This window comes from Triturus cristatus, chromosome 2_2 (genome assembly GCF_964204655.1).
Source record: "Triturus cristatus chromosome 2_2, aTriCri1.1, whole genome shotgun sequence".
Lineage (NCBI taxonomy): Eukaryota > Metazoa > Chordata > Amphibia > Caudata > Salamandridae > Triturus > Triturus cristatus.
Genome location: NC_140582.1, coordinates 925,132,385 through 925,276,563, shown reverse-complemented (window position 1 = coordinate 925,276,563; position 144,179 = coordinate 925,132,385). Strand labels below are relative to the sequence as shown.

Here is a 144,179-nt window from a genome sequence, read left to right as displayed (position 1 = left end):
ACTCAATCTGACACCACAGGCCTGCTACTGCAGCCTGGGTGAGGCAGTATTAGCACTCCTCACTGAGGTATAGGTTTCTATATCTCACCATACACCCACATATAAACCTATCAGCTACCCCTATGGCAGGCCCTATCAATCCTAAGGGCAAGGTGCTTGGTTTACAATGTGAGGGGGTGCCTCTGCAGCTACCAGAGTCTATTCTCTATGGCTGTCTGTGGATGCAGTTAAACCATATACTCTTAAGTGCATTATAATGCTAACTTTGGAATGACTGCATCAAAACATGTTGTGTTTGGTGTCAAACGTCTTGGAATCATACCCCCACATCAGTCCATGATGTGGGAGTGTGATCCCACCCTTCTAGAGGGGATGACATGTGCCTACTGTGGTAACACGGTAGAAGTATGAAAGAGCCCTGGCATCACAAAATGGATGCCACCAGCACAGACACTGGGCTGCCCTCCTGCTGCTGACTGAAACTCGCAGTGGAGGAGGCCCAACAATAGGCATCCTGTCACAGGGAGGTGTCACCACCTTCCAGACAGTATTTAGTGTATTGGGGCTGAGTGGGTGCACTTCTAGAGTGCTTTGAAGTCCTGCACTGGGGGAGCAGTAGGCTCCTCTGTGCATATGCCAACTCAAACCGGTTCCGGGGCTACCTGTCCCTGCTCTGGCGTGAAACTGGACAAAGGGAAGTGGGTGTAACCACCCCCTACCCTGACCCTCCCAGTGGAGTGGTCATAGAGCTAGTCCCTCCCCTATCTTCAGTATAAGATAGCAAACCTTGCCATTGCAAAACAGATAACCCTGGACGGCGCTCTACAAAGAAGAATCCTGGCCCTTCGATGTTCCACTACCTTTGGAAGACAGAAGAATCTCCCTTGGAGTCAAGGAGTGACTCCCCTGCTTGGCAGGCACCAGAAACTCTAATCAATGGTCGCAAACTTTCCCACTCCTGCCGGAGTTCGAAGTCTCTGCAGCCCCAGAAGTAGATTTCCTGACTTCTCGACGGCCATTGTGAGTCCCCAGCAAAGCTGAGGCAAGTGGACCCCACGAGTAATGAGGAACAGCAATTCCCGGGTACCGTGCACTATTGTCGAGTGCAACCCCTTCACGACGTTCTACAAACTTATGCATTGGACCATTTGTGGCCCAAGCATCCAGCAGGTTTTGCAGCGAAAATCAGAGACCTACCGCATCCCGAGTGACCGTGGGCTCCTGTGAAGCATTTCCTCAAGAGGCGTCTTCGCGATCCCTTGCCTGTTGGCTTGTGGGTCCCCCGAAGACTTTCTTATCAAACCAAAGGGCTCTCCTGGTTGCTCCAGGCCTGCCCATACTCACCTTCGCTGGGTGAGTCCCTCAGACCTTGCTGGTCTGCAACGCTGACCTTCTCCGATTTCCACAAGACTTGCTGTTGCCAAGGCTTGTTGGCTCTAATCCGGTTGCCAACACCTCAGTAAGCAGCAGACGTCATGGGACACTCCGAATCCAGCTGCTGGTCATCGTCAATCCTTCCTTGACCCCGCGAGCGAAGAGTCAAAACACCCTTGATCACCTGAAATCACCTGACTTCTGTGGGCAGCCAGCTTCCTGTCCCCCGGTCACTGGCAAGTGACTGTGAACACTGTCCCTTCAATTTTCAGGTAATCTGCATCTCGAATCCACCCTTGGATTCCACTGGGCACTTCTTCAGTCGTCGCAAGCAGCAAGTCTTCTTTGGTCTCCATAGAAAACAGCGACGCGACCCGACACCAAAAGACACCTATGCACCCAGCTTCCCTGGTTGAGGTAACTTGTGCACTCAGGTGCCCTAGTGTGTGTTGGCCCTCGAATTACTTACCTTGTAAGTGGCTTACTTGTAGACTTCCTCGAAGTACCCTAAAACTTTAAAAATCAAACCGCTACTTGCTCCACTATAACCAATAGGGAACCCGCGGCTATGTTCACACACTGGATGCGTCTCCCGTGGGTCTGTTACTTACCTGCTTTCACTGGAATAGTGAAGCCCCGGTGATTCAACAGGCCCTAGGCCTTGTCATTTTGCAAGTCGACTTTCCTAACCCTTTTTTTTAGTATATGGTCTGGTACGCCCCTAGGGCCCCAGCCATATTTGTGCTTAACTTATTGTGAAACGTTGATATTTTAATGTGTTCCTGGCTTCTAATCTCATAAAGAGATTAGTAGAGTGTGTCTAAAAATAAATACATATATATTTGATATATATACCTGTGTCGTGTCCTTTCATTTGGTAATTCAAGAGATTATAAGGTAAAACAAGCTGCTTTACATTCCTCTGAGACTTAGCCTGAAGGCTGCTCTCCACAGCTACCACTAGGATAGCTTTCTTTAAAAGGTTGTCTTAAACCTATCTACCATAAGAGCATAAGAGTTGAATTGGACTGGTGCAAGTTGGCCACTATAACTAGTGACCAGCATATGCCAGGCCACCTTCTCACACACATATATATACAAACACATATAAATCTATAAGCCACTCCTACGGCAGGCCTTGACAATCCTGAAGGCAGAGTGCTTGGTTTTATGTGAGAGGGTGCCCAAGCATGAGCTGAGCCCCTCTGCAGCTTTGGGAAATACTTCCTTATGGCTGTTCTGTGATACAGCCATACCATATACTCTTAAGTGCATTATAACCTCGCGGTAAATGCTAACTTTGGAATGGCTGCATCAAAACATGTCGTGTTTGGTGTCAAATGCTTTGGAATACTACCCCCCCACCAATTCTGGCGGTGGGGGTAGCATTCCACCCTTCTAGAGGGAGAGACATGTTCACACTGGCTAAACCTGGTAGGACTTTCCTATGCCCTGGCATCACAAAATGGATGCCTCTGCCACAGACACGCGTCTGCCCTCCTGCTGCTGACCGAAACTCCTGCAGGGGAGGCCTGGACAATTGGTTTCCTGTTGAGGGGAGGTGTCACCACCTCCCAAGACAGGCAGATGTGTATTGGGGCTGGACGGGAGCACTCTCTGGTGCTTTTAAGTCCTGCACTGGGGGCACGTTTGCTGTCCCTGTGCATAGCCCAGTTCAAACTGGTTGCAGGGGCTACCTGCCCCTGCTCTGGTGTGAAACTGGACAAAGGAAATGGGTGTAACCACCCCTTTTTCCAAGCCCACCCATAGGTGGGGCCTTAGAGTTAGTCCATCCCCTAAACTTACTATAAGTATAGGAATCCAGTCCCTAGGACTTTAGATTACCCTGGACGAAACTCTGCAACATATATCCTGGACCTTCGACGTTCTTTCCTGACTAGAAGACTGAAGAAATCTCCCTTGGGGTCAAGGAGTTACTCCCCTGCTTGGCAAGCACCAAAGAAGCAACTGACCGGTCTGCATCGCTGAAGCTCCCGCCAGACGCCGAAGTCTTTGCATCACCAGAGGTGGATTTCCAGACTTCCCCGAGGCTACCCTGAGTTCACAGCAAAGCTGAGGCCCGTGGCTATCGTGGGTGACGAGGAACCGTGACCCCTGGACACTGTGATCTTTTGCAGCAACACTATCTTCCTGGACCTCCTCGAATTTGTGCTTTGGGCTTCGAGTAGCCCCAGCCTTGAGCACCTCCTGCACCGAAGATAGTTGGCCTCCACTCCACGAGTGACCCGTGGGCCAGTTTCAAGCGTAACCGCTCGAGGCTCCTTTGCGATCACTAGCCCGTTGGCTAGCAGGTTCCCACGAAGGCAACTCTTTTTCTGCTTGGGCTTTTCTGGTTGCTCCAGATGTGCCCTGACTTAACCTCGCTGGGTGAGTCCCTCAGACCTTGCTGGTCTGCACCGCAGTCCTTTCTCTGAATTCCAGTGATGTGCCATTTCCAAGGCTTGTTGGGTCCATTCTGGTCGCTGACACCGCAGCACTCGACAGACTTCGTGGGACAGCTTGAATCTGGCTCATAGACTTCGTCGACGCCTCCTGGACCTCGTGGCTGAAGAGTCAAGAAACCCATCAACTCACCTGAAGCACCTGACATCTGTGGGCATTGGTCCATCCTGCTCTCGGTCTCTGGCAAGTGACCCAGACTCTGTCCCCTCTGCTTTCAGGTTCCTTCCATCCTAGATCCAGGTTTGGATCTCTTTGGACACTTCTCCTCTTCACCGCAGCAGCAGTTCTTTGCAGGCTTCCATTGAAACCGACGTCGCGACCCGACACCAAAAGACACCTATGCACCCGGCTTCCCTATGTGAGGTAACTCGAGTACTCCGGTGCTCCCGTGGGTGCTGGCCCTAGAACTTCTTAAGCCCAAAAGGGTTTGGTCCTAACTCGATTAGAAGTGTCCCTAATCTTTAAATTTCCAACCGCAACAGTGCCCATAGAAGATAACGGGAACCCGCGGTTGTGTTTACACACTGCATACAGTCCCCGTGGGTCCCCTGTGTCACTACCTTGGGTGGTTCCTTGGGGTCCCAGGGATTCTATAGGCTATAGGCCTAGTGTCTATTCCAGTCGTGGTTCTTATACCACTTTTTTGGTATATGGTTTGGTACGCCCCTAGGGCCCAAACGTGTATTTGTGCTATTACTGATGATTGCTATCTTGTAACTTAAGTACTTCGAACTCCAGTCTCATAAAGAGACTAGAGGGGTGTGTGTTAACCTAAATACATATATTTTAAATATAAACCTGGTGTGGTTATCCTTTCATTTGATCATTCAAGAGATTATAGACTGGTAAAACAAGCTGCTTTACATTCCTTCAAGACTTAGCCTGAAGGCTGCTCTCCATAGCTACCACTAGGATAGCTTTTAATAAAGGTTGTCTTTAACCTATCACCATTGTTTGGACTGATACAAGGTGCCCACTAGAACTAGTGGACAGCATATATCAGGCCACCTTCTCACATTGGTGTGCAGCGTGTGGGATTCCAGCTTGCTATTGTTTTCCCAGATAATCTCAATTGAATTGATCAACTGAAAACCACTAAAGGTACCTGAGGTACATATAATATCAAGTTTAGTATACAGTAAGTTCTACTGAACTTAGAGTTGTGTGTTAAGGGATAGCACACCCTTTCCACAACTCAAGAGAGTTTAGTAGGCCACACTAGTGTAGGTAGTGCAATACACCAAACCACATTAGTAATGTCTAACCAGCCAGGAACCAGTGGGTCCCTACCAGAAACCAGTGAACTCCTTCCCTATAAATATGAGGATCTCTCCTTTGCTCAGCTTAGGGCCTTATGTTCCATTAGGAAGCTGAAGACAGGCAAAAGTCCATCCACACAGCATCTCATAAAGATACTGAAACTGGATGATATCACAGGGCCTAGTTGGCCTGATGATGTAGACAGTGTGGGTGGGGCAGCACCTAAGGGTGGGCCTAGGGGTGGAAACTCCCCTGACCCTAACTCTAATGCTGACCAGACTGGTGACAATGACCAGACTCTGGTGAACACAGATCTCCTGGATGAGGAGGATGACAATAATGCCACTTCCTTTATTCCTCCAGGTAGGCCTGACAACAGGGCTAGAAGGGATAGATCTCTGTCAAGGGGATCTATCCAGTCTAACTCCTCTATAGGTACCTCTGTTTCTTCTCACAGAGGGAGGGAAACCTCCCAGGAGAGGAGAGAGAGATTGTATGAGCAAGACAAGTTCAACCTCAGAAAGCAGCAGATGGCCTTAGATAGGGAGGCCCTAGAGCTCTACAGAGCTAGTAAAAAGGAGTGACTAAAGTCCCTTGGTGGCAGCAATTTCCCTAGAGATAGGGAGAGGTCTTATGACTATAGAAACCTGAGTAAGATTGTCCCTCCCTACCAGAGTGGGGATGACATCCACAAATGGATAACTGCCTTGGAGAGGGCCTGTAAAGTACAGAAGGTCCCTCAAGGTCAGTGGGAAGCAATATTATGGCTCTCCTTTGCAGACAAAGGTAGAGATAAGCTTCTCACTGTAGGAGAAGAGAATGCTGATGATTACAAAGTCTTGAAAAGTGCTCTAATAGATGGGTTTGGCCTAACCACTGAACAATACAGGTTAAAGTTCACAGACACTTAAAAAGCACAAAATCAGGACTGGGTTGACTTTGTTGACTGTGCTGCTAAGGCTCTGGGTGGTTGGTTATTGGGCAGTAAAGTGTGTGACTTCGAAGGATTGTACAATCTGATAATGAGGGAGCAGATTCTTAATAACTGTCAAAATCTGCTGTTGCACCAGTACCTGGTAGACTCTGATCTGATCTCTCCCCAAGAATTGGGAAAGAAGGCAGACAAATGGGTCAGAACCAGGGTGAGGCAGAAGGTACAGAACCAAGGTGGTGACCCAAAGAAGCAAGATCTCAAAAACTCTGACAAGGGTGGGGACAATGGTAAAGACCAGAAGTCTTCTCAAGGGCCCCAAAAATCTTCTTCAGGTTGGGATTCACAGTCAGGAAAGGGCAAAGGCCAAAAGAAACCTTGGTGCAACATCTGTAAACAGAAAACTCACTTGACTAGTGACTGCACCAAGGTCAAAGAAAATACTCCAGCCCCAACCAATGCCCCTAAGGCACCTGCTCCCCCTAGTGCAGTTACAATTGGTGGTGGGAATACACAGACTAAGGGTGTAGTAGGGTTGACCCTGGGTTCTGAGATGGACTCTGGCCTAGTCAGAGTACCAACTTAGGCTGTGCTTGTCAGTGATGGGGGCATGGATATGTCCCCCTTTGTGAGTCCCAGTAACTTGGGCAAATACAGACAGCAGCCTTTAATTAATGGAGTAGAAGCTTGGGCATTCAGGGACACAGGAGCAAGTGTCACAATGGTGACAAAAGAGCTTGTGGATCCTGGGCAGATTATACTTGGTGAAATGTACCAAGTGACCAATGCTAGCAATGTCAGAACAGACCATTCTTTGGCAGTTGATAACTTCTCCTGGGGAGGGGTAACTGGCCTTAAGAAGGTTGTGATAAGTGCAGACCTACCAGTACAGTGCTTGCTTGGCAATGATCTAGAGACTTCAGCTTGGGCTGAAGTGGAGCTTAGGACACATGCAGAAATGTTAGGGATCCCTGCACATGTCTTTGCTGTGACCAGGTCACAGGCAAAAATGTCAAAAACTGGACAGGTCCTGGATTCTGGAATAATGGACCAGGTGCCTCACAAGAGGAGGAGCAGTAGGGTTCAGGCAGAGCCTTCCCACCTGTCTCAGGATACTGATCAGTCTCCTCAGGGAGATGATCTTGAGCCTGAAGAAGGAACTGTCCCAGAGGAGCTTGAACCTGATCAGGTTGAGTTCTTGGGGACAGGGGGCCCTTCCAGGTCTGATCTGAGCCAGGAGCAGAAAACCTGCCCCTCTCTTGAAACCCTCAGACAGCAAGCTGCTGATGAGGCTGCTGGGAATGCTAGTGGTACCTATAACGTTTATTGGGATGATGGACTCCTATACACAGAGAGTAGAGACCCCAAGCCTGGTGCATCCAGGAGGTTGGTTATACCTCTGAAGTTTAGGGGATTCCTATTGACACTAGCCCATGATATTCCCCTAGCAGGACACCTAGGCCAGAACAAGACTTGGGACAGAATTGATCCTCACTTTCACTGGCCTCACATGTCTGAAGACACAAAGGGGTTTTGTCGCTCCTGTGTAACCTGCCAAGCCAGTGGCAAAGCAGGTGGCACTACAAAGGCCCCCCTGATACCACTACCTGTGGTGGGGGTGCCCTTTGAAAGGGTAGGGATTGATATTTTTGGTCCCATGGATACCCAAACAGCATCTGGGCACAGATTTATACTGGTGGTAGTGGATCATGCCACCAGGTATTCATAAGCAATTCCCCTCAGGACCACTACAGCACCTGTAATGGCAAGAGCTCTCTTGGGTGTGTTCTCAAGAGTAGGCTTTCCTAAGGAGGTAGTATCTGACAGGGATGCAAACTTCATGCCTAGTTACTTGACTGCTATGTGGAAGGAGCGTGGAAGGAGCGTGTAGTGAACTACAAGTTCACCACAACCTATCACCCGCAATGCAATGGTTTAGCTGAGAGATTCAACAAAACCTTAAAGGGCATGATCAAAGTTCTCCCAGAGAAGCTAGGTCGAAAAAGGGACCTGCTCTTGCCCTGCCTTTTATTTGCATACAGGGAGGTGCCTCAAAAGGGGGTTGGCTACAGCCCATTTGAACTTTTGATTGGACACCCTGTCAGGGGTCATTTGTGTTTGGTGAAGGAAGGATGGGAGTTACCTCTCAAGCCCCAAAAGCAAGACATAGTGGACTATGTACTTGGTCTTCGCTCCAGGATGGCTGAGTACATGAAAAAGGCAAACAAAAACCTTGAGGCTTGCCAGGAACTGCAAAAAGCCTGGCATGACCAAAAGGCTGTACTGACTGTTTATCAGCCAGGACAGAAAGTGTGTGTGTTGGAGCCTGTGGCCCCAGCAGCTCTCCAGGACAAGTGGAGTGGACCCCACATTATTGTTGAACAGAAAGGGGAGGTTACCTACTTGGTAGACCTTGGAACCGCTAGGAGTCCCCGTAGGGTACTTTATGTCAACAGGCTAAAGCCATATGTGGACAGGGCTGACATGGGCTTGCTCATGGCTACTGATGAGGGACAGGAGGAAGAGAGTGACCCACTCCCTGACCTCCTCTCACAGAACCCTGATGATGAGTCGGTTGATGGTGTAGCCTTGGCAGGCAGCCTCACTGCCCAGCAACACACTGATTGCAGACAGGTGCTTAATCAGTTCAGACACATGTTCTCACTGACTCCACGTCAGACTACCTGGTGCCCTCATGAAGTGGACACTGGGGATAGTCTGCCTATTAAAAATAAGATTTATAGGCAACATGACCATGTCAGGGACTGTATCAGGACAGATGTCCAGAAAATGTTGGATTTGGGTGTTATTGAACCCTCAGATAGCCCTTGGGCTAGTCCAGTGGTCCTTGTGCCAAAACCTCACACCAGTGGTGGAAAAAGAGAGATGAGGTTTTGTGTGGACTACAGGGGTCTCAATGCAGTCACTAGGACTGATGCCCATCCAATACCAAGGGCAGATGAGCTTATAGATACTTTGGCCCCAGCCAAGTACCTTAGCACAATTGACTTGACAGCTGGCTACTGGCAGATCAGGCTAGCTGATGATGCAAAGCCAAATACAGCATTTTCAACCCCTAGTGCGCACTATCAATTTGTGGTATTGCCCTTTGGTCTGAAAAATGCGCCTGCCACTTTCCAAAGGTTGGTGAATACAGTCCTCACAGGTCTGGAAGCCTTTAGTGCAGTATATCTAGATGATATTGCTGTCTTTAGCTCCACCTGCGAGGATCACCTGGTCCACCAAAGGAATGTTTTGGAGGCCCTGCAAAAAGCAGGCCTAACTATGAAGGCTGCTAAGTGCCAGATAGGGCAGAGTCAGGTTGTGTACCTGGGCCACCTTGTAGGTGGAGGCCAGGTTCAACCATTGCAGAGCAAAATCCAGATCATAATGGACTGGGTTGCTCCCACTACCCAGACTCAGGTGAGAGCCTTCTTAGGCCTGACTGGGTACTATAGGAGATTTGTCAAAGGGTATGGATCAATAGTGACACCCTTGAATGACTTAACTTCTAAAAAAGATGCCCAAAAAGGTTCAGTGGACAGCTAGCTGTCAAAAGGCATTTGATGACCTAAATCAGGCCATGTGCACTGCTCCCAGTCCTGACTACTCCAAGAAGTTCATTGTTCAAACAGATGCATCTGAATTGGGGGTGGGGGCTGTACTGTCACAATTGAATGAAGAAGGTCAGGTTCAGCCAGTAGCTTTCATAAGCAGAAGGCTGACCCCTAGAGAGAAACGTTGGTCAGCCATTGAGAGCGAGGCCTTTGCTGTGGTTTGGGCTCTGAAGAAGTTGAGGCCATACTTGTTTGGTACTCACTTCCTTGTTCAGACAGACCATAAGCCCCTCTTAAACAAATGAAGGGTGAAAACCCCAAACTGCTTAGATGGTCCATTTCCCTACAGGGGATGGACTTTACAGTGGAACATAGACCTAGGAGTAACCATGCCAATGCAGATGGAATCTCTAGGTATTTCCACTTAGAACATGAAGACTCAACTGGTCAAGGTTAGTTTAATGTCCCTGCGTTGGGGGGGGAGGGGGGGGTTGTGTAGGAGAATAGGATCTGCTTCACATGGGTACCTCCACTTTTTGCTGGTGTTTCACTGTTTTTCGACCTTAGTCTGGCTGTCGCCCTGCTAATCAGGACCACAGCCTAGCTGCTTCCCCTCTAAAATGGTTTCCATGTACATTAGGTACATATCGAATTGGATTCTGGAGTGCCTTATAAGCCCCTAGTATATGGTATACTATGTACCTAGGGCATAGTTACTTCAGAGGCCTATCAGGGGCTGCAGCATGTATTAAGCCACCCCTGGGAAGCACTCCAAAATGGCACCACAGGCCTGCTACTGCAGCCTGGGTAAGGGTGTGCTTGCACCCCTTATCGTGGTATAGGCTACCTATATCCACATATATATATACAGACATATATAAACCTATAAGCCATTCCTATGGCAGGCCTTGACACTCCTGAAGGCAGGGTGCTTGGTTTTATGTGAGAGGGTGCCCAAGCATGAGCTGAGCCCCTCTGCAGCTTTCGGAAATACTTCCTTATGGCTGTTCTGTGATACCACACACGAAGGAACCACTTTTTGGAACCTATACCGGATGCACAGCCCAATCCTGGATTATTATGAATCCAATAAATCAAGTTTCAATTCCACCTCTTTTAATTTCTTCTTATTATGTTGCGTAATCTTTTATTCTTAACTTTCTTCTTCTTCGATTTATTCTACTCATTCGTCGATTAGTGATGATATTAGTACAAAACAGGAGGAATACGTGTTTCTGCATATCACGACTTTATTTGCGTCACCCAATGCATTTCGGGATTAATTTCCCTTCATCAGGGGTATCGTGATATGTATTGTTGATTAAAAACCCGGAGTTCAAATTACATCTGCCCACTATGAATTCCCCAGCATCGCGCCATTTTCCTGATACTGCCATACCATATACTCTTAAGTGCATTCTAATCTTGCGGTAAATGCTAACTTTGGAATGGCTGCATCAAAACATATGGTATTTGGTGTCAAACGCTTTGGAATACTACCCCCGCCAATTCTGGCGGTGGGGTTGGCATTCCACCCTTCTAGAGGGAGAGACATGTTCACACTGGCTAAACCCGGTAGGACTTTCCTGAGCCCTGGCATCACAAAATGGGTGTCTCTGCCACAGACACAGGTCTGGCCTCCTGCTGCTGACCGAAACTCCAGCAGGGGAGGGTTGGACAATAGGTTTCCTGTCGAGGGGAGGTGTCACCACCTCCCCAGACAGGCAGATGTGTATTGGGGCTGGGCGGGAGCACTCTCTGGTGCTTTGAAGTCCTGCACTGGGGGCACGTTTGCTGTCCCTGTACATAGCCCAGTTCAAACCGGTTGCAGGGGCTACCTGCCCTTGCTCTGGCGTGAAACTGGACAAAGGAAATGGGTGTAACCACCCCTCTTTCCAAGCCCACCCATAGGTGGGGCCTTAGAGTTAGTCCATCCCCGAAAACTTACTATAAGTATAGGAATCCAGTCCCTAGGACTTTAGATTACCCTGGACAAAACTCTGCAACATATATCCTGGACCTTCGACATTCTATCTTGACTAGAAGACTGAAGAAATCTCCCTTGGGGTCAAGGAGTGACTCCCCTATGTAGTGAAGATTGCTATCTATATACGTACAATGCTAAGTTAGCACAACCGCGTAAGATGTTAGAAAGCCATCTTGCCGCTTTTGCTGCTTTTGCACACAACACTGTAGTTACATGTTATTAATTGAGAAATGCTTGCTCGACTTTGCTTCACATGAGAAATGTCTGTTGTTCACATCGCTAACAGTGAGCAGCGACCTTGGTCTGCACATTGTGTAAAGAAACAGTCTGGGTTGCTAGACGGTGCATGTTGTTGGGTTCAGGTTGATCGGCCCACTATTTAGCCATAACACGCACGCAGCTGCAAATACCTGAAAGTCCAGTGATTTTAATATTGCAGGCTACATGCTTTAGACACATTCGGAAGAAGAGTTTTCCCAGGAGCAGAGTCTAAGCTGATCCTGTGATGTGATTCCACTAAGCTGATCTTTACGGTATGGGGTTCCCCATTCAAGCCTAGAGACCTTTTATTAGTAATAATAATAATAATATTAGTTTACTAGCGAAAGGAAGGTGGTTGTCATCCACTGTCATTTTATTATGATTACTCCTTTCATTTTCTACGGTATTGTAACTATGCTGATAGTTTTGATCTTAATCATTTGTCTGCTTATGTTAGCCAAAGTACTGCATCTTAGGACACGAGATTTATAAAATAAACTCTTTAAACTTTACCGTGTCTCTGTTTATTCTGTTGTGGACTGATATGAGAATAATTACGAACAGGTATTTCTGATTCCCACCATTCCTGAGAATACCCTAAGTCGCTTGTTCTGGGTTGTCTATACATTGGGACCGCCAAGATAAAACTCGGATAACGAATGGGACACTGATGCTGGTCGGATAAGGGGTTCTGGGTTCTGAGGTGAGTTTTTGGTACACCACAATTCACTGAGGTCCTTGTTTCCTGTGCATAGTTCTGTGCATAAGCAGAATCCCTGCAACATGGCGCACCTAACATTTGGTCTATTGATTTGAAACGCCTTAGTAGTGCTTATATTAGTCCACAACACCCTCACTCTGGTGTCCGGTTAACGGGAGTGACGGGTTTAACCTACCTGTGTTTCGACTAATAGGTTCCTTCAAGCTTGATCATTAAAAAGGTTATTTTTACTGAACCCCAGTGCTACTGTTGATATCGTTGGTACTCTTTAGTGTGTCCTTATGGCGGTCGAAATAGCCGCACATAGTCGTACACCTCTGCGCCGTCATTTGACGACGTATGGGGTGCCAGGTGATGGGATGGCTGTTATTTTTGTGATGCGCGCTGATGCGTCTTACCCACATGAGTTGTTTTACTCTTGGGTGACTTTTCCGGTGGTGGATGACGATGATAAGATTCATTCCTTTACTCCCATGCAGCTACCTGCGGTCTATACTCCGTATAGGACACAAGAAATTCCTATATCTGCCTGGCAGCATACCATTTGGTTTATTGGCGCCCTCCCCCATGCGGTTGCACTGGCTAGAATGGGCCCGTTGTCTATTGCAGGGGCCACATGGCCGGTGCTGGCTGGCTTTACGCCTCACCCCCGTTATCTCACGGTGGCTGAGTTGCGGGTACTACACACAGCCCTAATTACAGTTCATAGGGCTTTAGTGCAGTACGTGTCACGCAACGTGCAGGTGGGGGCACCTGCTGTTGCGGGACAACCAACAGACCACCATGCGGTGGTTATTAGTCCTGTTATGGTTAATTCGGTGATGGGCAAGTGCCCCCAGAATAAGGATGATTTTCCTTATTGGCTTGCTGAGAAATTTGACCAACTGGAGGTGGTTTTTCTGCATACCACTCCTGTGGAGAAACACAGGATTCTCACCATTAGTTTGCCGAAAGACTTGGTCCCAGATATGGCCGATTGCACAAACTGGGGCAAGGTCTTTGTCGCGACCTACTCGAAGTGCTTCGGCACTCCGTCTATGTCTGTACTACCCTCCGTCATTAAACGTGTTCAAGAGAATCACGGAGCGGAGGCTGCTGTTGAATTGGGAATGAGGCTTGTCGGAGTGTTCGATGTGGTGGCTTCCATGGTAATGGGCAACCTCAAAGGCGATGCCATGCAGTTCCAAGTAGCTAATAAGCTGGACCGCTCTCCTCGTTCTTCACAGGAAACATCGGCTTTCCAATCCGGTGGCGGAGACCGTGGGAAAGGAAGGGGTGCTCTAAGTCGTGAGCAGCCCCGTCAGACTGCCGGCAAAGGCAAGCAGGACGAGTCTGCACGTCAACGACCCCCGTTTCAGAAGAAGAAAGTTGCTGCACTAACAGTGAGGTATGCCACAGATAATGCGGACGCAGCTTCAGAACCTGACATGGGCGCTAACGCTGCTCGACAGCGCGGCGGAAGTTACAGTAGTGCGACAAGCACTGCGTCCATATCTGGTGGCGACAGCAACTGATACGTTCATAACTGTAGAAACTGCTGACACTAGAGTGGCTCCCCCTGACAGACTGTATAATATAGTACTTTTAATTGAAGGTGACATACAACGCACGATTCAAGGGATTTTTTGGGATAATCTGACCCCTTCGTATGATATTCTATTGGCAGAGGCACACTGGCCCCCGGCTTTCATTTTAGATGCTCCTAGAGGGGAGGAGATGATCCTCCCGTCCTTTGCGCACACAGTGCCGAAGGACCAAGCTAAGAAGTTCGCCGAGGAGTGGGCTCTGGTGCTTGCACCTGCGTTGTATCGTAATCAGGTAGGCTGGGATAGATTGTCCCCCAGCCATGAAATTCCGTTGCGGTCCACGCCTCAGCCACAACCCCAGTATCCCATGCATCGCGAAGCAAGGCCTCACGTCGTGGCGATCCTTGAACAATTGGAATATCAAGGTGTAATTGAAACATGTGTGTCACCTATGAATAATCCTTTATTCACTGTGACGAAGCCTGACGGGTCTTCCCGCCTGGTTTTGGATTACCGGCATTTAAGATCTCATTGCCGGACTTGCGCAGTACGGAATACCCACAGTTCGGCTCTCATCGATAGTCTCGTGAGAAAACGGTTTAAAACCACACTTGACATTTCCAACGGCTTTTACAGCCATAACCTGTCCTCTCTCAGTAGTGAGTGGACGGCATTTACCTCGGGTGGCAAACAAAAACATTTCAAAAGATTACCGATGGGCTATAAAAACAGCCCTGGTGTCTTTGCCGCTCGTATAGTCTCTCTGTTAGAGAGCATAGACCCTGATGCGTACTCGTATGTGGATGATATTAATCTCACAGATGACAAGTTAGGGCCGCATCTGCGTCGCGTTGATCGCATCATTGTTTTGTTTGCAGACTTCGGTTACAAATTCAACTTTGCGAAGTCTCACATTGCGGAATATACAGTGTTGTTTTTGAGATACGAACTCAACAATGAAGGTCGAGGATTGGCTCCGCACTTCCTAGAGTAATGCGCATGCCTACGTGCTCCTACGACACTGAAGAAATTACAATCTCTGCTGGGCTTTCTGAATTTCGGTCGAACGTACATTCCTGATTATGCCCAGCGTATCAAGCCGCTTTATGCCTTGGTACAACCTACTTTTTCCAAATCATGTTGGCTGCCTGAGCATTCAGCTATATTGCAATCATTGCAAGCTGACCTTCTTGCTTCATAATATTTACTGACGCGTGATAATCACACTAACCTGGTCATAAGAATTGTGCCAGGCGCAGTGGGTTTCACATACTTAACGTTCAATGAGGGCGACACCGTCCCCATTGCCTACAAATCACACCTATACACTTCGGCTAAACTGCGATTTTCCGCTGTCGAAAAAGTTCTGACGGCAGTGCAGATGGCGATTCTGACAGAGCGTGCACTATTGCAAGGTAAACGCATGTTGGTGGTAACACCATATCCTGCCCATGAGGCGGTGACGAAAGCAAGTGTACCTAATTCTAAGGCTTTGCATCCAAGGTGGATACAATGGGCCACTTCCTTGACATCGACCGACGTCACATATATCTTTGACGCGGCTCTACAGACTCAGGAGTTCTTGCAATATGAATTCGTTCATCCAGCTCCTCTGTCCTTGCGCCCACTTGAGGATTACCATTGTGTCATTTACACTGACGGTTCTGCGCAACCGGCTACTGGATCAAAGCATGCCTAGTCAGCGGCCAGTACTTTCGTGAATGGTGAATTCCAATCCGATGTCGTGCATACGCAGTCATTGGGTGATTGTACCGCACAGTTGGCAGAGCTCCGAGCTCTGGTGCTTGCACTGGAGTTTGCTGATCCTCGAGTCACTACTCTTATAGTGAGTGACTCGTTTTATTGTGTACAATCTTACAACGACAATCTACATTTTTGGTCTCAAAATGACTATCGTGATTCCAAAGGTAGCACAATTAAGCATAAAACGCTTTGGGTTCAAGTGGCAGAACTTAAAGAACATCTGCCTTTCGTGAATGTTATTCACACTCTTGGTCACCAACGAGTTGGTGTCCATGCTGTCGGCAACAGCCTAGCTGACGAGGCAGCAAAAACAGCAGTGGCGACATACTTAGTAGCAGCAGTTACAAGATCACAAAGTAAGATCGATGATGACATCTTGGCAGCTATTGCTGCTACAGAGAAGGGAACAACACATCCAAGAGGTTTCCCTTCTCGTTACCATTATCGCTTAAGTCCTGATAACGTCCCATTAGTGAGGATTAACGACGTTGGTGACAGATTGATTCCCAACTCGGACTGCAGACCATCTTTGATAGTAGCAGCTCACGAGGGCATGGCGTCTGCGCATGCCGGCGTTGCAGCTACTGTATCTCTGTTACAACAACGTTACTGGTGGTGCGGTTTATATAAACAAGGTCGCGCTTCTGTTCTTAATTGTGACATTTGCCAGCAGATAAAACCTTCAACTGCGGCGCGCCCACCACAAACTCAGTTGTACATATCTAAAAAACCACTGGGTTGTATTTATTTAGATCATTGCGGTCCATTTACCTCTGATACTGCGTACAAATAAATCTTGGTTGCAGTGGATTCGTGCACACGTTTTCTGTGGGTGTGGCCGCAAAGGAGTGCTGATGCCCGTACTGTCATCAAGGATTTGCGGGTCTTTGTTGGAAGTTTTGCATGTGGTACCTTTCATTCTGATCAGGGCCCTGCGTTCGCCTCTAAGGCGTACAAAGAAGCCATGAGAAATTTGGGGGTCCAAGTCAAATTTTCGTCTCCATACCGACCTGAGGGTAATAGTGTGGTGGATTGTATGAACCGTGACTTAAAGCAATCTTTGGCAGCCAGGGTTTTATGTACTGGCCGTAACTGGCTAGCCCACTTGTATGACGTACAACGTGCACTTAATAATCTCCCTAGAAGGTCTCTGGGTGGGCGGACCCCTTACATGATGCTCTTTGGCATACACATGTTTGTCCCGGACCTTGATGGTCTAGACATGGCGGCATCTGCCACACCTTTTGACGTAGATGATCACTGTGCTGTATTGCAGAATCTTCAAGAAGCCAGAGACAGTCTAGCGAAGGAACACGTACCCTCCACTTCTGATGCTGCGCTTCAGATTCCGGTAGTCGGCTGGCTACCTCGAGTTGGTGATCTGGTCCGTGAGAAGGTGGAGAACAAGAAGGAGTTCGGCCCCTCTTATCGTGCACCAGTTCCGGTACTTGGAGTACAGGGTACACGTACAGTCATTTTACCTTCACTTCCTGGTCGCAAGGATAACAGGTACATCTCTATTGACAATGTCAAGCTACAGCGAGTGGCCAATTCTTCTTAGTATGACACCAGCGGTTTCCTGCCCTTCGATGCTGAGAAATTCTGTTGCGGCCCCAGCTTCTACCACCTTGCCTGATGTTGCCGTCGAGATGCATGCAATTACTGGTCCTTTATTGCCACCGATAGCTGGTGGTCTACCTGAAGATATTGAGTATGCTTATCCTGCGGATGTCCCGTTTCCTGTTTTACAATCCACCACAGTTACCCAGTCACGCTAATTCAATGACTTCCATTGCCCCGTCAAAAGTTTCAATTTTTGTTGCCTGGTTCAAACGACATTTTTTGATTCCCCCTTGGACTTACTTTTGGCTGGTGCTCATATGTATTTTTTTGTTTATGTCTATTGGCTTTGTGGTAGTGTTTTTTAGACTTATCAACGGACACTCCCCGGAAGAAAGATCTACAATTAGACTAATTGATGGAACTTTGGCCCCCCCACTCCTCATCACATATCATGAAAAGGGACCAGACTTTTGTGAACATTACTGCCTGGCCAGTACGTGATGGGATCGCTTGGGATGCTGTAAAATTTCAAATTCATGGCCCCACTGAAGTAATCAATGTGCCAAATGTATTTCGTGTTTCTATGGGTGATGTAGTTAAGCAAAACATCCACTCGGATGACTGGGATGTTCAAGCAATAGAAGCACTGTTTTCTGATTTGAAATATTATGCTGCATTTGATGCTGAGGATTTGTATTTAGATACTGCTAATTATGATGAGCAATTCTGCTATCAACATTATAGCACACATTTCCTACACAAAGCAAATACGTTTCGAAATGTTGTAAATTATACACAATGGGAACACTGTCCAGCCCCTAGGGTGGGCAGCTCCACCACGTTGGTGGACAAATTCACATATTTTTCTGATTTCAGTGTGTCGAATCCAGCCTCCTTTTATTTTAAGATTGCGGCTGAGTCTGCTTCTAAAGTTAGACTGACACACACCAAACTGTTATATTCCAAGTCCTTTATGGACAAGTTGGCAATTGGAGGATATGATCTGTGGAAAGCTACTATCGATCTTAAATCGGTTTGGGGTTCTAAACCGTGGCAGGTACAGGGAACAGAAGCTTTGCATCGTGCCTGCCTCATCCTGAACCACATGTTATTTTTGAATTCTTCTATTTTTCAGACAACCTGTTTTGGATTGGCTACTTCTAAAAAATTAAATTCTCCCTCCACTCCGGGTCTGGGTGCGTATCCTAATTGGGATAATCATACAGATCTGTCCCTTGATACGTTGCAATCATACATTTCCAACACATCCTTTAATATTTCTGAATTGAATCCGGAAGGGTGGTTGGTGTGGCAAACGAGCTCAGATTCCTGTCAACATCGGTTTCTGGATTTAACACCGGGGTATACACAGGTTTGTGTAGACCCCCGTTTTGAATCTTCTCACACTGTAACTTCCTACTCAGTTGGAAGTTATGCCAGTCTTGGCTGCAACATTCCACCTTAGCATCTGTTAAACTTCATTTATCACAATTGGACGACAACATAGATTTGAATGATTTTGTTAAGGGTCCTGCGGTTGGCAGGTCCAAAAGATGGGTATATGCTGTTAAAAACGAAGTTTGGAAGCTATCACAGATTAAAGCTGCATCCAGGCTACGAGCTATTGATCAAGCCAATATGGAGAAGGTATTGGCTGTAATAGATAATAGCATTAACACCCTGTCTTCCAGAATTTATACCTTAGATAATATTGTTTCGTCTGTGGTAGACATTGTGCAGGATGATTTGTCTGTATTGTATCATGGTCAAAATCAATTGCGTTCCATTATGCAGTTTGCATGGACTTTGCAAACGTTAAAGGCTGGGAAAGTCCCTTGGGATTACATGAATACTTCATCTTTGTTCCTCCCTTTTAAGTTAACTGTGAAACAACAGTTCATGTCCATGAAAGATGCAACATACTCATTGCTGCACATTGAAAAGTTAGAACCTTTACCTTTCTCTGTTGCTGAATTAAACTCCGCTGTGTGGCTTATTCACGGGTTGATCACATTACCATTCCCCCTGTTTAAGTTCAGTTCGTACATGAAACATTATGCCCTTGGCAGATATGAAAAACTTGGTACTGCCTTCCTGCACGAAGTTTGGTCACTCCCATTCACGTATAGATGCGTGAGGGACGGAAAAGAGGTTTACTTAAAAGGTGAGGAGTGCACTTCCACTCCAGATCACTCTGTGGTGTGTAGGCACATTCAATTGCATGGTGCATGTAATGTGCACGTGCTGGAGCAGGGTTTTCTGTTTAAATCCGAACATCAGCTTATATTTTTGTATGTCCTAATTAAAATTACTAAAGAATAATTACTAGATATTAATTTTGTTGAGTGTTCTGACTAATCAACCTTACTAATGAAAAATTACACGTGGGAATGCAATTGCATGGCATAGTTAATACGTGAACTAAGTTGGTAAGCAAATTAATTAAAAACGTGTGGTTAAAGTGCTTTTTGTTACGTGTTTGCGCTTTAAAAATAACATGCTTTAATGCTTCTTTATGTCGCAAATGGCTAGATAAATACATACACATAAGGGTATTAGTGGAAATTAACACTGTATAATCAATACGATGTAGTAACGTTGTTTTGTGTTTCTTTTAATTAAGAATGTCCACTTTGGCCTATTGGAAAATGGCCGACATTTACAGCCTACATTTGAGTAGATGAAATATGAAGAGAGGCCTCGCTGAATATGGTTGAACATGACCTCGGCCTCTGTCTGAGCTAAAAGTTTCCGAAAGGACAGCACAGCAGCTCTGGGCTCATCGCCAGATATCTTTGGAAGAGAATATTTGTCACAATGAACATTTGATAAACTTGCGGTGGCTTCACTATAATTCCGGAGAAGAGCATCCATGAATGTTGCAGATTTAGTTTGTGCTTCCTTCTTCCGTGTTTTTATTTTTGAGATATTCGAGAGCGGAGGTTTTTCTAAATGTTGCGAGCCAACATCCTTTCCTGCTCGCTCTGCTCAACGGACGCTTGGAGCTTGTTTGTAACTTTTAATGTGTAAGTTTTAGTATAAATATTGTTAGACTAGAGAGGGTCTAAGGCCACTTCTTCTTGAACCTATGCTCGAGAGGATCGATGCTGATTACATGCACCATGCAATTGAATGTGCCTACACACCACAGAGTGATCTGGAGTGGAAGTGCACTCCTCACCTTTTAAGTAAACCTCTTTTCCGTCCCTCACGCATCTATACGTGAATGGGAGTGACCAAACTTCGTGCAGGAAGGCAGTACCAAGTTTTTCATATCTGCCAAGGGCATAATGTTTCATGTACGAACTGAACTTAAACAGGAGGAATGGTAATGTGATCAACCCGTGAATAAGCCACACAGCGGAGTTTAATTCAGCAACAGAACAAAATTAATATCTAGTAATTATTCTTTAGTAATTTTAATTAGGACATACAAAAATATAAGCTGATGTTCGGGTTTAAACAGAACACCCTGCTCCAGCAATTCCCCCTTTGGTGATATATTATCACCACAAAAATCCACCCCAAAAATGTTATCCCCTTTTCTTAGGAGAAGTTCAAATGCCTTTTTGCTTTACATTACACACCAGTTTCTCTTTCATCATCTTTTTTAGTTTCTAAGTACATGCTCTCTCTAAATTCTTCTAATTCTATTTCTTGTCGGTCTCTTTTTGACCTCTTTTGTCTCTTTTCAATATTTTCTTTTACTATTTTCTTTTTAATCCTCCTATTTCTACAACATAAGCATCCTAATCTAAGAATCAATAAAGCAACAATCACACATGTTAAAGGAAATAATATCTTACCAAAAATGGTACTACCTATCTTAGCAATAAAATTCTAAACAGCAATCATCTTATTAGCCATTTTAGTCCAGATACTCTCAGCTTCCAGTGGTACTAATTCTTCATGCAAATCAGTAACATTTTTGATATAGACCTTTAAATCTCTACTTTCGTCTGGAATGTAAGTGCAACAATGTTGAACTTTCAGCATTCCACAGACTCCACCCTCTTTAGCCAATAGAATATCAAGGGCAAGTCGATTTTGCATAGACATGGCGCGTAAGGCAACCATCTCTGTATTCACCAATAGAAACCCTCCAGCGGTGCTTGTCGATAAGCGATCCACCACTGTTGACAGCTTCCGAATTCCATATGCATTTAATGAAATTCCCACTGCTGGAATCAAAGCTCCAAAAATATCTCCTACAATTTCTGACCAAGTTTCTCTCTTAAAGCGTGTTAGTAGATTAATTTGTTCTGCATCTTCTATTCTATGCATATGGAAAATCTTTGGAAAGACCAGGCCAACATAACATGTGCCATACCAATGGTCAGGCAACCTGTAATAAGCCTTATTCCCACATATATAGTACACTCCCGGGAAAACTGGATCTTCTCCACCTTTAAATCCCCATCCCGTTGCAATAAAGTATGTATCATGGCACTCACTAGTCCCAACAAAATAGTTATCATACTGGGATTTCCTTCTAGTAATACATAATTTACCCATCTGTGGTGCATCTAAAGCCAAAGTTGGTCTGGCCCCATTCTTCAACTCCTTTCCCATCTCAATGTCCCATATTGTCTCACTCATTTTATATCCTCCTGCCTTCTCATGCATGCTCATTCTCCTTTTCTCTACCATGTCTAGGAAAGCTTTTTCTTCTTCTTTTAAACTACAAGATAAATTGTTTCTAAAAATGTAATCCAATGTTAAATCTTCTGTCTCAATAAAAATCTCACCAAAAATGTTAGCTTCTTTTGCAGGATTCAATTTCTTATTCATAGGCAATTGCCCAAAAATGTCATCTTTATTAGACATCTCATAATCTATTTTCCCTAGTAGATAAAAAATACTACTTAACACACTACATGAAATTCCATACGTAGCCGGAAGATGATGATAAGTAACTCCCTCTGAAACGGATGCAGGCAATTGCATACAGACGTAGCAATCCCTTACTTCCATTGTCTTTACGTATTCATACAACAATTTTGAAAAGACATTGCTAGAAAAATCATTAATTGACCTATCCTTATGTATGTATATATTACTAATTCTAGTTGGTACTACTTTCTGTGAACCCTTCCCTATGTTAGTCATATTCTCAGTATGTATTCCTAAAGTGTCTATTGTAACTCTAAAAGTAACTAATAAAGCAAGTACACCCCATAATAGCATTAATAGTCCCGTACAGCAGCAGCACATTCTGCACCATCTTTTCAGAAAGGTACATCTACTTTGATTATTTTCTGTGTTAGCCATTTTATTACTTTGACTGTGTCTTTTGACTTAGCCTCTACTACCCCACTACTGAATCTCTAGAACACTAGATTATCACAATCTGTTAATTTTTAGATTTCTTCTTCTTCACTCTTCTCCAAGTGACTCCTTTAATTCACTCAATTTGGATTTTCATCACTTTTCACTTCTTCTTCAGCAACATCAAATTGTATCAGATCTTCACTATCCTGAGCATCTGACTCTTCTCCAATGTCAGTCAAGATAACCTTCAGGATTCCAACAGCTTTCTCCTCCTCAACCACTCTCCGTAAGGTCCCCTCTGGATTTCCTTGACTCTCTGCCTCTTCTTCTTCTTCAGGCAATGCCACGTACGTCCATTCCGGTGACCTATACTTCTGATTGGGTTTTCTGATTCTCTTGATCTCTTCTGATTCCTTTGATTTCTTCTGTTCTTCCTCCTTTGCCTGAATTTGACTTGACACCTCGTTCACCTGTTCAGCTTTCGATGAATTCACTTGTGTCAATCGATACCTAAGCCTCTTTATCTTGTTAGGCCAAAGATCTCCTTTTACACTTCTTTTCTGTTTCACTTCTCTGTTGTTTCTTTCTCCAATCCAAGTTCTCTTTCTCAGAACTCGACCCTCTGGTTTCTCATTCTCACTTTCATCCGATTCTGTCTCATTTGCCTCTTGTTCATCAACGATTCTCTTTTGCTCCACAGTCTTCTTTTCCACCGATTGAGATTTCCCTACAACTGTCCCTCCTCGGGTCTCCGACACGCAATCTTCTTGCTGTCTACTTGTCCCTTCACCTAGCTTATCAGGAATGTTCCCTACACCTCCTCAGGGGTCTTCCGCAATCTGTCCCTCACTATCTCCTTCTGACCCTACTTCTTCAGAAGTAATCTCAGGTGGATCCTCAATCTCTTCATCTGACTCAGGTGTAGTCTCTGTGGAATTGCTCTTTTCTTTCCTCTTTCCCCCTTTATTTTCTCCACTGCTTGTTGGAACTTCAGGCACTTTTACAGAATCCGAACTCTTCTCTGAGGTTCTCAATGTTTCTCTTGAAGCCTCTCTCGGTAAGAAAAAAGAATCACCTGACTCTCTTTCCAACTCTCCTTCCCCCCTTTCAGGATTCTTTTTTCTTCTCACTGTTTCAGTGTCTGCATCATCACTGGAATCTGACTCCTCAAAGTACTCCTTCCCAGTCCCATCCTTTGGATTTGGAACTCTCAGAGTATGACTTGCATGAACCAGTTCTTCACACCAGCACACTTCACAGCAGTTGTCGTAGTCAGAATTACTTGTCTTGGCCTTCCCCACCTTGGAACCAAGCAATTCCTTCTTCTGTGCACTTTTATTCTCACCCAGTCCCCTGGACTCAGATCATGGGCTTGCTTCTTTTCAAGTGTGGTGGCGTCTCCTCCAACCTGGTGAAACACAGAATGAACTGCGTCAGCCAGGCCTTTACAGTAATCCAAAATCATGTCATCAGTTATTGTCAACAACTTGTTGACAGGCACGAATGCATGTCTCATTGCTCGTCCCATCAATATTTCATGTGGACTCAACCCTGTAGTTCTGTCTGGAGTAGATCTAATAGTCATTAGCTCTAAAGGCAAGACATCAGGCCATTTCATTCCAGTGGCTAAACACATCTTACCAATCCTGTTTTTGATTGTGCCGTTCATCTGTTCAACATCACCAGAAGCCTCTGGCCTGTATGCACAATGTAGCTTCTGCTGTATGCTCAATGCTTCACAAATCAGACCCATGAGCTCATTATAGAAGTGTCCCCCTCTGTTTGACTCAATTGTCACTGGGAACCCGTACCTAGGAATCAACTCTCTTAACAGCAACTTGGCCACTGTTATTCCATCATTCCTCCTAGTCGGATATGCTTCCACCCACCTTGAGAACAAACAGACTACCACTAGAACATACCTCAATCTATTGACCTGTGGCATTTCAATGAAATCTATTTGCATTCTGGTAAAAGGACCTCCTCCTTCTAAGCCTATTGTTCCTAGGCTCACCACTGTTTTCTTTCCAGTATTGAATTGCTGGCAAATCAAACATCTTTGACAGATGCTCTCTGCAATCAGCCTGAACTTAGCATTGTACCAGGTTTGTTTGAAGGACCTAATCATAGCATCCCTCCCCAGGTGTCCCTGGCCATGATACATTCTTGCCATTGTTGACAACATGGAATTTGGCATAACTGGTCTTCCATCCCTATAAATCTGAACATGATCTTTTTCTCTTGGAGCACAACCTGCTTTGATCCAATCCCTCATTTCCTCATCTCCTGCTTCATCCTGCAACTGTTTCACCTCATCCCATGTTTCTAGGACATTAGTAAACATCACAGAACAAAAAGACATTTCCTTCTCTCTTCCCTTATTAATCGAATGATTGTTCTTTGCACAATACTGTGCTATGTCATTTGCAAAGCGATTACCAAGAGTAACAAAATCATCTCCCTGTCCATGAGCAGCACATTTTACAACTGCTAGTTCTTTAGGCAGCTGTATCGCCTCAAGCAATTTCCCAATCACTTCAGCATTTTTTATAGGAGTTCCACTCGAAGTCAAGAAACCTCTCTGTAGCCAAAGCTGGCCAAAGTCATGAACCACTCCAAATCCGTACTGACTATCAGTCATCACAGTCACTCTCAAATTCTTCCCAATCTTGCAAGCCTTTGTCAATGCCACCAATTCAGCTACTTGAGCAGATCTAACTCCTTTCAAAGATGAAGCTTCCATAACTTCTGAAACTTTACACACCGCATATGCTGCACTCAGCACACCTTCCTCTGTTCTCAGACACGATCCATCCACAAACAGCACATGATCACTCTCAGGCAGTGGCAGATCTCTTATGTCTGGTCTCGGTTTTGTACAGTAATCAAGCACATCCAAACAATCATGATCAACATCATCTCTCACACTCACATTTTCAGCATCTGGCAAGAGTGTCGCTGGATTCACATTCACACATCTCTCAAGAGTCACATTTGATGCTCCCAGAATGATTTTCTCATATTTAGTCAGCCGACTATGTAACATATATTGAGTCCTGCTTCTTGTCAAAAGAATTGCCATATCATGAGGTACGAATACCCGTACAGGATATCCCATTATTATACCCTCACTCTGTTCCAAGCTTCTGCATGTAGCAGCTACTGCTTTCAGGCAACCTGGTAAACCCACAGCTACTGGGTCAAGTGTCGATGAGAAGTACGCAATTGGCCTCCTCAGACGTCCATGTTTCTGGATTAACACTGAAAGTGCACATCCATTCCTCTCACTACAGTACAGTTCAAACTCCTTTTCATAGTCTGGCATCCCCAGAGCAGGAGCTTCACACAATCTGCTCTTCAATTCCTCAAATGCTGCCATTTGTTCTGCATTCAGTTCCAATGGGTCTTTCACTTCACTTTTGGTCAATTTAATCAATGGCTTTGCTATCAGGGAAAAATTACTTATCCACTGACGACAATAACCCACCATTCCCAGAAACATTCTTACTTCTCTCTGGGTCATTGGGGCTCTCATTCCTCTGATAATTTTGATCCTGTCATTGGTCACTTTTCTCAGACCTTTTTCAATATTGTGTCCAAGATAATGTACCTCTTTCTTGCAAAATTGCAACTTAGCTGGAGATACCTTTAACCCTCCATCTGCCAGATGATTCAGTAAAGCCATGGTATCTACTTCACAAGCTTCAGGTGTCTTTGATGCCACAAGTAGGTCATCAATATACTGTACTAGTACTGAGCTTTCAGGCATGATCAGACTCTCCAAAGACTTCTTTAACAACTGATTGAATATCGATGGACTCTCGGTATACCCCTGTGGGATACGGCACCATGCCAAAATACGCTGTCCAAACCGAAATGCAAAAATCGGCTGGCTGTCATGATGCAATGGAATTGAAAAGAAAGCATGACACAAATCAATTACCGTGTACCATTCAGCATCATGAGGAATCTGATACAAAATCACTGATTGATTTGGCACAATGGGACAGCATGATACCACAATTTTGTTAATTTTTCTCAAATCTTGTACAATCCTGAATTTCCCATTAGGTTTCTTCAGCCCCATTATCGGTGAATTACATGGGCTACTCAGTAACTCTCTCAAAACACCCTGTTGAATCATCTTATCAATTATAGGGGTTATTCCCTCAATTATCTCTGGTGTCAGTCTGTATTGTGGGATATTAGGGTAAGTGATTCCCTCCTTTACTGTAATCTTTACTGGATCTACATTATTCATCAATCACACATCTTCTCCAGTAAAATCCCAAACTGCTGCTTTTACTGTATTTCTCAACTCTTGAGGCAAATCCTCCGGATTAAATACAGCATATGTCCCAACAATCGCACTTTCTCTATTATCTAGAGTCATCCTGTACAAGACATCCTCATCCGGTGTCTCAAAAGCTATTCCATCCGGAGTGCAAAAAATTGTGCAATTCATTTTACACAATAAGTCCCTACCTAACAAGTTCACTGGACTGGTGTCACAGACCACAAACCTGTGCATATCTGAAAATTTCCCTATCCTTACCCTTACTGGTTCAGTAAGACGAGTCTTATTCTGTGTATTAGCTACACCAACCACTTGGATTGCTTCGTCCGAGAGAGGAAGATTTCTTATATCTGCTGACCTGACAGTTGATCTCGTCGCTCCTGTGTCTACTAAAAAAGTAACACTTTCCCCATTTATTTTCCCATCTACAAATGGTCCTGCCTGGTCTATTTCTAGAGTTGCTCCAAGTATGCACTCTTCCTCCTCTCTTCGGCACCGTCAGTAGTCCCCTTCAGACTCACTCCCCTCATTCTTTAACCAGTACTGTTGTACCGGGTTTGAACGTCTCGGTTTGTTTACCTGCTCATCATTGTAGAATCCTGAGTCCTGGTTATATTTCTGGGACCCTCTATTCTGCGGCAAGGGCGGTTTTGGCTCTTGATTCTGCTGTTTGACAACCTTCTGCTGTTGCTGCTGATGATTACACCCCTCGTTCTGCACCTGTTGATTCAAGGATTTATTCTCATTACTCACTACACTCATTACACTCGGATCTCCAATGCCCCAATTGTCCACAGTTGTGACACGGGAACTTCTTTTTGGCCTCTTCTAAATTCTCATTACTCACTACACTCATTACACTCGGATCTCCAATGCCCCAATTGTCCACAGTTGTGACACGGGAACTTCTTTTTGGCCTCTTCTAAATTCCCCTTTCCTTTTCCTGTACCATATCTGGGCCTATTTCCTGGATTATTTGCTTGTTCAACCAGCTGTGCTTCTTGTCTTTCTGCAACCTTTACCTGTGCCCACATTGCCTTCTCCTTCAGCTTTCTTTGTTTCGCCTCAATTTCATCACTGAAGTATTTCGCATGTCTCAAGATTTCATCAATCTTTTTACTCTGCCAATCAACTGTGTGCTCTTGAATCCTTTCACTGATTTCAGGTCTCAAGCCATATACAAATCTGTATACAAAATGACTCAAATCCTTATCACCCAGGTGTTCATCTCCACTGAACTGTTTAAAAGCCAGTATCAGCCTTTTATAAAAAGCATGAACTGATTCTTTTGCTTCCTGATGTGTTCGATCTATCTTAACCCAATCTGTCTCTTTAGGGGGTACCTTATTCTTCAGGAACACAATAACCTCGTACTTCTTCATTACCTCCGGGTCTGGAGCTCCTGTTTTCTGATCTCTTGGGTACTCCTTGGCAGGCCAATCTACAACTATTTTACACTCTGCCCACAAGTCTGCTGGAACAATTATATCAAACAGACTATTCAGGTCAATCCACAGAACTTTTGACAATTTTACAAGCCTGTCTACCTGCCTATACCACTCGACAGGCTTTTCTCTCAGTCGAGGGAAATCATTCATAAATGACAAAATATCCTGTCTAGTCCATGGGACATGTATATATCCTCCTCCAGGAATCTCTCTCATAGGATAGGCATCCACTGTTTTTTCCTTTTCTCTCATGGGAAACGCTGAATAAGTCCTGTCCACTGAATCTTCCCTTTTCTTGTACCACCTATCCTTCCACTTTTCCACATCACCCCATTTTCGCAATAAGGAAATCATTTCCTTAATCTGCCCTGTTCTGCCAACATCATTTAGATTCTCGATATCTTTATCAGAAAAATCCACTCGGTAAGGCTTCTGCAAAGCTTTCACCTTATCCATGTCAACTCCCATTTCACTCGCTATTCCTTTTAACCTGTCATGTGTGCTCTTAGCCCTCCAGGTGATACTCTTGCACATAAATAACAACTCACCATCATGATGATTTTTCAACATTTCTGTAGGAATTGTTCATGCTATCAGTTCCTCCAATTCTATGCGCAACCTTGCTACATCAATTGCCTGAGAAGCTTTATCCTTCTTTTGAAGAACTTTCAACCAATCATTCAAATCCTCAGCCGTTATTTCTGTAGACCTTTTCACTGTACCCACTTTTTCTGCCATCCTCTGTGGTTCCAAAATCGATCCTCCTAAACAACCAGTATTCAATCCTGAATTAGGCTGTACATCTGACTTTCCACCACATGTGTCATGTCTCAACTGTCTCAAATGATTCTCTCCCGTCCTTATTCCTGACTCTGAACTAACTTGTCCATTTCCCACATATGGAACTGTCAAACCATTTTCACCCATTCTTTGCTTATCAAAAATAGGCATAACCGGACCTATTGTTACAGGCACCGTAACAGCTTCTAGATTCTTTGTCAATTCCCTAATCTTCTCAGTCAATTCAGATGTTGTTTTTGCTAATTCTTTTGTTTTCTCATCCCCGATTGCATTCTCTCTCTCTCGCTCTCTCTCTCTTTCCGTGAAAGAGCTACCACCTTTCAGATCAGGTGTCACAATTTCTGTTTTAACGATTCGCAAAGTATCTCTTATGGGAGTAGTAACTGGTGTTCTCTCTTCTGGTTCTGGTCTATATGGAGGTGGTCTCTTATAGATCATGTCATCCAAGACTTCATCCTCATATTCATTAGCCCCATACCTTCTCAATTCTGTATCCTGTACCTTTTCCGTACCTTTCCTCCCTTCCGTCTCTTCAACAGTTCTCATAGGATATAGTCCCTCTGACCTACTAGCATCTCGCCATCTCCTCATTCGATCATGATGAGTCTCACGATCATATTTCCTCCCAAAAATGTACCTATAATTACCTCCACTCCTCTGCTTTTCTCGCTCATGCACCTCATCTTCCCATTCTACCAATGCCTCGAACTGTGTCGGCCTTGGTCTAGGCTCAAGACACATCATCTTTTCCCGTAAATTTCTCAACACGGCCAAATTAAATGAACCATGTTCCGGGAACGCTAGAACACCATCTTCTTTAGTGTACTTAGCCCAATTGTCTAACCAGATACAGGTATGATACCCATATTTCGCAACCATGAAGGATGCAGGGGTTCTTGTCGGAGGTAATAATTCACCTTCTCTAGTTATTATGTCCTTATCCTTGTCGAACCACTTTTTAATTTTACCGAACAAGGATTTCTTCTTTTTTTCCTCCGTTTGATAATATATTTTTGCGTTTACTACAACCTTCTAGTCCTTTCCGCAACTGTACGATCTTTTGTCCAATAACAGCGCGACTCACACCAACGCACCAACCCTGAAGCGTCTACGTCACCCTGTACTCCTTCCAATCCCTGCGCGGCTCACACCAACGCACCAATCACAGCGCGAGCACTGTTCTAATCCACTGTCCAATCACAGCGCGGTCTTCCTGACGTCAGCAATTGCTGCAGTCGCTTCTACTCCTGTCTCCTGTCACTCGTCTACCCCTCCTTTACAAAGCCTTCTCAGTAGACTCTGTTTCAAATTTTACAAAATCTATTAGTTACAACATATAAACATCTCCATTGTCTGCTCCGCTAACCACAGAATAGTAAAGACCTTTCTCACAAGAATCCCGCTTCTCTCTAGAACAGCGCTTACCTCTGCTCTACCACGGAATTATTACTTTCGCTGACACAGTAGCACATCCCTCTACTCTGCCCTTCTAACATGCATCCATTAACTGTTTCCTCATGGAATGCTCCAAAGAGTCTCACAATCAACTAAATGCTCATACATTCACGCATTTTCCCACTAGAAAATGTAGCACATCCACACAGAATCCTGTCTTTCCCAAGAACAGCGAACAGTCTGTCCCACTACAGAATTATGACATACGTTAACCAAGCAGCGCCTACCTCTGCTTAGTCCTTCAAACAAGCTCAGAGAATACCTATTACTTCTCCAGCGGTAAGCTTTAACGGCAAACCTTACGGATCCCTGGGATTTAAAACCAGAGTTTCACAGATAACCTTCGCTACCATACACACTCCTCTTATACCAAAAATATATCTCTAGTAGTAACACACGGCGATGTCACTGATTCCGAACCCAGACAATGCGACGCGCAACTTCTATTGTCACACGCTTTTCCCTGCATACGTACAGGGCCAACAATCCCGTCTTTCCCGAGAGCAGCACTCACTTCCCTCTGCCCTACTACGGAACCGTCACCGACTCCCTACGTCCCAGAAGCCGTACACACTACATAGAACTCAATACGACGACTTCAACACTTAGTATTAGTATATGTATCAACATCAATCAATAAATCAATAAATCCAAAAGCCTACGTACAAGCAATCTATCAGATCAAGACAATAATCAAAACCATCATACTGCTACCATGTCATTTAGTTTGACAAGAAGCAGGAATCAATATATGTCACATAGTCGGCTGACTAAATATGAGAAAATCATTCTGGGAGCATCAAATGTGACTCTTGAGAGATGTGTGAATGTGAATCCAGCGACACTCTTGCCAGATGCTGAAAATGTGAGTGTGAGAGATGATGTTGATCATGATTGTTTGGATGTGCTTGATTACTGTACAAAACCGAGACCAGACATAAGAGATCTGCCACTGCCTGAGAGTGATCATGTGCTGTTTGTGGATGGATCGTGTCTGAGAACAGAGGAAGGTGTGCTGAGTGCAGTATATGCGATGTGTAAAGTTTCAGAAGTTATGGAAGCTTCATCTTTGAAAGGAGTTAGATCTGTTCAAGTAGCTGAATTGGTGGCATTGACAAAGGCTTGCAAGATTGGGAAGAATTTGAGAGTGACTGTGATGACTGATAGTCAGTACGGATTTGGAGTGGTTCATGACTTTGGCCAGCTTTGGCTACAGAGAGGTTTCTTGACTTCGAGTGGAACTCCTATAAAAAATGCTGAAGTGATTGGGAAATTGCTTGAGGCGATACAGCTGCCTAAAGAACTAGCAGTTGTAAAATGTGCTGCTCATGGACAGGGAGATGATTTTGTTACTCTTGGTATTCGCTTTGCAAATGACATAGCACAGTATTGTGCAAAGAACAATCATTCGATTAATAAGGGAAGAGAGAAGGAAATGTCTTTTTGTTCTGTGATGTTTACTAATGTCCTAGAAACATGGGATGAGGTGAAACAGTTGCAGGATGAAGCAGGAGATGAGGAAATGAGGGATTGGATCAAAGCAGGTTGTGCTCCAAGAGGAAAAGATCATGTTTGGATTTATAGGGATGGAAGACCAGTTATGCCAAATTCCATGTTGTCAACAATGGCAAGAATGTATCATGGGCAGGGACACCTGGGGAGGGATGCTATGATTAGGTCCTTCAAACAAACCTGGTACAATGCTAAGTTCAGGCTGATTGCAGAGAGCATCTGTCAAAGATGTTTGATTTGCCAGCAATTCAATACTGGAAAGAAAACAGTGGTGAGCCTAGGAACAATAGGCTTAGAAGGAGGAGGTCCTTTTACCAGAATGCAAATAGATTTCATTGAAATGCCACAGGTCAATAGATTGAGGTATGTTCTAGTGGTAGTCTGTTTGTTCTCAAGGTGGGTGGAAGCATATCCGACTAGGAGGAATGATGGAATAACAGTGGCCAAGTTGCTGTTAAGAGAGTTGATTCCTAGGTACGGGTTCCCAGTGACAATTGAGTCAGACAGAGGGGGACACTTCTATAATGAGCTCATGGGTCTGATTTGTGAAGCATTGAGCATACAGCAGAAGCTACATTGTGCATACAGGCCAGAGGCTTCTGGTGTTGTTGAACAGATGAACGGCACAATCAAAAACAGGATTGGTAAGATGTGTTTAGCCACTGGAATGAAATGGCCTGATGTCTTGCCTTTAGTGCTAATGACTATTAGATCTACTCCAGACAGAACTACAGGGTTGAGTCCACATGAAATATTGATGGGACGAGCAATGAGACATGCATTCGTGCCTGTCAACAAGTTGTTGACAATAACTGATGACATGATTTTGGATTACTGTAAAGGCCTGGCTGACGCAGTTCATTCTGTGTTTCACCAGGTTGGAGGAGACGCCACCACACTTGAAAAGAAGCAAGCCCATGATCTGAGTCCAGGGGACTGGGTGAGAATAAAAGTGCACAGAAGAAGGAATTACTTGGTTCCAAGGTGGGGAAGGCCAAGACAAGTAATTCTGACTACGACAACTGCTGTGAAGTGTGCTGGTGTGAAGAACTGGGTTCATGCAAGTCATACTCTGAGAGTTCCAAATCCAAAGGATGGGACTGGGAAGGAGTACTTTGAGGAGTCAGATTCCAGTGATGATGCAGACACTGAAACAGTGAGAAGAAAAAAGAATCCTGAAAGGGGGGAAGGAGAGTTGGAAAGAGAGTCAGGTGATTCTTTTTTCTTACAGAGAGAGGCTTCAAGAGAAACATTGAGAACCTCAGAGGAGAGTTCGGATTCTGTAAAAGTGCCTGAAGTTCCAACAAGCAGTGGAGAATATAAAGGGGGAAAGAGGAAAGAAAAGAGCAATTCCACAGAGACTACACCTGAGTCAGATGAAGAGATTGAGGATCCACCTGAGATTACTTCTGAAGAAGTAGGGTCAGAAGGAGATAGTGAGGGACAGATTGCGGAAGACCCCCGAGGAGGTGTAGGGAACATTCCTGATAAGCTAGGTGAAGGGACAAGTAGACAGCAAGAAGATTGCGTGTCGGAGACCCGAGGAGGGACAGTTGTAGGGAAATCTCAATCGGTGGAAAAGAAGACTGTGGAGCAAAAGAGAATCGTTGATGAACAAGAGGCAAATGAGACAGAATCGGATGAAAGTGAGAATGAGAAACCAGAGGGTCGAGTTCTGAGAAAGAGAACTTGGATTGGAGAAAGAAACAACAGAGAAGTGAAACAGAAAAGAAGTGTAAAAGGAGATCTTTGGCCTAACAAGATAAAGAGGCTTAGGTATCGACTGAGACAAGTGAATTCATCGAAAGCTGAACAGGTGACCGAGGTGTCAAGTCAAATTCAGGCAAAGGAGGAAGAACAGAAGAAATCAAAGGAATCAGAAGAGATCAAGAGAATCAGAAAACCCAATCAGAAGTATAGGTCACCGGAATGGACGTACGTGGCATTGCCTGAAGAAGAAGAAGAGGCAGAGAGTCAAGGAAATCCAGAGGGGACCTTACGGAGAGTGGTTGAGGAGGAGAAAGCTGTTGGAATCCTGAAGGTTATCTTGACTGACATTGGAGAAGAGTCAGATGCTCAGGATATTGAAGATCTGATACAATTTGATGTTGCTGAAGAAGAAGTGAAAAGTGATGAAAATCCAAATTGAGTGAATTAAAGGAGTCACTTGGAGAAGAGTGAAGAAGAAGAAATCTAAAAATTAACAGATTGTGATAATCTAGTGTTCTAGAGATTCAGTAGTGGGGTAGTAGAGGCTAAGTCAAAAGACACAGTCAAAGTAATAAAATGGCTAACACAGAAAATAATCAAAGTAGATGTACCTTTCTGAAAAGATGGTGCAGAATGTGCTGCTGCTGTACGGGACTATTAATGCTATTATGGGGTGTACTTGCTTTATTAGTTACTTTTAGAGTTACAATAGACACTTTAGGAATACATACTGAGAATATGACTAACATAGGGAAGGGTTCACAGAAAGTAGTACCAACTAGAATTAGTAATATATACATACATAAGGATAGGTCAATTAATTATTTTTCTAGCAATGTCTTTTCAAAATTGTTGTATGAATACGTAAAGACAATGGAAGTAAGGGATTGCTACGTCTGTATGCAATTGCCTGCATCCGTTTCAGAGGGAGTTACTTATCATCATCTTCCGGCTACGTATGGAATTTCATGTATTGTGTTAAGTAGTATTTTTTATCTACTAGGGAAAATAGATTATGAGATGTCTAATAAAGATGACATTTTTGGGCAATTGCCTATGAATAAGAAATTGAATCCTGCAAAAGAAGCTAACATTTTTGGTGAGATTTTTATTGAGACAGAAGAATTAACATTGGATTACATTTTTAGAAACAATTTAACTTGTAGTTTAAAAGAAGAAGAAAAAGCTTTCCTAGACATGGTAGAGAAAAGGAGAATGAGCATGCATGAGAAGGCAGGAGGATATAAAATGAGTGAGACAATATGGGACATTGAGATGGGAAAGGAGTTGAAGAATGGGGCCAGACCAACTTTGGCTTTAGATGCACCACAGATGGGTAAATTATGTATTACTAGAAGGAAATCCCAGTATGATAACTATTTTGTTGGGACTAGTGAGGGCCATGATACATACTTTATTGCAACGGGATGGGGATTTAAAGGTGGAGAAGATCCAGTTTTCCCGGGAGTGTACTATATATGTGGGAATAAGGTTTATTACAGGTTGCCTGACCATTGGTATGGCACATGTTATGTTGGCCTGGTCTTTCCAAAGATTTTCCATATGGATAGAATAGAAGATGCAGAACAAATTAATCTACTAACACGCTTTAAGAGAGAAACTTGGTCAGAAATTGTAGGAGATATTTTTGGAGCTTTGATTCCAGCAGTGGGAATTTCATTAAATGCATATGGAATTCGGAAGCTGTCAACAGTGGTGGATCGCTTATCGACAAGCACCGCTGGAGGGTTTCTATTGGTGAATACAGAGATGGTTGCCTTACGCGCCATGTCTATGCAAAATCGACTTGCCCTTGATATTCTATTGGCTAAAGAGGGTGGAGTCTGTGGAATGCTGAAAGTTCAACATTGTTGCACTTACATTCCGGACGAAAGTAGAGATTTAAAGGTCTATATCAAAAATATTACTGATTTGCATGAAGAATTAGTACCACTGGAAGCTGAGAGTATCTGGACTAAAATGGCTAATAAGATGATTGCTGTTAAGAATTGTATTGCTAAGATAGGTAGTACCATTTTTGGTAAGATATTATTTCCTTTGACATGTGTGATTGTTGCTTTATTGATTCTTAGATTAGGATGCTTATGTTGTAGAAATAGGAGGAGTAAAAAGAAAATAGTAAAAGAAAATATGGAAAAGAGACAAAAGAGGTCAAAAAGAGACCCACAAGAAATAGAATTAGAAGAATTTAGAGAGAGCATGTACTTAGAAACTAAAAAAGATGATGAAAGAGAAACTGGTGTGTAATGTAAAGCAAAAAGGCATTTGAACTTCTCCTAAGAAAAGGGGATAACATTTTTGGGGTGGATTTTTGTGGTGATAATATATCACCAAAGGGGGGATTGCTGGAGCAGGGTTTTCTGTTTAAACCCGAACATCAGCTTATATTTTTGTATGTCCTAATTAAAATTACTAAAGAATAATTACTAGATATTAATTTTGTTGAGTGTTCTGACTAATCAACCTTACTAATGAAAAATTACACGTGGGAATGCAACTGCATGGCATAATTAATACGTGAACTAAGTTGGTGAGCAAATTAATTAAAAACGTGTGGTTAAAGTGCTTTTTGTTACGTGTTTGCGCTTTAAAAATAACATGCTTTAATGCTTCTTTATTTTGCAAATGGCTAGATAAATACATACACATAAGGGTATTAGTGGGAATTAACACTGTATAATCAATACGATGTAGTAACGTTGTTTTGTGTTTCTTTTAATTAATATTGTCCATTTTGGCCTATTGGAAAATAGCCGACATTTACAGCCTACATTTGAGTAGATGAAATATGAAGAGAGGCCTCGCTGAATATGGTTGAACATGACCTCGGCCTCTGTCTGAGCTAAAAGTTTCCGAAAGGACAGCACAGCAGCTCTGGGCTCATCGCCAGATATCCTTGGAAGAGAATATTTGTCACAATGAACATTTGATAAACTTGCGGTGGCTTCACTATAATTCCGGACAAGAGCATCCATGAATGTTGCAGATTTAGTTTGTGCTTCCTTCTTCCGTGTTTTTATTTTTGAGATATTCGAGAGCGGAGGTTTTTCTAAATGTTGCGAGCCAACATCCTTTCCTGCTCGCTCTGCTCAACGGACGCTTGGAGCTTGTTTGTAACTTTTAATGTGTACGTTTTAGTATAAATATTGTTAGACTAGAGAGGGTCTAAGGCCACTTCTTCTTGAACCTATGCTCGAGAGGATCGATGCTGATTGAGAGGACGGCGACTCGGGAGACTTGACTGAGAGACCTGCCCTGACCTAAATACGACATTTAGCTAGAATAGGTAACTATGAGAATAATGATTTTGCTATTGATTGACTTTCATTTGAACTAATTTAGATAAAATAACCTTTTGTTTGAATTACAGTGTCGGGTGGTTATTTCTTTGTCAATTTATTGAGATCTCAAATGTGTTTATTGTTTAAGTCATGACTCGAGACAAATCAATTAGGTTGCATTGACCTCAGATTAGATGCAGATTGATTTAGGAAGTTCTCTCGTATATTCAGTGTGGATAGAGTAATAGAATGAATGTTAGTGTGATGGGCCCTAGCGTATGGTGAGTGTATGTGCGTATGACTGTGGAATTACTCTGTCCGTGGAAGTAGGGAGAATTTATAAGCTCCGATCTGCAGTACACGCTCCTAATTTAGCTTGCGTCCTGAAAGGGATTCCGGTGCCAGTTATAACACCGTCTTTTACGCTGCTTGCTAACAGTAGTTATTTGCTATTAAATAATTAAGCTTGCTGTGGATGTTAGTGGGAATTCCCTATATAGTGACTGTATCACAGAGAGTAGTTTGCTGTAATAACGTCCTTTTCCCACCCCCGCATGGACGGCTCGATGTATCCATCTGGCCTTCCATTCCAACCTTGAAAGCAGAGTTCAACAAGATGAGCAGAATAAGGGCTCTATTGTCTCAAAAAGAAGTCGCGTTGACTTTGTCCCGGAAAACATTTGTCCTTCACGTAGCAAATACACTCACAGAGGTGCAAGCGCTTTTGAATACTGATCTCCCACTTCATTTTGGGGCCCTGATTCAGACTATCTTTAATGCCTCGTCAACAAGTGGCCTGGCTCATTTTTTTAAAATTGTGGGCTCCTGCCTCGTGACCTCCTTTCAAACTATTTTTGGTGTGATCCCGGCATTTTTTCATTCTATTTTTTCCAGCGTCTTCGGAGGTCTCCCTTTGATACTCGCCCTCGTAGCTGGGGTGCATTTGTTGATCTGCGTACCACGCTATGGATGCACAACTTGCATCACACGACAGCATGTCCCGGCTGCTCCATCTTCGTAACCGGATGCTTGAATACTATGGCACTTTACCGCTGGCGACTTTAAGCATCGCCTATGGATTGTCCTTCTGGTTTCCCTACTTTATTTGTGTGCAGCCTGTCTTTCATTGCCTAGATTGTCCATTCCAATGGGCTCTGGATCTGTGCCTGTCGAACTCGGTGTCTCCTGCCCCGGATTATGATCGGCTAATTGGCCCCTTAGTGGCTCATGAGTTGGAATGTTCTGGCGTCAGGATTATGGCCTGTGGAGCAGCACATGGAGTCCTAGGGAATTGGGACATCGGAACGGCTGCAGCTGACTTCTTAGCGAGAAGTTATCTTGAAGAACACACCAGTTGTCCTCTGATGGTGCTAGAGGCTCCGGTTGTCGAGGAACATGTGTGTTCCTTCCCCTTGCTGAACTGGATGGCAGATAATTTTGCGGAACGTTCCAATGATTTCCTCTTGGAAGCTGTTGCAACTTATTGTGCCTATACCTTGATGGATTAACTTTTTTTCCCCTACATTTCATTGTACATCCATCGATGATGTTTTTTTTTTTTCTTTCCCCTTTACAGGGTTTTTTTCAATTGTTTTTTTTTTTCTTTCTCTTTGAACTTTTCACTTACCTGATATGGACTTACAATTTATTCCCTTGGTTCTGTTCTATCAAACTTGAACTCTGCGTTCTTGCAAGTGCGCCCACACTGGTTAGTGGTCCGATCAAGGGGGGTTGTAGTGAAGATTGCTATCTATATACGTACAAGCACAACCGCGTTAGATGTTAGAAAGCCATCTTGCCGCTTTTGCTGCTTTTGCACACGACACTGTAGTTACATGTTATTAATTGAGAAATGCTTGCTCGACTTTGCTTCACATGAGAACTGTCTGTTGTTCACATCGCTAACAGTGAGCAGCGACCTTGGTCTGCACATTGTGTAAAGAAACAGTCTGGGTCGCTAGACGGTGCATGTTGTTGGGTTCATAACACGCACGCAGCTGCAAATACCTGAAAGGCAAGTGCTTTTAATATTGCAGGCTACATGCTTTAGACACATTCGGAAGAAGAGTTTTCCCAGGAGCAGAGTCTAAGCTGATCCTGTGATGTGATTCCACTAAGCTGATCTTTACGGTATGGGGTTCCCCATTCAAGCCTAGAGACCTTTTATTAGTAATAATAATAATATTAGTTTACTAGCGAAAGGAAGGTGGTTGTCATCCACTGTCATTTTATTATGATTAGTCCTTTCATTTTCTACGGTATTGTAACTATGCTGATGGTTTTGATCTTAATCATTTGTCTGCTTATGTTAGCCAAAGTACTGCATCTTAGGACACGAGGTTTATAAAATAAACTCTTTAAACTTTACCGTGTCTCTGTTTATTCTGTTGTGGACTGATATGAGAATAATTACGAACAGGTATTTCGGATTCCCACCATTCCTGAGAATACCCTAAGTCGCTTGTTCTGGGTTGTCTATACATTGGGACCGCCGAGATAAAACTCGGATAATGAATGGGACACTGATGCTGGTCGGATAAGGGTTTCTGGGTTCTGAGGTGAGTTTTTGGTACACCGCAATTCACTGAGGTCCTGGTTTCCTGTGCATAGTTCTGTGCATAAGCAGAATCCCTGCAACACCTGCTCGGCAGGCACCAAAGAAGCAACTGACCGGTCTGCATCGCTGACGCTCCCGCCGGACGCCGAAGTCTTTGCATCACCAGAGGTGGATTTCCAGACTTCCCCGAGGCTACCCTGAGTCCACAGCAAAGCTGAGGCCCGTGGCTATTGTGGATGACGTGGAACCGTGACCCCTGGACACCGTGATCTTTTGCAGCAACACTATCTTCCTGGACCTCCTCGAAGTTGTGCTTTGGGCTCCGAATAGCCCCACCATGAGCACCTCCTGCACCGAAGATAGTTGGCTTCCACTCCACGAGTGACTCGTGGGCCAGCTTCAAGTGCGACCGCTTGAGGCTCCTTTGCGATCACTAGCTCGTTGGCTAGCAGGTCCCCACGAAGGCAACTCCATTTCTGCTTGGGCTTTCCTGGTTGCTCCAGACGTGCCCTGACTTACCCTCACTGGGTGAGTCCCTCAGACCTTGCTGGTCTGCACCGCAGTCCTTTCTCTGAATTCCAGTGATTTGCCGTTGCCAAGGCTTGTTGGGTCCATTCTGGTCGCCGACACTGCAGCTCTCGACAGACTTCATGTGGCAGCTCGAAACTGGCTCGTAGAATTCGTCGACGCCTCCTGGTCCTCGTGGATGAAGAGTCAAGACACCCATCAACTCACCTGAAGCACCCGACATCTGTGGGCATTGGTTCATCCTGCCCTCAGTCACTCGCAAGTGACCCAGACTCTGTCCCCTCTACTTTCAGGTTTCTTCCATCCTTGATCTAGGTTTGGATCTTTTCGGACACGTCTCCTCTTCACAGCAGCAGCAGTTCTTTGAAGGCTTGCATTGAAATCGACGACGCGACCCGACACCAAAAGACACCTATGCACCCGGCTTCCCTGGGTGAGGTAACTTGAGTACTCCGGTGCTCCCATGGGTGCTGGCCCTAGAACTTCTTAAATCCAAAAGGGTTTGGTCCTGACTCGATTAGAAGTGTCCCTAATCTTTAAATTTCCAACCGCGACATTGCCCATAGAAGATAACGGGAACCCGTGGTTGTGTTTACACACTGCATACAGTCCCCGTGGGTCCCCTGTGTCACTACCTTGGGTGGTTCCTTGGGGTCCCAGCGATTCTACAGTCTATAGGCCTAGTGTCTATTCCAGTCGTGGTTCTTATACCACTTTTTTGGTATATGGTTTGGTACGCCCCCAGGGCCCAAACGTGTATTTGGGCTATTACTGATGATTGCTATCTTGTAACTTAAGTACTTCGAACTCCAGTCTCATAAAGAGACTAGAGGGGTTTGTGTTAACCTAAATACATATATTTTAAATATATACCTGGTGTGGTTGTCCTTTCATTTGATCATTCAAGAGATTATAGACTGGTAAAACAAGCTGCTTTACATTCCTTCAAGACTTATCCTGAAGGCTGCTCTCCATAGCTACCACTAGGATAGATTTCACTAAAGGTTGTCTTTAACCTATCACCATAAGCGGTTTTTGGACTGATACAAGGTGTCCACTAGAACTAGTGGACAGCATATATCAGGCCACCTTCTCACAGTCAGCCTTTGGTAGTCTGAGCCAAGCTGTTCCTGAGTATAGGAGTAGCAGCTTGGGGCTGTAACAATACAGCCATTTAGTGGGTGGAGATTTGCTGGAGAAGCAGGGGGAGGAAGGGGACTGAGGAAATACGCTGGACTTCAAAGGCAGGAGAATAGATGTCATAGGACGCAAGCCAGGCTCCACCTCCTTGGTCCTAAGCCAGATGAGAGCCCCCCTAACTAGATTAGGAGAAGGGCTGGAAGGGAAGTGAAGCCAGATGTTAGCCATACCTTTGGTTTGGACTACACAGACATACACACCAGGGAAATATCTCGTCCATTCTGTAATTCTGGGTAATACGTCTACCTCCCTACTCAAGAAGTTGTCATAGCAGAGGGAAGAAACTGTACCCCTATTGTCTGGGTGTCCCCCCTCTTTCCAGCCCTGAATTGAGGATAAATATAGGAGATCTGCAGGAGCTCCTCAGAATACTGCCGAGATTAAAAAAAGGACTGTCCTGATGGCCCCTTGGATTACACCATAGAATGCTTCCACTCACAAGGACTGCACCTGCTGCACTCTCAAAACTGTACAAAGAAAGAACTGTGCCTGACTCAAAGGTAAAGGAGTGGACTCCCTGGTCAGCAACAAGTACAAAAGAGCTAGAAGATGTCACCTGCAAGCCAAAGAGAGGTTATCCCCACCTAACCAGCTGCAACTGGATTTTTTCTGAACTACGCAGGTGCACTGTGGGAGTTTGAGTCCTAGCCACCAAGAGTCAATCCAGAGTCTCTGAACCCTTGGCTGGTGCTATGGGTCCCTTATCTCCCCAAAGAAACTAACAAGGAACTCGATCTGAAAGTTTGGGAACTTTCTACAAAGTTTTTCTGAAAAAGCTCTAGGAGAAGACTGGCTTGACATCGAGAGTCAAGCCACCATCATCCACTCACGAATTGGCCAGACCACACAGGTTGGTCTCACTGAGAGCTCCAGAGCTCCTCACCATTGACATCGAGGGCAAAGACTTGCGAGGCTCATAGAGATATCACACGCAGCAGGCTGTGAGAGATAAGCTCCAAAAAAAAGACTGAGGGCCTCATTCTGAGTTTGGCCCATTGTGCACTGCCCAGCTGGATTATGAATATTATCCATGGCAGGCGGACAGTGCTGCGGGGGTCTTACGGCAGTGGTCTGTTAGACTCATAGGAGAGCCTAACATACAGACCACCGCAGTGAGAGCGCCAACTGCACATTCGTGCACGGTGTGGCACTCGCCATGTTGTGCATACCACACCATGCAGGAATAGGGGTGCAATTCCAGGGGGCACAACATGTGCTCTCCTGCATGCACCCCCAGGGCCAGGAGAGACAGGGGGCCCTGTTAGGGCCCCTTAGTTGCTTCTCTGCCACCCTTTTCATGGTGGGCTTGCTGGAGCGGGTATTATTTTTCTTTTTTGTGTACCCACTTAATTTTTGCATGTTTTTATTAAAACCAATAATTAATTAACCATAATTCCATTAATAGTTGATGTGTGGTGATTAACCAACCTTATTAATAGAAAGAATACATGTGGGAATGCATTTGCATGGCTAATTAATAGGTGAACTAAGCCTGTATGCATATTAATATGATAAGCGTTGCTTTTGTGATGTTATTGTAATTTGTGCTTAAATAAAAAAGTATTAAGGGCTTTAAATGTTGCGTATTGCTAGATAAATGCACACACATATGGGTATTTATTAGTAAGGGGAAAAACATTGTTTTAATCATTTCAATGTATTAATTACGTTTTGTGTTTCTTTACTTAAGTCAACCATTTGGGCCTACAACAAAATGGATTCCGACTGAATCCAACTGTACTGAATGACATCAGTGGTGGAACAAGGAGAAGTGCGCCTGCGCAAACTCCAGCAACCGTGTCCCCTCGGTGACCTGTCACAACTGTGCCCAGCAAGGCCACCCTGGGCGAAGCGCCAGTTCCCTTGAATATGAAACAAAAGATACATGGGACTAATAAAATTGTCATGCCCTGACCTAATGAAACTTTTCTCGTATGGGAACCTCATCGAATGTTTCCTGATGCACCAAGATGTATTCCAATGGACCAATCAGTGCCCCTCAAATTTGTATTTGATACTTTTTGCAATGTAATTTTACTATAAATTATGGTAGACTAGAGAGGTAAGAGCGAACGTCATTTCCAGTTTCCTGATGTTATGCTGACGGAGAGGACGGTGACTCTGCATGATAGAACAGAACTTTGATGAATTGACTGAGGACCAGACTCTGACTTAGAAAACGACAATTAGCCAGAATAGGTAAATATGGCAAAAATGAGATTGGATTATTAAGATTTAACCTGCATTTAATTAGATAAAATAATTGAATTGACTCATGTGTTGGGTTGTTATTTCATTGAAAAGTATTGTTTGTTTATTGTTGAAGCAGTAATGTATCATTAAATTCAATTCAACTAGATTGATCCGATCAACCCTTTAGATGGAAGGGATGCTAGGTGAGATATAGGGAAAGTGGTATTTCCTTCCAGAGCAGTGTTCGGAAACAATGTCCTCTTGTTAGGTGCAGATAGTTTGATAGAATGAATGTTGGTGTTATGGGCCCCACCAGCGTATGAATTGTGTGATGTGTGTGACTGAGAAATCATTCTGTCTGTGGTAATAGAGAGGAATTGAGAATCCCGAACTGCGTCAGTTTTCTGGTAGCAAGATGATGGTTTTATTGTTTTGGTTTAATGATTTTGCTTGTATATAGCTTATTGATTATTGATTGGTATTGATATGTGTACTAACACTATATGTTGAAGTCGTATTGAGTTTTATGTAGTTTGTACGGCTTCTGGGATGTAGGAAGTCGGTGACAGTTCCGTAGTAGAGCAGGGGTAAGCTCTGCTCTCGGGAAAGGCGGAATTGTTGACCCTGTATGCACACAGGGAAAACGTGTAGCGATTGAAGTTGCACGACGCATTGTCTGGGTTCGATTTGGTAGCATCGCTGTGTGTTGCCATTAGAGACATTTTCTGTGTGAAAGAAGTGTGTATCATAGCGAAGGTTACCTGTGAAGTTCTGGTCTTAGGTACCAGGGATCCTATTGGCATTCCGATAACGCTTATCACTAGAAAGGTAATAGGTACTCTCTGAGCTTGTTAGAAGGACAGGGCAGAGGTAAGCGCTGCGTTGTTAACGAATGTAATAATTCTGTAGTAGGACAGACTGTTCGCTGTTCTCGGAAAAGGCAGAATTCTGTGTGAATGTGCTACATTTTCTTGTGTGAACGTGCGTGGATGAAAAGGCATTCCGGTTAATAGCGAAACTCTGGTTTTATTTCTCAGGAGCATTGCGTCTCCAACCATGTGTCTTAATTCTGGAAAAACAGTTAATTGATGCTTGATAGAAGGGTGAAGTGGAGGGATGTGCTACTTTATCAACGGAGTAACGATTCCGTAGTAGGGCAGAGGTAAGCGCTGCTCTCGGGAAAGATGGAATTCACGTGAGAAAGGTCTATTGCTGTTCTTTGGTTAGCGAAGCGGACAATGGAGATGTTTATATGTTGTAACTAACAGAATTGTAGAAATTGAAACAAAGTCTACTGAGTAGTTTTGTAAAGGAGGGGTAGACAGGAGACAGGAGTCAGGTGCAGGAGCTGCCGCAGCGACTGCTGACGTCAGAAAGACCGTGCTGGGATTGGACAGTGGGTAAGAACAGCAGAAGCGCTCTGGTGCGTTAGTGTGTGCCGCGCAAGGATTGGAAGAAGTACAGGGTGACGTAGACGCTCCAGGATTGGTGCGTTAGTGGGAGTCGCGCTGGGATTTGAGGATTGTGACAGTGACGTAGACGCTCCGGATTGGTGCGTTAGTGTGGGTCGCGCTGCAGTTGGACAAAAGATCGTACAGTTGTAGAGAAGACTAGGGATTCACGGAAGACAGGAAAATGTATTATCATTCAGCCGAAAAGAAGAAAAAATCCTTTGTTAGTAAAATAAAAGGATGGTTTGTGAAGGACAAAAAGATTGTGACGAGAGAAGAACAGTTACTTCCTCCGACGAAAACACCTGCATCCTTTATGGTTGCGAAATATGGATATCATACTTGCATTTGGTTAGACAATTGGGTGAAGTATACGAAAGATGACAGAATCCTAGCTTTTCCAGAACATGGTTCATTTAATTTGGCTATATTAGGAATTTGCGGGAGCAAATGATGAGTTTAGAACCAAGACCTAGACCGACACAGTTTGAGGCACTGACTGAGTGGGAAGATGAGATGCATGAGCGAGAAAAACAAAGAAGTGGCTGTAGATATAGATATATGTTTGGACAACAGTATGATCGCGAAAATCATAGTGATCGAATGAGAAGGTGGCGAGACGCAAGTATGTCTGAAGGACTGTTTCTCGTAAGAACTGCAGGAGAATCTGAAGGGAGAAAGTGTGTAGGAAAAAGACATAATGTAGAATCAAGAAGGTATGGAGCAAATGAATCAGAGGATGATGTTCTAGATGACATGTTTTATAAAAATCCACCACCGTACAGACAAGAACCAGATGCTTTGACCCCAAGTGCCCCAATGAGAGAAACCCTGTGAATTATCAAGACAGAAGTTATGACCCCAGAGGTGAAAGGAAGTAATTCCATTAGAGAAGGAGAAAAAGAAATAGAAATTAAGACCAACAGTGAAAATTCTATGGAATTTGCAAAAACGACATTAGAACTGACCGAGAAAATAAGAGAACTGACCAAGAATCTAGAAGCAGTCACAGTTCCTGTAACAATAGGTCCAGTAATGCCCATTTTTGAGAAACAGAAAGAAAGCGAACATTGTCTAACAGTTCCTTATGCGAGCAATAGACAGGTTGAACAACCACTAATGAGAGCAAAGGAGAATCCCTGGAGACATACAATGAGTGTAATTGAACCAAATGTATCAAATAATCCATTTTTAAGTCCAGGTTCTATAAAAAGAAACAGAATGGCAGCAGGACCAATATTAGAACCGCAAAGAATGTCAGAACAAGGGAATGTAGAAAACTCAGCAGGAATAACTACAGACGAATTGAGCGAATGGTTGAAGGGCTTGTAGGGAAAAGAAAAAGAATCCCAAACAATTGATGTGGCCAAGCTACGCATGGTACTAGAAGAATTAATAGTAGGGACCATCCCCGCAGAAAAGTTGAAAAATTACCAGGATGAGGAGTTGTTGTTTTTGTGCAAGAGTGTGGAGAGCAAAAAACCTACATGACAGGCTAGAAGAAATAGCAAGCGAAATGGGAATTGACATGGACAAGGTAAAAGCTTTACAAAAGCCTTACCGAGTGGATTTCACTGAAAAAGATATTGAAAATATGAATACCACAGGACGAATAGGACAGATCAAGGACATAATCACTTTGTTGAGAAAATGGGGAGATGTGGATAAATGGAGAAGTAGGTGATATAGAAAACGAGATGATGCCTCAGATAGAACATACCCAGCATTCCCCGTGAGAGAAAAATAAAAGGTAGTGACAGAATTTCCCATGAGAGAGATTCCAGGAGGGGGATATGTACATGTCCCATGGACAAGACAGGATATTTTGTCATTCACAAATGACTTCCCTCGATTGTGAGAAAAGCCCGTTGAGTGGTACAGACAAGTAGACAGATTTGTTAAATTGTCAAAAGTATTATGGATTGATTTGAATAGTCTATTTGATATAATAGTACCAGCAGACTTATGGACAGAATGTAAGATAGTAATAGATTGGCCAACCAAGGAATACCCAAGAGATCCCAAAACCGGAGCACCAGACCCCGAAGTAATGAAGAAATATGAACAAGTGATGGTATTTCTGAAAAACAAGGTACCTCCCAAAGAAACAGACTGGGTAAAAATAGATCGAACACATCAGGAAGTAAAAGAATCAGTCCATGCTTACTACGAAAGACTAATACTAGCTTTCAAGCAGTTTAGTGAAGATGAGAATCTAGGTGAAAAGGATCTGAGTCATTTTGTATACAGAATTGTATATGGTCTACGTCCTGAAATTAGTGATATGATAAAGCAGCACACTGTCGATTGGCAAAGCAAGAAAATTTATGAAATATTGAGACATGCTAAATATTTTAGTGATGAGATTGAGGCAAAGGAACGAAAACTGAAGGAAAAGGCAATGTGGGCACAAGTGAAAGTTGCAGAAAGACAGGAAGCTCAGTTAGTTGAACAAGCAAATAACCCAGGAATTAAACCGAGATTTGGCCCAGGAAAAGGGAAAGGTAATATAGAGGAAGCTAAAAAGAAATTCCCATGCCATAATTGCGGTAGGTTAGGGCATTGGAAATCCGAGTGTAAGTTCCCTCCAAGTACTAATAATGAAAATCCATCATTGAATCCACAGGTGCAGAATGAGGTGAGTGGCCAACAGCAGCAACAGCAGAAGGCTGTTAATCCACAGAATCAGGTGCCAAAACTGCCTTTACCACAGAGCAGAAACACCCAGAAGTATAGTAATGAATCGGGATTCTACAATGAAGAGCAGGTAAACAAACTGCCACGCGCAAGCACTGTTTCACAGTATTGGCTGCAGCATGATGAGAGTGATTCAGAGGAGAGTTATTGATGGTGCCGATGGGAGGAAGAAGAGTGCGTGCTTGGCGCAACTCTAGAAATAGACCAGACAGGACCATTTGTGGATGGGAAGGTTAATGATGAAAACATTACTTTTCTAGTCGACACTGGGGCTACACGATCAACTGTCAGGTCAGCTGATGTAAAGAATCTTCCTCTTTCGGATGAAACAATCCAAGTAGTTGGTGTGTCCAACAAACAAATTAGAACGTACCTTACAGAACCAGTAAAGGTCAAAATAGGGAAATTTTCAGACAGGCATCGCTTCGTGGTGTGTGACACCAGGCCTGTGAATTTTCTAGGAAGGGACTTGTTGTGTAAAATGAACTGCACCATATTTTGTACTCCAGATGGAATAGCATTTGAAACACCAGATGAGGATGTATTGTATAAAATGACCATAGCTAACAGAGAGAATGATGTTACCGAAACATATGCCATATTCAATCCTGATGAATTACCACCAGAGTTAAAACAGACAGTAAAAGCAGGAGTCTGGGACTTCACTGGAGAAGATGTAGGATTTATGAGAAATGTAGATCCTGTAAAAAATACTGTAAAAGAAGGAGTAACCTATCCAAACATCCCACAATATAGACTGACACCTGAAATAATTGAAGGAGTAACTCCAATAATTGAGAAAATGATCAAACAAGGAATTTTGAGGGAGATAATGAGCAGTCCATGTAATTCACCCATAATGGGACTGAAGAAGCCTAATGGAAAGTTCAGAATAGTGCAGGATTTGAGAAAAGTGAATAAAATTGATGTATCATGTTGTCCCATCGTGCCAAATCCATCAGTGATTTTGTATCAGATTCCCCATGACGCAGAATGGTACACAGTAATTGATTTGTGCCATGCTTTCTTTTCAATTCCTTTGCATCATGACAGTCAGCACATTTTTGCATTTCGGTTTGGAGAGCGTATTTTGGCATGGTGCCGAATCCCACAGGGGTATACAGAGAGCCCCTCAATATTTAATCAGTTGTTGAAGAAATCTCTGGAGAGTCTAGCAATGCCTGAAAATTCAGTTTTGATCCAGTATATCGATGACCTACTTGTGGCATCGAAAACACGTGAAGCTTGTGAAACAGACAATATAGTTTTGTTGAATCATTTGGCAGATGGAGAACTAAAAGTATCACCGACAAAGTTACAATTTTGTAAGAAAGAAGTACAATACCTAGGACACAATATTGAGAAAGGACTGAGAAAAGTGACAATAGACAGAATCAGAATCATCAAAGGGATGAGAGCTCCTATGACACAAAGAGAAGTGAGAATGTTCCTAGGAATTGTTGGTTATTGTCGTCAGTGGATAAGTAATTTTTCCCTGATTGCAAAACCATTGGTAAAATTGACAAAAAGTGAGGTAAAAAACCCCATTGAATTAAACAAGGAAGAATTGGCAGCATTTAAGAAATTGAAGGATAGCCTATGTGAAGCACCTGCCCTGGGTATGCCAGACTATGAGAAGGAGTTCGAGTTGTATTGCAGTGAGAGAAACGGATGTGCACTCGCAGTGTTAATACAGAAACATGGAAGACTGAGGAGACCAGTTGCATATTTCTCGTCAATGCTTGACCCAGTAGCTGTAGGTTTGCCAGGATGTCTAAAAGCGGTAGCTGCTACATGCCGAAGCTTAGAGCAAAGTGAAGGAATTGTGATGGGGTATCCATTGAGAGTGTTTGTACCTCATGATGTGGCGATCCTTTTAACAAGGAGTCGAACACAATACATGTCACATAGTCGGCTGACTAAGTATGAGAAAGTCATTCTAGGTGCAACCAATGTGAGCCTTGAGAGATGCGTGAATGTGAATCCAGCCACACTATTGCCGGATGCTGAAAGAGTGGAGGTAAGAGATGAAGTTGATCATGATTGTTTGGATGTACTTGACTTTTGTACGAAACCGAGACCAGACATAAAAGATTTGTCATTACCAGAAAGTGATTATGTGATGTTTGTGGATGGATCTTGTTTGAGAACGGATGGAGGATTGTTGAGTGCGGCATATGCAATATGCACAGTTGTAGCAGTCATGGAAGCATCACACTTGAAAGGAGTTAAATCCGCTCAAGTAGCAGAACTGGTGGCATTGACAAAAGCATGTAAGATTGGGAAGAATGTGAGAGTGACAGTGATAACTGACAGCCAGTATGGCTTCGGAGTTGTCCACGATTTTGGCCAACTTTGGCTACAGAGAGGTTTCCTGACTTCAAGTGGAACTCCTATAAAGAATGCGGAAGTGGTTGGAAAATTGCTTGAGGCAATACAGCTGCCTAGAGAATTGGCCGTTGTGAAATGTGCTGCTCATGGTCAAGGTAGTGATTATATCACTACGGGGAACCGTTACGCCAACGACATGGCCCAATATTGTGCACGAAATCAGTATTCAATCAATCGGGCAAAGGAAAAGGAAATGTCTTCTTGCTCCTTAATGTTTACTAACGTTGTGGGAACGTGGGAAGAAGTGAGACACTTGCAGGACGAAGCAGGAGATGAGGAAATGAATCAGTGGGTAAAAGCAGGATGTGCACCAAGAGAGAAAGATCATGTGTGGGTCTATCGGGATGGAAGACCAGTAATGCCTGATAGCATGATGTCAACCATGGCACGGATGTATCATGGCCAGGGACACATAGAAAGAGTTGCCATGATAAGGGCCTTTGAGCAAACCTGGTACAATGCAAAGTTATGGTTGGTAGCAGAGAGTCTTTGTCAAAGATGCTTGATATGTCAGCAATAGAATACTGGGAGGAAAACAGTAGTGAGCCTAGGAACAATAGGCCGAGAGGGAGGACCTTTCACCAGAATGCAAGTAGATTTCATTGAGATGTCCCCTTGTAACAGGTTGAGGTATGTTTTGGTGATAGTCTGTCTGTTCTCCAGGTGGGTGGAGGCATTCCCAACAAGAAGAAATGATGGAATAACAGTGGCTAAACTATTGTTAAGAGAATTCATCCCAAGGTTTGGGTTCCCAGTGACCATTGAATCAGACAGAGGAGGACACTTTTATAATGAAATTATGAAATTGATCTGTGAAGCATTGAGTGTGCAACAAAAACGACATTGTGCCTACCGACCAGAGGCTTCTGGTGTGGTTGAACAAATGAATGGTACCATCAAAAACAGAATAGGGAAAATGTGTTTGGCCACAGGTATGAAATGGCCTGATGTCTTGCCTCTAGTCCTGATGACAATCAGATCTACTCCAGACAGAACTACAGGTTTGAGTCCCCATGAAATCATTATGGGACGCGCCATGAGACACGTGTTTGTACTAGTCAACAAATTGATGACTATAACTGATGACATGGTTTTGGATTACTGTAAAGGCCTGGCTGATGCAGTCCATTCTGTGTTTCACCAGGTTGGAGAGGATGCCACCACTCTTGAAAGAAAACCGGCCCATGATCTGAGCCCAGGGGACTGGGTGAGAATCAAGGTCCACAGAAGAAGAAATTGCTTGGTTCCAAGGTGGGGAAGGCCAAGGCAAGTTGTACTGACCACAACAACTGCTGTGAAGTGTGCTGGACTGAAAAACTGGATCCATGCAAGTCACACTTTGAGAGTTCCAAATCCAGCAGACAGCATTGGCAAAGAATATTTTGATGATTCGGAATCGAGTGCTGATTCAGATAACGAGAGTTCAAAGACAAAAGAAAATCCTGAAAGGGGGGAGAAAGGGCCAAGACTAGCTCTAATTCCACAAAGTGTTTTCCTGAGGAAAAGACTGCAGATTTCAGATACAAGTTCAGATTCTGGAGACGAGCAAAAGATACCAAATACCAGAAATGAATACAAAAAGAAGAAAAGAAAAGAACACTCCAACACAAGTGACATTTACACCAGATGAGAGAGTGGGAGAAGTTCCACCTGAAATAATTCTTGAAGGTGAAGAAGGGACAGAAATAGAGAGAGAGGCACAGATTTCTGCGGAAAACCCCCAAGGAGGTGTAGGGACAACCAACACTGAGTTAGGTGAAGGGACAAGTAGACAGCAGGAAGATTGCGTGTCGGAGACCCGAGGAGGGACAGAAGTAGGGAAAACACAAGAGGTGGAAAAGGAAACTGTTGGAGAGGAAAAGCAAGTTGAGACAGAATCTGAAGAAAGTGAAAATGAGATACCTGAAGGTCGAGTTCTGAGAAAGAGGACTTGGATCGAGGAAAGAAACATTAAAGAAGGCAAACCAAGAAGAAATGCTAAAGGAGACCTTTGGCCAAATAAGATAAAGAGACTGAGATATCGATTGACACGAGTTAATCCATCAAAGGCTGAACAAGTGAATGAAGTGTCAAGTCAGAACAAAACAAAAGAAGAAGAGATAAGTGTGTCTTAAGAAAACAAAAGAACAAGGAAACCAAACCAGAAGTATAAGTCGCCAGAATTGACGTATGTGGCACTGCCTGAACAAGGAGAAGAGGCAGATAGTCAAGGAAATCCAGAGGAGGCTTTGCTGAAATTGGTTGAGGAAGAAGAAGCAGCGGGAATCCTGAGAGTTGTCTTGTCCGACATTGGAGAAGACATTGGAGAAGAAGCGGAAATTCAGGAATTTCTGTATTTGGACGACGAGAGGAAAGTGAAAAATGATGAGATGCCAAACTGAATAATTCCAAGAAAGGCATTTGCGAAAGAAAATTAAGAGACAAGAAAATTGAATGACTTGAATAACCTGTTTGGTGCTTAGTGCCTTAAGGTGGAAAACCAGTTGTGGAGTAGAAGAGGCTAAGTCAAAAGACACGGTCTATTTAACAAGATGGCTAACATAGATGATAACAAGAGTAGATGTACCTTTATGAAAAGATGGTGTAAGATGTGTTGTTGTTGTACAGGATTATTAATGCTTCTTTGGAGCATACTTGCTCTACTGATCTCTTTCAAAGTAACTTTAGATACATTAGAAGGACATACTGAAAATACGACTAACATAGGGAAGATTTCCCAAAAGGTAGTTCCGACTAAAATAAGCAATGAACATATACACAAATATAGGTCTATAACTAACCCTGGGCGTAGTTCGCGAAGTAGCACTTCGCGAAGCTACGCAAAGTGCAGTTCGCACTACGCGAGCTTCGCGTAGCAGTTCGCGAACTGCGTAGTACCTTGTTCGTACTGTGCCAGATGTCGTTTTCAATGATTGCACAGTGCGGACAAGCAACCGGCACTGTGCAATCATTGAAAATGGCATCTTGCACAGTGTGAGCTGTAGTTTTCTGCTGCTCGAGTAGATTTTTACTCGAGCGGCGGCAGCTTTCTCAATGCGAACTGGTAGTTTCTCATCGCGAGCGGTCGCGAGCATACGTGACCACTCGCAATGAGAAACCTGACCTCCTCGCGTTGGGAATCTCCCCGGGAGGTTTATTTTCCATGCTCGCGATCGCCAACTTGATGTTGCTGATCGCGAACAAGGAAAAAGTCTTGCAGGGATGTCATTTTGCTTGCTCGCGGTCGCCAACTTGACGTTGAGGACCGCGAGCAAGCAAAAAATGACCGCAGCACTACGCAACACTACGCTACGCGTGTTCGCACTGTGCTACGTGCAGTTCGCGTAGTGCGAAGTAGCGCGAACTTCGCAAACTACGCGAGCGTAGCGTAGTGCTTTGCCCAGGCTTATCTATAACTGATTTTTCTAACAATGTGTTTTCAAAATTATTGTATGATTATGTAAAGACAATGGATGTAAGGGATTGCTATGTATGTATGCAGTTACCTGCCTCTGTTTCCGAAGGAGTGACTTATCATCACTTTCCAGCAACCTATGGAATATCATGTAGTGTGTTAACCAGTATATTTTATCAAGTAGGGAAATTAGAAGATAAGTTTTCAGACGTAGATAACATTCTTGGACAATTGCCTATGAATAACGAATTAAACCCAGCTAAAACTGCTAAAGTATTAGGTGACATTTTTATAGAAATTAAGGAATTAACATTAGAATATATTTTTAGAAACAATTTAACTTGCAGTTTGAAGAAAGAAGAAAAAACATTCTTAGACATGGTTGAAGAAAGGAGATTAAAGATGCACGGAAAAGCAGAAGGAAGTAAAATGGGTAAAACGGTTTGGGATATAGATAAAGAAAAGGAGTTGAAAGATGAAGCCAGTCCAACTATGGCTATACATACACCACAGAAAGGCAAATTATGTATTATGAGGAAAAGATCCCAATATGATTATTATTTTATAGGGACTAGTGAGTAACCCTGGGCGTAGTTCGCGAAGTAGCACTTTGCGAAGCTACGCAAAGTGCAGTTCTCACTACGCGAGCTTCGCGTAGCACTTCGCGAACTGCGTAGTACCTTGTTCGCACTGTGCCAGATGTCATTTTCAATGATTGCACAGTGCAGACAAGCAACCGGCACTGTGCAATCATTGAAAATGGCATCTTGCACAGTGCGAGCTGTAGTTGTCTGCTGCTCGAGTAGATTTTTACTCGAGCGGCAGCTTTCTCAACGCGAACTGGTAGTTTCTCATCGCGAGCGGTCGCGAGCATACGCGACCACTCGCAATGAGAAACCTGACCTCCTCGCGTTGGGAATCTCGCCGGGAGGTTTATTTTCCATGCTCGCGATCGCCAACTTGATGTTGCTGATCGCGAACAAGGAAAAAGTCTCGCAGGGATGTCAATTTGCTTGCTCGCGGTCGCCAACTTGACGTTGAGGACCGTGAGCAAGCAAAAAATTACCGCAGCACTACACAACACTACGCTACGCATGTTCGCACTGTGCTACGTGCAGTTCGCGTAGTGCGAAGTAGCGCGAACTTCGCAAACTACGCGAGCGTAGCGTAGTTCTTTGCCCAGGCTTACTAGTGAGTGCCATGATACATATTTTATTGCAACCGGATGGGGATTTAGAGGTGGAAATGATCCAGTCTTTCCTGGATTGTATTACATTTGTGGGAACAAGGCTTATTATCGATTGCCAGACCATTGGTATGGCACATGTTATATTGGCCTGGTCTTTCCAAAAATCTTTCATATGGACAGAGTAGAAAATAATGGACAAAATAATCAACTAATGCGTAGTAGAAGAGAAACTTGGGCAGAAATCGTAGGTGATATTTTTGGAGCCTTGATACCAGCAGTGGGAATATCTTTGAATGCAAATAATATTCGGAAGCTATCAACAGTAGTGGATCGCTTGTCAACAAGCACCGCTGGAGGATTCTTATTGGTAAATACTGAAATGGTTGCCATGCGTTCTATGGTAATGCAAAATTGACATGCCCTTGATATCTTATTGGCAAAAGAGGGTGGAGTCTGTGGAATGCTGAAAGTTCTACATTGTTGCACTTACATTCCTGACGAAAGCAAAGATCTAAAAGTTTACATCAAAAACATTACAGAATTGCATGATGAAATAGTACCACTGGAGGATGAAAGTATCTGGACTAAAATTAGTAATAAGATGGCTGCTATTAAGAATTTCTTAGTTAAAGTAGGTAGTACATTTATAGGTAAAATATTATTTCCACTAACGTGTGTAATTTTCATATTATTAATACTTAGACTAGGATGTATGTGTTGTAGACATAAAGGAAATAAGAAGAAAATGAAACGAGAAAATATTAAAAAGGAAGAAAAGAAACTAGAAAGAGAATTTGAGGAAATAGAATTGGAGGAGTGGAAGGAGAGTATGTATGAGTCAGCAAAAAGAGAGCATGAAGGGAAAACTGAACTATAATATGAGCAAGAAAACATTTGAATTTCCTTAAAAGGGGAAGAACAAAATGTGGGTTTTGTGTTTTTGTGGTGATAAAATCACCAAAGGGGGGATTGCTGGAGCGGATATTATTTTTCTTTTTTGTGTAGCCACTTCATTTTTGCATGTTTTTATTAAAACAAATAATTAATTAACCATAATTCCATTAATAGTTGATGTGTGGTGATTAACCAACCTTATTAATAGAAAGAATACGTGTGGGAATGCATTTGCATGGCTAATTAATAGGTGAACTAAGCCTGTATGCATATTAATATGATAAGCGTTGCTTTTGTGATGTTGTTGTAATTTGTGCTTAAATAAAAAAGTATTAACGGCTTTAAATGTTGCGTATTGCTAGATAAATGCACACACATATAGGTATTTATTAGTAAGGGGAAAAACATTGTTTTAATCATTTCAATGTATTAATTACGTTTTGCGTTTCTTTACTTAAGTTGACCATTTGGGCCTACGACAAAATGGATTCCGACTGAATCCAACTGTACTGAATGACATCAGTGGTGGAACAAGGAGAAGTGTGCCTGCGCAAACTCCAGCAACTGTGTCCCCTCGGTGACCTGTCACAACTGTGCCCAGCAAGGCCACCCTGGGTGAAGCGCCAGTTCCCTTGAATATGAAACAAAAGATACATGGGACTAATAAAATTGTCATGCCCTGACCTAATGAAACTTTTCCCGTATTGGAACCTCGTCTAATGTTTCCTGATGCACCAAGATGTATTCCAATGGACCAATCAGTGCCCCTCAAATTTGTATTTGATACTTTTTGCAATGTAATTTTACTATAAATTATGGTAGACTAGAGAGGTAAGAGCGAACGTCATTTCCAGTTTCCTGATGTTATGCTGACGGAGAGGACGGTGACTCTGCATGACAGAAGAGAACTTTGATGAATTGACTGAGGACCAGACTCTGACTTAGAAAACGACAATTAGCCAGAATAGGTAAATATGACAAAAATGAGATTGGATTATTAAGATTTAACCTTCATTTAATTAGATAAAATAATTGAATTGACTCATGTGTTGGGTTGTTATTTCATTGAAAAGTATTGTTTGTTTATTGTTGAAGCAGTAATGTATCATTGAATTCAATTCAACTAGATTGATCCGATTGACCTTTAGATGGAAGGGATGCTAGGTGAGATATAGGGAAAGTGGTATTTCCTTCCAGAGCAGTGTTCGGAAACAATGTTCTCTTGTTAGGTGCGGATAGTTTGATAGAATGAATGTTGGTGTTATGGGCCCCACCAGCGTATGAATTGTGTGATGTGTGTGACTGAGAAATCATTCTGTCTGTGGTAATAGAGAGGAATTGAGAATCCCGAACTGCGTCAGGCTCACTACCATGAAATGGGTGGTGGACAGGTAACCCATAATATGCTCAGCAGTTAATTTACTTGACTGGACCTATTACTGATTGTGGTACAAGTACTAGCTGAGGGTGAATGCTACCACATATTAATAACCCACTTCCCGATAGCTGGAATATGTCAGAAGACATAGCCTGTATTGGATCTCTGTCTTTGAACATGCAGTAAATGTGTGAAGATAAAAACAAACTTTAAAGGCATCAATATTGCTCATTCACCTTCTTTTATTTTAGGGGTGCTGCAGCACCCTACACTCTGACTTCAAGCACCAATGTCTAAATGATTTGTGCACATTCAGCAGTTAGGAGAGAAAAAATGAAGCACATTTTTTGTATTAAGGATTCGCAATTAAGGACTCACAAAATCCTATGCATGTAGGAATTGCTATAATAATAGCGATTCCTACACATTCCTTATTTGCGACTCGCAATTATTCGCAATGAGCGCATGAAATAGCCCTGCACGTGGGCAGTGATACTGGGAGGGCTGGGCTAGTGTGCACAGCAAGCCGAGACGCACTGTGGTGCTTTTCAACATAAATGCAGTAGAGTCTTTGCGGTTGTGCCCCTGAGTTGGGATAGTGACAAGGAGGACCCCGGAATGAGGAGCGGGCAGAATCTGGATGGTGCCATGGTGAAAGGGGTGGCCTCTGTATCCCGCTGGGCATGGGCACCTGGCTACCAGCGGAATTTCCGCAGAGGGTGTTAACTTCGAACCAGCAAAGAGAGTGATCCAGGCAAGTGAAGGCTCTGAACCCAACCGCTGGCTGGCCTTGCAAGTCTATGACATCTGTGGTGTCTGGGGACAGTGTAGTGAACACAATGGTGATGCCACATACTGCAAAGGGGGGCCTCCTAGACACAAGGGCAGTAGTCACAAGTGACGATCAGTCCGATAGAGCAACAGCAGTGACACCTTAGCTGCGCACACAGCCATGATTCTGGAGGCCATAAAAGACACAATGGTATCTCTGGAACCCCGGATTTCTGAGGTGGTGTTGGAAGTGTGTCTACTATGGAATGACCACAAAAAGCTAGCTGACTGGGTCAAGAAGAGGGAACACCAACTGGGTGCCTCTCTGCTACAGGTCAAGGACCGCACTAAGAAATACACTGCCATGGAGAAAGATGTGAAGCTACTGCCGTATAAACTGGTAGAGACAGAGGATACATCCTGCTGCCACACTGTCCAGCTAGTGAGAGTGCCCAGAAAAATCAGAGGGGCAAAGCACTGAACACTGAACTATTCATTGAGAAATGGCCGGCACAGACGGTGCTACAGGGGAATCCCTCCCGGGTCAACTCAGTAGAGCATGCACAAAGGGCCTGGCATACCTGTTGCCACCTGGGATGAGTCTAAGCCTGATCATAGCACAGCTGATTAACTTTAGGGACAGGGATATCAACCTTCCAAGCTGCAAAGAAACATGGTCCCTGGATGACCGATGGTCAGGACACAAACCTGTATCTGTACTATACAACCCTAGTTCAGCGACAAAGAGGGACATGTACTGGTCAAGAATGTGCTGCACCAACTGGATTCCAAGTATACACTCTTCTATCCGGCAAAGCTGATGGTGCTGGACAGGGAGAAAACTCACTTTATGGCAATGGCGCAGAAGGCTAGGTCATGGCCTGAAACTCAAGGTCTCTGGTTGGGCCTGCCGCCCAGTGCAGGGAAGGAAAATGGTTGGAAACCAGTGCCATCATGACACAGACACAACAAGAAGACCATTACAGCCTCCCTGACTAAAGAACAGATAAAGGCATCACAAGAATAAACAGTTGAGGAGGCCAACAGACGGAGGTCCCTTGTCTCGGAAGAGGAGGGCAGTGGCTCGGAACACGAAACTGAAGAGGCGCAGCTGCCTATCATTAGAACCCATGACGTCCGCATGGGGTAGGAAAATCCTGATGGACTGCGAGGTTCGGTAAAAGAGAGACATGCTCCGGGGTAGCGGGCTTCGGTGGTCAATGAGACTTTCTCCACTAGATACAGACTGCCTGAAGTCAGGGATAGACTCATGGACAACCCTGCACAAGTGGCAACAGGTTGCATTCTCGCATCAGCATCACCAGATCTTACACTGTTGATATGGTTTGAACTCAAACAAACCATAAGTTGGGAGGGAGTGGTTAATCTTAAAATCACAACACGGTAAGGTACGGTGGAGTGTAGGGAATAGGGGTTATCACACCTTGACACACCGCAGCATTGGGACAGCCTTGGTCAACTCATTTGTGGGGGCTCAGTTTGCTATAGGAAAGAAATTCACACACCTACCCAAGTTCTTTCTTTCTTGACCTGGAATGTTAACGGTTTCAGCAACAAGGTAAAGAGGGGTCTGGTGGTTCTTAGGGCCTTCAGGAGACACAAACCAGACACAGTCTATTTACAGGAAACACACGTCACTAGCAGACAGCATTGCAGCATGTATAGGGGCAAGTAAGGGTTGGCAGGTTATGCACAATACACCTCTGGCTCAAGGGGAGTATTGATTCTTGGAAAGGCACTCCGGTTCTATGAGCTGTGCATGTGAATTGGTACATGTGCATGCTATGTGGTGATCTTGGGAGAATACGAAGGTGAACCTATGCTACTGGTCAATGTTGATGCCCCACCAGGGCTCCAGTCTGCAGTGCTTCAGATAGTAGGGAACATACTGCTGGAATCCCATGGGCTCTGGATTTGTGTCTGTCAAACCCGGTGTCTCCTGATCCGGATTATGATCGGCTTGTGAGCCCCTTAGTGGCCCACGAGTCGGACTGTTCTGGTGTCGGGATTATGGCCCGTGCTGCAGCACATGGAGTTCTTGGTAATTGGGACATTGGAGCTGCAGCGATTGACTTCTTAACGAACAGTTATCTTGAGGTGCACCCCGGTTGTCCTCGCCAGGTGCTGGAGGCTCCGGTGGTTGAGGAACATGTTTGTTCTTTCCCCGTCCTGAACTGGATGGCAGATAATTTTGCGGAACATTCCAATGATTTCCTCTTGGAAGCAGTTGCAACTTATTGTGCCGATACATTACTGGATTGACTTTTGAACTTTCTTTCAGTCCTCAGTCCATCATCGATTTTTGGTCTTCTACATGGTTTTATTTTTTATCAGCATTTTAGTTTTTTTCCATTGCTTTTTTCGTTCGAACTTTTTCACTTTCCTTCGATGGACTTATAGTTCATGCCCTTGGTTCCGTTCTGTCGAACTTGAACTCTGCGTTCTGTCCATGCGCCCCTAGTGGTTACTGGTCCGATCATGGGGGGATGTAGTGATGATCGTTATCTACCTATGTACAACGCTAAGTTAGCATAACCGCGTTTAATGTTAGAAAGCCATCTTGCCGCTTTTGCTGCTTTTGCACACATCACTGTAGTCACATGTTATTAGAATTGAGAAATGCTTACTCGACTTTGCTTCACATGAGAACTGTCTGTTGTTAACATCTTGAACAGTGAATGGCGACCTTGGTCTGTACACAGTGTAACAGAAACAGTCTGGATCGCTAGACGGTGCATGTTGTTGAGTTCAGGTTGATCGGCCCACTAGTTTAGCCATAACACGCACGCAGCTGCAAATACCTGAAAGTCGAATGCTTTTAATATTGCAGTGCTACATGTTTTCAACACATTCTGAAGAAGAGCATTCCTAGGAGCAGAGCATAGCTGATCCTGTGATGTGAACTCTCTGAGCTGATCTATATGGTATGGGGTTCCCCATTCAAGCCTAGAGACCTTTTATTAGTCTAATAATACTATTAGTGTGTTAGAGAAAGGAAGGTGGCCTAGAGCCACTGTCATTTTAGTATGATTGCTCCTTTCATTTTCTATGGTATTGTAACTATGCTGATGGTTTTGATTTTAATCGTTTGTCTGCTAATGTTAGCCAAACTGCTGCATATTAGGACACAAGGTTTATAAAATAAACTCTTTAAACTTTTCCAGTGTCTCTGTTAATTCTGTTGTGGACTGGTACGAGAATAATTACGAAAAGGTGTTTCTGATTCCCACCATTCCTGAGAAATATACTAAGTCGCTTGTTCTGGGTTGTCTATACATTGGGACACCGAGCGAAACCTCGGATAACGAATGGGACACTGATGCTGGCCGGATAGGGGGTTCTGGGTTCTGAGGTGAGTTTTTGGTACACCGCAATTCACTGAGGGCCTGGGTTTCTGCGCATAGTTCTGCGCATGAGCAGAATCCCCGCTACTGGTCATAGGTAGAGGCTTCAATTTTGTGCTCGATAAGCAACTGTATAGAATGAGCACAAGGGTAGAGGGGGAGGTGGAACAGATGAGGAGCCTGGAGGACGACATCACAGTGGAGGAAGTCTCCTCAGCAATGGGTCAGATGCAATTGGGTAAGGCCCCAGGATTGAATGTGTTCCCAGTCGAGTTTTGTCGGCCCCTCTTCATGCGGCCATTGTAAATGCTTTGCAAGAGGGTGAACTGTTGGATGATATGTGCTCAGCATCAGGTGTTCTTACACCAAAGGCTGGGAAGCCTAGAGAGAGGTGCAAATTATACCAGCCTATATCCCTGCCTAACACAGATATTAAGATCCTTGCTAAGCTCCTTGCTATTAGATTGCAGGATGTGGTGACTGAGCTAATACACCCTGATCAGGACTGCTTTATGCTGGGTTGCTCGACCAGGCTGAATCTTAGATGGCTCAACAATAATTTGGCAGTGACTGGGATCTCTCCTGCAGGACGGGTGATCAACTCACTGGAGAAATCAAATCTTTGGACTCAGTGAAATGGACATATCTTTTTGGGATACTTGCTAGGAAGGGCCTTTTACCCAAATACTTCAGGTGGGTTCAACTGCTTTATAATAGGCCAAAGTGTGGATTAATAGCCACACCTCCTGGGAGTTTCCAGTGGAGAGTGGTACACGGCAGGGTTGTCCACTTTCGCCGATGTTGTTTGCATTAGCGATAGAAGTCTTGGTGGCATGGGTGCGGACTGATGTGCAGATATGAGGATGGCCAGGGAATAATGGATGGGATGAACACATATCATTGTATGCTGACAATATGTTATTGCACCCGACAAACATAGCTGCAGCCTTAGACAGACTGCAAGATATTTTCTGCATATTTGGCAATCACGTCGGATTCGCCATAAGTTCGAATAAATCACTGCTGTTCCCAATGGAAGATTGGAATCAGGAGGAGACACTCACTCTGCTGCTAAGGGTAGAGATGTACAAGTTTAAATATATGGGGATCTGGCTTACCAGCTGTTAAAAATGGGGGTCTCTAGTTGGCAGAGTTAGGTACTTTTGTCCAAATAGGGATCCTTGCTTCTAGTCAGTGTAAGGGGAATACACATTTTAGATAGCCCCTGCTCACCCCCTGTGTAGCTTGGCATGAGCAGACAGACTTATCCTAAAGGCAATGAGTAAAGTATTTCTACTCAAAACACATAGGGGGATATTCACAAGGATCTATCGCCGAGTTAACGGCACTTTATCGCAGCCAAAGTTGCGATAAACTTATCGCCCCAATCACAAGCTGGTGTTAACAGCCCACAGCACCACTTTACCCGCGATAGCAGCCGCAAAAACATCGCCACAGATGACCCCCGCAACTATCGCTAATGTGATGCAGATGCGTTCCCGTGCCAAAAGCCGCGACAACAACACTCCACAACATTTACAACAACCAGCCAGAACTGCACTAAGAACACAAAACAGGCAATAAGGCGCATTAGCAGCAGGGAAATAACACCTGCTCTGACCTGGTGCAAAGTCGGACCACAGTCTGCACCACAAAAGGGAGCTCAGCCCAGACCCACACCTGAAGAAGAACAGATGCACCCGGGCAACTGAACATGCAGCTCGGAGAGCAGAAAGGGCAACAACACCTGCCGCTACCACCCCAAGGACCCCCCCTCCCCGGCAACCCCCCGACCAAAGACATGCCACATCAGCTACACCTAAACATGTACAAAATAATCCACTTGATGTCGCACAATCACAACTGGTGACATGCATGTGTTGTCACAAAAATGAGCATCACACATTCACTTTCGAAGCAACAAATGAAACTTTATTAATATGAACACTGAAATGAAGACACATGGCGGCTCCCCTCGGGACAATCCGTAGGTCACAGCCTGCAAGACAAAACCCATGATGAGAAGGTGTGTCCTGCACACATCAATGGACAGAGAGAGAGCGAAGGAGAGAGAGATGAAGAGAGGAGAGAGAGAGATAAGAAGAGAGGGGGAGAGAGAAAGAAAAGACGAGAGGGGGAGAGAGAGAGAGAAGAAGAAGGGAGGGAGAGAGAGAGAGAGAGAGAGAGAAGAAGTGAGGGGGAGAGAGAGAGAGAGAGAAGAAGAGAGGGGAGAGAGAGAGAGTGCTGCCCCTGCGCACCCAGGCCACACTGCTCACCTGCTGCCACCGGTGTGTCCCCAACCACTTGCCGGTATGTATAGCAGTACACCAGGTCACACATCTGAGACAGAGCCGTCATCTGAAACAGAGTCCAGATACATGATTGGCACAGTACACACACTTGCACAAGACAACATCGCCTGCCCGCCCATGCACACCCATGCAGAGGCACCTCAGGCCCTACCGCCACCCATCAGAGCATGCCCGCCCATGCACACCCAGGCATCACTGCTCACCTTCCGCCACCGGCGTGTAGACAGGAGGCTCTACCACGTGCCGCTGCATGCCACAACCCCGGGGCCCACGGACATGGCACCCTCCACACCATGCAGCCCCGCTCAGCAGGTCACCAGGTTTCACGTTTGGTGCTGGGTCTTGATTACTCCATGGCATAGGACATACCAGTGCACCCGGCATCATCGCAGGCTGCACACCCGCTCAGCCCAATGGGTGCCACTAACTCTGAGTTCTCGGAAACGATGCCACGTGGCGGTAGGCCCGCACTGCCCACTGGCTCTGGGCTACACTGCGGTCCAGTAGGGCACACAAAACCTGAGCTGTCCGGACCGCTAGGATGGGGCATCATCGCAGGCTGCACACCCACTCAGCAGCTTAAGGTGCCACTAACACAGTGCACCCAAAGTCACCGTCCCGTGACGATAGATCCTTGAGAATATCCCCCTATGTGTTTTGAGTACACAGCAAAGGGGCAGTACTCCTCCTCACATATCTCCAGCTCTTCTCCTTGGCAAAGGTTCCTCTTGAATCCAGAAGTGATCTAACGTTCTGGGGTTGAAGGTCTACAACTTATACCCCATTTTGTCTTTGTTCTCTTTGTGCAAGGGTCTATGAGCCTAGTCCAAACCAGTTCTGTCCTCAGTATGACCACAGGGGGTAGAGACAGCATTGTGCAAGGGAGACAGGACCTATTCAGGTGCAAGGAAATCTCCTCCCACAACTCCAAATGCAGACAATCCATTCAGCTCAACCCCCCAAGTGGCTGTCTACAGTGAATGCACATCCCCAGCCCCTGTCACTCCAAAACCAGACAGTCAATCCAGTTTAGGGACTGGCAAGTGGGTGCACTTAGTCAGTCAGCATGGCAGTACTAGACTGCACATAGGCTCTGCAATGGCAGGCCTGAGACACACTTTACAAGCTGCTTCTGTGGGTGGCACAACCAGTGCTGCAAGCACACCAGCAGCATTTGATTTACAAACCCTGGGCACACTTGGTGCACTGTACTAGGGTCTGACAAGTAAATCAAATTACCCAATCATGGTGTCACTAATCAACATATCAATTTAACACAGGGAGCACTTGCACTGTGGCACTGTTTGGCAGTGGCACAGTGCCAAAAGCATCTAAACCAGCAAAAAATATGAAAAACAGAGGAGGCAATCAGAAAAAATGGAAGGGAGACTCACGCCAATGGTACCAGGTCTAACAAAAACAATGTCATACATTCACCCCAGTACAGATATCTGGGCCTAAATCCATCATTTTTTTGCTCATTATGCCATTCCTGTTTGGACCCAGCCATATGCAAATCAATCTTGACTATGCGCCCGATGGGAACAGTCCAGCCCGAACTGCCAGCCCAGGTCCTTCCTGGACGGGAAACAAGCATCCTAGGACTGGTTTCGGGGTTTCACCCCTCTTCAACCAGGATAGCTTGACTCCAGTGGCATGGAGAGCACGGGACCCACGTCTGGGCATACTCGTCCCACTCGGGGTGACAAATGCAAAAAGAACAATTGATGGACGGAATGCAGAACAATGTCATACATTCATCCCAGTACAGAGATCTGGGCCTAAATCAATTGTTTTTTTTGCTCACCATGACATTCCTGTTTGGACCCAGCCATATGCAAATCAGTTTTGACCCTGCACCCAATGGTAACAGTCCAGCCCAAACTGCCAGGCTAGGTCCTCCCTGGACTGGAAACAAGCATCCTAGGACCAGTTTCTATAAGTGGGAAGGGTATGCCGAAGACGTGGGTCCTGTACTCACTACACCACTGGATTCAAGCTCACCTGGCTGCTGAAGGGTGATGCCCTGAATCCGGTCTCAGGATGCGTGTTTCCAGTCCAGGGAGGACCTGGCTTGGCAGTTCGGGCTGGACTGCTCCCACAAGGAACAGGGTCAAGACTGATTTGCATATGGCCGTGTCCAAACTGGGGTGGTGTGGTGAGCAAAAGAATGATGGATTTAACCCAGATCCTTGTGACTGGGTGTGGATGTTTGCATTGTCCAGCATTCCGTCCATCAACTGTTTCTTTTGCATATGTGGGAAGGGTATGCCCAGACGTGGGTCCCATGCTCACTACACCACTGGATTCAAGCTAGCCTGGCTGATGAAGGGTGATGCCCTGAAACTGGTCCCAGGATGCTTGTTTCCTGTCCAAGGAGGACATGGCTTCGCTGTTCGGGCTGGACTGTTCCCACAAGTAACAGGGTCAAGACTGATTTGCATATGGCTGGGTCCAGACTGGGGTGGTGTTGTGAGCAAAGGAATGATGGATTTAACTGCTTCTTTTGCATATGTCGCCCTAAGTGGGAAGATACTTCAATGTTCTCCTATGGGAGAGATGGCCCTCACAGTAGTGAAAAACAAATCTGAGAATTTTTCACAAATGGGCTTTGAAAATCTTAAAACTATAGTGTTAGATGATCTTCTCTCACTCTCCTTCCCACCAATCCAGGGGTGGTAGCCTGTGACTGCCCACTCACGCCAGGGTCTGTGCCCTGAGGCTGAACTGGGCCCAGGGGTGAGCCTTTACTGCCCCTTCATATGGGCCTCTATACCCGTTTTGCGTTTGCGATGCGACGGCAACAGCTGTGGCGGCAACAGGCTTCTTCCTTGTTGCATCACGCTTCCAGCTCCTAGCAACACGCAGTCTCTAGAGGTCCTCAAAAACAGCAGCAGGCACCTCTCTGCAGGTAGAATAACCAGCAAGGAAATTCAGGGGAGCTGCTGGTGAAGTCTTTGTGTCCCTGAGACTTCAGAACAGAAGACAAACTCAGCTGCAAGCCCTTGGAGATCTTCCTCAAGATGATAAAGTATACACAAAAGTTCCTCTTCTCCTTTCCTTGGCAATAAGTAACCACTGCAGGCCAACCCCAAATAGCAAACAGCAGGGGTAGTCTCCTCCTTCAGCTTTCTTGGATTCTCTCCTTGGCAAAGGTGTATCTTGATTCCCAGAAGTGATCTAAAGTTCTGGGGTCTGGGCCCCAATATTTATACTACTAAATCCTTTGTTCTCTGTAGGCAGAGAGTGTCTGCACTTAGTCAAAACCAGTTGTGTCCTCCCTGGTGCAGCTTCCTGGCAGGAGGTGGAGACAGCATTGTTGAAAGCAGCCCTGGCCCAGGTAGCTGAAAAGAAATCTCCTCCCCCTACTCTCTATTCTATGTAGGCTCAGACAAGTGAAAGGTAATCTCCTCCCACTACTCTATATTCAACTCCGGTCCTATTCAGCACAGCCCTGACTCATCGGACTGCTGGAGCCAAAGCCCTCTCCAGCCCCTGTCACTCACAAACCAGACATGTAATACACAAACCTAGCAGAGGCATACTGGATGGTTAAGCAAGAAAATACCTACTTTCTAAAAGTGGGATTTTCAAACACAGAATGTAAAAATCACCCACACTAAAAGATGTATTTTAACATTCTGAGTTCAGGCATACTAAACTCGTTTTTCTACCTTGTATCCTGGGTCAGTTATAATCAAACTGTCCATTCTGGCCTATGGGAACAGGTAGCCTTGCAATAGTGAAATACAAAATTGGCTGTAATTCTCTATCAGGGCATGCCACACACACCAGGGCATGTCCTACCTTTCACATACAATGCACCCTGCCCAGAGGTGTACCTTGTGCCTAAATTACGGTTGACTAACATGTAGAGAAGGGAAGGTTTTAGGGACTGGCAAGTGTGTGCACTTGCCAAGTTGACATGGCAGTCCCAGACTGAACACAGACCTGCAATGGCAGGCCTGTGCCATATTTTACAAGCTGCTTCTGTGGGTGGCACCACCAGTGCTGCAAAATCACCAGCAGCATTTGATTTACAGGCCCTGGGCACACATGGTGCACTGTACTAGGGTCTGACAGGTAAATCAAATAGCCAATCATGGAGGCAACTATCCATTACAACAATTTACAATAGGGAGCACTTGCACTTTGGCACTGAATAGCAAGTGCAAAAAGCATCTAGACCAGCAAAAACATAGCAAAAACATAGGAGGCAACAGCAAAAAAAATGGAAGGGAGACCCACGCCAATGGTGCCAGGTCTAACAGTAGTTAGGCGGTTGGACTTTAAACAATGGATGTCGGAGGTTTTCCGACCAAGATCCAAATGAGCCCTATAATATACACCTTCTTTAAATCCTTATTGATGCATAAGAAAAACATACATTCACAAAATGCAAACTTATTACAAAATGATATTTCATTTATACGTCTTTCCCACATCTAATCATGTCTTGCATATTTGTGAAAGAAAGTGTCCTACAGTGTAACCCTATGGTGGTTACATATTCTAGTTCCCTGGGGCCATATTTTGACCTTTAGTTGTAAAGTCCTCCCAGTCATACTGGGAGATCCTTTTTGCAGTTGGAGATCTTTCCACAGGTCATAGAGGCCTTAATACATTCTTCGAATATTGTAAAGTATTGTTCTATCTTTACTGTGGTATGGAAATCTCCTGGCCACTCAGTCTTGTATGCTGACACGCTTCAACCTTCTTGTGGGAAAAGAAAAACATTTTTTAAAGGGAGGTCTTCTTTAGAGCTGGTAGGATTGCATGTACAGGACACATTCAGAGATATAAATTGAATACATTGAGGCATCACTAATGAAGTGTTGAGGTGTGGAACTGCCACAGGTCTCTCTGCATGTGTCCGCTTTGGTTGTCCGGTGGCTGGTCAATTTCAAGGTATTTCTTCCTTTGGGTCCTTGAAAATTCACAGCACCTGGGATGGACATGAGCACCACCCGTTGTGAGGACCTGTAGGCTTGTGAGACATAGGACAACACTCATAGATAAGAAACTCTAGTCAAGGACCCTAAAGAAGACACACCTTACAAACAGCCAGCCACCAGACAACCAAGAGGTTAAAGGAGGCAAATAGATTTCATATTGAAATTAACACGTGGCTGACTGAAAACAAGACATAAGATTGATATGGGATAAAGGTATACATCAACATAACGAGTTGACATTTAGCAATGGTGTCAAAGTGGCTTCCAGTAAAAGTAGCATAAAGAGTATGTATTACACATTAGGAGAAAAGTAGATAAACGAAAACAAGAGGAACTCTAAATGAGTAAATATTGTGGTCTTTATACCTGCTGTGGTTGAATTGTGTTGAAGTCATGGCTAGATGAATTGGTTAAGTTACCATTCCAAGAGCTGTTTATAATCAGGTCATGCAAAGCATGTGCAAATGAATGGACAGCCAGATACGCATTGTAGGTATACCTGAGATTATCCAAATCAAACAGCACAGGGTCGAGGTTGGCCACATCTTCTCTTCCAGTACAAAGTGACACATCATTATTTTTCTTATCACATTGTACTTGGCTGGTGTTCATGCCTTGCCATTTGCAGTTGAATGCCTTCTCCCAAAAGCATCCAATAAAGATGTCATCTGGAGATGTAGCAGGATTCAGTTGTTGAACAAACTCTTTAAAACCAGGAATGCCAGCAACATGAAGTGCAAATGCAATTGTACCATTTAGTGACTCCCAGGTCTTCTTAGTAAACAAATCTGGGGTGATAATGAAGCTAGTGGCACCCAGCCAGGTCTTCCCTCTGATTTTCAGCTGTGAAAGCATCTCAAAAATTGGTACCATAACTCCCACATGGGAATAGACCACAATGACGGTTGCTGATGATTTTCCAATCAGTTCAGCAATGCTATGCACTCTTTCTTTAGATGGATGATCAGAGACCCTTTCTATGAAGGCAATGCATCCACCAGTCTTGATGATCTTCTCTCTGAGCAGTCCACTCCCAACTACTCCATAGTTGTTGTCTGAGGCTAAAATTCCTACCCAAGTCCAGCCAAAATATTTCAGCAAGCTGGCAATGGCACTTGCTTCGACCAAGTCACTTGGTACTGTTCTGAAGAAAGATGGGAACATTTGTTTATTGCTAAGTATGGGTTCAGTTGATCCATAACTGATCTAGAAAAAAAGAAGAAACACATTGAGAATACTGTAGTGATTTAGGAAAGTGGTGTCTGCAGTGTATTCTACTTATTTTATGTATTGTGTTATTTATATTTTACTCCTGCATCAAGTTGCCTTGGTATCGTTATCTTTCAACCCACAGCTGATATCTTTATATTCCCTTTCCCTTTCCTCGATCGTGCCGCATTCTATCCATTTTTACTTATGCTGCTCTTGTCAGTTGGTTTGTGTTTGCAGAACTATCAGCATTGGCTTGCCTCTCCTGGGGAAGTCTATTCGATAAAGCTTTATGAAAATGTTTCTTAGCTGCTGGATGGCTCTCCTTATTTTGGCAATCAGCTGTGAGTCCCCAGCCATGTAATGCACTGCCACATAGAGCAATTCTAAGTTCATTCCTCAAGCAGAACCTCAGAGAGGAAAAGAATGTGTACTTTCTGTCTTCTGCAGCTTTATTCATCCACTTTCATTTTGGCCTTTTTGATACTGCTAAGTATCTCAGCCCGACACAGTGACATTTCTGGAGGAAAGTGCTGCCATCATCAGGAACTAGTGCAATACCTATGTCATCAGCAGGGCTCAAAGCAATTCAAAGCCAAAGTCAAATACAAGTGCCCATTTTGGATTTCATCTGAGCTCTTTTTTGGGCTCAAGATTTCGTTCAGTATTGTACTTTTCATTGCTGGTCACAAATAAAAAAAATATCTTCACGCTTCTCCTCAACGTTAACTGAAAATATCATATTTAATTTAAAAAAAGAAGCAATCCTGCATAGTGTTATATAACTGACAACATGTAAACTGTATTATTCCTCATAACTATCACTTTTTCTTACTCTGTTTAATTGTCTCTAACTTTGGATTATACTCTCAATCAATCAATCAGAACATTTGTAAAGCGCACTACTCACCTGTGAGGGTCTCAAGGCACGGGTGGGGGGGAGGGGTGCTGCTACTGCTCGAATAGCCAGGTCTTGAGTAGCCTCTTGAAGGTTAGTAGGTCCTGGGTCTGCCGTAGGAGGATGGGGATGGTGTTCCAGGTTTTGGCGGCAAGGTGGGAGAACAATATGCGGGGGACGGTGGCGAGGGCGAGGTCGGCGGAGCGGAGCTGGCGGTTCAGGGTGTAGAAGGTGAATCGTGTGTTGGGGTTTGGGGGTCCGGTGTTGTGGAGTGCCTTGTGTGCGTGGGTGAGGAGCTTGAAGGTGATCCTCTTGTTAACGGGAAGCCAGTGCAGGTCTCTCAGGTGGGGTGTGATGTGGCTGTAGCGAGGGATGTCGAGGATCAAGCATGCAGAGGCATTCTGTATGCGTTGTAGTCGTTTCAGGAGTTTGTACGAGGCTCCTGCGTAGAGGGCGTTTCCGTAGTCCAGCCTGCTCCTGACGAGGGCCTGGGTGGCCGTTCTTGTTTCAGTGGGGATCCACCTGTAGATCTTGCGGAGCATGCGGAGAGTGTTGAAGCAGGAGGACGAGACGGCGTTGACTTGCTTGGTCATGGAGAGTGTTGAGTCGAGGATGAACCCCAGGTTGCATGCGTGGTCGGTGGGTGGCGGTGCTGCTCCCAGTGCGGTCGGCCACCAGGAGTCGTCCCAGGCCGAGGGGGTGGAGCCGAGGATGAGGACCTCCGCCTTGTACGAGTTCAGCTTCAGACGGCTGTTCTTCATCCACTCGGCGACGGCTTTCATTCCTTTGTGGAGGTTGGTTTTGGTGGTGTGGTGGTCCTTGGTGAGGGAGACGATCAGCTGGGTGTTGTCGGCGTAAGAGATGATGTTGAGGTCGTGCAGTCGGGCGTCATGGGCGAGCGGTGCCATGTAGACATTGAACAATGTCGGGCTGAGGGATGATCCTTGGGGTACACCGCAGATGATCTTGGTGACTTCGGAACGGAAAGGGTGAGGCGGACGCTCTGGGTTCTGCTGGAGAGGAAGGAGGTGGTCCATTCCAGAGCCTTATCTCAGATCCCTGCGTTGTGGAGGCGTGTGCGTAGGGTGCGGTGGCAGACAGTGTCGAAGGCGGCTGATAGGTCCAGGAGGAGGAGGGCCGCGGTTTCGCCATTGTCCAGCAGTGCCCTGATGTCATCGGTGGCGGCGAAGAGGGCAGTTTCGGTACTGTGGTTGCTGCGGAACCCAGACTGGGACGGGTCCAGGATGCTGTTCTCCTCGAGGTAGTGGGTCAGTTGTCTGTTGACGGTCTTTTTGATGACCTTCGCCGGGAATGGGAGAAGGGAGATGGGCCGGGAGTTCTTGAGGTCCCTCGGATACGCCTTGGGTTTTTTGAGTAAGGCGTTGATCTCGGCGTGCTTCCAGCTCTCCAGGAAGGTCACGGTCTCGAAGGAGATGTTGATGGCCTTGCGGAGATGGTGAAGATGTAGTGTGGGCATGGGTCTGACGGAGAGCCGGAGTGGATGGTGTTCATTATTTTGATGGTGTCGTTGTTGTTTATGTTGGTCCAGGTGAGCAGGGGAACGATGTGGGTGGTGGCCGTGGAGTGAGAGGTCTCGGTGGCTGTCGGGGCAGTCAAGTTGTTGAAGCTGTCGTGGATGTCTGCGATTTTGTGATGGAAGAGGGTGGCAAGGGAATCGCACAGGTCTTGCGATGGTGGGATGTCGTTGGTGTTGGAGCTGAGGTTGGAGAGTTCCTTCACGATGTTAAAGAGCTCTTTGCTGTTGTGGACGTTGTTGTCTAGGCGGTCCGTGAAGGAGGCCCTTTTGGAGGATCTGATGAGGTAATGGTGCCTGCGGATGACGTTCTTGTGGGCTGCGTAGCTGTCCGGCGTCTGTTCGTGGTGCCATTTCTTCTCTAGTTTTCGGCAGGTTTGCTTGGAGGCCTGGAGGACCGTGGTGAAGCAGTTGGCTTTCTTATTGGTGCGACTGTTGAAGGGTTTCTTAATCGGGGCGAGAGTGTTGGTGCAGTCGTCGATCCACTGTCTGAGGTTGCGGGCGGCGGTGTCAGTGTCGGTGGGGTCAACGGGTGGGCTTCGGGTGAGGGTGGTGTTTAGCTGGTCTTCGGTGAATTTGCTCATGCTGTGGCGGGGGATCTGTTGAGTGCGGTGGTGCATGGTGGGTTTCCGGAAGGTGAAGTGGATGCAGCGATGGTCGGTCCAGTGGAGTTCGGTGGTGTGGCTGAAGGTGACGTTGGAGCTTGCGGAGAAGATGGGGTCAAGCGTGTGGCCAGCGGAGTGGGTGGGTGTTGTGACGAGCTGTCTGAGTCCGAAGTTGGCGAGGTTGTCCATCAGGGTGGTGGAGTTGGTGTCGTTGTTGTTCTTGAGATGGAAGTTCAGGTCCCCAAGGAAGATGTATTCTGTGGAGGCAAGGGTGTGCGTGCTGATGAAATCAGCGATGGAGTCGCTGAACTGTGGCCGGGGGCCAGGGGGACTATAGATGAGGGTTCCTCTGAGGGTGGTGTTGGGATCAGTGTGGATCTGGAAGTGTAGGTGTTCGGTGGTGCTGAGGGTGTCGTCGGTGCTGGTCGAGACTCTGAGGGTGTTTCTGTGGACGATGGCGATTCCTCCTCCTGTTCCATTGGTGCAGTCCCTGCGGGTGATCTTGTGGCTGTTAGGGCTGGCTATGGCAATGTCGGGTGCCGAGGAGGTGTTCATCCAGGTCTCCGTCACGAAGGCGACATCTGGGGATGTGGAGTCGAGTAGGTCCCAGAGTTCGATGGAGTGTTTGCGGGTGGAGCGGTTGTTGAGTAGAATGCATATGAGGTGGTTGCGTCCTTTCTCGGTGGACGGTTTGGCGGCTTCGGAGCCTGGTGAAGATGCAGCTCTGGCAGGAGAAGGGTCCTTTGGTGCCCTTCGGGGCAGCCAGGAAACAGGTGTGTGATCATCCGGTGTCGAGTGTGTGGAGGGTGCTGGCATTGTAGCGGTGCCGGGTGTCGCGGGGGCCAGGGGGTCTGGCGCTGGGCACGGTCCAGGCTCGGCCGGGTGCAGACAGGCTTTGCTTAGGCGCGCCTATGGCCTGCCAGCGTTGCGGCCAAACAGCGGCTGCCATATAAGAGGAGGAGGGAGGGAGGAGCAGCTTGGAGGCGGGAGCGGGGCGGCGAATGGGCGAGCAGGGGGCCGGGGTCGCAGGGGATGCAGCTGCAGGAAAATAAGGGGGTATAGCGGGCGGAGGATACAGAAGGCAAAAAAGGGTACAATAACAATACAACAGTGCAGAAAAGGAATAAAAGGCGAAATACATCTAATAACAATACAGGAGCAGGAGCACAATTACAGCAAGTCCGACTGGGAAAAAAGGGGCAGATCGAGCGCAGAGAGCTTACAGCCTACCACTGGCCACCAGGGATGAGGCACAGGTGGTAGCCTGCGGGTGGAGGTGGGCCTCGAACTTCCAGCAAGCTGCAGCAGTGGGCTCAGGGACACGGACACACAGGTGGTGCTGTGCAACGTGGGGGGCGACCTGCCTGAGAAATAGGGTCAAGGGTCGCTCTCCTCACCACGCAGCAGCCGCCATATAAGGGGAGGAGGGAGGGAGGAGCAGCTGGGAGGCGGGAGCGGGAGCGGGGCGGCGAATCAACAAGCAGGGGGGTCGGGGATGCAGCGGCGGAAAAACGAGAGGGTAGAGCGGGCGGAGGATACAGAAGGCAAAAAAGGGTACAATAACAATACAACAGTGCAAAAAAGGAATAAAAGGCGAAATACAACTAATAACAATTACAGCAAGGCCGACAGGGAAAAAGGGGCAGATCGAGCGCAGAGAGCCTACGGCCTACCACTGGCCACCAGGGATGAGGTGCAGGTGGTAGCCTGCAGGTGGAGGCAGGCATCGAACTTCCAGCAAGCGCCAGCAGCAGGCTCAGGGACATGGACACACAGGTGGTGCTGTGCGGCGTGGGGGGCGACCTACCTGAGAATAGGGTCAAGGGTCGCTCTGTTTTACTGAATGTCATATAGACTATTCCAAAATATGGGAATCCCCTACCCTCCTTGCTTTAAAATCTGGGGGATCAATCATTGAAATGTAGCAAGTGGTTGAGTTTGTTTAATTATTATATGGTGGCAATGGATGGAAACCTTTTCTCTCGAAATGTAAAAAAGGGTTATTGTTAAACACTATTGGTGTGTAGGCACAGGAGATTTTTGGTCATCTTCCATCAGTTACCACTCACCAGGTACTTTTATGCAACTGTATGATGAATTTAGTGAGGCCTTGGATAGGTTAAAACTGCATTTCATGGAGGAAGCATACAGCCATGAAACGTTTTAATTTGTATCCAAAACATCAATCCAAGTCTGACACTATAGAGAATGTTTTGATTTCTTTGTACATATTAGCCGCAAATTATGAGTTTAGACCTATAACTGATCAGTAGATCAGTACCTCCATGGCTAGATAATCATGCACTGCTATAACAATATGTAGCCAAAAGTAATAAAAATATTTTGGGATGGAGATACAAAGGAAACCTGGAGAATATTCTTAATCCCTCTGCTGAGTTTCGAATCTACTGCATGACTACACAACAAGGAAATCATAGCTCAGCACGAAGATGTTTTTTGTGGTGATTTTGGTAAAGTTAAGGTTTTACTCATAGAATAGAGTAAAAAATAAAAATATTCATGTTAAACATAAGCTCTGAGATGTCCCATTGAGTGTGAGGAATTAGCTTAGTCGCTGACTTAAGCAACTAAAAGATGAAGGAGGTATTGAAGCTGTTGATGCTTCTGAATGGTTTCCCCCGTAGATTTGGTTTGGAAGAAATCAGGCTCATTGAGGTTCTGTGTAGATTTGAGATCGCTTATCAAAGAGATTGTTGTTAAGTGTCACCCTCTTCCAAAGATCCAAGAGTTGTTATTTTAACTAGAAGGAACCTTGATATTTCACCTCATGTAATCTCAGCTCTGCATAACATAGCATTGAATTTGAAAAGGACTGCAGGCACCTAAATACTCCTGATGGAACATTCATATATGAGAATGCCTTTTGGGCTGACATCCGCTGCTTCAGTAGTGTAAAAACCCATGTTTTTGTTCTTTGGTGAACTTGTAGGAGTTGTTGCTTTTTAAGACAACATTCTCATATTTGCTTCTACTGTAGAAATGCATAATTTCAGATTGTAGACGGTGTTAATATTTAACACATCTAACAAAAGAGGTAGAGTACTTAGGATATTCTATTTCTGAAGAAGTAATCTGTCTCAAGCCTAATCTTCTACAAAATATTGAAGTTATGCCTGCTCTAATTAATATGGATAAGCTGAGATCATATTTATGTCTATGTGAATGTTACTCCCTGTTTGTGGAAACATTTGCTTACATTGCAGCACCGTTAAGCACTCTCATTAAAATGGTGTGACATTCTCATAAGAGAAGAATCATCAATTAGCTTTTGAAACATTAAAATCTTCAATTTGTAATGCTTACTTGAGGGTTTAGGATCTGGTCTGACAAGAGTCTGGCAATAAGGAAAAGACTATTGGTTTTGAATCAAAGTCATTATCCATATCTGAAATTCAATATTTTTAAATTGAATGTGAAGCTCTTGCTTTTACATGGAGTAATTAACATGAAAGACTTATTTATGGAGAATAAATTCATTATTAAGACTGACCACAAACCTCTTTTGTCCTTACTGAATAGGAATGGCATGGGTAAGGCCTCTTCCTGACTGGTTAAAATTCTGTCAAAGCTGTATGTGTACAATTTTAGTGTCTACTATATCCCAGGTCCATGTAACATAATAGCTGATTGTTTATCTAAACTTTCAGATTCTTCAAATAAACCACATTTATTATTATCTGAAGAGTATGTAGTGGTGTCTGTAGATGATGACATAAATATGTGTCAGCAAAGTTTTAACAAAGACAATTGGCAGGAAGGGATGGAAAAAAGACACACCTTTACACAGAGTTATGGAGTTTGTTGCAAAAGGTTGGCCAAACATATCCAGCATGTTACTCTTCAAATATCTGTACTGTGTGGCTCAAATTCTGCAAGATATTTAATTTCAGGAGAAGACGTCAGCACTCTGATATGAGTATTAGCAAACCCTAAACTCTCCCATAGAACTCTTCTAGATTTCAGAAAACAAACTAGCTGAGCTTAACCGTTCTACACATTTCGGTTCAAAACTTGAGAGTCAGGTTAGACCATGCCCTTACTTTCAAAGAACATGTTGGCCAGACAGTTGGTACATGCGTCCATACTTTGGGCCTACTTCGGCGAATCTTCCCTTTACTTCCAGACTCTGTAAGAAAGACTCTGACTCAGGCTCTTATACTGAAGGCTCTTATACTGAGTCGCCTAGACTATTGTAATGGTTTGTTGTTTTCTGCTAATGAAGCGTCAATCAATAAACTACAGGTGGTTCAGAATACGGCGGCGCGACTGGTTCTGAATATGCCACCCAGATCTGCCCCTGCCCTCTTCTCTTAAAACTCCACTGGTTGCCAATACGCCAACGGATACAATTTAAGATTTGCTGTACTATCCACAAAGCATTATTTAATCTTGGTCTCAGCTATCTGTCAGAAAAATTCAGTCTCTACCATCCCCCGAGATCTTTGCGTTCCAGTACCAAACACCTATTGATGGTCCCTAGAATTAGGAGAGCGAGATTAGGAAGGAAATCTCTATCATACCTCGGACTGAAATACTGGAACAAACTACCCCTTTTTTTAAGAGAATGCTCAAATCATTTAGTTTTTAGGAAATTACTTAAAACCACTTTGTTCTGCTTTTAATTTAAAAAAAATTAATCCCACAGCCTTCGCTGTACAGCTGATATGCCTTCACAAAAGCGCAGAGATACTCCTCGGAGTCGATTCTGGCGCTATATAAACCCTTCAATAAATACATTCATAGGAGCCTATCTCTGTACAATTTCTTCATAAGACTCTTTGCTGCTGAAATCTCTTCGCACATCTCCTTCATCTCAGTTTGTCTCTGACTTTGTTATGTAAGATGTAACATAACGAGCAACAGCAATTGAGTTGTCTACAACAAACTGTACAGTCAAGTTTTCCTTCCACAGCTTCAGAATAACAGGGGTGTAGTCATTAATGTACTTGGAGGCTTCAGATCATCTTAGGTGGTATGTATTTTTCAGTGATTTCCTTGTAAGTGTATGTCTAACTGCAGACGAAATGCTGTTGACTCTTGCAGTTCCTTTACAATACGGTTGTTACAACGACCACATTGTTAGTACCCGATGCTTTTACAATGCAAGTCATTAGATAGACTTGCTGTAGGGGGCGCTCTAACATAAGGAGTGGGTGGGTGTTGTGATGAGTTGTCTGAGTCCGAGGTTTGCGAGTTTGTCGATCAGGGTGGAAGAGTTGGAGTCGTTGTTGTGCTCGAGGTGGAAGTTCAGGTCCCCGAGGAGGATGTAGTCCGTGGAGGCGAGTGCGTGTGTGCTGATGAAGTCGGCGATGGAGTTGCTGAACTGAGGTTGGGGTCTGGGGGGTCTGTAGATGAGGGTACCTCTGAGGGTTGTGTTGGGGTCGGTGTGGATCTGGAAGTGTAGGTGTTCGGCGGTGCAGAGGGTGTCTTCGAAGTCTGTCGAGATTTTGAGGGTGTTCTTGTGGATGATGGCAATTCCTCCTCCTACTCCGTTGGTGCGGTCCTTGCGGGCGATCTTGTAGCCTTCCGGGATGGCTATGGCGATGTCGGGTCCCGAGGAGGGTTTCAGCCAGGTCTCCGTCAGGAAGGCGACGTCTGGGGCGTTGGTGTCGAGTAGGTCCCAGAGTTCGCCGGCATGTTTGCGGGGGGAGCGGGTGTTGAGCAGGATGTATCTGAGGAAGTTGGGTTCTTCGGTAGGTGGGTTGGCAGGCCGGATGCTGGTGAAGCTGCAGTTCCGGCAGGAGAAGGGTCCATGGGTGCGCTTCGGGGTGGCCAGGCAGCAGGTGCGTAATCATCCGGCATTGAGTGTGCTGGCATCGTAGCGGAGTCGGGTGTCGTGGCGTTCGCGGGGGCCAGGGGTTCTGCCGCTGGGCGTGGTCCAGGCACGGACGGGCACAGACGGGCTTGCCTTAGGTGCACCTTCGGCGCAACCACCATAAGAAGGGGAGGTGGGAGGGAGGAGGAGCTGGGAGGGGGGTCGGCGAATGGGCGAGCAGGGCGGCGGGCCACAGGGGACACAGCGGCGGGAAGTGGGACCGGCGAGGAACAGAGGGCAAAACGGGCACAATAGCACAGAATCAGTTACAGAAGGCAAGAAGCACAAGTACAATTTACAGAAGGCAAGGAGCAAAGGGGGCGGGGCAGGTGGGACCGGCGAGGAACAGAGTGCAAAATGGGCACAATAGCACAGAAGCAGATACAGAAGGCAAGAAGCACAAGTACAATTTACAGAAGGCAAGGAGCGGGGGGCAGGGTGTCAGAGCCGCAGGGGACGCAGCGGCGGGAAGTGGGATCGGCGAGGAACAGAGGTCAAAACAGGCACAATAGCACAAAATGCAGTTATAGAAGGCAAGGAAGCACGAAATTAAAATGGGCACAATAGCACAAAATAGAGTTATAGGAAGGCAAGGAAGCACAAAATCCAGTTACCGAGGCAAGAAACACAGTAACCAGGCGAAACAAACCAAAGGCCTACCATTGGCCACCAGGGATGAGGCGCAGGTGGTAGCCTGCGGGTGGAGGTGGGCCTCGAATTACAGCAGCAGCAACTGGGACTCAGACACAGGCACAGTCAGGTGGTGCTGCGCGGCATGGGGAGCGACCTGCCTGGCAACAGGGACAATCTTCTTTTTAATACTTTTTTTTTGCAAATTGTCGCGAGAAAACTCGCAATATATCAATAGAGTCTTGTTAAATACCACAAATACTACTACAATCCCACTTATAACCTGGAGCATGTGCATGTCTCCCTTAAACTTCTTCAGCTATTACTTCTTCCACATATCTAGGAACCATCTTTTCTTTTTCGATTGGACAACGATGCTTTATCTCGTAACAATGACCACTGGTATCAAATGCGTGAACTAATGTATTTTGTTGAAAATAGCTTTCTTCATTAAAAAAGGCTCAGTACTAAAAGTGTGCTTCCATTCACCAGAAAAAGCTTTGCTAAAGTTACTTCTATTAACCAGTCTTTTTTCTTTTTCTTTTCTCCTTCACAAAGTGCATTATTTTATTCAATGATTTCTTTCTCTTCAATACCAATATAAATAATTTCCATTTCAATTCGGAAGCAGTATCTACTACACTTTCAATTTGCTGCTTTTTCTTATGTGCTCTTGTTAGAAATGGGATTTCTGGTTGGCTAAGGCTTGCGCCAAAGTCAGGCAGAAACCACCACTCTAGTCAGGGCAAGGAAGGTACACGCCAAAGATAACCCCTGCTCACCCCCTTGGTAGCTTGGCACGAGCAGACAGGCTTATCCCTGGGGCGATGTGTAAAGCGTTTGCGCGCGCACCCAGCAACAACACCCAAGGCCCACCACAAAGGAAACTCCACACAAGGTATTCTATAAAAATAGCCTTTGTATTATACACCACACATTAGATAAAAACACACACTTTACAATGTGCCAACAGGCACGGGCAAAATTTACAAGGGATTATATGTACAGGGGACAGGGCCACATGGACCACTGTCAGGAATTAGCACTTTGTAGAAATTAGCACTTAGGACACAGAATAATACTTTAGAACATAGCACATACAATTACTGTAGCACTAAAAATAGAACATATATAGCACACAACCAGTAACTACTGGCATCAGGTAAGTACCACCTACGCAACCCTAACCACCTTAGGAGAATGTCACGCAGGGAACTAGGACCTCACTAGCACCACCTGTACTAGGAGTAAACAAACAACCACCTAAGTATCACAATACCTGTAGGGGTAAAAGCACATTACACATGACGCATAAAAACATTCAGAGGTGTAAACACAAGGCACATGACGCATAAAAGCACAACCTACACTAGGAAAGACCTTCCCCTACGCATAGGTACAGCTAGCAATCAACATAGCATAAAGGCATTGCGCAGGCGCAAAAGTACATATGTAAACATCAACAGGTACCCTAGGTGAGGGCACGACACAGCAAAACTGTCCCCAGGCCAACCTGGCCCTTCAGGGGCTCAAACGCCCTTCGTCCACAAAGTCAGGGCTGGACTGCGCAGGCTGCGCAAGCCAATGAGCGCAGGGGCACAACCTAAACGTGGCAGCTGCCCACTAAGTGCTGGGCAGCTGTAGGGACTGAGGCCTGGGCACCTCTGGGTCCTTAGAACAGTTATTGCCACCTGAGCCTCGCAGGTTCTAAAACAAGAAATGCCCCCTAGATAACGTAGGAGCGGCCCGCTGCCTTCCGGGGCCGCTCTGACCATAAATGAAATGCCCCCGTCATTGGAGCCCTCTCAGGCTCTTTAAACAATTGCCTCGTTGGAGCGCACTATCGCTCGGAATCCACCAATGCCCCTGGGGTTGGAGCCTTCACGGGGCTCTGAATAATGAGCCTTAACCACGTGGGGGCGGCCCACTGCCTTCCAGGGCCGCCCGTTACCGGTAGTGCCTTGGTGCCGGTCTCAGGCACCCCAGAAATGCCCCTGCAATGTTGGACACCAGCGCGAGGCGGGGGAGGAACCCACGGGGACAGCCGCACTCACCGTGCTCACGAGGCGGCGGCTCCTTCCTCGGGTGCCTCCTCCGGGGCGCGGACCTTCCTTCACCCGGCCCCCTCCTGGGACCCGGGACACGGATCGGAGCCGGCCGCTCCGGACTTCTGTCTTCGTCTTCCTCGTCCGGCGGTAGGAGCGCGGGGTAGGCTCCCGTCCGCTTCCTCTTCAAGTCCCGCCCCCGTCCCAATGAAGGCTGCCTGACTTCCGGCCTGGAGAACCGGGCCGCCGCGGTGATTTCTCCGGTCACAAGAGGGGTGGGCTCCCTCGTAATAAGCAATATACGGCGGGGTGGCCACCCGCCGTAGGAAAATAATTAAATAAGCGGGGTGGGCACCCGCCAACGAGCGCACAATGCGGGGTGGGCACCCGCTTCAATCTTGGCAACCAGAGGGGGAATCCCTACGCCGGGGATTCCCTCTTTCAGGAGGAGCAGTTCGGCGCCGCTGCAGACGCGACACGGAGCGCTCTAGAAGCGCTGGGGCCACAGAGAGAGCGCTCCTAGCGCTGTGAGGCAGAGAAAAGCGCTCCCAGGCGCTTAGGGGTGAAATAACCACCAAATCCAGCAAAGTCCTTAGTAAGGTGGGCAGGGGGCAAGGCTGGGCCAGGGGCCAGCTCACTGGGCCCTCGAGGTGGGAAGGCAGTCCAAAGTGGCGGTTCCTCCTGGCCTCCAGCAGCAGCAGCCCCCCCTCAGGATCCTGGAAGAGAACAGATTCTGTGGGGACACAGCCCCATTTTTATACAGTAAAAACCCTTTGTTCTGGGTTCAGGGTGAGGGGGAAAACCAGTCGCAGCTGGTTGGGGAGCACCCTTGATGTGCTCAGCCCCTCACTCTATTCACTGGCAGGGCTAGGGTCGTCAGTCGCACCACAGGGGGCGGAGCCAGCATTGTGTGGGGAAAACCCTGCCCTATTCAGGACCCAGGTGTACTCCTCCCACCCATATAGCTGCTGATCTCCCCATTCACCACTGGGTGACTCATCCTGACTCTGGGGAATCCCTAGCCCGTCACATGACCTCAACCAGCCAATCATGCGACAAGGCACACATTTCACACTGCACACCGAAGTGCCCACTTCTAGAAGTGGCACTTCCACACTAGGTACATGCACGCCGCACACATCATCGCGCAGCATTCAATCACACGAGTCCGCACATACCAAACTCGGGCCTGCACACCCCACGCATCAGGAACTACTAGGGACACATACATTCCCCATGCATTCCTATGGGAGGGCAGGCCTATCTCACCACATGCACTCAGAGCGCGCACGCACTTTACCCTGGGACACAGGGAAAGTGCGCAGAAACCAAAAATCACCACACCAAGTCACCAATAAAAAGCAAAAAAAGTTCAGGGGTGAACCTGCCAGAAGGGCCAAGTCCAACAGCTCTTTTTTATATACTTTTTACAATCTTTTAATACATTTTGAATTACTCATTTACGAAACATACGTAGACGTATCTCTTTAAATTGTATCTGTCTTTTTGTTACATCTATTTTTTTTCCATTGTGTTTCTTTCTTTGCTTCTCCTTTGTTCTAAAAATGTCTTTCCTCCTTTGATTAATATTTTGTTCATTCAATCGCGCCATAACTTTTTTAATACATTGTTAAGTTCTCTTACTGGAAGCCATTTTATACTCCTCATCCTTTTGGAGTTTTTTTACTCCACTCTTTTTAATTTTCATTAAGTACTTCTGTTTCGTTTGTTCACTTCTCTTTTCATGTTTCCTTGCCATCTTTTAAAAATAATTCAATAAAAATATCTTCCAATGAAACAAATAATAGATTCATTACTTAGGTATATCAATTAAAATTTTACATTTAATAACATTTCAATTTTGAAAATAATGAACAAGCACAAAATTACAATTTAATTCCTATTACATATATAAAACATAAAAAGAGGAAAATATAAAAATCAGTAAAACAACTGCAAAAATAAAAGAAAAGGTGGTCACACGCCCGAAACGAGAAAGGAATAAAAACATCAGGGTTACAAACAGCAAAATGAAATACTCAAACAACACTATTGAAAAATGTAAGAAATGCAGAAAGGAGCAACAGATGTACAGACAGAGGCAAGAGAAGTGCAGAAAGATGCAAAAGAAGTGCAGAAAGAGGTAAAAGTTGTAGAAAAATGCAAGTAAGATACAGAAACAAATAATGGCGGTGGCGATCTGCCCTCCAACATTCACCACCCGCCGACCTTTTCCCCCACCACATTACGATGGCGGGGGGACACTGGCGGACGGTCAACGAGTCGATCGGGCGGAAAAGGGCCTTAGCATGGTGGTGGTGTCTGCAAGACACCGCCATCCATATTAAGATGCAGGCAGGCACTCGCCTTTCCATGGCAGCATTGCCACCATGGAAAGGCTCGCGGACTTTGCTGTTGGGGGCCTGTAGCGGGCCCTCAGGGTGTTGAGGGTGTAGGGGTTGCACATCGGGGGTACCTATGGTACCCCCAAGATTTGCATGCACAAGGTGGCAGGCACCGCGCGGTGCTTGTCACCTTGTTCATTCAAATGTACAACATGCATTTTTTACCTTGCGGTGGGTGCTGCTTGCAGCACCGCCCGCCGCAATGTAAAAATACGGGATGCGCCCGCTAGTGTGGTGGGCGCATCCTAATGCCTACGACGGGACCGCCGCACCTATGGCGGGCGGTCCCTTTTGCCGTTGCGGTCCGCCCACCATTGCAATAGACACCTAAGAGAGGTACAGAAAGAAGGTAAAGAAGTGGAGAAACAAGCAACAGAGGTGCACTAAGAGGCAAGAGAAGTGCAGAAAGTGCAGAAAGAAGCAAAGAGGTACAGAAACAGATAACAGATGTGCACAAAGAGACCAGAGAGGTGCAGACACAGGCAAAACAAATGCAGAAAGAGGCATGAGATATGCAGAAACAGGCAAGAGATGCACATCAAAAGGCGAGAGATTTGCAGAAAGAGACAAGAGAGGTGCAGAAAGAGGGAAGAGGGGTGCAGAAAGATAGAAGAGAGGTGCAGAAAGAGGAAAGAGGGGTGCAGAAACAAGCAAGAGGGCTGCAGAAAGAAGCAAGTGAGGTACAGAAAGAAGCAAGTGAGGTGCAGAAACAAGCAAGAGAAGTGCAGAAGGATGCAACAGATGTACACAATGAGGCAAGTGGGGTGCAAAAGAGGCAGGAGAAGTACAGAAACAAGCAACAGAGGTGCAGAAAGAGGCAAGTGAAGTACAGACACAGGCAGGAGAGGTGCAGAAAGAGGGAACAGGGGTACAGAAAGAATCAATAGAACAGCTGAAAGAGGCAAAAGAGATTTAGAAACAAGCAGGAAAAGTAGAGAAGGAGGCAACACAGTTGCAGAAAGAGGAAAGAGAGATGTAGAAATAGACAAGTAAGAAACAAAAACATGCAATAGGGCTACAGAAAGAGGCAAGATAAGTGTAGAAAGAAACAACAGAGGTGCAGAAAGAAGCAAGAGAGGTGCAGAAAGAGGGAAATAGTGTGCAGATAAAGGGAAAAAGGAATGCAGAAAGAAGCAAGAGAAGTGCACAAAGAAGCAACAGAGATGGAGAAAGAGGCAAGAGAACTGCAGAAAGAGGCAAGGGAGTTGCAGAAACAGACAACTGAGGTAAAAAGACACAAAAGACGGGTGCACAAAGAGGCAAGAGCCGTACAGAAAGAAGAAAGGAGGGTATAGAAAAAGGCAAGAGGGGTTGAGAGAGAAGCAAGTGACGTGCAGAAAGAACCAACGGAGGTGAACAAAGAGCAAGAGAGGTGCAGAAAGAAGCAGAAGAAGTGCAGAAAGAAGCAACAGAGGTGAATAAAGAGGCAACAGAAGACCATAAAGAAGCAAAAAGGGTGTAGAAAGAGACAAAAGAAATGCAGAAAGAAGCAAGAGAGGTATTAAAAGATGGAAGAGCTGTACTATGTGTCTAGGTACTTTATCCTTAACTGTGTGACTGCATGGTAGTGCCTGAGTAAAAGGATGAATATAAGAGTAATAGTAGGATCATTTGATGAGTGCAAATGTAGTGCCTAACAAACTGTATCACTAAATGACTACTCCCTAAGTCAATAGTTCAGTGCTAGAGTAGTGCCTGGGTGATTGCATGAGAACAGCAGTACTCAATAGGCGATTATATCAGTGCAGGGGAAATACCTTAGACAAACCATGAATGCAACATGCACAAGTTGAAGAAGAGCGTATGAGTTGTACTTGAGAGAATAAAATAGTGCATGGGTACTTCTGGAATAATTCTATGACTGCAGTGGCAGTAACTGGATGATTGTATGACTGATAGAAAATATGAGTGTAAGAGTAATACTTGGACCATTCTATGAGTGCATCGGTAGTTTCAGCGAGTAGATAAGGCTATGGGTAGTACCTAACTGAATCTTTGACTGAGGAAGTAGTGCCTGGGTGATTGCACAAATTTGTGGTTAATTTATGAGAGATTACATACCATGCTTATGTCTGTCCCTTTCCCTAGTAGCATCATATAAAAAAAAACATACAGATACATGTATACCAAGGTTTTATACCTCTACCATCTGTTTAGACATAACACATGAAAGAATACATGTGCACGCAGACACATACCTCACTCATAAGACTAAAAGGTCTCTTAAACTTGACAGACAACACTTTCCATTTTATGTGGCATACTTGAAGCGTACATCTTCATAGACCAATACCAACTAACCTAATCACTAATCCCTCTGCCAACATGTCTTCAACCTCACATTTGGGCTGCAGCTTCACTATTCAGCAACTAATCAGAGTGTTGGGCCTAGCCAAATTCAAAGCAGCAACTTTTTCAATGTCTCTGTTAAAAGTCTCACCCTATTCCAGAGATCATGTATTCATGTTTCAGTGCCTTTCAAAAGTGGCATCATATATCAAAAAAAATACAAATAAATGGATAGTGGGTTGTGCCTGGAGGAATGAATGAGTGGATGGGTAGTGCCTGAGTGAATAGTTCAGTGCAAGAGTACTGCCTGGGTGATTGCATGAGAGCAGCAGTACGGAATGGGTGATTAGAACAGTGCAGGTAAAATACCTTAGACAAACAATAAGTGTAAGGCTAACACATGGTTGAAGACAAAAGTGTATGAGTAGTCTTGAAAGAACAAAAAAAGTGGATGGGTACTGCCTGAGAATCACTGACAGAATATCGAAGGTCAGAATATCGACCTACAAAAATATTGCAGCAAGAATATCAAATTCAAGAATATCGACATCCTATCTACATTATGGTGAGTACAAAAATATCGGAAAAAAAATCTATGCCAAAAATATCGTTGTTAAAAATATTGTTTTTTATTTAAGTTAAAAAATGTTTTTAAATAAAGTACATAATACATATAATTAAAATAAACATAGTTAAAATTCTTTCAAAATGTTTACAAATTTTAAGTAATATATATATAATGTAAAAATACATAAACATATATTATATAATATATATAATTACTTAATATGTTTTAATAATTATTTTAACAACTTATAAATTGTTAAAAAACATATACATTATAAATACATCTATCCACATAAAACAATAATATAAATAAAAATGTAATAAATATATGTGACAAATTAAAAAAAAAAATAACTTTTGATCATTGTTAAATTAATTATATAGTACATTAGCTAAAATAATAAACAAATATTAGATAGCAGAGGGAATAAAATTACTATTCTAACTCCAAACAGTGCAACAGTAGGGAAAATGTTGGATGGCGTAGGGGTAAAAATTACTATTCCCACCCCACTGAGTGCAACAGTAGAGAAAGTGTTGGATAGAGTAGGGTTTAAAATTACTATTCCCACTCCAAGGAGTGCAACAGTAGGGAAATTGTTGGATAGCGTAGGTGTAGAAATTACTATTCACACTCCAGTGAGTGCAACAGTAGGGAAAGTGTTGGATAGCGTAGCCGTAAAAATTTATATTCCCACTCCAGTGAGTGCAACAGTAGGGAAAGTGTTGGATAGCATAGGGTTTAAAATTACTATTCTCACTCCAGGAAGTGCAACAGTAAGGAAAGTGTTAGATAGCGTAGGGGTAAAAATTGCTATTCCCACTCCAGTGAGTGCAACAATAGGGAAAGTTTTGGATAGCGTAAGGGTAAAAATTACAATTCCCACTCCAGTGAGTGCAATTAATAACATATTAATAATTAATGTAAAAAAATAACGATAAAATGTAATTAATATTTACGTGATTAAAATAAATTACTTCCCACCCTATTCCCCTATAAACGCACAACCCTCTACACATGAAAAATAACATAATTAATTTAATTATCAATTAATCAATTAATAAAAATGAATTACCAATTAATAATAAATTAACAATAAATTAATTAACAATAACAATAAATAAAAATGAATACTACATTAATTATAATTAATGTAATGATAAATTAACAAATTAATAAAAATGAATTACCAATTAATAATTAACAATAAATTAATAATGAAAAACAATAAATACAACGTATTAATTAATTAATTAATTAATTAATTATAATTAAATTACTTCCCACCCTATTCCCCTATAAACCCACAACTCGCTCTGATACTAAAACGCAAAATTTACATAATTTTTTTTAACTAATTTCTAAACATTTAATACATATATTTAAAAATAATACAAAATACATTACAAAAAATGTTAAACATACATATAAAATGCATAATAGAATACATAATACTAATAAAAATATTTGATATTATTAACAACGATATTTTTGCTAGCGATATTACTTACTTCAATATTACTTACTTCGATAAAAAAAAAACAATATTACTTACCTTAACCCCTTCTGTGCCCATGACGAGCTGGACTCGTCATGGGCCGCGGTTGCGCTGTGCCCATGACGAGTCCAGCTCGTCATGAACCCCGCCCGCTAATGCAACGCCCGGCACAGGGCGGGGAAAGGGCGTGGCACACAAGGGGTTAAGATTGATATTCTGGTTAACAATATTCTTGACATCGATATTCTGTCCCTACGATATTAAAAACTCGATATTATTGTAGGTCAATATAAAAAATTCAATATTTTGACTGCACACTATCGCCTGAGTCATTCTATGACTATGACTGCAGCAGTAGTAACTGGATGATTGTATGACTGTATGAGAAGCATCAGAGATAAAATATGAGTGTAAGAGTAATGCTTGGACTATTCTATGACTGCATCAGCATTATCAGAGTGAGTAAATAGGCTAGTGCCTGACTAAATTGTGGGATAGTAGTGCCTGGGTGATTACACAAATCTATGGTTAATGTCTGAGGGATTACATGGCATACATGTGTCCGTGCCTTTTTCTAGAGTCATCATATATAAAACAAACATACAGAAACATGTCTATCACGGTTTTATACCTCTACCATCTGTTTAAACATAACACGTGACAGTCACATACCTCACTCATAAGACTAAAATGTCCCTTAAACTTGACAGACTGCACTTCCCATTTTAAAGAGACACGTAAAATTATGTGGTATACTTGAAGTGTACATCTTCATAGATCAACACAAACTAAGCTAATCACTAATCCCTCTGCCAACATGTCTTAAACCTCACTTTTGGGCTGCAGCTTCATTATTCAGCAACTACTCAGAGTGTTGGGCCTAGCCAAATGCAAAGCAGCATCTTTTTTAATGTCTCTGTTAAAAGTCTCACCATATTCCAGAGAGCATGCATTCATGTGTCTGTACCTTTAAAAGTGGCATCATATTTCAAAGAAACATACAAATACATGGGTAGTGCCAGAAAGAATGGATAACTGGATGGGTAGTGCCTGAGTGAATAGTTCAGTGCAAGAGCACTGCCTGGGTGAGTGCATGAGAGCAGCAGTACTGAATGCATGATTAGAACAGTGCAGGGAAAATACCTTAGACAAACGATAAGTGCAAGGCTAACACATGCTTGAAAACCAAAGTGTAAGAGTAGTGCTTGAAAGAATAGTAACTGGATGATTGTATGACTGTATGAGAATTATATGAGAAAATTATGAGTGTAAAGGTAATGCTTGAGACATTCTATCAGTGTATCAGTACTGCCTTAGTGAGTAGAGGAGAGCATGGGTAGAGCCTTACCAAATCTTTGAGTGCCTGGATGATTGCACAAATCAATTATTACATTCTGAAGGATTGCATAACATGCATGTGTCTGTGCCTTTTCCTAGTGGCATTATATGTAAAAGAAACATACAAAAACATGTGTACCACAATTTTACACCTCTACCATCTATGTAGTCATAACACGCGAGAGAATACATGTGCACACAGACACATACCTCAGTCATAACACTAAAAGTCCCTGAAACTTGTGAGACTGCACTTCCAATTTTAAAGACACACATAAAATTATGCGGCATACTTCAAGTACACAAGCTAACTTAATCACTAATCCCTCTACCAACATGTCTTAAACCTCACCTTTGGGCTGCAGCTTCACTATTCAGCAATTACTCAGAGTCTTGGGCCTAGCCAAATACAAAGAAGCAACATTTTCAATCTATCTGTTAAAAGTCTCACAATATTCCAGAAAGCATGCATTCATGTGTCTCTACCTTTTAAAAGTGTCATCATATATCAAAGAAACATACAAATATATAGGTAGTGAGTAGTGCCTGAGAAAATCCATGACTAGATGAGTACTGCCTCAGTGAAAACTTCAGTACAAGAATTCAGCCTTGGTAATTTAAAAAAGCAAACACTAATCCTTCTACCATGTTACTATCTTTAAGCTATTTAAAAAATCTTTTCATAACAATAATACAAACTACAATAGAGAGCTGTACATTGCATAACATATTTCATACATCACATTTGTCTTACAATTTCACTACAAACAATAAAGCAGTGCTGAATAATATATAATACACCTTACAAATTGATTACTCATGTTTGAGGTAGTATTACAGAATGGCAAATATCAGAAACTCTGAAAAGATTTTCTTTTCCACACAAGAAATGTAATTCACCTCTTTCAGAAAGGTGAAACCACAAATGGCAAACTTTCCCTCTCTTTTTGCACTCAAATAAATGTAAGTATCAAATCATGTTGCTTCCATCATTATATCAAATTGTAAGACATATTTCTATTGGTTAGACATATTAATCCTTTCTAACTGTCTTCAAATGGTGCCCAAGCTGCTTCTGTAATTTTCTTAAGTCACGACTCACCCGCAGTGGAGCCGCAAATCCACACGGGAGTTCAAAAATCTATTTTTAATAATACTAGTATCGTTTTTCAGCAATACAATACTTACACACACAATACTGTCTAAAAAATACATCATTCACTAACTTTTCACTTATATTTAGGTATCCATTTCACAGTTTAAGTCCACAGTTAAGTTTCAACCCTTCCCCCATTCTACTTAATGCTAGTTTCCATAATAAGAGTTCATGGAACATTCAACTGTACTAGCAGGTCACAAGTTCACCATAGTTTTAAGTTCAGCACACAAGCTTACTAATGCAAATAGCAGGTGTGGTTACATTTTGCAAAACATTACCTTATGATATCTACTGTACCTTTCAATCATTTTCTAATAACGAATCACAAACATGAAACCTCAGCAAATTATCATGCATCCTATTTTTGAGTGCACAATCTCGATGAACAGCCAATCACTTATCAACTTTTAAAAAAACAACATGTTCTCCACCATTTTAGATACCTCTCATTCTACCAACTGACTACCTCAGCTACAGACATCATTTTATTCCTTCCAGACATCCCTTCAAGATGCTCACAGTGTGGATTGTAGGGCACAGCTATGTTTTCTGGTGCAAAAGATATGCTAAACGCAAAGGTATTGCCAAAGACCTAGATTTGGAAAATGTGGACTTTAAATGGATTGCACAAAGAGGTTTAAAGTGGCACCAATTGTTGCCTTTGGTTAAAACCTTTTTGCATCTCCAACTCCCTGGCATCCTGATTGTGCACATTGGTGGCAATGACCCAGGCACATTGACTGGGGTAGGTCTGAAAATGCTAATGAAGGACACATTTGCACAATTGATTTTGCCTCAAACTGTCTTTGTATACTCTAATATATGCCAAAGACAGAAATGGAACTGGTCAAATCAAATCTGTCCACAGTTTGAGAAAGTTAGGAGGAATGTCAATAAAGCTGTTTCTGCATACCTCAGAGATCATAGGATGGGATCCATCTATAACAACAATTTACATTTGATATGGACGACATCTACAGAAGTGATGGAGTACGCTTCACAGATCAAGGGAACAGAGTCTTTCTCAACAACCTAAAGCTGTGCATCCGCACTTACATGTAGCTACAGCAAACTCATAATGAAAACAAGGGCTCTTTTTAGAGCCACCCTATACCCAACAGTCAATGTTACAAAAAACATACATACTCTTTTTTATAATTTTGCCTGGAGTCGCGAACCCATCGCAGTTACACGCGAGAAAAAAAATGCCCCATTCTCATCACTCAAATTCTGCCTCAGGGGCCCCATCCCCAGAGGCCCTGCCATTTGATAAATTAAACAAAAATTCATCACCCAAGGGCTTTTTTTTGCCCACGGGGACCCCATCCCATGCCCTCACTTTGGGGACCGCAGGGGGAGCCCCAATGCCCCCACGGTCCCAGCCGGCTCCCCGCTCCTGCGGGAGCCAGCATTCGCAAAATTTTTAAAACTAATGGGGCGCTCAGCTCAACTCTTGTCTTGAAAGTTATGGGGTGATTTGTCAAACGGGGGCGAGAAAAAAGGGGGGTCCCAAAACGTGTTTCCTCCATGTTAATTTCCATAGGAAACTTTAGACACGCTGCAGCCCGAACTGCTGAACGGAATTACACCAAATTTAGCAAAAAGGTAGCTTTAGGTCCAGAAAGCACTCTTTTCATTAAATGGTGTAAATCCATTCAGCAGTTCCTGAGAAATTCATCATCATCATCAAAATCTTTATTTCGGTCACTATGGACCATAAAAGATACAAAAAAATACAATGTCAATTTAACAGTAAAACATGCCAAAGGCAAGCCCGTCTGCGCCCGTCCGCGCCTGGCCCGGGCCCAGGGCCACCCCCCCTGGTCTGTCCCATCCTACCCCTCGTATCTGTTACTCAGCCGCTCAGCTACAGTCTTTTCGCCCCCCCGACCAGTCATTTATGTTGCATATCCCATAATGCCTTGCTCACAGAGCTTGCAGCAGACTGCCCTGGCTGTCACGCCATTTTACCGTCCATTCGCAAATCTTTTCAGATTGGTAAGCACCATCCGATGAAATCTTACACCATTGCGCTCACAAACGTCCGTTCGCTTGGCAAACATAGCCAGGACATCTATGAACTGATACAGGACCATAAAATAGATATCCTGTTCATGACGGAAACTTGGATGGGCCAAGCATCTGATCCGGATCTTGTCACAGCCGTTCCTGCTGGGTTTGCCACTTATAGACTGGACAGGCATACCAAGAAAAACGGTGGCGGCATTGCTATCATTGCCCGTGACACCTATATTGTAAGGCACACGCTAATTCCCCAGACTTCCTGCGAAGCCTTAGAATTCGCAATAAAACTGACCCCTTCCTATACCTTCAAAGGGATCCTCCTTTATCGACCACCGGGACCCAGGTGTGACTTCCTCGGGGCTCACAGATCCTTCCTGGAAACATCCGCACTGGAGAACTCCTTCACCATTCTAGGTGATTTTAATTTCCATTTTGATGTGCCCGACAATCCTGACACAGCCACGCTTTTAGCTGACATGTCAACTTTTGGTCTATCCCCTTTGGTTCATTCCCCTACGCATGAAGGAGGGCACACACTGGACGGCATTTTTTCTAATGCCTCGGGCCTCAAACTTACAGAAATACTCCCTCTAATTTGGTCGGATCACCATCTCATCCTGGCTTCACTTCCAGTGGGCGACCCCCTGGTCGACAAGCCCCACCCTAATCCCTGTCTCCCCTACCTGGCATGGGATGACTTAGATGTACGCAGGCTGGAAACCTTGCTTAATGATATCCTCCCTACGTTATCTCCGGACCCCAATAACGCCACGTCCCAATTTTACAACTGGGTGAGCTCAGCAGCAAAAGATCTGGTCCCACTTAAACAACGGTCACGCAATAGATCTACCCCCTCGGCCCCGTGGTACTCAGAGGAACTGCGTACCCAAAAACAAAAGTGCCGAAATAGAGAGAGACACTGGCGGAAGGACTACACACCCGAAGCCAAACTCTTATATAAAGAGTCGGTAGCAAAATACAAACATCTTATCTTGGACGCAAAAAAAAAGTATTACTGCAATAAAATTGAAACAGCACAAAACTCCAATAAATGTCTATATGAGACCACCAAACAATTGGCGGGTTTCTCTGTGGATCTCACACCTCCCCGTCCCAAACCCTTTGCGACGCTTTATCTAAGTTCTTCTTCAGCAAAGTTGATGACATTTACAGGGTTTTCGCCAATAACGTCACTCTCTTCCACAGCCCATCAATTCAACCTGAAGGACCCACTCTCTCGCAGTTCAGCGAGGTCACGTGTCCGCAGGTGCTAAAAACGATATCCACCATCAAATCGGGATCGGCCCTCGACCCTTGTCCCTTGAAGGTCCTGAGACTTATCATGGATGCAGTCTTACCCTCTATAACCAATATCTGCAACTCCATGTTTAGCACCGGCATCTATCCCGAGACACTAAAGAAAACCCTAATAAAACCGTTGCTCAAAAAACCTACCCTTAATAAAGAAGAACCCAAAAGCTACCGCCCCATTGCCAGTCTCCCACTATTAGCAAAAATTGTGGAAAAAATTATGAATGCCCAACTCTCCTCCTTCATCGAGGATAACAAATGCCTAGATGAATCACAGTTTGGCTTCCGTCGCTTCCACGGAACCGAGACGGCCTTGGTCAAAGGGGCGGACGACATCAGATCTATCCGGGATGCGGGAGGTACCGCCGTCCTGAATTTATTAGACCTGTCGGCGGCCTTTGACACGGTCGACCATACCACCTTGGTCGACCGTGTCGAGAGCATAGGCATCCAAGGTAACGCCAAAAATCTTCGTGCCTCCTTCCTGGCCAACAGGACCCAGGTCGTCACAGTGGGACCTTTTGAATCCTCCCCCCTGTCACTACCGTGTGGAGTTCCCCAAGGCTCATCCCTTAGTCCGACACTATTTAACATTTATGTGTCGGACCTTGCCAATGTCATCAGGGCACACGGGATGAGCCTCACTTCATACGCTGATGACACTCAACTGGTCCTAGCCGTCAAAAACGACGGCCTTCAGAAAGCCAACATGTTCAACCAGGGCATGTCGGCTATCGGGAACTGGATGTCACACAATTGTCTGAAGCTAAACTCCGATAAATCGGAGGTTGTAATCTTCGGCAATCTCTCTCCGGAGTGGTCCCCCCGTTGGTGGCCGTCATCCATGGGCCAGCCCCCAGTCCCGGTTGATAAAGTGAGGCTCCTGGGAGTCATGTTTGACAACCGTCTGAACTTCCTACCACACGCCAATCAGATATCCTCTTCAGCCTTTCATAAACTTAGGCTCATCAAAAAAATTCTGCCCTTTTTACCTGAAAACATGGCGAAAACGCTGGTAAGCTCCCTGGTGCTCTCCACCCTAGACTATTGTAACGCTTTGTTTCTAGGGGCCCAGGAGAGAGTGTTAACAAAAATGCAGTCCATACAGAACGCGGCCGCCAGGCTCCTAGGGCGAATCCCCAAATTCCATCCGGTTTTACCCACCATGAAACAACTTCATTGGCTTCCGGTGAGGAAGAGGATTATGTTCAAAACCTTGTGCCTGGTATACAAGGCTTTACACAACGCTGTCCCAGCGTTCTTCACTCAGAACCTTACCCCCTACTGTCCATCCAGAGCACTGCGCTCTTCCAGCTCCCTGGACCTGGTGATCCCCCGAACTAAATCTGTCAACTGGGGTGACAGAAGATTTCTTGTGGCTGCTCCAAAATTATGGAACACACTGCCTCATCCCATCAAGACCAGCACGTCCCTCTGGTCTTTCCGAAAAAACCTCAAAACCTGGCTTTTTAATCATTGATCTCCCAGTCCCCTTGTTGGCTAAACATTGCAGATACTTAGCGCCGAGATGCCCACGGGCCTTCGTTTCGCGCTTTACAAATGTCAAAATAAATAAATGATAAAATATACACTTTTAAGCTGTAATATTAGCTAACATAGCTGAACAATGAATACCTCATAAAAACAGTCATAAAAACATTTAAAATGGGGTTTTATCTGGACATGAGGCGATTGCGAATAAACCATGCTGAGGTTAAAAATTTGGCTACGGCACATACAGTAGGGGCAGACAGGTCGGATTTTAGGATTCTGTATGCAGGGCGGTATTCCTTAAAGCCTAAGTTCCTGAGGAGGGGCACAAGCCAGTATTTACGTGGTTTGTTATATGCAGGACAGAAAAAGATCATATGTAAGTCGTCTTCTCTCGTGAGAGGGCAAGCCTGGCAGTTAGGTGTAGTCTGCGTGTTAAGCCAGTGCTCTGTGTATGCCCTCAACGGGAGTGATCCATAGCGCCACTGTAAGTACAATTTGCGTGTTAATGGTGGAGCAACATCATCAAGGACCAGTTCCAGATGGTAATGGTCCTTGAGAGCAATAAAATGTATGGACAACGAGTCTTGACGAAGTGATTGGAATGCTGCCTGTAACTTGTACTCGCGGTAAGCGTCGGCCAATGATCTACGAGAGATCCTTGGACAGGCGCTCCGTGGGTCAAGCCACAACTCTGATTTCCCCATCATTTCAAAGGTGTTCTTGATATATTTAAGCCAAGGTATATGCGACACCTTGGGGAAGCGCAGAATTTCTTCTAGTTCTGCTCTATAACTGGATAACTCGAGTGAACTCCAGACTCTGCGCCAGTACATCAAGGGCCTCAGTCCTAATTCTTCAGAAATTGGTCTTAGGCCAAGATCCAATCTCAACGGGAGGAGCGGGGTGCTTGATGGTAAGGCAGTCAGTTGTCGGATAAAGTTGTTCTCGGTTATCTGCAACTTCTGACATGCTACATGTCCCCATATCTCACCCCCGTAGAATACTGCCCCTCTAGCCTGTGTTTTGTAGATATGAAGAGGTGGGCCGAGAGGCTTGTAGGAGGATCTTGAGATCAGCCTAGTTATACCACCTGCGAGTTGGGCAAGTTTCAAGTTTGCTCTGGTAATATGCGTATCCCAGGTCAAAGATTGATTCAAGGTAACACCTAGATATTCAAATGTAGAGACCCGGGCCAAACTTTCTTGTCCAATCGAGGGGTTTGGGCGGGTTGTAAGGGGTGGGTTGAAGGTCATAAATTTAGTTTTGGTCGCATTCACCTCCAGACCACGAAGCTCACAAAAATTAATGAATCCATCCAGGATTCTCTGGAGGCCCATTGGTGATTTTGAGAGCAGGAGGGTATCATCCGCAAACATGATTGCGGGTACCCTCCTGCCATTCAGCACTGGAGCGTCAATATAGCTTAGCCCTGTCAGGAAGTCTATAACACCGTTCACGAAGAGGCAGAACAGGGTCGGTGCGAGCACACAGCCCTGTCTGACCCCCGTGTCCACGGGAAAGTTCTCTGTTAGTGCACCTCCCTTGCCACATCTGACTTTAGCATAGTTGCCCTGGTGGAGCCTCATCAGCATAGTTAAGATATCGCCAGGAACATCTAAATCTTTTAGTACCATCCATAATTTTGCACGGGGGACCAAGTCGAATGCTGCCCGCAGGTCGACAAAGACCGTATACAGCGTGCCTCTGCCCACAGTCACAGTTTTCCAGTATAAGTAATTGAATCGGAAAATCTGGTCTATTGTAGAGACGCCTTCCCTGAACCCAGCCTGAAAAGGGCTCAATATATCCCTCTCTACAATCCAAGTTTGGAGACGATTCAATAGTAGTCTACCAAACAACTTTTGTGTGACATCTATTAGGCTGATTGGTCTATAATTGGAAGGGAGCAGAGGGGATCCCTTTTTGAATATTGGGACAATCTCTGCTCCCAACCAAGTATTTGGGACCTCCATGCTGGCCAAAATGGAATTAAATAAGCACAGTGGGTATGGCGCCCAGACGGCTGGTTCATTTTTAAATAAGTCACCAGGCAGTCCATCAAGTCCCGGTGCCTTGCCTGGTGCTAATCTGTCTATCGCATCATGTACCTCCCTTAGAGTAAAAAAGTGCCCTCTGGTATTATCAATGATAAAATTGGACGTCTCCGATTGATTTAGTGTGCTATATAGGGACTTAAAATGATCGCGCCATGCATCAGCTGAGATATTAGGTTCAGTTGCATCAGGTAGTGTATCTGTCCCTGTGTTTACAAGGCGCCAAAATAAGCGGGAATCACCTTTTGCTAATGTCAATTTTAGTTTCTCCCACCTATTGTGTTCCCATTCCTTTTGGGCAGCGCCAATCATGCGTTTGTAAACTGAACGCCTAGCCCTGATAACCTCGATCCCTAAGCCCTCTTTCAGTGCAGCCAGGAGGTTTGTTTTAGCCTTTCGGCATGTGGAGTTATACCATCTAGGAGTGTGTGGGCATTTAATGGGTCCTCCCTGCGTTGTAAAAAGAATGTCAGATAGTGCCAGGGTTAGGTCTGTTTGAAGAGTTCCCCACTCATTCCAGTTATCGGGGCAATCATTTCGATCAATGACTTCCAGAGCCTTAGTAAAAATAGGAATCGCCCGAGCATAAAGACTGGGGAGATTGTCTGGATTAAGAAGTAATCTTTCCCATCTCACTCTCCGTCGGTTGTTGGTAATTGTTAGGCCCGCCCGAAGTGACGTGGTCTGCTCCCTCATGACCACGCGGTCAGGCAAAATGTATTCTGCTTCAAGAGCGCGGTGGTCGCTATCCACACCTGGCAAAACCCTAAAGTCTTTGATGGAAGACCAGGATGCTAAGGGGACAAGAATGTAGTCCAATTTTGATTCCCTCCCACCCCTGCTAAATGTGTATTTTGGTGGGATATCGGATTTTTTCCGGCCATTACATGCCCGTAAACCGAATTTTAAGGTGAGTGTTGTGAGTTGGACCGCGAGAGGTGTCCATGCTTTTGGTCTAGGTGCCTCGAGAGGAGGTATGGACCAGAGCGCATCCTCTTCTTCGGCCAGGCCATCTAAGAGGCCAGAAAGGGGCTCGTAGTGACAATTGAAATCGCCACCAATTAGGTAGGGCGTATCCACAGGAATTTCGCTTAAAACTAGAGCAAGTTCCTCAATGGTACGGGATTCCGACCCGTGGGTTACTGGGCGGGAGTAAACATTTACCAACATGAGTCTGTTGGAATTGGGCCATTCCAATAGTACCACAAGAATATCCTCTGTGGAAAGTGAATGTAGGACAGCACTGCATCCCAGGTCAGCTGCTAGCCATATTGCCAATCCACCCGAGGGTCGTCCTTTTCCTCCCCATTTTGCTTTCATGGTGAATGAAGCGTATCCTTGATACGTCACCTCATCACATGCCCAGGTTTCCTGGAACATGCAGATGTCCTTGCTCCTGATAAATGTGTTCCATTCTGGGCAGTGTAGCTTGTTTACAAGGCCCGCCACATTCCACGATAGCACTTTGATAACGTGGGGGTTAGTAGTGCCATTGGATTCGTCTGTAAGTAGGGTACTACCCAGATCATTTGCTGGAGATATACATATGTCAGGGACAGGGGCTACGGTAAACACCACCTCATCTGGCTGGATATCCAAGATTGAAAAATTGTAGTCTACCAGGTTCCTGGGCTCAGCCTCCGATAGGTTGGGTTCCTTTGTTAGGGCAAGTGGGACACTTTCCTCTTTATTGCTTGTCCTGGTCAGTCAGTCCACCCAATCTAAACTCCCAAATCTATTCTGTGTGGGGAAGTAGTCAAGGTGTGTTTTGTCATTCGTAGAGGGGATGCCCCTTTTCTCATAGCTCTGCCTATGGCCTCTACATCGTACAAGTTCCCAGTCGCCCTCTCCCTGCACTTGTACTAGAGGTGGGTAAAAGAAAGATAATGGTAGAGCTTGAATTGTGGTTCCCCTGTCACGGTAGGGCCAGTTAGATATATGGGAGACTGTCCTAGGGTCTCTAAAATTGACCAAGACACAGTCTCCCTGTATAGATTTCTTCAGGCCACCCAACCATTGAACTCTTCTTACCATCAAAACCTGGCTACTTGTTCCAACGGGGAGTGGTCTATTAATTGTGAGCCAATTGATAACCTTGTTTTTGAGCGATTCAACTGACTCTTTGGATGGTTCTTTTAAAGCGGGAATACCTGCTAGAATTATAGTATAGGGGCTGGCCTCGGGCGGTAGATTAATAATCATTGGTTTCTCACTAATGCTCTTATTCAAGCCCTTGGTGCAACATGCGGGCGAATTCTTAGTTGAGCTTCTATTTGGTATTGAGTCAGAAGCTGGTAATTTGTGTTGAAGAGGCGGTATATAGGTTTTAGAGGGAAGGGTAGAAGGATTCAGACTGGTCGCTGGGGGGGGTAAATTATTCGTCGCGCCACTTGAGACAATATCTGGGGCTGTATTGTCTTTTGCACAGGCAGCTTTTAATGTAGTCATATCATTGACAATACGATTTAGGGAAGTTTCAATTTTCCCCAGACGTGCTTCCAGGGGATTAAGTAATCTCCTCATCAGATTATAGATATCTGAGAGTGTAATGTCCTCCTCACCCAGGGTTGAACCCGTAATATCTGGTTTATTTGAAGACAAATTAAGTGATAGGTGCCCTTTAGATTGTAATGATGTTTGTCGTTTATTAGTAGACTCAGAATACTTGGCCTGTGGTGCGGCTAGAAGTTTGGTATTTTTACCTTTTTTTCCCCGTGGCGTCTGGGGCTTCTTGCTATTTTTAGAAATGGCTCCTTCCCTCACCCCTGTCCCATTGCGGTCGAGCTGCGTAGGCCCTAAACTATTATCTTCCCTACGAAATATGGAAGTATTGGAACTAGTCTTAGAATGGGGAGGTTTAAGTTGGGGGAGGGGGAGGGGCAATATACTAAGATCAACCTGAGATGAAATAGTACAGTCAGAGTTGGAAGTGCCTTGCAGAATGGGACATGGCGATCTAGCCGATTCACGCAATTCATGTAAACCCTCGCTCCCATCCATTTCTGGGCTGACATCAAGTCTCTGAGTCGGGGTTGTTATTGCGGCTAGGGGGCCCAACGATGATCTTCTTACCCATTCGATTTCCTGGGAGATGCGTCGTTCCAGTGTAGTGATGTCCTCAATTAATAGTGTGCCAGCTTTGGCAAAGTATGAGTCCAAAGTACATTGAGGATTCCCAGCAGCACTCTGAGTCTTGCTTCGGGTCTCCCTCATGGCCATTCTTCAGCGGCTATCCTCTAACAGGCAGAAGGGGGCACGGGAGGGCAAAGTAACAGGGTGGCTGACCGAGACCGATCTCGACCGTACTCGAACGGCCTCAAACGGCCCGCTCTTTGCCCGGTCTTCGCCCCGGTCTGCGTCCCGCACGCGTACTGCTAGCGCGCAGGGACAGGGAGGATTTAAAAAGAGGGAGGGCGTGGAGGAGGCAGGGCCGGGAAGAGGAATCAGGTGTGCAGGAAGAGTTGGCAGAGTGCACCCTGGGCCTCGCAGTCCCGTGCGATCAGCCTCCCCGGTGGGTCCCTCAGGTGTCAGCAAAGCGTCCTCTCAAATCAGGCAAGAGCGACCCCAAAAGCGTCCCCGCACTTATCAGCGGCACAGGTGAACAACCAGCCCACGAGCGGCTCCCGCGAAGCGGGGGCCGCGAGGAGTAGAGTCGGTCCACAGCGTCCTCAGGGGGTGAGTAGCAACGAACTCAGCAGTATCCCAACACTTTATGGGAAAGCGGGGAATCAGTCAATGGAGGCGGGGCCGGGAAGAGGAATCAGGTGTGCAGGAAGAGTTGGCAGAGTGCACCCTGGGCCTCGCAGTCCCGTGCGATCAGCCTCCCCGGTGGGTCCCTCAGGTGTCAGCAAAGCGTCCTCTCAAATCAGGCAAGAGCGACCCCAAAAGCGTCCCCGCACTTATCAGCGGCACAGGTGAACAACCAGCCCACGAGCGGCTCCCGCGAAGCGGGGGCCGCGAGGAGTAGAGTCGGTCCACAGCGTCCTCAGCGTCCTCAGGGGGTGAGTAGTAGAAATTCATATTTAAAAAAATATTAGTATCTGGTGACCGTGGTGGATCCGCAAACCCTCCCGATCACAAGCTTGACTGGCTGCCCACACTTCAAAGCAGGAAGTGTTGGCAGCCATTTTGTGACTTGGTTGAACAGAGTCGCAAGAAAAAAGGTGAAAAAAGAAGAGAAGGGGGCAGGGTAGGAACACCATGACCCCCTAGGACTGCTCGGGGAGTCCATCAGGGAACCCGAGGGCCTAAAAAAGCATTTTCTTGCACTTTTCTGCAACTCTCTTGCCTTTTTCTCCACCTCTCTTGCCTCTTTCAGCACGTCTCTGACTTTGTTTAGCACCCCTCTTCTTGCTTTATACAACTCTTTTGTCTATTTCATCACTTCTCTTACTTCTTTCCACACTGCTGTTGCTTCTTTTAGCACTTCTCTTGACTCTTTCTGCACTTGTTTTACCTGTGTCTACACCTCACTTGCTTCTTTCTGCACCCATCTTTCCTCTTTCTGCACCCTTCTCTCCTCTTTCTGCACCTATCATGCCTCTTTCTGCATCCCTGTTTCCTCTTTCTGCACCTCTCCTACCTGTTTCTGCACCTCTCTTGCCTCTTTCTGCACTTCTCTTGTCTGTTTCTGTACCTCTGTTGCTTCTTTCTCCACTTCCCTTGCCTCTTTCTGCACAACTCTTGCCTCTTTCTGCACATCTGTTGCGTCTTTCTGGACTTCCTTTGCTTCTTTCTGTACCCCTCTTGCCTCTTTATGCACCCCTCTTCCTTCTTTCTGTACCTCTCTTACTTCTTTCTGCACCCCACTAGGCTCTTCCTGCACCCCTCTTGCCTCTTTATGCACCCCTCTTCCTTCTTTCTGTACCTCTCTTGCTTCTTTATGCACCCCTGTTGCCTCTTTCTGCACTTGTCTCTGTACCTCACTTGCCTCTTTCTGCCTCCCACTTGCCTTTGTCTGTACCCATGTTCCCTCTTTCTGCGCCTCTCTTGCCTCTTTCTGCACCTCTGTTGCTTCTTTCTCCACTTATCTTGCCTCTTTCTGTACTTATCTTGCCTCTTTCTGTACTCCTCTTCCCTCTTTATGCATCTCTCTTGCCTCTTTCTGCATGTCTCATGCCTGTTTCTGCACCTCTGCTGCTTCTTTCTGCACATCTCTTGCTTCTTTCTGTACTTCTCTTGCTTCTTTCTGTGCCTTCTTCCCCTTTTGTGCACCTCTCTTGACTTTGTCTGCACCCCTGTTCCCTCTTTATGCACCTCTCTTGCCTCTTTCTGCAATTCTGTTGCTTTTTTCTGCACTTATCTTGCCCCTTTCTGTACCCCTCTCCCTCTTTCTGCATCTCTCTTGCCTCTTTCTGCACTTCTCTTGCCTCTTTGTACACTCATCTTCCCACCTTCTGCACCTCTCTTGTCTCTTTCTGTACCCTTCTTGCCTGTGTCAGCATCTCCATTGCTTCTTTCTGCACTTCTTTTGCTTCTTTCTGCACCACTCTTGCTTCTTTCCGTACCTCTCGAGCCTATTTCTATACACCTCTTGCCTCTATATGCAACTCTGTTGCATCTTCCTGCACTTCTATTGCCTCTTTCTGCCCCCTTGCCTCTTTCTGTACCTATTCTGCCTGTTTCTGCATCTCTCTTGCCTCTTTCTGCACCTCTGTTGCTTCTTTCTGCACTTCTATTGCCTGTTTCTGCACCCCTCTTTCAGCACCTCTGTTGCTTCTCTCTGCACCCCTATTTCCTCTGTCTACACCCCTGTTAACTCTTTCTGTACCTCTCTTGCCTCTTTCTGCACCTCTGTTGCTTCTTTCTGTACTCATCTTGCCTCTTTCTGTACCCCTCTTCCCTCTTTCTGCACCTCTCGTGCTTCTTTCTGCACTTCTCTTGCCTTTGTCTGCACCCCTGTTCCCTCTTTATGCACCTCTCTTGCCTCTTTCTGCAACTCTGTTGCTTTTTTCTGCACTTATCTTGCCCCTTTCTGTACCCCTCTCCCTCTTTTTGCATCTCTCTTGCCTCTTTCTGCACTTCTCTTGCCTCTTTGTACACTCATCTTCCCACCTTCTGCACCTCTCTTGTCTCTTTCTGTTCCCTTATTGCCTGTGTCAGCATCTCCATTGCTTCTTTCTGCACTTCTTTTGCTTCTTTCTGCACCACTCTTGCTTCTTTCCATACCTCTCGAGCCTATTTCTGTACACCTCTTGCCTGTTTCAGCACCTCTTTTGCTTCTTTCTACAATTCTTTTGCTTCTGTCTGTACCTCTCTGTGAGAAGTTGTCCTGATATATGCTGTCCACTAGTTATAGTGGGCACCTTGTATCAGTTCAAACAAACCCTTATTGGTTATAGGTTAAAGACAACCTTTATTGAAAGCAATCCTAGTGGTAGCTATGGAGAGCAGCCTTCAGTCTTGAAGGAATGTAAAGCAGCTTGTTTTACCAATCTATAATCTCTTGAGTCACTAAATGGAAGATATCCACACCAGGTATATATATAAAATATATGTATTTATTACTAAACACACCCTCCTAGTCTTTTTATGAGACTAGAGGTCAAAACACTTAAGTTACACTTCAATAATCACAGTAAAATAGCACAAATACATGTCAGGCCCTAGGTGTGAGTGAAACCATATACTAAAATAGTGGTATAAGAACCACGACTTAACTAGACACAAGGCCTAGAGCCGGTAGAATCGCTGGGACCCCAAGTAACCACCCAAGGTAGTGACACAGGGGACCCACGGGGGCCGTGTGCAGTGTGTGAACACAGCCGTGAGCTCCCGTAAGCTTCTATGGGGAAAGTCGCGGTTAGGTTTTTAAAGATTAGCAACACTTAGAAATGAGTCAGGACCAAACCCTTTTGGACTTAGGAAGTCCTAGGGCTAGCACCCACGGGAGCACTGTCGTACTCGTGTTACCTCACCCAGGGAAGCCGGGTGCATAGGTGTCTTTTGGTGTCAGGTCACGTCGTCTATTTCAATGGGAGCTGGCGAAGAAGTGCTGCTGCCGTGAAGATGCGAAGTGTCTGAAGAGATCCAAGCCTGGATCGAAGATGAGAAGAACCTGAAAGCAGAGGGGACAGAGTCTGGGTCACTAGCCAGTGACCCAGAAGGCGATGGACATATGCCCACCGATGTCAGGTGATTTCAGGTAAAAGAGGTGAAGCTTGACTCGTCAGCCACGAGGACCAGGAGGCATCGAGGATGACCAGGAGCTGGATTCGAACGGTCCCACAAAGGATGTCGAGTGCTGCAGCATCGGTGCCCGGATTGGACACAACAAGCCTTGGAAACAGCAACCCACACAGAAACAAGAAAGGTGCTACGGGCAGACCAGCAAGGTCCGTAGGACTCACCACTTGGTAGGGAGTTGGGGAACAACGGGAGCAACCAGGAAAGCTCAAGGAAATTCAAAGTTACCCTCTCAGGGACCCACCAGTCAATGGACCAGGATCGCAAAGAGACCTCAAGACGAAACACAAAATGGCGGCCCACGGATCACTCGGAATGACCAGGCTGAAAATCTTTAATGGATTCAGTGCTCGAGGTGGGGGATATAAGTCAGCCCAAGCACGACTTCAAGAGATGTCAAAGTCAATGCACTTGCAGAAATGCACGGTGACCAGGAGTTCCAGTTCCACGCTACTCATGAGGGCTGGGGGTCTCAGCTTTGCTGGGGACTCGGGTCGGCCTCTGAGATGTCTGGAAATCCTCTTCCTTGGCTCTAAATACTTTGGAGTCCGGCGGGAGCTCCGGAAATGCAGACTGGCAATTTGCTTCATTGGTGCTTGCCAAGCAGGGGAGTCACTCCCTTACCCCAAGGGAGATTTCTTCAGTCCTCTGGTCTTTAGCAGAGCATCAAAGGTCCAGGATTCAGCTTCAGAGTTTTGTCCATGGTAATCTAAAGTTCTGGTTACAGAGGTTCCTTACTTATACCTAAGGAAGGGGTTGGACTAGCTCTGGGGACCCACCTATGGGAGGGTTTGGAAAAAGGGGTGGCTACACCCATTTCCTTTGTCCAGTTTCGCACCACAGCAGGGGCTGAAAGCCCCTGAACCGGTCTGAGCTGGACTATGCACAGGGACACCAAATGTGCCCCCAGTGCAGGACTTCAAAGCACTCAGAGAGTGCTCCCACCCAGCCCCAATACACATAATCCGGTCTGGGAGGGGGTTACACCTCCCTGTGACAGGAAATCTATTGTCCAGGCCTCCCCTGATGGATTTTCGGTCAGCAACAGGAGGCCAGACCCGTGTCTGTGGCTGCAGCATCCATTTTGTGATGCCAGGGCTCTATTAAGTTTCTACTGGGTATACCAGTGCTGCCATGTCTCTCCCTCTAGAAGGGTGGGATCATACTCCCACTTCAGTTACTGGTGTGGGGGTATGATTCCAAGGTGTTTGACAGCAAACACAACATGTTTCCATGCAGCCAGTCCAAAGTTAGCATTTACCGTTTGGTTATAATGCACTTAAGAGTATATGGTCAGGCTGCACTACTGACAACCCTGGAGAAGAGATTCCGAAGGCTGCAGAGGGGCTCAGCTCATGCCTGGGCACCCCCTCACATATAACCAAGCACCCTGCCTTTAGGATTGATAAGGCCTGCCATAGGGGTGACTGATAGGTTTGTATGTGCAGTATATGGGGAGATATAGTGAACCTATATCTCAGTAAGGGGTGCATGCACCACCTTACCCAGGCTGCAGTAGCAGGCCTGTGGTGTCATTTTGGGTGGCTTTCCAGGGGTGGCACAATACATGCTTCAGCCCCTGGTAGGCCTCTGGGGTACCTATGTCCTGGGTACATAGTATACCATATACTAGGGACTTATAAGGGCACCTCAGATCCAATCATGTACCTAAGGTACATGGAATCACTTTAGAGAGGAAGTAGCTAGGCTGGGGCCCTGAATAGCAGGGTCCCAGCCAGACTAAAGTTGAAAAACAGTGAAACACCAGCAAAAAGTGGGGGTAAACATGTGAAGCAGATCCAACTCTCCTACACTCTCTTGCATCTTTCTGTACCCTTCGTCCATTTTTCTGCACGCCTCTTGTGTATTTCTACACCTCTCTTGCCTCTATCTGTACCTCTGTTGCACCTTTCTGCACTTCTCTTGCCTCTTTCTGCACCCCTCTTGCCTCTTTCAGCAGCTCCGTTGCTTCTTTCTGCACTTCTCTTGCTTCTCTCTACACCCCTCTTGACCCTTTCTGTACCCCTCTAGCCGATTAGTGCACCTTCTGCCTCTTTCTGCTCCTCTCTTGCCTTATTCTGCATTTCTCTTGCCTCTTTCTGCACCTCTTTTGCCCACTTCTCTTGCCTCTTTCTGCACCTCTGCTTGTTCCTTCTGCACTGCTCCTGTTTCTTTCTGCACCTTTCTTGCAAATGTCTGCATCCCTCTTGCCTCTTTCTGTGGTTCTCTTGCCTCTTTTTGCATTTCTCTTGCCTCTTTCTGCACCTCACTTGCTTCTTTCTGCACTTCTCTTCCTTTTTTCTGCACATCTATTGCTTCTTTCAGGAATTCTCCTGCCTCTTTCTGCACCTCTCTTGCTTCTTTCTGTACCTGTGTCACCTCTTTCTGCACCTTTTGTGCCTCTTTCCATTCTGCTGTTCCCTCTTTCTGCACCTTTCCTGCCTGTTTCTGAACCTCTCTTGCCTCTTTCTGCACCTCTATTGTTTGCCTCTTTCTGCACCTCTCTTGCTTCTTTCAGCACCTCTGTTATTTCTTTCTGCATTTCTCTTGCTTCTTTTTGCACTCCTCTTGCTTCTTTTTTCTCCCCATTTGCCTCTTCTTGCACTCCTCTTGCCTCTTTGTGCACCGCTCCTACCTCTTTCTGCACCTCTCACCTTTTGCTGCCGTTCTCTTGCCTCTTTCTGCACCTCTTTTGCTTCATTCTGCACTTCTCTTGCCTCTTTCTGCACCTCTCTTGATGTTTCTCAATCTCTGTTCGTTCTTTCTGCGTTTCTCTTGCTTCTTTCTGTACCTCTCTTGCCTCTTTCTGCACCCCTCTTGCCGCTTTCTGCACAACTCTTGCTTCTTCCTGCACCTTTCTTACACATTTCTGCATCCCTCTTCCCTCTTTCGGCATCTATTTTGCCTCTGTCTGTACCCCTTTTCCCTCTTACTGCACCTCTATTGCCTGTTTCTTCAACTCTCTTGCCTCTTTCTGTAGTTCTCTTGCCTCATTCTGCACCTCTGTTGCTTAATCTGCAATTATCTTGCTTCTTTCTGTACCTCTCTTGCTTCCTTCTGCACCCTTTGTGCCTCTTTTTGCATCCCTCTTCCCTCTGTCTGCACCCCTCTTGCCTCTTTCTGTACTTATTTTCCCTTTTTCTGTACCTCTCTTGCTACTTTCTGCACCCCTCTTGCTTCTTTCAACAGCCCTGTTGCCTCTTTCTGCACTTGTCTTCCCAATTTCTGCACCTCTCTTGGATCTTTCTGCATCCTTCTTCCCTTTTTCTGCACCTCTTTTCCCTCTTTCAGTGCCTCTCTTCCCCCTTTCTGCAGTTCTCTTGCCTCTCTCTGCACCTCTCTTGCCTCATTCCGCACTTGTCTTGCCTCTTTATACACCTCTAGTGCTCCTTTCTGCACCTCTCTTGCTTCATTCTGCACTTCTCTTGCCTCTTTCTGCACCTCTCTTGATGTTTCTCAATCTCTGTTTGTTCTTTCTGCGTTTCTCTTGCTTCTTTCTGTACCTCTCTTGCCTCTTTCTGCACCCCTCTTGCCGCTTTCTGCACAACTCTTGCTTCTTCCTGCACCTTTTTTGCAAATTTCTGCATCCCTCTTCCCTCTTTCTGCATCTATTTTGCCTCTGTCTGTACCCCTTTCCCCTCTTACTGCACATCTATTGCCTGTTTCTTCAACTCTCTTGCCTCTTTCTGTAGTTCTCTAGCCTCATTCTGCACCTCTGTTGCTTAATCCGCAATTATCTTGCTTCTTTCTGTACCTCTCTTGCTTCCTTCTGTACCCTTTGTGCCTCTTTTTGCATCCCTCTTCCCTCTTTCTGCACCCCTCTTGCCTCTTTCTGCACTTATTTTCCCTTTTTCTGCACCTCTCTTGCTACTTTCTGCACCCCTCTTGCTTCTTTTTTCAGCCCTGTTGCCTCTTTCTGCACTTGTCTTCCCAATTTCTGCACCTCTCTTGGATCTTTCTGCATCCTTCTTCCCTTTTTATGCACCTCTTTTCCCTCTTTCAGTGCCTCGCTTCCCCCTTTCTGCAGTTCTCTTACCTCTCTCTGCACCTCACATGTCTGATTCCGCACTTGTCTTGCATCTTTCTACACCTCTATTGCTCCTTTCTGCACCTCTCTTGCTTCTTTCTGCACTCCTCTTGCCTGTTTCTGCACCCCTCTTCCTTGTTTCTGTACCTCTCTCGCATCTGTCTGCACCCTTGTTCCCTCTTTCTGCACCTCTTTTGCCTGTTTCTGCAACTCTCTTGCCTCTTTCTGAAGTTCACTTGCCTCCTTCTGCACATCTGTTGCTTCATTCTGTACTTTTCTTGACTCTTTCTGCACCCCGCTGGTCTTTTGCATGAACTCCTATTGCTTCTTTCTGTACTTTTCTTGTTTCTTTCTGTACATCTCTTGCGTCTTTGTGCATCCCTCTTGGCTCTTTCTGTGCCCCTCTTGCAATTTCTGTACCTCTCTTGTTTCTTTATGCAATTCTCATGCTTTTTTCTCTACCTCTCTTGCATCTTTCTGCACCCTTTCTCACTTTTTTCTGCACCTCTCTTGCCTCTTTCTACAGTTGTCTTGCCTTAATATGCAGTTCTCGTGCCTCTTTCTGCACTTCTGTTCTCTCTTTCTGCACCTCTCGTGCCTGCTTCTGTACTTCTCTTACATTATTCTGCATCTTTGTTGCTTCTTTCTGCACTTATCATGCCTCTTTATGTACCCCTCTTGCCTCTTTCAGCACCTCTGTTGCTCCTTTCTCCACTTCTCTTGCTTCTATCTGCCCCCTCTTGCCTCTTTCTGCACCTCCCCTGCCTCATTCTGCACTTCTCTTGCCTGTCTCTCCAACTCTCTTGCCTCTTTCTGTACCTCTGTTGCCTCTTTCTGCATCTCACTTGAGGTGGGTTTCCTGAGTATCCCAGAGGCCAGTGAGTGTGCTCAACAAGCTTGAGCATCGTGGACCGCGTGGGTGCCGAGATCTCCAATACCCCAGGACACCGGCCACCTCTTGCATAGCACACGACCCTGACCAGTGGGGAAGTTGTGCTTTGGCCCATTCACGAGCCAACCACTCTACAGCAATTGTGCCAAAGACCAGCGCCCTAGCCCCCTCCGGTGGCCCGTGGGTGCCCTTTTACGCACTCCAAATTGCCACCTCCCGCGGTCCCTTGTCTCTCGACTTGCGGGCCCTAGCGGAGGTCAATCTCGACAATCAAGAGTTCCCCTGGTTGCTCCAGGCCTGCTCTACAGTCTCTCCAAAGGAGACCTCTCACAGAACTCGTGGGTCTGCACCAGTAGCTGATTTGTTCATCTTGCGTGGGTTGCGGTTGCCAAGGCTTAGTGGATCCAATACGGACACTAACACCACAGCGACCCTCATCCGACATGGGACAGTCACCTCCAGAAGCTGGCCTTCCTTGAAGCCTCCCGGAGCCCGTGGCTGCAGATCCAAGCTACACTTCTTTCCACTTGAAGCACCCGACATTGAAGGGCTCTTTCCTTTGAGCTCCCTGGTCACTTTGCCGTGACCCAGACTCTGTCCCCTCTGCTTTCAGGTTCTTCTCTACAAACTCTACATCTTCACGGCATCATCAACGCTTTTGGCTAGCAGCAGTTTTGTACATTTGGTCATTCAAGAGGTTATCTATGGTAAAACAATAAGCTTAACACTCCTTCAAGACTTAGCCTGAAGGCTGCACTCCACAGCTACCACTAGGATAGCTTTCTTTAAAGGTTGTCTTTTAAACCTATCACCATAAGAGTCGAATTGGACTGGTGCAAGGTGGCCACTATAACTAGTGACCAGCATATGCCAGGCCAACTTCTCACAGTGCACATCAGTATTGTGGCTACAGGCCTAACTGTGACGTACATGCCATCACCCCCTGGACTCAGGGTGTATGTGACATGCCCCAAACATATCCAACATCAAACTGTGTCCGTGACTCATGCCCATTACTGTACAATTGCACATCACAGTGGTAATGTGCACAACGCACAAAAGATTCGGCCCCCATGTACACGTGCACAGCCTGGGAGTGGCTGCACAAACGTGCCACCCAACAAACCATATGTGGCCCCCCAAACACCCAGGGAATGCAGCCTTACATGCCATGGGACACTGTGTGGCCAATGCTGTAGTGTGGTAGGTGTGCACAGGTGTCCCTGGCCAGTAAATTTGTGTTGCATCCGTAGAATAGTCACACCAATGAGGTCCAACGCGGGTGACAATGCGTACGCATTGCACGGTTCATGACCGAGCCCTGCGTACACTTTGTCATTGAATGCAATGAGGTCCGACGTGGATGACAATGCGTACGCATTGCACGGTTCATGACCGAGCCGTGCGTACGCTTTGTCATTGAATGCAATGAGGTCCGACGCGGGTGACAATGCGTACGCATTGCACGGTTCATGACCGAGCCGGGCGTACGCTTTGTCATTGAATGCAATGAGGTCCGATGCGGGTGACAATGCGTACGCATTGCACGGTTCATGACCGAGCCGTGCGGACGCTTTGTCATTGAATGCAATGAGGTCCGACACGGGTGACTGTCATGCATACGCGTCTGACAGGCATGGTCAGAGACAGGCATATGCCTTGGCCATTGAATCGTATGGAGACGGGTGCATGTGTATTTCCAAAATACGCGTTGTACAGTCAGTTGAATGAGCCGGGTGCACCCATTGGCTCCGGACTGTCATGGAGACGGATGCGGATTCGAAACTTGTACGAGTTGTGCACTGGAAATTCAGTTGGATGCCTACAACAATGTTGCAATTTCAAGTGTTTCATGAAGGTGAAGATTTGAACGATGCGGAAGGAGTGTACGAGTCTTACATTTAAATGGCCCGTGGGTGCCCTTTTACGCACTCCAAATTGCCACCTCCCGCGGTCCCTTGTCTCTCGACTTGCGGGCCCTAGCGGAGGTCAATCTCGACAATCAAGAGTTCCCCTGGTTGCTCCAGGCCTGCTCTACAGTCTCTCCAAAGGAGACCTCTCACAGAACTCGTGGGTCTGCACCAGTAGCTGATTTGTTCATCTTGCGTGGGTTGCGGTTGCCAAGGCTTAGTGGATCCAATACGGACACTAACACCACAGCGACCCTCATTGGATGACAATGCGTACGCATTGCACGGTTCATGACCGAGCCGTGCGTACGCTTTGTCATTGAATGCAATGAGGTCCGACGCGGGTGACAATGCGTACGCATTGCACGGTTCATGACCGAGCCGGGTGTACGCTTTGTCATTGAATGCAATGAGGTCCGATGCGGGTGACAATGCGTACGCATTGCACGGTTCATGACCGAGCCGTGCGGACGCTTTGTCATTGAATGCAATGAGGTCCGACACGGGTGACTGTCATGCATACGCGTCTGACAGGCATGGTCAGAGACAGGCATATGCCTTGGCCATTGAATCGTATGGAGACGGGTGCATGTGTATTTCCAAAATACGCGTTGTACAGTCAGTTGAATGAGCCGGGTGCACCCATTGGCTCCGGACTGTCATGGAGACGGATGCGGATTCGAAACTTGTACGAGTTGTGCACTGGAAATTCAGTTGGATGCCTACAACAATGTTGCAATTTCAAGTGTTTCATGAAGGTGAAGATTTGAACGATGCGGAAGGAGTGTACGAGTCTTACATTTAAATGGATTGGCCAGTTCATAGAATGCAACCGTGTTGGACTTATCACTTTAGACACATGGCACAGATTCTGCCTCTGCAGCACAGATATAAGGCTGGGTGGCCCCCAGGGAGCTCACTTGCCTGCACTACATGCTACAGGACCACATCCCTGCTACCACTGCTGCTGTCTCTGCATCCTCTGGCTCCTGCTATGGCAGGTACTCTGGAGAGGGCCCCAGCCTTCACTGAGGAGGAGAACCAGGCCCTGCTGGACGGGCTCCTTCCACAGTACAGCAAGCTGTATGGGAAACATGGGAGCAGGTGAGTGTGCAGTCCACTGCCTTCCTAATTATGCATGTTGTCTGACTAGCAGGACTAGCAGTGTGTACACCAGTGGCAAGCATTCTCACTGACTACTTTCATGACCCAAAGTGTGTAGTTACATGTAATGAACAGGTGTCCTGCTGCTATTGGTACAAGCTTAAACTATCCAGGCATTGTTAACATGTCAGACATGCAGGTGATTTTTCCTTCCCCATGGTTGCACTACCTGTGAAACTCATTTCCCTTTGTAATGATGACATGTATATCCAAATGTGTGCTGCACAAATCTGGGGCATGTGTGTTAATGTACTTTTCGCTTTGTCATCTTCACAGGTTGATGCCCACCAGAAGCAGGAGATCTGGCTGACCATCGCCCGGGCTGTTCGTTTGGTGGGGGTCTACAAGCGCCAGATCCGTAACTGCCAGAAGAGGTGGCAGGACCTTCGGGGCTGGACCCGGAGGATAGCTAGAGTCCAGCTGAAGCTGTCACCTCCGCACAGGAGGGGCGGACACCGGACCCTGACCCCCCACATACTCCGGATACTGGCGGTGGTCTTCCCACTGAAGGCCAGACAGCAGCAGGAAGGTGGTTAGTCCATGCCTAATCTGTGTACTATGTCTGACATACCAATTGCAGTCTTTTGGCCTGGTCACACTTCCACATTACGTAGGTTGTGTAGTCCAATACTCAGGTCCCTCAATTGTGTGATGCACCCTCCTCATTTGTTTCACAGGTGTGGCCCCTACAGTCTGTTGCTTGTGTTACTAGGGCACTGTGTCCCTGCAGTCAGCTATGCTTCATCTACCGGACAGCATCTGTTCCCGTGACTCTGGTGTGGGTTTCATGGGTGGGTCAATTGTTTACCCAATGCCTGAGATCTGACATGTGATCTGTGTGTGCCCTTGAGATGTGTTCCAATTGCTGGTCTGACTTGCCACATGTGGCTGGGGTATTCCAAACATGCAAACCCATGCAGCAGGGAACTCCAATTCTGGGGCCTCAGGAGCATGTATATCAAGTATGTCACACTTGCTTAGCCACCTGACTAGTGTCCAGGGTCAAACACTGTTTCATGTAGACCTGGCCAGTCATGGCTCCTCAAGGGCATTTAGAAACACTCTGTAATCCCACTCCTGTGTATCAAATAACAGGTTATGCTTAGTGACATGTGCCCTCAGGTGTCTGCCTCTGTGTCATTAGGGTGTGGCTTGTTATTACGTACAACTGGGGTGTCCATGATTCTGCACCACCCACGATTCCTAGCAGCCTACCTGTCCCAAGCACACAAACACCCAAACCAAGGTCTAGACGTGCACACAAGCAAGCGCAGGGGACTGATACCACACTCAGAGGGGCTGGTTTGCAGACACACACACAGTCATCCACAACCACTCCGCAGTCCTCCGAGACCTCTCCCTCCCAGCCCCCTTCACTTGCATCACCTGTAACCCCATCTCCCCAGAAGCTCTTCCTCTGTGACCTTGGCCTCTTCCCCACCGACCCAGCAGATCCTGATTACAAGGGGAAGAAGAAGTCCCCACACACAGAGGGGAGTGCCCCTCACACCCGGACACCCTCCCCCAGGCACAGTAAGACTGAGACCCCCACCCGCAAGTCCCCAAGGAGCCGGGAGAGCAAGACCCCCCGCCACCACGCAGCTCCAAGGCAAAGTCTCCGTCCTCCATCCCCCAGGCCCCCACTCCAGCGGTTCCCCCGCCACTCCCTGCCCCAGGTTCCCCCACCCACAGATACACCATCCCCAAAATGCTAAGGCCAGCCCCCCTACCACTTGCTCCTCCACACCTGGTCAGACGGTTAGTGCCACTGATGTGGGGACCATGTCCCCCCCTGTCCTGCCGACCTCACCTGCTCCCCATTCCGCTCCCATGGATGTAGGCACGGCAGTGGAGTCCACGGCCACCCCGTCTGACTTGGGCACTGCAGTGGGGACCCAATCCACTCCATCTGACCTGCCCACTGGAGTTGTGCCGGCACCCACCCCATCTCACTTGTGCCCCATAGTTGTGATAGCACCCACCACTTCAGTCAGCTCCACTGCAGTTGCAAGTGTCTTGCCTGCATCCACCACCTCTTCACTGCCTCCTTCTGCTGCGCCCTGATCCTGTCCCTGTGGTGCCTGGCCTGCCCCATGTATGCCCCTCTGAGGGGATGACCCCGGTCCTTAGCAGTGCAGGCAAGCAATGTGTGACAGTTGTCACTCTAGTTCACTCCTTGGCATTTGGACATGGACTGGCCATTGGCCTTTTGTTTGAACGTACTTTTAACTTTTAATATGCTGAATAAAGCTTTTGTCTTTATCCCTGTGAACTTGATTTAGCTGTACATTATGTTGATGATGTTTAACATGCCCTTGCACCTGTAATGCTTGGTTTCCAATGTTGAATACTGATGTGTTGCTATGAGGTACTCCATGTGGTCCATGAGATATGTATCCTATTCTGGTGGGTATCCATGTCATCCTTTGCAGCTACCTGGGTGTGTCATGATCAACTATTTGTAGACATCTCTGTGAACATTTCATTTGCACGGTCACATCTCTGGCTTGCACCCATGCACATATGATGTGCTTCCCATTGTCCAATTTGTCAATTCCACAAACATTGTGCGCATCACCACCGGACCTACAGGTGTGGGCATCATTGGTATAGGAGCAACTAGGTCCTCTGTGCAACTTGCTAGACATATGTTTTGAGTATGTGCAGATGACTTAGGGGAGACTCACGTACCCAGGCTGTTGTGACCAGACCCTTCATTGTGTGGTAACTGATGGCTGACTGACCAAGTATTCTGCAGACATGAGTGAGAGGTGCTGTGAATATGTTTGGCACAGCTGGGCTTCCACAGATGTTGGGTCCCCTCAAGTTAGTGTGTTGTCCCGTGACATAGTCTGGGCCCATGGTGTGTGTTGTATGAGCATGTGTGTGTGTCCACATCCCTGTTCATACACAGGCAGTGTTCCCTTGATATGTTCCTGTTGTTGATGCTTGCTGAGTGGTACTGGGTTCATCCCACTACTTTGCCATGGGCTACCAGATGTGTGGGTGCATGACACACTACTGTTAATTGGTGTATCATCATTGGGATTTGTCAGTTCTGAGTGGTGATGATGTTGTCAGACACAGATGGGACACAGTCAGGGTTCCCCAAGGCACTTGTTTATTTGCAAAATCATGTAGTTGTCCCTAGGTGGCACCTTTCAGGGATTGACACATGTGTGTGTGTGTGTGACTGCTCCCACTTGTCGGGTTCATGGCTGCAATGTTGGCAGGTGTCAGCATGTGTGCCTTGTGGTTCTCCTTGGCTTCTGCATTGTCCTGGGACTGTGGCAGGGATTCTGAAGGTTACGTGAGCTTTGAAGTCATGGCCATGTACCGCATACTGTGCAGTATGTCTGTCATTCCCCAGGGTTGTAAACTGTCCTTGTGTGATGTGTCTGTGCACCTTAGTTCCTCCCAACATTCATGTGTATGTCATGGGTGCATGTGTAATGTCACCGGTCCATGTGGGCTTCACAGATGCACATTGTTGCAGTTCAGGGTGTGTGGTGTTGAGGCTGGACTGATGTAAATGTTTGCATGGATGGTCCCCTAGCTCCCGTTTGTCCATGGATGAGGGGCCATGCTGAGTGATTTGTGTTTGTGTATGTGTGATGTATGTTTGTGGAACAGGACAAATGTCTGGGTTTCCCAGTTTGTAAGACATCTGCCTTTGTCATCACAGTGGAGGTGTCATGCATGCCTGTGTCACCCCAATGTCTGGTCCCTGGGGATAGTGCTGTTGTGTGTCAGTCTCTTGCAGTGTTAGTTGGTGTTCATTTCAGCTTGTGTCACATGTGTCGTTTGTGCTCCCTCTCATCTCACAATGCCTGATTGCCCACTAAGGGGGTCCCAATGATGGTTTACTTTTGTATGGCACTGTGTCCACATCTGTGTCACTGTGGTTCAGCCCCCCTCATGTGTTGTGCAGCTGCCTGGGGATACTGTGCCACACACACACACATGCTGTGTCAGATGTGCAGTGTGAGGTTGCCTGTTTGTGTTTGTGCATCTGCATCAGTGCATTCGTATTGCTGTTGTGGGCCTTTGTCTGGATGTTGTTTCTGTGATTTTCCCTGCTGTCCCTGTGAGTCATATCACATCATTGTGCACATTCATCCTGGTTGTTAGGTGCCATTGCTGGCATGGAATGGAAGTTTGTGAGCTGACACCTACAGTCTACACAGGTTGTTTTGATTAGTGTGTCTATTTTCGAGATGTGTGTATGCTTGGTGATGGTCAGTTCTGCTCGTGTGTCATTGTACACTGTATGCATTGTCAGCCCCCATGTGTGGTGCTTGTCTGCACATGGCCGAGAATGTGTTAGGTTTTCACAGCACTGTTAGCCTCACCATATCTCTGTGGGAATGGGACACAACCACTAGTTTGCCACAGAAGTGTTTAATGTGTTGGGAGCAGGGATCATACATGCTGTTTGTTATTTGCAGCTTTGACCATGATGACACTTACCTTTTGGTCACTGTGATGAGGGGGGGTTTAGACCCCATCACCACAATGCTCAACATCTGCTGCAGTTTGTGAGACCACACTTAACTTTTGTTCTACACAGTGAGGGGGTGTTCTTTGTACATTGACACAGTGCTATGGTGATGCTTGCCTTGTGTAGGGCACACTCATGTGTTGGTCACACATGTGCTGTTAGTTACATTGTATGTTCGAAATCATAATCACTGTTGTGGGCATTTGTCACAGACTACACACTGTTGTCATGATGTTAGGGGGGATGTATTTTGCTAACATACCTAATGTTGGAGTATGATGGATGTGTGGCGCATCACCCATCCTATGAGTGGAGGTGGCAGGGGTGATGGGCAACAGGTCCCCTATGAGTGGGGGTGGCAGTAGTGATGGGCAACAGGTTCCCTATGAGTGGGGGTGGCAGTAGTGATGGGCAACAGTTCCCCTATGGGTGGGGATGGCAGGGGTGATGGGCAACAGGTCCCCTATGAGTGGGGGTGGCAGTAGTGATGGGCAACAGGTCCCCTATGAGTGGGGGTGGCAGGGGTGATGGGCAACAGGTCCCCTATGAGTGGGGGTGGCAGTGGTGATGGGCAACAGGTCCCCTATGAGTGGGGGTGGCAGGGGTGATGGGCAACAGGTCCCCCATGAGTGGGGGTGGCAGTACGGATGGGCAACAGGTCCCCTACGGGTGGGGGTGGCAGTAGTGCTGGGCAACAGGTCCCCTATGAGTGGGGGTGGCAGGTGTGATGGGCAACAGGTCCCCTATGGGTGGGGGTGGCAGGAGTGATGGGCAACATTAGCCCTATGGCTGGGGGTGGCAGGGGTGATGGGCAAAATGTCCCCTATGAGTGAGGGTGGCAGTAGTGATGGGCAACAGGTCCCCTATGAGTGGGGGTGGCAGGGGTGATGAGCAACAGGTTCCCTATCGGTGGGGGTGGCAGTAGTGATGGGCACCAGGTCCCCTATGAGTGGGGGTGGCAGGGGTGATGGGCAACAGGTCCCCTATGGCTGGGGGTGGCAGGGGTGCTGGGGAACATAAGCCCTATGGGTGGGGGTGGTAGTGGTGCTGGCCATGCAACCCCTATGGTGGACTGTTGTTAGTGACCAGGATGTGGATCCCCTGTGTGTGTGTACCATTTTGCAGGTACGTGTCGTTTGTTTATGTGGTAGGTGTCTGACTTACCGCCTGCGCCGTTGGCATAGGTTCCTGAGCCGGCCATAGATGTAGAGTACTGGTATGACCTGCGCGATGGGATTCATGATGTGTTTGTGTCGTACGCGCTGCTTGTTGCTCCGTCTCGTACCCACTGCAAGCTGGTCCGTCTCGTAGCCGTGGATTGAGTTGTGGAGTGAATCGTAGCTGATATGCTTGTTTTCCGGATGCTGTGACGTCCCGTACGTGGCGACCCGTCCGGCGCGTAGGAAGTACGCCTCGTACTTGTCATGCCGGAAACTGCTATGGATACTGCTTCCGGGCGACTCGGTTCAGTGTTAGGAGTTACAGCTCGGACGGAGAATGGAGCTTGAATCACAGTCTACGTGTCGGTCGTGTTTTTGGCAGTTATGCCCATTGTACTTCCTCTGCAGGACGGACCGGCTACGGGTACGTGTCGGTCGCACGGTAAGGCTACGGACAGCTCTCGAAGAGCTGTCCGACCCGGTATCGGAATCAACCACTTAAATGTTTCTTCTACCTTGTGACGGATGTATGTAAGTGTTTTTCTCACTACTGAAAATGCAATAAAGTTTGTTAAAAATAGAATCATGTACTAGGCAGGGGTATAAACTGAATACCTTTATATGGCGGTTATTTGCTCTATTATGTCTGTGGTGCTAGAATAATTTTTCTCCTATGATTACATTCTAATCAATATTCTCAACTAGCTATCAAATTGTTAACTCGTATTTTGCTTGTTCTTTCATTTAAACAGATTCTCTTGATTACTTAAAGTTGCATGTTAAACTTGTTGCTCAATTCATACAGAGCGCACCATCTCAAATCACTTCATGCATTCCCTGATCAAACATTTTTGCACTGCTTAAACATAAATCGTTCTCTTAATTTCACATAATACGCTCATATTTTGTGTATTAAATTCATTTTGCCAGCAGTTGCCTTCTAATTGTACTTCACTCTCCATATTGATAAGACAGACCTGCATAATTTACCCGTTGATCTGCTGGGACCACAACAAAATCTTTCTTGTTCCTTTACGATTCATCAGTTTTTCCCTCCATTATCACTCCCCTGTAATTGTGCTGAGGGTAATAGTAAACAACAGTTGTTCATGCTAAATCATCACCTGTCTGTTACCTGAGGGACATTGTAGACTCCCAGGATGGTTGCCATGGCGATTGTGATGGCTCCAAATGCCTCTCCTACAGCTCCTGGTAGAAGGGCGTTTGCACTGCAGTGGAAGTTTGGCACCAGCGCCTCTCTTCCTGATAACAGTGAGAGAGTGTTTGCCACAGCCAAAGCTTCGGACACGCAGGAGTCATGGATCCTGAAGCCCAGGGTGATGTTGGGCAATATCTTAGGATCGAGATTCAATTCATGAACAGCAAATGCCACCACAAGCACTTCCCTGTAGGACCTCACCTGGAAGCTCAAACACAGGGAAACAGTGTTAAAATTATATGTATTCTCTTTTAGGGGTTTTAGCTAAAAATATAAAACAACGACCACACTGGAGTCACTTCTATCGAACAGTGTCATGTCATTTAAAAAAAATAAAAAAGTTTACATTTTAGAGTACATTCAACAAAAAAACAGTCAACATCACAAATTAGTTCACCATTCCAGTACATCGAGTCATCAGAATCTACTGTGTTAAATTCCACATTAGATTCTTGCCTGTCCCTCCATCCCAAAGGGTGTTGTGTAGTTCCTACTAATCCGTAGGAGCTGCGCATTGCTTGGACAACATAAACTAGGGGCTTGGTGTCAACCCCCAAAGGATATCTTGGCCTGTAGACCAACTAGCTCACAGTGCCACCGTAAGCCCCCCTAACCTAACAGGGAGTAAATGGTTTCTGGCAACCACTGAACACGACAACCCTGTCCCCTCAGCAAACGTGGAAACAGCACAGAACCTTTCGCTCAGTCCCTCATGCTTACTTCTTCTCAAAGAAATATACAGAGAATACACAGTGGGACGTTTTCAGTAATATTTATTGAACAAATGTCATTCTTGCATAAAATACATGTGCTGCAATGATTAGGAGTCAGAGGCAGATAAACGTGATTACAAGCACAAAAGTGTAAATAATAGGTAGAGATCTACCATGGTGCTGAAACAATGTATTTATGCAGGCATATAAAACAAGGCAGTAATCAGGCATACTCCCACAATGCGGACCCTACTCTAAGTGTACCTAGTGTGTGTAGGTGTAAAGCCAAGAATCCCCCAAGAGATGATCCAACCCTATTACCAGATGGGAAAGAGTGAAGAACCCTGTCTTGCTCATGAAGTGAACACCCCTCATGAGATGCCAGACCGCTGTGTGGTGATTTCTCAGCATACAAGGGGCTTTGGTGCCGGCGGAAATGCCTCCTCTACCGATCTATCGGGATGCTCATTGTAGGAGAGTAGGATCTGCTTCACATGGGTACCCCCACTTTTTGCTGGTGTTTCACTGTTTTTCGACCTTAGTCTGGCTGTGGCCCTGCTAATCAGGACCACAGCCTAGCTGCTTCCTCTCTAAAATGGTTTCCATGTCCCTTAGGTACATATCTAATTGGATTCTGGAGTGCCTTATAAGCCCCTAATATATGGTATACTATGTACCTAGGGCATAGGTACCTCAGAGGCCTACCAGGGGCTGAAGCATGTATTATGCCACCCCTGGGAAGCACTCCAAAATGGCACCACAGGTCTGCTACTGCAGCCTTGGTAAGGGCGTGCTTGCACCCCTTACAGTGGTATAGGCTACCTATATCACTACATGTTCACACTGGCTAAACCCGGTAGTACTTTCCTTAACCCTGGCATCACAAAATGGATGCCTCTGCCACAGACACGGGTCTGGCCTCCTGCCGCTGACCGAAACTCTGGCAGGGGAGGCCTGGACAATAGGTTTCCTGTCAAGGGGAGGTGTCTCCACCTCCCCAGACAGGCTGATGTGTATTGGGGTTGGGTGCTTTGAAGTCCTGCACTGGGGGCACGTTTGGTGTCCCTGTGCATAGCCCAGTTCAATCTGGTTGCAGGGGCTACCTGCCCCTGCTCTGGCGCGAAACTGGACAAAGGATATGGATGTAACCACCCCTCTTTCCTGGCCCACCCATAGGTGGGGCCTTAGAGTTAGTCCATCTCCTAAACTTACTATAAGTATAGGAATCCAGTCCCTAGGCCTTTAGATTACCCTGGACGAAACTCTGCGACATATATCCTGGACCTTCGACGTTCTACTTTAACTAGAAGACTGAAGAAATCTCCCTTGGGGTCAAGGAGTGACTCCCCTGCTTGGCAGGCACCAAAGAAGCAACTGACCGGTCTGCATAGCTGACGCTCCCGCCGGACGCCGAAGTCTTTGCATCACCAGAGGTGGATTTCCAGACTTCCCGAGGCTACACTGAGTCCACAGCAAAGCTGAGGCCCGTGGCTATCGTGGGTGACATGGAACCATGACCCCTGGACACCGTGAACTTTTGCAGCAACACTATCTTCCTGGTCCTCCTCGAAGTTGTGCTCTGGGCTCCGAATAGCCCCAGCCTTGAGCACCTCCTGCACCGAAGATTGTTGGCTCCCACTCCACAAGTGACCCGTGGGCCAGCTTCAAGTGCGACCGCTCGAGGCTCCTTCGCGATCACTAGCCTTTTGGCTAGCAGGTCCCCACGAAGGCAACTCCTCTTCTGCTTGGGCTTTCCTGGTTGCTCCAGATGTGCCCTGACTTACCCTCGCTGGGTGAGTCCCTCAGACCTGGCTGGTCTGCACTGCAGTCCTTTCTCTAAATTCCAGTGACTTGCCGTTGCCAAGGCTTGTTGGGTCCTTTCTGGTCGTCGACACCGCAGCACTCGACAGACTTCGTGGGACAGCTCAAGTCCGGCTCGTGGACTTCGTCAATGCCTCCTGGACCTCGAGGCTGAAGAGTCAAGACACCCATCAACTCACCTGAAGCACCCGACATCTGTGGGCATTGGTCCATCCTGCCCTCGGTCACTGGCTATTGACCCAGACTCTGTCCCCTCTGCTTTCAGGTTCCTTACATCCTAGATCCAGGCTTGAATCACTTTGGATACTTCTCCTCTTCACGGCAGCAGCAGTTCTTTGCAGTCTTCCATTGAAATCGACGACGCGACCCGACTCCAAAAGACACCTATGCACCCGGCTTCCCTGGGTGAGGTAACTCGAGTACTCCGGTCCTCACATGGGTGCTTCTTAAGTCCAAAAGGGTTTGGTCCTGACTCGATTAGAAGTGTCCCTAATCTTTACATTTCCAACCGCGACATTGCCCATAGAAGATAATATGAACCCGCGGTTGAGTTTACACACTGCATACAGTCCCCATGGGTCCCCTGTGTCACTACCTTGGGTGGTTCCTTGGGGTCCCAGCGATTCTAGAGGCAATAGGCCTAGTGCCTGTTCCAGTCGTGGTTCTTATACCACTTTTTTGGTATATGGTTTGGCACGCCCCTAGGGCCCAAACGTGTATTTGTGCTTTTACTGATGATTGCTATCTTGTAACTTAAGTACTTCGAACTCCAGTCTCATAAAGAGACTAGAGGGATGTGTGATAACCTAAATACATATATTTTAAATATATACCTGGTGTGGTTGTCCTTTCATTTGATCATTCAAGAGATTATAGACTGGTAAAATAAGCTGCTTTACATTCCTTCAAGACTTAGCCTGAAGGCTGCTCTCCATAGCTACCACTAGGATAGCTTTCAATAAAGGTTGTCTTTAACCTATCACCATAAGGGGTTGTTGGGACTGATACAAGGTGCCCACTAGAGCTAGTGGACAGCATATATCAGGCCACCTTCTCACACTCATCTTTTATAATAGAAAGCAGCCTTTCGATATTCGACTATATTGGTGATGTTATGGATATGTAGATAGCCCTGTCGCCCTGTGGATGAAGATAGTGATGACATTTGTACATTGTGCAACACAAGACCTTGTACATGATGTTCAGGGTGTTGTGATAATATTGTGCAAAGCTAGATGTGTAAACAACTTTAGTTTCAGGGAAACTAATACAACATTGTTGTGCACGCAACTATGTGGAAAAGGTCACAGCTGAAAATGTTATTCTTGAGCACAATGTAAGAAATAAGCTGCTTCGCTACATGGGCCTAACTCTGGAATATAACAGGGTTTATCAGCATCTTCACCCAGACATCACAGGGTCTCGAAGACGGATAGGATATAGCTCACTTGTTTCTCCATAATATAATAAAAATATACTAAATCACTTATGCAGGTTGAGTATTTCAGTAGAATTATGCTCATCCACTACATTGCCACCCACTGTTTAGGCAGCAGCAATGCAAAGGATGTAAATTCCCTTGTATCATAAGGAATTGCCTCAAATCAGGTGTCAGGTGTATTCCATATACCTTGGTGTATTCCATCAGAGTTACAAATGGGGAGGTATCTAACGGACAATTATCTTCTGTATACCACGGAGAATACATGGTACAATATGTAATTTCAGGAGAATATTGCCTAGCCAAATACATAAACTCTATGCTCCCCATCATGCATTTTTTGCATCCTAAAGAGCCATCAATTTGTGAATCAATCAATGCATTACTGTGTGATGTACAGTCTACGCAGACAATTAAAGTGTATAAATGTGTGCCTGTAAGTGAATGGGATATTCCACAGCTGAGAGTACCAGAATGTCCAGCATTTGTCAGGAAGTGACTGTCCCAAATCCGTCTCACATTGGCTCCTAGCCTTGACCTGTCCCTCACCGCAGGACCCGGTGATTTCAGCATACAGAAAAAAGACAGTTTTCAACACCACTGTCAAGCAAAAGAGGGTCGTTAGATGTTTACGGTGCATGGATGGATTGAGACAAAATGTGTATAATTTTGTAAAAATTACTATTCCCACTCCAGTGTGTGCAACATTAGAGAAAGTGTTGGATAGCGGAGGGGTAAAAATTACTATTCCCACTCCAGCGAGTGCAACAGTAGAGAAAGTGTTGGATAGTGGAGGTATAAAAATTACTATTCCCACTCCAGTGAGTGCAACAGTAGGGAAAGTGTTGGATAGCCGAGGGGTAACAATTACTACTCTAACTCCAGTGAATGCAACAAGAGGGAAAGTGCTGGATAGCGGAGAGGTAAAAATAACAATTCCCACTCCAGTGTGTGCAACATTAGGGAAAGTGTTGGATAACAAAGAGACAGAAATTACTATTCAAACAGTTAAAACAAAAATAAAAAACATTAAAAATTTAAAATAAATCATAAGAATAAATAAACAATATTTAGAAATGAAAATAAAATAAATTAAATATATAGAAAGAAAAAATATTATAATATTAATTACATATACAAACCAGACAAATAATATATATTATAAAATAATAAATACATGTAATTAAAAAAATATTTTAGACTTGAAAATATTTACAAACAAATACATTAATGAATACATAAATGTATGTATTAGATTTCCTACAATATAACACCAAACCAATAACAAAACACTTCAAACAAATGTATTACATATTTTTGCAAAATTAACATAACTAATAATCAATTTAAACAATATTATTAATATAAAAACTAATAAACATTAATTGACTACACATACTTTAACACTATGAAATCCACAACACACAACTAAATTAAACTCTACAATAAGAAAACACAACTAAAAAAACTTTTATAAATTAAAAACTATTACTATTAACAATTGATAATAAAGTAATTAAAATGTATTTAATTCCCCTTACCCTTTTAAATGTAAACAAACAGACAAATAAATAAACAAGTACCCAAAATACATATCAAATAATTAACATTAAATAGCAACTCTATATTAATTACTTAAATACAAATTACTTCCCACCCTTAACTCCTATAAACACCAAAACACACACCTAACATTAATTACATAATTACTATAATTAATTACCAATTAATTAATTAACATCCAATTATTAATGCATCAGTTACAAATAATTACTTCCCACCCTTAACACCTTTCACACCTATAAACATCCACGCACACACCTAAAATTAATTACACAATTACCTCAAATTAATTACCAATTAATTAATTAAAATTAATTAACATCCAATCATTAATTCATCAAGTAAAAATAAATTACTTTCCACCCTTAACACCTATAAACACCACAACACACACCTAAAATTATTTCCACAATTAAACAAACATTAATAAATAAAAAAATAATCAATACATTTAATATAATTAAATTGCTTCCCACCCTATACCCCTATAAACCCACAACCCGCTACAGAACTAAAAACGCAATATTCAAATTCAAAAAATTAATAACTACTAAAAGTTTAAAAACAAATGAAACCCAAGGTATTAGGTTTTGAGACCTAGTCCAAGAGAGTGGCTCCTAACCAGTGTGATCAGGAAAAACCAGAAAGAAAGAATTGTTTTTTTCTTTCTTGAGTCCCCTCAATCACCAGGGTTTCCCCACGGTGACATGCTTCATCATTGGGGCCATCCCAGTTCTCTACGAACTCGGGCGTGCCACGACTTGCGGAATTACGTAGAAGCACTTTTAGTGGAAGACTATGTGTGGTGCAGTGTGTGGTGGAGTGGTTAGAAAGTGATTAAAAGTACCTTGCTAGTGGGCCTAAACAATTTTTATTCTTGCTCCTAGGTTGGTATGTCTGAAAGGGGGGTTGCACTGGGAAACCTGACTGTGATGAGTAGGAATTCAGTGTATGATCAACATGTTTCGAGCTTCCCCTAGCTCTTCATCAGGACCACATAGGGACCAGCCCTGTGTTTGCCCCTCCTAATAAACCTTATTAGGAAAAAATAGAGATAGTGAAAAAATACAGAAAATAAAGTGAACGCCTCTACTAATAAAGCATGCGTGATTAATACATAGTCACGTTGTATATTTTGTTATGTGCGAGGTTGCGCTCCATGGACTCGGGGGGCTGTGTCTCCCTATGAAACAATCTTCCATGATGGGGACGCCGCGTCTGGGCACCTAGACCTCTCCCCGCCAGACCGTATCTTTGAGTAATTCTTGAAAACATCCATACACCTTTGACATACATTTTAGTAGAGGCCCCCTTTTTTTGATATCGCACGGAAGTCGTTTTTCCCCCTTTTTGAAGTGATGCGGTACTGTGCTGATGGTGTTAAGCATCTAGCGTCTGCTAATTCATGTCACACACACACACAAGTGAAGACTAGCTTTCCGATTTAAGTGGTAGACGGGGCACAGCTCCGGTTCCCTTCCCGCTTACAGAGTCGACACGACGAGCAGCGGCGAATGTTTAGATGGAGCGCATTCCCCCTTTTTTAATGAGATCTTTTGAGCTGGACGAGACTTGTTTGTCGGTTATTCTCTAACCTGTGCCTTTTCTTTAATTATAGAGGAAGCACCGTTGGGTCGCCTAAAATGCTCTGAGGCTTCCCCGTATGGAGCGGTGAATCTTTCAGCTCGATAGTTTTTTACTTTAGCGCTCTAAGTACTGTGGCCTTAACTCAGTGCTTGACTTGTATTACTAGGTCGGTTTTCTAACCGGAACTCCTTTTCCCCTTAAATTTTAGAATGTGCACGTAATGGGCTAATTCTGGACTTGAGGAATCCTACAGGTACTTTTCTGCCACTCTAGGTGTGGTGTCAGTTTTATAACCTCGCTTATATTTATTTCTGGGTCTACTGTAGCAATAGTGCTCTGTCCTCCGTTTTTTTCAGATTGTTGAACTGAGATATGGAAGGGACACGTTAGATATCTATACATTCTAAGTAAGTGGCTTCATTCCTCAGCATCCCTTAGCCTTCCATCCCTCCAATTATTGTTGGGTGGTCTTGACAAACTGCACCTTACTCTTGCAGGTGCTGTTCTGCCACTCTCGTGAGTTTGGAGCCTGTGCGCCTTATGTTTTTCCAACGAGCCCCCTGTGTGGGGTTATCTATGGATGGAAATTTGAGGGACCATTGGCCCTCCTCCCCCCTTTTTAACTGCTTTGAGAAATAGGTATTTTTCATACTTAATTCCTAAGTACCCCCTCCCTTTTCATCACAGTCCTGAGGAAGACCCCTCCGTAAGGTAACAAGAACCTACATTCTTTCGGGGGTCGCAACGTCGACACTTTATATCTTGCCAGCATAATTAACAGTGATTGTGTCACTGTGATGTTCTTTGCAATCATGGCTATATCATTTATGGATAATGCTAATAAGGTCTTGGCTAAAGGATGAGCCATTGTTTCATGTACAACAAGTTTATGTGATTTGCACACTACTATTTTCTCTTTACACCCCTTTATCCTCACTTGAATCGCCAACCTTTCCCAACACTTTCTCCCATTCCCTTCTGGGCACCTGCTGTTTTTAAAAGTGTTCTAACATATAATTGATTTTTTTAAATAATATATGGTCAGTGTGTTTAAATAACACTGTCTCACCAAATATACAACGTGGTCGTTTTGAATGTTTTCAAATTTTTGTCCATATTTTGTTTGTTGTTGAATAATTGCTTACTGGGACCACCTTTATATTGTACTGTCTTACACCCAGGTCCCAGTGACATTTGTGTTTTCCCTTTTATGTAACTAACTCTCAACAAGGCAAAGTTCTCATTCTGTAAGGAGTCAGTCGATTTTTTTGGATACATCTGCTGACGTGAGTGGCTCCAGGTAGACCCAAAGAAAGCAGCCACCATCCAGACAGCCCAAACACCCACCACCCCGACTGAAGTCCGCAGTTTTCTGGGGATGGCCACGTACTGCGGCCGATTCATACCGAACCTGGCCTCTCTGTCACAGCCGCTGCAAGCACTTACACTCAACGGCACACCCTGGGATTGGACTCCAAAAACAAATGCAACTTTCCATGCCATCAAGACGGCGCTGATGGCCAAACATTCATGGCATACTTCCACCCAGGGAGGCGCACCAAACTGGTCATCGATGCAAGCCCGGTTGGCCCAGTGGCTGTTCTCCTCCAGGAGAGTGATGGAAAGGAGTTGGCACCCATTGTGTACGCCAGCCAAGCACTATCAGACACTGAGGTGAGGTATGCCCAAATCGAGAGCGAAGCCCTCGCCATCAAATGGGTATGCCAGCACTTCCTCCTGTATCTTTATGGGAAAGAATTTCAGGTGGTGACGGACCATGAGCCTCTGATTCCCCTGTTTTCCGAAACATCAAGGCTGGCTCCCCCCAGGATAGAACGATGAGCAGTCCAACTTCAAGCATACCACTTCGAGTTTCACCCAGGCCCAGCAATCCAGCCGACTAGCTATCATGCCACCCCATTGCAGCAGAGACACGGCAGCCACAAGCAGACGAAGAATTCATAAAAATTATAATACAGCAGGCGTGCACCAAGGCACTGACGCTGGAGGAAATTGAGGTGGCAACAACAGTGGATGAAAACATGATGAAGGTCAAAGAAGCACTGCCCTCCAGGGGGTGGCAATGCTTCCTAGACGGAGCACACTCCCTGAACGCAGAAGATCCCCATGCGAGGCAGCAGCTATGGAGAGTCCGCAGCGAGCTAAGTGAAGGTGAACAATTAATCATACTTCTGGGTAATGCCATCGTAGTTGAAAACAGGCTACAAGGCCAAGTTGTCTTTCTGGCACACTTCAGACACCAGGGATGGCAAAGACTAAAGCACGCCTCCACAGCAAAGTTTGGTTCCCGGGCATGGATGCCCTGGTCAAAGAAATGATCCGGAAATGCCATTCGTGTACAATCACCGGTCAGCTCTGGCCCCAATCATCATTACAGAGGTGTCCTGCACTGAACCATGGTCTAAAGTAAGCATTGATTTTAGGAGCTTCCCTGACGGCTGATGGATTTGCACTCGAAATTTTCCATCGTCAAAGTGGTCTCATCCACGGCATTTCCCCAAGTCCACGCTGTCCTCGACAAGACGTTTGCACTAATGCGCCTCCCGGACGAGATCATATCTGACAAAAGGCCCAGGTTCCAAGGCAGGGAATTCCAGGAGTACCTGGCAGGAAAGGCCATTTGACACAGGAAAATCACTCCGCAATGGCCACAGGCCAACGGCGAAGTCGAACGTTTTATGCGGACCCTCAACCGGTCGCTAAGGATTGGAGTGGAAAGAGGAAGATGCAGAGAGTTCCCTCCACCAGTTCCTGAATGTGTATGGACAGACCTCACACAGTACTACCAGCTTTGCCCAATTCCATTTAGTCTTTAGGTGTGCTCCACGGGACAACACCCCGACAGGCCCCCAGAAGAATTAGACGGTGAAGCCACACAGACCAAGAGATAAATCACCAACCGAAAGGCAAGCTTCACACTAGAGACCCAGTCACCCTTCTTGTGCGTGGGCAACTATGCTGTCGTGAAAGACTGGCACCCCTATGAGTCTGAGGTGTGGGGAGTCATCGCTATCCACAGGACTTCCAAAGGTCTCCGCTTAACGGGGCATGCGAATGGTGACCAAAAATGTATCATGGTTCAAGAAGGTGCCCGGGCCTCGCTCCGGTCAGGAGTGGGACGCAGATCTGGAGTTGATAGCAGATTCATTTGTGGGCCCTGCGCCACCCCCTGCGACGCCCGGTGAGGGCAGCTGATCTGCAAGGACTGACGGAGTGACCCCAGATGTCAATCCAATGCGCCAGAGCACCCCAAGTATGCCTCTGACCTGCAGCCCCGCTGAAGAAGGGCCTAATTCCAACTCCTGGAGCCAGACATGTGGTCTCCGGACAAACCCTGCCATCAGCCAGTAGCTCAGAGACTTTATATGTGTTCTACCTCGGCCATGATCACCATGTAATTGGTGGGTGCTAAAGATAAGGAGGGATGGAGAGAGCCACCCGGCCTCTCCACAACATTGTTACAGATGTATCAATCCTCAGGGCGAGGAGATAAATAAAGGGGCAAAATACTGCTCATGGTCTTTGCCCGCACCCTCTGATGAAGTGTGTGTGTGTACTTCTTTGGGCATGGGGTAGGCCGCATGATTGCGCGGGGCCTACCTGCTACAGCCCAGTCTTCACGACGTTGGTCTCTGTGTCAGTTCTCTCCGCCTCTCAGACGCAACCAATCATGCCACCTCGTTGCTGGGCCTGTGCCCTCAGCAGCTCAGGATAGTGAGGGATGAAGCCAGGATCAAACAGTGCTTAGCCAGAGATTTCTGCATCGGCAGCCATCTTGGCCATACAGCCCCAAGCAAAATGCAACTTAACCAGCACAGGACACTATACTTAGTCATTGTCACTTAGAGAGGAGATATCGTGGGGTGAAGCTTATGGTTACATTTTTGGGCTATAATGGGGGTGGACCTCTTCGCTGGATGCTCTGCGATGTGCTGCGATGTGCAAGCCAATAAAGTCAATTGCTGCTTCTGGGGAGGAAGAAGTGGGTCTTTCTTTCATAGTTTATGTTTAGTTTTGCAGAGAACATCATATTTAATGCCCATTTTCTGGATTTCTTTTTTGATCACAAGAAATTATCTTCTAACCTCTCGTACAGTAGAATTGAAATCCAAGTAGAAGGAGATACTGATATCTGTCCTGGTCGTGCTCAGGCATATTACAGCATCATAGTCTCATTATTTTATCAGTTTAGGAATGATTGGCCTCGGTTGTCAGAAAGAGGGAGCTCTGTGTACAATGTACCATAATGGCTTGGGAATTTAGATCAAAAATCTGTGCAAGCATAGATGTAAAAAATTACTCTATTTTGAGTGTATTGATTATGCAAGACTCACGACCCTGATGTTATTTGTATCGATCGTCCTTCTAAATCAGGCATCTTGGCTTTCAGTATCCACACTTCTGTAATCAAACTGCTAAGTTGGTTCTTTTTACGTATTTTCCACATCTGAAATCCATAATTCAGTATTGTCTACATAAAGGCATGATTGTTGATTTTATCTTTTTATGAATTCATTCTGATAGTCAGTTTATTTATTGCAATTGATTGAAGGGAAACTGGACTCAATTTCCCTCAGCAGTTGAGGGATGTCGTTATCCGTACCCTGACCAAGCTTCTGGCCATGATCAGCAACATTAAAGTGCCCTGCTCTTTTTGAATTGAAGCGTCCCTTGCTTAACTATTAGCTTTCTGCATTGCATGCCGTAAAGGATAATTCTGTGCAGACTCCTCGCTTGATTCCCTAATACAACTAGTAGTTAAATAGTGCCATATATATGTATTTATCAAATATTACACATCCTAGGTGTCATATGACTGCCTCAGGTTTGCATTGCCTAATAGTAACAGTATCGAACTCACTTTCATCACCAATTTCGTTCCATTCACTGAGCCCTGTAGACAACAAGGTCCACTCTGGGAAACCTTTAGGTTACTAGCACATCTCCCTGCAGAAGTGGAACAGCCAGCTCCTTTTGGCTAATTGCCAGCACCAGGCCTCTCCTGTAGAAGCAGAATCAGTGGGACACAATGGATAACTCCCAAGACATACCCTTCTGTGCTTTACTTCTTTAATAGAAAAGAACTTAAAAACATTTAAAGAAATTGAGTTATTAGTTGTGTAGCCTGCACAAGTAATAGGTCCACAATTGTCCTTATTGGGTACGAAATACCTCGTGGAGTACTTGACTCTCACAGGGTAGTGGAGCAGAGCAGTCCAAGGCCTAATCAAGGGAGGTGGGGTGGGCTAGTAATCACGATTCACTGGCACGCAATCATAAAACTCAAAAAATTATTTTCCAGTCAGTAAGACTTATCACACATACTACTAAATACTACACAATAATTTAAAAATATGTACATTGGCAGATGGAAATACCACATACGACATTGTGTAATCACCTGCGACCCAAGGGGTCACAACACCATATCAAGTAACTCGATTGGTTATATCAAGGTTTAAGAGCAACAAACCACATGTTAAAATCATCACTGTGTACTTAAATGCATTTGTCAAAAATAGTAATCCGGCATGAATTAAACTTATTAACAATAATTAAACATATATACTATGAGTAGAGAATGACGATTCTAAAATTATTATGCAGAGAGAATCTTAATTTCATTAAAGACAAACGGAGGCTAACATTATGCAAATACTTTTATTTGCTGCCCAAACATGCAGCCCTTTAAAGAATGTAAGTACATCATAATAAGTAGAATGTTGACAATATGATGAGTGGACTGAGTAGGCTCTCATCTTCCTCGTGGGCTGCGATGACACAGCTGAACGATTTGAAGAAACTCCAGAAAAATCCAATTAGTCTTTAATATTGTTATCTGAGGATAAAAGGCACATTGTATAGTGAATTATATAAGGATTAAAGTAATGTACAATAAAGAACAGTAATAATCTAGAGGCAGAAAAGATAATAATACATCAAAGATGTAAATGAATTGAACCCAAACCTCTTCAGGGAGAGGAGGGTGGGATAATGTTAGCCTCCGTTTGTCTTTAATGAAATCAAGATTCTCTCTGCATAATAATTGGAGAATCGTCATTTCATTACAAGACCGGAGGCTACCATTATGCGTGTTGAAAGCTATGTAGAATCACACTGCTAACATGCTCAATTGGTCTCAAGCAAAACTTAGAGAAGGTAGCTGCGTTAGACTAATCTGCTGCTTTAAGTATATCGGGAAGAGAACCTCCTGCCCAGAATACTTTGCTAGCCATCGCACCCCTTGAAGAGTGAGCTCCAAATTACCAGCTTCATGCATAATCATCCTGATCCACCTGGCAAGGGTGGCTGAGCTTACAGGTTTAAAAGGTCTAACATAGGATAAAAGAAGTTGATCGTAATTAATAGCTCTAAAATTTGAAATTTTGTTTTCATAACATTTCATACAATTAACAACACATAGGTTTTCACATTCGTGGAAATAAGGATAAAAGATAGATTCAGACAATGTTTTTGTTCTTTTCCAGATGTCAAAATGGACCCCTTCAGATGAGTAAAATCTATTAGAAATTTCTAGTGCTCTAATATCAGAAACCCTTCTAAAGGAAATTAAGCATAGGAGGGTAGCCAATTTCATTGAGATCCTTTTAAGAGAGAGTACTTCGTTGGCAGGCCAGGAAAGGAAGAGATTAAAAATAAGATTAACATCCCAAAGCGAATGGTAACGTGCCTTTGGAGGTCTTCTTAGTCTAATACCCTTCATAACTCTTTTAACAAGGGAGTTGCTACCGATGGCAAGGTTATTAATGAGAGAATGACCTGAAGAAATTGCAGATCTATAGCAATTGATAGTTCTAAAGGAAAGACCCAAATCAAAGAGGTGAGCAAGGTAGTTAGCTATTTGTTGAAGAGGGCAAAGTACGGGATCCAAATCCCTCTCTAGGCACCAGCAAGACCATTTTCTCCAGATGCCCTTGTATCTTTTTCTTGTACCTGGAGCCCATGAATCTTCCAGTAGGCTTTTAGCTTCTCTTGAAAGATCAGAATATCTTCCTGAATTCCTGATATCCTCCAAGCAAGAAGGTTCATATTCCCTTCTAAGACTAAAGGGTGTTCTTCTCCGTCTAGGCCCTTGAGAAGGCCCAGGAATATGGGAATCAGAAGAGGAAAGTCTACTGCTAATTCCATCACCTCCGGAAACCAAACCTGGGATTTCCAGAAGGGAGTTATCAGAATGATTGAACAAGACTCGAGTTTGACCTTCCATAATAGTCTCTGGATCATTGAGAAGGGGGGAAAGGCGTAGGCTTTGAACCCTGCCCAAGATTGGAGAAATGCATCCACTCCTGATGCGTATGGGTCCGGTCTCCAACTGAAGTATCTCGTTACTTGGTGGGTCAACCTACTGGCAAAGAGGTCTAATTGTATCGGGCCCCAAATTTCTTGAATCTGTGAGAAGATCTCCTTCTTCAATTTCCAATCGCTTGCATCGTGGAGGAAACGTGAGTTCCAGTCTGCTCTCACATTCTGAGACCCAGAGATGAATTCTGCTCTTATGGTAATCTTGTGTTCCCAGCAGAAATACCATATTCTTTTGGCAAGGTCTGATAGAATTTTTGATTTGGCGCCCCCAAGCCGATTTATATAAGAGACAGCTGAGAAGTTGTCTATGCGTATTAATATGTTTGAGTTTTTTAAAATTTCCTTGAAACTCATAATTGCATTGAGAGCTGCAAGCATTTCCAAAGAATTTATGTGAAGGAATTTTTCTTCCAGAGACCACCTCCCACCTGTCTCTAAGTCTTTTAAGCGGGCACCCCATACTTGGTTGCTCGCATATGATTCTAAGGTAAAGTCTGGTACATTGTCGAAGATAGCTTTCCCGTTCCAGGCTTGGAGGTTTTTCAAACACCAATGAAGATCTTCTCGGGCATCTTGTGAGACAGGAAGGGAGTCTTGGTACCAGAGCCCTTTCCTCAGGAGGGTTAAATTGGAAAGAACGGTATTCACGTTGAAACCCAGGAATTTTAGGTTTTGAGAGGGAATCAAAATAGACTTTTCCATATTTATGATGAATCCCAAATCTTGAAGGAGATTCATGGTTGTGTTTAAATGTTTCGTAATTTCCAACTTGTCTTGAGACATGATAAGGATATAGTCTAAATAAATTATAAGACAAATTCCTCTTTCCCGGAGAAAGCTGACTACTGGACGTAGGACCTTGGTAAAGCACCAAGGGGCTGAAGATAGGCCAAAAGGAAGGCATTGGAATTGATAAAGGGTTCCTTTCCAGGTGAAACGAAGGTATTTGCGATATCCCTCGTGCATGGGAATGGTAAAATAGGCATCTTTCAGGTCTAACTTTACTAGCCAATCCCTGTTTTGTAAGATGTCCCTCAAAAGATGGATACCTTCCATCTTGAAATGTCTGTATATTAGAAAATTGTTTAATAATTTATGACGGGACGCCAGCCCTTGTCCTTCTTTTTGACGAGGAAAATGGTACTTAGGAAACTCTTTGAAATTTGTGAATGTGGGATTATTATAATGGCTCCTTTGTCTATCATTTGAGAAATTTCTATTTCTATTAATTTTAAATTTTCCTTGTCTAGAATAATTTCCTTTGGAATTTTGAACCCAGTTACGGTTTCTAAAACCCATGGGTCTTGAGTGATTCTGAGCCAATTGTTCGCAAAATGTTTGAGTCTCCCAGCCACTTGAAAAGGGAGGGAAGAATTCACACTTACCTTGGAAAGATTGGTTAGAGAACCTAGATCTTCCGCTACGGGATCGTGAACCTCTTCCTCTTTGGGGGTAAAAGTTTGATCTGGTTCCTCGGTAAGGACGAGAGTCTCTTCCTTCTTGAGGGTAAAATTGGGACTTAAAGTAACCACGGCTGACAGGTTGTCCCCTCCTGTCAGCCCTTCCAAAAAGTGGTCTTCCACCAAAAACTCTGAGCATGTTGGATTGCGCCTTACTGAATGCGTTAAAGGTGGAAACGTATTTTCCCAGAGATTTTTCAAAGTTATCACCAAACAACAAGCTTTTAGCATCGCACATGTCTTCTTTCGCGGAGAGGTCCGCGAGTTTGGTGTTCATTTTAAGTAGGACAGCTTTCCTCCGTTCAGTGATTAAGTTTGCGTTAGCATTTCCAATGAAACAAATTGCGCGTTGAGCCCATCCCCTTAAGACTTCAATGTCGAAGGGAGTATTGTTGGATCAGGCTTGTTCAGTCATATCAAGTATTCTTGAAAGTGGGCCCAGAAGATCGAGAAGTTTATCTTGGCATTGCTTCAGGCATCTTTCAATTCCTTTTCTTGGGTCCCTGCCTGATTTAAAAAGGAAGGTAATCAATTCTGGGTCAAGGTTGGGTGTATTGCAAATCTTGTCCTCCGAAGAGGGGCGAGGGCACTCATTACACAATAAATTGCGTGCATCTCTGTCCAATGGATTTCTTACCCATTTTGATAAATATTTACCCACGTGAGGCATAGGCCACCACTCTTTGCTGCGAGGGTGACGAATGGCAGTGGGATTGAACATTTCTTGACCAAAGGAGTCTTTAACAGTGAGTGAAGAAGTTGAGGGTAAGTACAAGTCTTCATCAAGATCCTCAGGGGTATCTTGTGGATCGAAAATAAATTTGTCCTCCTCTAGGTCTGAGTCATCAGTAAAATCATTGGTATTATAAGAAATACCATCCTCTATAATGCCGCTAAGGGCACCTCTTCTCCTAGTCCAAGGAAACTGGGATATCTCTATTGTGCTGCTATGAGCACCAACATCTGTTGTAGCGTGAGGGCTACCAATTCCAATAGCATGGGTGGATGCCTCCTTTGTGTGTTTTTTCTTCTGATGTACTTTCCCCCTAATCTTGGGTACATTGCCAGAGGGGGAATCCCCATCAGAAAGAGAGAAGTACGTCTCTTGTGGGGGGGAAATTCTTTTTCTTTTTAGTAGGGCAGCATTCACTGCTTCCTTAACTGATGATTCAATCTCTTCATCTATTAATTTCTTTAAGTTATCCCCCAGAGGTTCTTTGTTTGTCTGAAGGGGGTTAGAATCAGGATTCATTTTAATAAATATAGTTATTTTCAATAAACTTAAAAGAATAGTCTTAAAAAACTTATAGCGTTACAAAATCAATCAGAAGTTGGTATTTCCTCCTGGCACTGTTTACTCACGGTTGTATGAGGATTGAGATCTCGAAATAGCTTGCAATCTAATGTGAGTACATTTAAAATTTTAGTACAAGAGAAGGCCACCGGGTGGCGATCTTGTATCAAATCTCTTTAAAAGTGGTCTTTCAGAGGTACTGAGTCCGTATTATGCTCCGTGTGTCTCGTTAACCTAACGCGCTCGTATGAACAGCACGTAGCTATGGAAACTGACATCTAAGGGGAGACGCGACTTCCTGTTGAAGCGCGTCTCATTTGTTGCCAGGGTAATGTGTCAACAAAGAAGTTGACGTTGGAAGGGAGACGCGACTTCCTGTGGAAGCGCATCTCGTTTCCTAGCGTGTTGCTAGGGCATTGCCTCGATAAAAAAACAGAGCTCCGAATGGGCTGAAAGTATCGAAGATTTATTGTTAAACGGCGCTTGATGTTAAACAGCGCTTGATATTAAAAGGTCCTTTATGCCCTGAATTCCTCCATGAGAACAGTAGCATACTGTTTGAGGAGTTGAGATTAGGGCATGTCCCATGACGATACGATCGTAAGATCGATGTCCATGAAGAAAAATCTAGAGTATTCTCCCTGCCATAAATTGGACAGGGGTGGATAAATAAACCTGAAAAGCAAATGTTTGGTTATAGAATATAAGCAAACTATATAGTTAAAAAACTTTTGTGTATAAACAAAGTTCTACAATAGTAGATATGAACACAGAGTTTAGTATTGTATGTGAAATCCCACAGAAATAGTAAAAAGACACTCTTGGTTAAATATCATAAGCTAATAATCACAATCATAGGAGAGATAGAAAAAAGGTACTTAGCTGTGTCAGAGCAGCGAACAAAAGAGGAAGATGAGAGCCTACTCAGTCAACTCATCATATTGTCAACGTTCTACTTATTATGATGTACTTACATTCTTTAAAGGGCTGCATGTTTGGGCAGCAAATAAAATGCATAATGGTAGCCTCCGGTCTTGTAATGAAATTTGAAATCATTGTGGTGAACCAATAAAGCATTTGTCATGTATAAAATGTGTGTTTGTGTATTTCCCATGCAATTTACACCAATGAACTGTGATTATAAAAAAAGGTCCAAGAGGGCATCAAATTGACATAATACTGCATTGCAAATGAACACTTGGGGCCAAATTATACTAGAGTTTAGTGTGACATTTTGCACGACGCAAAGAGGTGCAAAGTCCTGCAGACATTTTCAATGTCATGCAAAACCTGTTTTGCACCACATCCACATTGCTGCATGCCGCAAAATAATGCTGGCGTTGGTTTGTGTGGAAAATATGCAAAGACATGCAAAGTGGGCGCGGTTGGGTGTTTCCCACGCAAAATGATGTTCAAACTAGCGCTAATCATATTTACTAAAAAAACACAAATCTTTGTGAGGTAGCGCATGCGGCATTTGTATGAAAAAAATAGTGCAAATATAAAGCAGGGGTAAAAGAAGGCTGAGCAGAACAAGCAGAGGCTGTGAAAGAAGCAACACTGGAGAAATTGACCAAAGGTTACCAAAATGGAGATAGTGATAGTGAGACACAGGCGCCGCCTCATTGCAGAAGGCAGCAAAAGGAGAGAATATTCAAGCAAAGGGTATTCTTGTTTCATCTGCATGAGGAGTACATAATAAAAACATACAGATTAAGCAAGGACATGATTGTTTGTCTGCTCCTAAATATTGCACCAGCACTTGAGGCTACCACATACAAAATCACATGCCATACCAGCACATGTGAAACTGATGTCTGTAATGCACCTTTTAGACTCTGGATCCTTCCAGCATACAGTAGCTGCTATGGCTGGTGTGTCCCAGAGAGCCTGTTCACCCTTCCTGCCCAAAGTCTTGGAACCAATATTAAGCCTGACGCCACAACATATCAGCTTCCCCAAACCTGGTGCAGAAATCTTGAAGGAGAACAAAGGCTTCTACCAAATAGCCAACTTCCCCCATGGTATTGGAACAATAGACTGTACCCATGTTAACCTTTCCCCACCATCTGGAACTGCACATCTGAAATCAGAAACATACTTACTCAATAAATGTGCAGGCAATTTGCGATGACAAATACAGCTTTATCAACGTTGTGGCCAAATAACCAGGATCAGCACATGACATATTTCGGCAGTCAAGGTTCAAATAAATCTTGGAAAGTGGAATATATGGACAAGGTGCACTGCTGGGTTTGTATTTGTATCAGATTAGACATAGTAAGTAGTAAAAAGTACCAAAACCCACAACTTTACCACCATGTGGTCTGTATCACTGAAATAATTAATGAATAAGTCACACTAAAACTACTAAAAAGCATAGTGGAGTCACAGGGATGTGATATCACATAATATATTGTACCTACAAGTCAGTGCATGTGTGTCTGCAGTGTTGGTGATGTGTCAGAGATGGTGCTAACAGCAAATAATGGTCCTGGTCTGCCAATACTATCTTGTCGTATGAGAATTAGTTAACCACATCTCAGATTGGTAAACACATGTCCATAATTATATGGCAGCGTCAGACAAACTCACAGTCCAACAGATGACATCCTGATCAGCTGATCACTGTCTAGTGGAAACAGTGGCAGCTAGTGACTTATGAAAGCGATTGGGCAAAAGAAGTAGTTCTTGGGGCTCACAGCTACCACTTTCATATGTCACTAGTTGCCACTGCGCAAAGCGTGAAAGATCCGCCATCTCATTAAGGCCGCTGCCCAGTAGCCAAGTGGACATGCTGCTTAAGAACTATGCAGATAAGGGTGCGCATGATTAAACAACATAACCTATTCATTTGTATTCAGAAACAGAGAGCCGTAATCTGCAACCACAGAGTGTAAGTGACATGAATGCAATGGTGCACTTCGGTGCACTTACCACAATATAAACCATAAGGGGTGATAAAAAAATACTTACAAACATTGGGGAGGCTTACTTCTCCTCTCAGGCACAAAAGGCAATGCTCGTTGTAGGAAAGTAGGATCTGCTTTTATGGTCAACCCCACTTTCTCCTGGTGTCATTTTGTTTTTCTGGCTGGTCTGACTGGGATCCTGCTCATCAGGATCCCAATCTCTGTGCATCTTCCCCAAATTGGACATGGTGAGTACTTATGTACACTCCAGTTTGGCTACTGGGGTACCCTTGTAAGTCCCTAGTATATGGTACTAAGGTACCCAGGGCATAGGTACACCAGTGGACTCCCATGGGCTGAAGCATGTATTATGCAACCCATGAGATACCACACAAATTGTGACTCCAGACCTGCCATTGCAGCCTGTTTAAGTTGGTGCTAGCACCACTTACAACAGATATAGGTCACCCCTAAGGCAGGCCTTTCAATTCTGAAGGCAGGGTAATAAGTTTGAGGGTGCCCCTGCATGAGCGGGGCACACCTACAAACGTCAGACTCCATCTCCCGGTTTGTAAGTGCATCAGCCATTATAACATATGGAGTGGTCATGCATCATTACATGATGAAAATCTCTAAACTGGATGTAATGAACCCTGTCATGTTTTGTATGAAACATGTTGGAGTCATACCCCCAAACCGTAAAAGGTGTGGTAGGTATGATTCCATGCACTGTAAAGGTCCTCCGGGAGGCCCTCAGTGCTCCTGGTACCAGTCTTCCAGAACCAGACAGCAAGCTAGGGCTGTTGTCAATAGATATACTGTCATATGGAGGTGTAACCACCTCCGAGACAGGGCTTAGTGTATTGGGGCAGGGTGGGGGCACTTGCCAGCACCACTGAGAATGCTTGTAGGGCACATTTGGTGCCCTCCTTGCGTACTCCAGATCAAAACAGTTCATCGATCAGTGGCTCCTGCTCTGGTGCGAACTGGACAAAGGACATGAGAGTATCTTCCCCACTGCCCAGTCCCCCCTCTGGGAGGAACCCCTGAATTGTCCCGACCCTCTCCTAAGAATACTTAAAGGCTTACCTGTGGGTGGTTCCCTAGATACATTGTGGGACAAGATTCAGATCACATACCACTTCAACTTCGACACTCTGGATTTTGCTGGACTTCAGTTTGGGAACCAAGACTTCACCAAGGAAGATTCCTGCTGTTCCTGGTCTAGTCATCCTACTGGTTGTTGGCAACGTCTATGCCCGTGCTCCATAGAGGTTCTTCACCAGGCCTGTGGACCTCCAACACACCTTAAGGAATCTCCCTTGGAGTGAAGGAGTCACTCCCCTGCATCTGCAGGCACCGCAACACAGCTGAGTGGTCTGCTGGTCTTAGGGCTCCTATGGACTCCTAAAGGCTCAGCAACACAGGCAGTAGTTCAGCAACTTCATCGAGGCCTGCGTTGTCTTCATTCCGAGTTTAAGGCCAGTATCCTTCGTCGGAAATGCTGGAATAGAACCCCTGTGACAAGTATCAACAAGGCAATCCCAATATTCCCATCCAATGGTACAATACTATTCAAATATCACACTAATATAACACAAATTCCGGAAATATATCACATTTATTAAAAGAAGAATTTTAACAATTAAAAATCCTAAATCCGTCAATATAGTACATATTAAAAACAATCAATTTGTATCAGCATTCATTTTATACATTATAAAAATACAAAACACAAACTGTTATGAGCCCGCATAACAGAAAAACAAAAAAACAGACAGTAGACTTTGTCATCTGCAACACATCTAAAATGACCGTGATTTTACACCGTGATTTGGGATATATTTGAAACTGCTATCTCCAATCCTCTACGGCGGTCCCTTAGATTGTGTGTATCTTTGGCGTCGACGCGTTTCGATGGTTTAAATTTTATAGGACCATCTTTATCAAGACCAATTCATAGGCTAAAATAACTTCTGGCTTGATTTCAAACCTTAAAACATTCAACCTACTGCTACGTGCTTACTTCCTGAAATAATTGAAGGCGGAAGGCTAGCGTTCTGGTTTCCGTAATGCCACTTCAGTTCCCAGAAGTACACAGACTTCAGTTGCGGTATTTGTAGATACGCTTGTGTAATATATCGCAGCGTATTACTTGGTAGCGTATTTCTTGATAGGAAAGCGATTTGTTTTATCGGAGACTAGGGTCCATCTGTCATACCCTTTTAGCACGTCTCGTAATGGTTCCTTACGGCTCTCGAATAATTCCGCCGGTATGGAGTCTTCTTGCTCCGTCTGTTCTCCAGACGGAGCAAGAAGACTCCATACCGGCGGAATTATTCGAGAGCCGTAAGGAACCATTACGAGACGTGCTAAAAGGGTATGACAGATGGACCCTAGTCTCCGATAAAACAAATCGCTTTCCTATCAAGAAATACGCTACCAAGTAATACGCTGCGATATATTACACAAGCGTATCTACAAATACCGCAACTGAAGTCTGTGTACTTCTGGGAACTGAAGTGGCATTACGGAAACCAGAACGCTAGCCTTCCGCCTTCAATTATTTCAGGAAGTAAGCACGTAGCAGTAGGTTGAATGTTTTAAGGTTTGAAATCAAGCCAGAAGTTATTTTAGCCTATGAATTGGTCTTGATAAAGATGGTCCTATAAAATTTAAACCATCGAAACGCGTCGACGCCAAAGATACACACAATCTAAGGGACCGCCGTAGAGGATTGGAGATAGCAGTTTCAAATATATCCCAAATCACGGTGTAAAATCACGGTCATTTTAGATGTGTTGCAGATGACAAAGTCTACTGTCTGTTTTTTTGTTTTTCTGTTATGCGGGCTCATAACAGTTTGTGTTTTGTATTTTTATAATGTATAAAATGAATGCTGATACAAATTGATTGTTTTTAATATGTACTATATTGATGGATTTAGGATTTTTAATTGTTAAAATTCTTCTTTTAATAAATGTGATATATTTCCGGAATTTGTGTTATATTAGTGTGATATTTGAATAGTATTGTACCATTGGATGGGAATATTGGGATTGCCTTGTTGATACTTGTGATTTGGTACCCCTTTCCCTGCATTGTACGAGGGGTCGCTCTCAGTCCACTTTACACACATAGAACCCCTGTGCACTGTGTTGACTTGCCGTTGCCAAGGCTTGTTGACTCTCTCCCCCAGAGATCTTTGGACTCCAAGAAGCTCCAACCTTGAGCAACTCCTGCAGTCATGATCTTCGCCCTCACTACTTACTATGCACCGTGGGCCTTCTTAGTTGGTGAGCTGGTCGAGGTCCTCTTGCGACTCCTGTGCCACCGGCCTGTGGGTCCTCTTGAGGGTCTTCTTTGGCTCCAGTGGTCTCCCCCGCTTGCTTGGGGCCTGCTCTGAATACCTACTTGTGGTGAGTCACTTGGACCTTGCTGGTCCCGACATTACACCTTTTTCGTCAACTAAGTTGTTTGCCGCTGCCAAGGCTTGTTGGTGCACCTGCCAGACACTGACATCCAATGAGGAACACCTTGTAAATGGCACCTGGTCTTCCACAGCGTTGCCTGGTCCGCACAGTTGCAACTTTAAGGGCACCGTCAAACTCTCCTGCATCCCTGACATCGGTGGGCATTCGTCTTCTGTGCCCCCTGGTCACTCCTGAGTGGCATAGACTCTGTCCCCTCTGCTTGCAGGTTCTTCTCACCTTGAATCCACCTTTGGGTTCCACAGGACTCCTTCGTCGTCTTCTCCAGCAGCATCTTTCCTGAAGTACTCCATTGTGGTCTACGGCTGTTTCCAACGTCACTTGACACCTATGCACCCGGCTTCCCTGGTGTGGGTATCCTGGTTCCTGGGGTATCCACAGGTGGGGTGACTCTCCAACCTTCCACAGGGTGTCTACAGGGTTCGCTGGGTAGTGCCCTTTTACTTTAAAACTCCATCTGCAACTTACCTATTGACTAAAATTGAGCACGCAGTTGTGTTTCCACTCTGCGCAGGACCTTCGTAGGGTTCCTAGATACTCATCTTGGGTGGTTCCTTGGGTCCCGGGCTCTTGTACGTCTTGTGGGTTCTCTCTGGTCTTGAGTCGTGGTTCGCATTCCAGCATTTTAGTATATGGTTCCTAAAGGAGGAACCGCAGCTGGCCAGAAAGTAGATGCAATACAACAAACAAATGATGGACGGAATGCTGACAATGCATACATTCTCTCCCAGTCAAGAGATCTGGGTTAAATCCATCGTTCTTTTGCCCACTACACCACCCCAGTTTAGACATGGCCATATGCAAATCAGTCTTGACCCTGTGCCTCATGGGAACAGTCCAGCCCGAACTGCCAAGCCATGTCTTCCCTGGACCGGAATCAAGCATCCTAGGACCGGTTTCTGGCTATCAGCCGTCATCAGCCAGGATAGCTTGACTCCAGTGGCGTAGTGAGCACGGGTCCCACGTCTGGGAATACCCATCCCACTTAGGGCGAAAAGCAATACAACAAACAAATGATGGACGGAATGCTGACAATGCATACATTCTCTCCCAGTCAAGAGATCTGGGTTAAATCCATCGTTCTTTTGCCCACTACACCACCCCAGTTTAGACATGGCC

At 45.2% G+C, this 144,179-nt stretch overlaps 1 protein-coding gene across 1 annotated transcript; it reads right to left on the bottom strand.

Annotated features, from left to right (window-relative positions):
• Positions 1-68,838: 68,838 nt before the first annotated feature.
• Positions 68,839-135,594, bottom strand: LOC146862957 (extracellular calcium-sensing receptor-like). Its single transcript, XM_085643132.1, has 4 exons — positions 135,289-135,594; positions 133,535-133,747; positions 119,351-119,635; positions 68,839-69,684 (listed from the first exon to the last, which is right to left on the bottom strand). Exons 1-4 carry the CDS (start codon positions 135,592-135,594, stop codon positions 68,839-68,841), a joined length of 1,650 nt encoding a protein of 549 aa, XP_085499258.1.
• Positions 135,595-144,179: the final 8,585 nt, after the last annotated feature.

Bases quoted from the DNA above. Each gene is read 5' to 3' on its own strand.
- LOC146862957 (XM_085643132.1), bottom strand. From the start codon at position 135,594: ATGCTAAAAGCTTGTTGTTTGGTGATAACTTTGAAAAATCTCTGGGAA. The intron at 133,748-135,288 runs GTAAGTGTGAAT...TGGAAATCCCAG, and splicing joins CTCTAACCAATCTTTCCAAG to GTTTGGTTTCCGGAGGTGAT. The intron at 69,685-119,350 runs GTAACAGACAGG...CTTTTTTTCTAG, and splicing joins GAGTCTACAATGTCCCTCAG to ATCAGTTATGGATCAACTGA.